Genomic DNA, 121896 nt, shown 5'->3' on the forward strand with positions numbered 1-121896 from the left:
AAATTATTTCTGAAGGGCAGTGTGGCAATAAATATAAAGATAGTAGTTGTGCAACCCTTGTTCTAAGAATTCCACTTCTAGGAATTTAATCTAAGGTCATAGAGATAAATGAAATATTGCGAACAATGGTATGTCAGGTTACTAATTTCTGCCCGCATCTGCCCCATCCAATCTCCTCTTATCATTTTACTAATAGAATCTCCATTTCTGCTGAGTTTTAGAATGATACGTGACTACTCCACTGAAGAGAACATTTCCAGCTTACCTTGAAGCTGGATGCGGCCTTGTAACAACATAATGTCAGTGGAAGTTAGTGCTCAACTTTTGTGTTACTTGATGAAAATTGCCAGTTCTTCTCTTTTCCCAAGTGAAAACATGGTGCTTGTGGGCCAGAACTGGCCGTGTAGACAAGGACAGCATTTTAGAGGACGGCAAAATAACAAGCCGGAAGGAAGCTGTTGCCTGGAATGATCGAGAAGCAGAGCTGCAGACCCACCCTAGGACATGTTATATGAAAGAGAAATACTAAACTTGATATTGTTTGAGCCATGAAAATTGTCATATCGGCTTGGCCTATAACTTAACTAATACATGTTTTTGTTTTTTTTATTGTGAGGAGATCAGCCCTGTGCTAACATCTGCCAATCCTCCTCTTTTTTTGCTGAGGAAGACTGGCCCTGGGCTAACATCCGTGCCCATCTTCCTCCACTTTATATGGGATGCCACCACAGCATGGCCTGCCAAGCAGTGCGTCGGTGCACACCCGGGATCTGAACCAGCGAACCCCGGGCCGTCACAGCGGAGCATGCGCAATTAACCGCTTGCGCCACCGGGCCGGCTCCCTAACTAACACAAGTTTAAATGTCAATACAGTTTTCTTTTAAATAAATTTTGTTACAATGAAATCATAGGCAGTCATTAAAAGTGATATTATAAATCTATAGATGTCTACACGTATTGTTGGGTTTCTTGGTCTGCTTGAGTTGCTGTAACAAAATACCACAGACTGGATGGCTTAAACAATAGAAATTTATTTCTTGTAGTTCAAGACGCTGGGAAGGGGGGCCCACCTGGTTGTGTAGTGGTTAAGTTGGCGTGCTCCAATTCGGCGGCGGCCCAGGGTTCACAGATCCAGATCCCAGGCAAGGACCTATGTACTGCTTATCAAGCCATGCTGTGGCAGGCGTTCCACCTATAAAGTAAAGGGAGATGGGCACAGATGTTAGCCCAGGACCAATTTTCCTCAGCAAAAAGAGGAGGATTGACAATAGATGTTAGCTCAGGGCTAATCTTCCTCCCCCCCAAAAAACAAACAAACAAACAAAAAAAAACAAATGACACTGGGAAGTCCAAGATCAAGTTTCTGGTCAATTCACTTTCTGGTGAGATTTCTCTTCCTTGCTGGCAGATGGCCACCTTGCTGGGTCTTTACATGGCCTTTCCTTGGTGCATATGCTTCGAGACAGACAGAGAGTGAGAGGGAGCCAGCAAGAGCAGATGCACTCTGGTATCTCTTCCTATTCTTATAAGGACAACAATCCTATCAGATTAGGGCTGCACCCATATGACCTCATTTAACCTTAATTAAATCCTAAAGACCCTATCTCTAAATGCAGTCACATCTGGGCTTAGGGCTTCAACATGTGAATTTGAAGGGAGACACAATTCAGTCTGTAGCATTGAGTTTAAAAAATTATTAAAATCATGTATATTGTGATTTCAATTATGTCAAATTATGTAGATGTGGGTGTGTATGTATAGAGTATGTTTACATAGACTCTGAAAAGATGCCCCCTCGTAGGAATGAACTCTGTAGATGGGATTTAGGGAGGCAATGGCAGGTATCTTTGGGCTCCATTAAGAAGAAATTATAGAACATAAAAGTAGGCATAACTAAAAGTAGTGGTTGACATATATCACCACCATAAAAGCAAAGAAAAGCTATATAACAAATGAAGATTTGTTTCATGTAAGTAAAGTTAAATGTCAAAAAAAAATAACCCAAAAGAATGACATTTTTCAAAAGTACAAATGTATACAATGAATTCTACCATCAGGTGAAATATTTCTTGAAAAATAGAAATTGTGTTACTGAACCAGGTTCGTTTGATGAGTTTGCAGCAGAGAAAGGGTTTATTCACAAGGCAGCCAAGGGAGGAGATGGGGGAACAAATCTCAAATTGCCCTTCCCAAAAAATGAGGATTAGTGATATCTATGGGATAAAGGGTCCGGGTGGTTTGAAGTGTGGGAATAGACAATTGGAGGTAAGAAGTGAGGAAACTGATTGATGATCTGCACAAGTGTAGTCAAGTTTCATGGCTCTTCATAGGATACATGTTTACAAAATGGTGGTGTCAGCATGATCTGAGGGGGGAATTTTTGGCTCCCCAGCATCAGGAGTTCACCTATTGGACACCTTCACAGGCTCAGTTGGTGGGCTGGTGATCTCGACCGGCCTGACCTGGACAGAGGTCGACTCTTTGGTCCTGAAAAACAACTCTGGCATCTGTTACTGTGGTGATCCAAGTGTCAGGGATGTCATCTATGAGGAACCTAGTGGGAGTTGGTTAACATATTGCCTAAGCAGCACAGCTAACAACGGGCAGGCGAACAACTAAAGTCTAAAATTAATAATTGCCAAAAAACCTTGAGTTATTAGCTGCCTAATCATTAATGGCTAACTGTCCACCAGTTTCAATTGCTTCTCCTATTGCTGTGCTTTATGTTGAGCTGTGCTAGGATAGATTTTTTTAGAAATTATTTCTCAGGAATAAAACATGTCATCATTTTCAGAGTCCTTTCAAACTCCCGCTTTGGTCCACTCACTCATCTCCCACTTGTTTGCCCCTTCCTTACAGAGTGTCACAGATCTCTCCATTTTTTTTTTAGCTTCTGGTTTCTCCACTTTGCTTTTTCTTCTCTTGTTATGTTATCTGCAACTGTTGCTTTTTTCTTTTATTCTGTTTGTTTTCCTTCTTTTGTTCCCTTATTATCTGCCTTGTTCTCACTTTCTTTTGTTTTTCTTCTTATTGAGTTGCTCTTGATCTATTGAGTTTTTCACTGTTTTTTTTTTTTTTCTTTTTCTCCTCTGTAATCCCTAACCTCAAAATAAAACTCAGTAAAACTTCCTCCACAGAGCAGGCAGAATATTAAAATACGGGGCTTCTCTCTGCCTCTAGATAGTCCCAGAACAGTCTGCACAGGTATTGCTCCCGGTCCTTATGGTGACTCGCTCCATCTGTCCATAAAGGTAGTAAGTTGACCAGAGCCTCATGAGTCAATATTCAGTTTACAGCCCACTTCATTACTTCTGTTCTTCAAATAAGGGACTAAATATGCCCCTTCTCCTGTCACTCGCCAGCCCTTGTGTGACTTCTTTTCCTCTGCATGTAATGTTCTGAAAACATTATTTACCTGGAAGAAACAATGATTGGGGAGGGGAGGTGGTGAGGGAAAAGGAAAACCACCTGCAATTACCTGTCCTGGATCATCCTCTTCAGCAGATGGCTCAAAAGAGCAAAATATTTGAGGAAAGCAGCTATAATCGCAGCAAATACTTGGGATGGAGCACAGCGTGAGGACTAAAGCAGGAAGAAGCAAGCTCTAGATTTTTGGCTTCCATGAAATTTGTGAGATATTAAAAAAATGCAGAAGAGAAAAATTGTTTCTTCGCCTCCAGGAATTGCAATCTAGTAGGAGTAATAACATGCCCTTTGTGTGGGGTGTCCTTAAGACCACCCTCAGTTTCAGTGATTTGCTAGAAGGACTCACAAGATTCAGAAAAAGTTCTATACCCCCATTTACAGCAAAAGGATCCAGATTAGCATCAGCGAAGGGGAAAGGCGCAGAGGCAAAGCCCAGGAGAAATCAGCAGCAAGCTCCCAGTTGTTCTCTCCCAGTAGAGTCCCACAAACAGCACTAATTCTCCCAGCAACAACATGTAACAACACGTGTAAAATGTTGTCAACTGGGGAGATTCACCCAAGCCTTGGTATCCAGGATTTTAATTGAAGGTCAGTCACATAGGCATGCGGCACCTGTGTGACTGACCTTAGCTACTCAGTCTCCAGCCCCTCAGAGGTCAAACTGACACAACATGGCCCAAGGCCTCAGGTATACAAAAAACCAGTGTTAGCCAAAATTCCCATTATTAGCATAAACTGTCTGGTTAAACTGATGGAGTGTGGCCCAAAACCTCAAGCACACAAAAACACTCTTATCAGGTAAGATAAAGTTCAAGGTTATCTTCCTGGAGTTAGTCAAGGGCCTGTTCTTTCTTTGGAATGTCCAGGGTTTGAGTAACCCAAGCTCATTGAGTTAACCCTTTACTGCACCCCCAAGCTACCAACTTTTTTGTTTTTTTTTTGAGGAAGATGAGCCCTGAGCTAACATCTGTTGTCAATCCTCCTCTTTTTTTGCAGAGGAAGACTGGCCCTGGGCTAACATCCGTGCCCATCTTCCTCTACTTTATATGTGGGATATCTGCCACAGCATGGCTTCACAAGTAGTGCGTAGGTCCGCGCCCGGGATCCGGACCTGCGAACCCCAGGCTGCCAAAGTGGAGCGCGCAAACTTAACCACTCTGCCATTGGGGGGGGCCCCTACAAACATTTTTAAAAAAATGACTGAACTTTTTATCTTCCTGATGGCAGAAAATTTAATCTAATCATATTCTCAGTTACTTTAGGTTTTATTTCCATTTTGGTTTTGGTCATCATTGCAGGTTTTAAATCAGTCAATATAATATTCATTCTCCCTTCCATCTAGGGCCAATTTGAAGATCCAAGGGGTTAATAGGGCCATGGCACGTGGACTCAGAGACCTGAGTCCTTGGGCATCTTTGGTTCACGGTGGCATACACAGAATGTGCCTTGTCTCCATTGGTTCTTGACTGTTGGCATCTCTGTGGAAGCCACCGATATAATCCAAGATGGTCTTTGATCCCTACACACTACATCCTCCTTGTCCTAACCATGAGGCCTCAAGTCATCCAAGCCTCTCAGCTACTACTGAAGGTACAGAATCTTTTCCTTGTTCCTCTAAAGCTATAGGAGATTGGGTGAAGGGATTATCTCAAACCCTCCTTGCCTAGCTTTGTATCACGATCTCTAAGAGTTCTATTCAAAAATGATTTTGTTAAACTTCCCTGGAAGTTCTAGAATTTCTATTTGTTACTACCTTTCAAGGGGTGGGCATGAGAAATCCTCATTAGCATCTAATGCTCTTGCTCCCCTTGCAGACTCCCTTGTCTTCCAGACAAAGATTCTTAGCTCCAATTCTTATGTCCCCTCTCAGAGTGTTACCACCCAACGTGGGGCCTTCTGCTCGCCGAAAGACATGCCAATAGTCAAGAAGCAAGGTGGTAAGAGAAAAAGGACTTTTTTATTACTTTTTTATTTTAGGACTTTTTTATTTTATTTTTATTAGCAAACTTGCTAGCAAGAGGGAAGATGGCAGACTCACGTCCAAAAGAACCATCCTAAGGGGGCATGAAATCTTACAGCAGTTATATAGGCCATTGGGTTATTGCGGAGGGCGTTAGGAATGTTGACCTTCTGGTGTTACAGACTGGGAGTGCCACATCAGATCTTTCACTTTTCACTGATGATGGCTATCAGCATAGATTCTCTGTTTGAGGGTCATCGCATCCTAAGGAACTCAAAAAAGCAGTTATCATCTTATCACAGCTGGGAGGTACGTGCACAAGCAGGGGTCGTAAAATCTACAGAGCAGTTAGATCTTGTGGGGGAAGAGGGAGAATCCCCCTCTGCCCTTTCCCTTAAGGTTCTTATGGCTGGCCAAATCATTAACAAGACAGGTTAGCAGGAGAAAATAATACCAAGTTTAATAACATGTATACATGGGAGAAACCAGGGACACTGCGTTTCTCAACACAATAGCAGAAATTCTCGTCTTAAATACCATGTTCAGCCAATGACAAAGAAGGATGTTGGGGGTGGGGGGAGTCAGTTACAGGAGATTACCACTAAAGCACAGTAAACAAGAGTAAGGTTATTATGCAGATTTAAGGCCTCACTTTCCACATTGATAAGTTTCTAGAAATGAGGTCATCCCCCCTCTTCCCAACACAGAGAGGGAGATACCTTTACAAATGGAGATTTCCCTTATAAATGTAAATGTTTGTCTGGTGACTCCTCACAGGGCCATCCAGAGAATGTGGCCAGAGAGACAGAACATCTGATAAGATGGGCTTGTTGCTGCCTTTCCTATTGTAACATCTATTTTACATTATATTACAGCCATCAGATGGAAGATCTGTTCCAGGAAGGAATTACTATGGCAAATTCTTTAGGCAGTTAGTGGGGGAGGTCAAATGTCTGTCAGAGAAAACAATCAAGGTAAAGAGATATATTTCAGGGTGGCCAAATCTTGATCTCCCACAGTCTCCTGGAGGGTGCATATCCAGCTGGGTTAGTTTGTCAGAGGTCATTCAAAGTTATAGTAGAGTTTTTCTTTTCTACAATATGGCTTCCCTTATGTCAACCTTTCTTGAGCCAGTATCAAGAGGAGGTGGTAGACGTGGTGGTGGTGCAGTTTAGAAAATGGTAAACTATCCAATTAGGCTGAAGTTTTGATTGGGTATGGGAAAGCAGTGATGATCAGGTGCAGTGGGGAGCCATAGAAATTGTAGAACAAGAGAGGGGGTTAAATTCAGAGCTGTAATTAAGGAAACATAATCTATCAGTAGTGTGGATCTCTGTGAAATATTTTTGCAACACACTTGGGAGGACAACAATATCTAGATAAGAAAATCACATGATTAAAATACCCTAAAACAGGGGCCGGCCCAGTGGCCCAGGCAGTTAGGTACGCGCGCTCCGCTGCAGCGGCCCGGGGTTTGCTGGTTCCGATCCCGGGCGTGCACCAACGCACTGCTTATCAAAGCCATGCTGTGGCAGCGTCCCATATACAGTGGAGGAAGATGGGCGTGGATGTTGGCCCAGGGCCAGTCTTCCTCAGCAAAAAGAGGAGGATTGGCAGATGTTGGCTCAGGGCAGATCTTCCTCACACACACACAAAAATAAATAAAATAAAATACCCTAAAACAATAAATTCATTTTCTGGACTTAAAAAAATCCCCAGAAGCCATATATATTTGGACAAAGTAAAACATACGATTGTTTTAATTACACGAGACTAGGAAGTCTAAGAATACGGAAGATAATTTTCTCTAAAACTATTTATCCATGATAATTTGAGAAACTAAACTAGTGGGTTGTATCAAATTACATGGAACTCTCTCAAAACGAGCCTCCTCAATTTACCTCTCACTCCTTCTTTCTCCACCACCATCATTCGAAGGAATAAAAGGCGCTTTTCTTTAGTCTGCTTGAATCCTGTATACCTCCTTTGTAATGAATTACTAGCATCTTAAAATCATTAACTTAGAATTTGCTTTTCTAGTATATGAAGATTTTCAAAGTGCAGCTACAAAAAGATAGGGTACAGAATATGTACCGGGGAAGGGATGATGAGCTTTGTCTGGGGTGGTTTAAGGGGACAATAGGTAAGTCTGAATTTTGAGAGAAGGGCATTCCAAAACAAAGGGAACAACATGTGCAAAGGAGGAAGGCGTTAAAATTGCTGGAGGGTAGAGTATGCAAGTAGTGGGAGCTTCAGCTTGAGAGGTGAATAGGAATGAAATCACAGATGGAAGGTAGGTGGGTTAAGAAATTTGGGATAGGCCTCTGTTTCTCTAAGGGTGGTCCTGAACCACCCAGATCACAATCATGAGGTGCTGCTAAAATTGAATACGGGGATGGGCCCAAGAACCAGTTTTTGAGTAATCTTGCCAGGTGATTCTTATGCAAACTAAGGCTTAAGAAACTGCTACTATACAAAAGAAATAGCCTTTGAATGTCATTAAGAAAGAGAACTTCACTCTGGAGGCCTATGGAGACTGGATTTTAGGCCGGTGGAGACTGGTTGGGAAAGAGGCTGGTAGCAGAGGAATACCTTGGGAAAAGTAAAATCTTGAGGGAGGGCCAGGATGTCTCCAGTTTGCCCTCCCCCATTGCCATTTCTTCTTCCAGGATCATTTCAATTCTAACAAAGCCTTTTCTGAGACCATCCCACTCTCCTCAAAGGTCCAGCGCCACTTCATTTGTACTTAAAAATGGCACTTGCATACAATTTTTTTTACAGTCATGTGTGTACAAAAGCTTTGTTTTCCCCATCCCGTTTCTATACTTCAAGCTCCTTAAAATCTTGGCCATTTTTTGAGTGAAAATGTGTGTAACTTCTGATACAAGTGTGTGTGGGGGGCGGGGGATGAAAAAGAATACTGAAGTTATGAATTATTTGGACATCAGTGTTGACATTTATTTTTATTTCTTGTAATGATGCCATATTTATGCAATAAAGACATTTGCAGGGGCTGGCCCGGTGGCACAAGCGGTTAAGTGCGTGCGCTCCACTGTGGCAGCCCAGGGTTCGCCGGTTCGGATCCCTGGCACGCACCGATGCACCGCTTGTCAAGCCATGCTGTGGCAGCGTCCCATATAAAGTAGAGGAAGATGGGTATGGATGTTAGCCCAGGGCCAGTCTTCCTCAGCAAAAAAAGAGGAGGATTGGCAGATGTTAGCTCAGGGCTGATCTTCCTCACAAAAAAAAAACCAAAAACAAACCAAAAAAAGACATTTGCAATCTTTATATATTAATTCCTTGGAAAATGAACCATTTTTATTCACTTAAAAAGCAAATCCTTTAAAAATTCCCCACTTGCAAAAGAACCTCGCCCCTTACTCATGCTCCATCATTCATCACAGAGATGAGGACATTCAGGTGGCACAATCCATCCTGCCTTCATAATCCTTTTTACACAACATTTTCCCATTTTTAAAATTCTTTCCTTGTTTGCTCTTCACTATCTCCACTTCGTCCTCCTCTGACCCTCCTACCATATTTACTGCTCCTACAGGACCCCTGTCTCTAGTAGTAAAACCACAGTTTTCGAAGCAGTTACTTAATTAACGGCGTTCAGCAGACCCGGTGGAGCTCCGCCCCATAGGAGGAGCTCACACAGGCGGACCGAATTAAGTGCTCGGTCGTGAACAAACGAACCCTTAATCTTGACCAAGGAGCTAAACACACACAAAGGCCCAATCAGAGGACGCGGTTCTAGGAGCCCGGGGGGGCGGGGCTGGGCGAGCGCCCTCCCACCTCCCAGCCTCCCACCCTCCCGCCGCGGCCGTCGGAGCCTCGCGGGCTTCAGCAGGCCCCGCCCCCTGGCGAGGCGCGGCGGCTATTGGGCGGCTTGCTCCTCGCCTTCGCCTCAGTTGCTGGGAGAGGGAGGGCGGGTGGAGGGCGCGAGGTGAGTTGGGGGCCCCGAGAGAAAGGCGGGGAGCTGAGGGCAGGCTGGGCGGGTTCGACGAGCGCCGCGGCGGTTGGCGAGGCGGACGGGGCGCAGCCTTCCCGGTGCGAGGAACGGTCCTCGCTGACAGATTCCCTTCTTCCGGCCGCGCCACACTGGAGGCGGATCCGCGGGGCCTGAGGAGGCTTCCTCGGCCCGGCCCTCCCTCCCTCCCTCCCTCTCCCGCGGGTCACCCGAGCGGCCTGTGAGGAGGCGGAGGAGGAGGTCGTCGGGGGCTGCGCGGGCGGAGACCGCGCTCCCCCTACCCCGGCGGCGGCGGGGGCAGGACAATGGAGGTGGCTGTGGAGAAGGCGGCGACGCCGGCCGCGGCGGCTTCGGCGGCGGTGGCCGCCGGGGGGCCCTCGGCGGCGCCGAGTGGGGAGAACGAGGCCGAGAGTCGGCAGGGCCCCGACTCGGAGCGCGGAGGCGAGGCGGCCCGGCTCAACCTGTTGGACACTTGCGCCGTGTGCCACCAGAACATCCAGAGCCGGACGCCCAAGCTGCTGCCCTGCCTGCACTCCTTCTGCCAGCGCTGCCTGCCCGCGCCCCAGCGCTACCTCATGCTGTCCGCGCCCCTGCTGGGCTCGGCCGAGACCCCGCCGCCCGTGCCCGCCCCCGGCTCGCCGGTCAGCGGCTCCTCGCCGTTCGCCACCCAAGGTGAGAGGCGGGCGGGGAGGCGGGCGCCCCGGTGCGGCGCGACCCGCTGGCATGTCGCCGCCGCCCGGGTGCCCGGCGGGGGAGGGGCGGGGAGGAGGGTCTGTGTTGGCGGCGGTGACATGGAGGGCCCGCGCGCTCGGCGGCGTGCCGCGCGCCCCGCGAGCAACTTCCACGGGCGCCGTGGACTCGGCGGCGCTGCTGCTGCTCCTGCTCCTCGGCATTCTCCTCCGGGGCTGCGTGGCCCCGCCAGCCGCACTTTTGAAAACCTCTGTCGGAGTCCGCTGTCGGCTGTATCTCGGGTTCTCCGCCGACTGCATCTAGTTAACTGCTAACCTCTGCCTCCCCAAAGCTTTGTCCAGGTCCATACGATCCTAATCATCTCCTGTAGACTCCCGTTATTTGAGCTGGAGGGGGCACGGGCGGGATGAAGATGAAGTGATGGTGACTTTCTTTGATGATTGATTACAGATCGGATGCCGTCTGTTTTCTGTCTTACACGTTTTGGGTTCTTGACCTTAATGAGTCCCCACTTCTCTTCTCTTCCCTCTGCTGGGGACAAAGGAACTAAGAGACAGTGTTTTGTTGTCTTTCTCTTTGAAGGTTTTGAGACTGTAAAGGGTAAAGAGAAATAGAACAAAGTGATTTGGGTGTAGGATTTTCTTGTATTTTGTAGACAACAGCTGGAAATGTTGAACTTACTGTTTTCTTTGTGGTGTTTGTTACTGTGTAATGAGACTTTTGACGGGTAGTTCCTATTGCTAACGTTAACAGGTTTGAAACATTTCAAGTTAGTTGAAGTAAGCACGGTAATTATTTGTTTCTAGTAGAATACTTGGGGTTTTTCTATTTTAATATTGCGAATATTTGAGCACCTCCTTTTAGACAATACAAAGTAACTGGAAGAGGGAAATAATTCATTTTTAATATATACTTCCTTTTTAGAAGGACTAGTTGATTTAATTTGAGATAAAATTCTAATTAAATGAGCTAGGTCAAGGGGTATATGAAATTGATGTTTTAAATAGATTGTGGTGTTGGACTCAATTAATTGTATGTTAGGAACAACATCTAGTTGAGGGAAACAATTTTCCATGGGTCTCTTTCTGTTTCTGCAGGTCTTGCCAGTGGAGGTAGTGACTGCCCTTTGTTTCTGTTTTTAAAGGATGTTTGTATAAGCAACAGCCTTGGAAGATAGAGATAGTGTCTTCCACCAGAGCAAAGAGCAGGCATGCATATGGTCCAGTATAAAAAAGAGAAATGTCTCCTGGAGTAAAAGGCAGGCATGCTTATTGCCTATCAAAAGATGAGGGTTCTCCAAGCTTAGGTTTCATCTCCTGTAACACAACCCATTGCCTGTGCGGGTGTCAACTGGCCCTCTTTACTTTGCCAGTGGGAACTGGGGCTCTGGTAACGAGTGCAAAACTGTTGATGCTTTGGCTTATGTTTTTACGGTGAGTAAGCAACAAGCTGCCCTTTGTCTCTGACCCCTGAGTCTCATGTCTTCTACCAGCATCCGTGGTAAGCTACTTTGTTAGCATGCAAGTAGGGTAAAAATCGCAGATTCTTCACACTAGTTTGTTCTGATGTGGCCCACCTGTTGGAAAGTTAGTACAGGTGAAACTTTATTTCTAGGGCCAGCCCGGTGGCTTAGCGGTTAAGTGCACGAGCTCCACTACCGGCGGCTTGGGTTCAGATCCCGGGTGCGCACCGTCACACTGCTTGTCCGGCCATGCTGAGGCCACGTCCCACATACAGCTACTAGAAGGATGTGCAGCTATGACATACAGCTATCTACTGGGGCTTTGGGGAGAAAAGGGGAAAAAAAGGAGGAGGATTGGCATGGATGTTAGCTCAGGGTTGATCTTCCTCACACACAAAAAAATCTTAGTTCTTAATTTCTAGACATTTTAAAGTTTCTTTTATTCGTATTTAAAATGGTTAAATAGGCCAATAGCCAATTAGGATCTGAATTTTGCGTAATTCTAGAATTAAGATTTATTGTGTGCCTGGTGATGACGTTTAGACCTGAATAAATGAGAACATGGGCAATAAGAGCTCTGATCTTCAATTCTGAGACAAGTTTGTTATTCCAGATGTCTCAAAATGTTCTATGTAATTCCAGTCTCCAAATGTCTTTGCTCTTTGTATTGTAAGCAAGAGTTCAAGGAAAGCATTTAAATTAGAAGATAATGTTTTGTTGTTTTTTGTTGTTGTTTTTTTTTTTTTCTGAGGAAGATTCGTCCTGAGCTAACATCTGTTGCCAATATTTCTCTTTTTGCTTGAAGAAAATTGTTGCTGAGCTAACATCTGTGCAAATCTTCCTCTGTTTTGTATGTGGGTTGCCGCCACAGCATGGCCTCTGACAAGTGGTGTAGGTCCGAACCCAGGCTGCCATAGTGGAGTGCACTGAACTTAAAAACATGGGGCTGGCCCCATGTTTTTGTTTTCATACTAAGAAAGAAGAAGGCTTTAACAAATGATACTTTCACATACTCCTCTAAAAAAAGAGAGTTATCTTCAATAAATTAAAAATACTGTCCTGAGTCTTGTTTACTTGGATGTTTTCTGCTTTCCTCTCTACTTGCAAACTTATTTTAGTACTAGCTGAACCAAAGTTTAGACAGTAAATTTCAGAACTAAAATAGGGTTCATTTGATCATCTCTGTTCTTCATTCTCCTAATGATCTTGTAGCTACAGACATCATGGGTCAAACTACAGTACCTACAGGAGCTAAGCAGGTAACTGAGATGGAGAACTGTGAGCCTAGGTAAAATAATAGGGAATGGTGGAGAGTAAAAGGGAGAGGGAGCAAACTCTGCTTAGCTCCAGCAGATTGTCATGTGCGAGTGCAGGGCCAGTGTTGAAGCATCTTTTTTTTTTTTTGTAAAATGTCTCTAGTATTAGATATTGGCAAGTAATTAAAAAAAAATACACACACACAGATAGGCCCATTCTGTAGGCCAAACAAAACAAGTTTTGTTGAGACCACATATCATGTTGCAGTTATACTCTTCCCTTTTAGGTTTAGATAAGGGTTTTCAAATTTTAGCTCTACTAGGATCACCTGGTATACTTATTAAAAATTTAGATTTCTAGGCCCCTTGCCCCAGTGAGCCCAATTTGGCACAGTTTTAGAATTCTCGAGTATAATATTAAGCTCTAGTGTTTCTTAAGCTCAAGCAGTATTATATTCCAAAGTACAGTTGATCATAAGAGGATTCTTTAGGAAGTTAAGACCAAAATTCAAGGTATAAAGTAGTAGTTCTCAATACTATCAGACCTAGTTTTCCTTTCTATTAAATACTTTTTGGTGTTCCCTTTGTTATCCTAAATGATATTTGTAGAAAATAAATCCCTCCTAACACATACTTTTTGCAGAAATCAACATAATGCTTTAACTGTCTTAAAAAAAAAATGAAGTTAATTTATATTATAACAACAAAAAAGTATTATAATTTATAAATGCTCAGACACAATTACACTAGCTACCAAGCCCCCATTAAGAAGATTCATCTAAACTGTCCTTCTGAGGCTATCAGTTGGAAGGAATGAAGGGTGAGTGACCAAAGCTAAGGTTGGATGGCTGCCTCAGTCCTGACTGTCATTTTCTGAGTATGCAGTTATATCCAAGAAAGAGGGAAGATCTTAGAAAACAGATTTTCTTTAGGTACATTTTAGGTACATGAGGTCAGGAGACAAACTGATAGTGGAGAAATGTTACCATATTGTGCAATATTTTGTGGTGTTTATGTGCTGTTCAGCCAGAGTAGCAAACTCGAAGAGCTATTTTTAAAGAATACTGAGAGCATACTTTTGAAGGGGTCAAGTTATTTGTCCAGGAAGAGTAAATAGAATTCACAGTTTTCTTAGACTTCTTTACTAACTGGCAATCTATAAAATATGTAACTGTCAATTCTGAGAGGTGATTTCTTTTGTTCCTTGGCGAAAATTACAAACGTCTTATGAGTACAAGATATAATGACCAAGAATTAATAGTATTTAAGATTAATCCATATTGTTTGTATCACTTTTTTTTTTTGCTTTAGAGTCACCCTGAGCGAACATTTGTTGCCAATCTTCCTGTTTTTTTTTGCTTGAGGAAGATTAGCCCTGAGCTAACATCTGTGCCAGTCTTCCTCTATTTTGTATGTGGGATGCTGCCACAGCATGGCTGATAAGTGCTGTAGGTCCGCACCCAGGATCTGATCCTGTGAACCCGGGCCCCGGAAGCAGAACGCACAGAACTTAACCACTACACCACAGGGCTCGCCCCTGTCTATCATTTTTACACACAACAGTTCTTTATACAATATTCACCTCTTGCTGGAAATTACTGTTGTTTTCAGTTTGGGGCTATTATGAATAAAACTGTTATAAATATTTGCAGACGAGTCTTTATGTGGGTATATTTACATTTCCTTGGGTAAATACTTAGAATTTCTTGTTTGCATCATAAATGAATGTTTACACTGGTTGTACTGTTTTGCATTCCCACCAGCAATGTATGAGAGTTTTACCGTTGGTTTACATCCTCACCATTTTGGGTGTTGTTAGTCTTTAATTTTAGCCATTCTAGTCTGCATGAAGGGGTATCTCATGGTTTTAATTTTCATTTCCCTGATGCATAATGATGAGCATCTTTTTCTGTGGGTATTGGCCATTCTTATATCTTTTTTGCTAAAATTTCAGTTTAAGTCTTTTGCAGATTTTTTATTTTTTTATTATTTTTTTTGTGAGGAGATCAGCCCTGTGCTAACATCTGCCAATCCTCCTCTTTTTTTTTTTTTTTTTTTTTTGCTGAAGAAGAGTGGCCCTGGGCTAACATCCGTGCCCATCTTCCTCCGCTTTATATGGGACGCCACCACAGCATGGACTGCCAAGCAGTGTGTTGGTGCGCGCCCGGGATCCGAACCGGCAAACCCCGGGCCACTGCAGCAGAGCGCGCGCGCACTTAACTGCTTGCGCCACCAGGCCGGGCCCTGCAGATTTTTTAAATTAGCTAGTTTGTCTTACTGAAAAGTAAAAATTCTTTATATATATTCTATGTCCTGGTCTTTTGTTGGATACATATATTGCAAGTATTCTCTCTCGTAGCTTGCCTGTTCATTTTCTTAATGGAAGAGCTGAAGTTTTAAATTTTGATTGTCGATTTATCAATTTTTTTCTTTTATGGTTAGTGATTTTTGTGTTCTGTCGACCAATTCTGTGCCTACCTCATGTTTACTAAGATTTTCTCCTGTCCTTTTAGTATTTTCATAGTTCTAGCTTTTATATTTAGATCTGTAATCTCATTTTGGGTAATTTTTGTGTGAGAGAAGGGTTGAAGTTTGTGTTTTATATTACTTTGGCATTTTTGTAAAAAGTCTGTTGAACATATATATATATAGTTCTATTTCTGTACTCTCTATTCTGTTCTATTGATCTGTCCATTCAGTACTAGTAATTTTTTTATTACTGTAGCTTTTTAAGCAAATTTTGAAATTGGACAGTTGTGTTCTTTTTCAAAATTGTTTTGGCTCTTTGAAGTAAATTCTTTGTAAATTTACTTTGTAAATTTACATTTCTTTGTAAATTTTAGAATCAGCTTGTCAATTTATACGTAAAAGCTTGCTATGATTTTGATTGGAATTACCTTGAATCTAGATACCAATTTGAGGAGAATGATCTTAACAATATTGACTCTTCCTAACTGTGAACGTGTTTTATCTCCCATTTGTTTATTTTTTTATTTTATTTTATTTTTTTATAATTTTATTTATTTATTCTTCCCCCAAAGCCCCAGTAGATAGTTGTATGTCATAGCTGCACATCCTTCTAGTTGCTGTATGTGGAACGCGGCCTCAGCATGGCAGGACAAGCGGTGCGTCGGCGCGCGCCCGGGATCTGAACCTGGGCCCCTGGGCCGCCAGTAGCAGAGCGCGGACACTTAACTGCTAAGCCACGGGGCCGGCCCCTCCCATTTGTTTAGATCTTTAATTTCTCTCAGCACTCTTACTGTAGTGGTCTTGCATAATTTTGGTGAAATTTATTCTAAAATATTTTATGATAATGTTTAATGATATTGTAAGTGGTGTTTTTAAAAATTTTCTTTCCAGTTGTTTGTTGCTAGTATATTGAAATACAGTTGACTTTTTATATATTGATTGTATTCCATTATCCTGCTAAATTCAGTTATTAAATCTAGTGGTCTTGGGGGCCGGCCTGGTGGCGTAGTGGTTAAGTGTACACACTCCGCCACTGCGGCGGCCCTGGGTTCACAGGTTCAGATCCCGGGCACGCACCAGCACACCGCTTGTCAAGCCGTGTGATGGCTGCATCCCATAGAAAGTAGAGAAAGATGGGCATGGATGTTAGCCCAGGGCCAATCTTCCTCGGCAAAAAAGAGGAGGATTGGCATTGGATGTTAGCTCAGGGCTGATTTTCCTCACCAAAAAACAAAAAAACTAGTAGTTTTTTTGTAGATTCCTCAGGATTTTCTATGTAGACTATCATGTTGCCTACAGGTAGATAGTTTACCTTCTTCTTTCCATTCTTTATAATTTATGTCATTTTCTTCCCTTTCTGCCCTAGCTAGGATCTCCAGTACAATATTGAATACAAGTTTAATTTCTATATTAAATGAGAGATGATGTGCTTGCTTTATTCCTGATCTTAGGAGGAAAACGTTCAGTTGTTCACCATTAATGTGTTAGCTTTGTTAGTTTTTTGTAAATGCCCATTATCAAAATTAAGTTCCCTTCTATTCCTAGTGTGCTAAGGGTTTTTATCATGAATGGATGATGAATTTGGTCAAATGCATTTTCTGTATCAAAATAATCATGTGGTTTTTCTCTTTTTTTTTCTGTTCATGTGGTGAATTACATTGATTTTCAGATGTCAAACCAATCTTGCACTCTATGGATATACCCTGCCTGGTCATGATGTATTATCCTTTTTGTATACTTCTAGATTTGATTTGCTAATATTTTAAGGAGTTTTTTTTTTTATATTCATAAGGAGTATTGATGATAGTTTTCTTGTATCTTTATCTGATTTTGGTATCAAGAAAATACTGGCCTCAAAATGTGGTATAAGGTATTCCCTCCATCTCTGTTTTCTGAGAGTTTTTGTAAAATTAGTATTAATTTTTCCTTAAATATTTGACAGAATTCACCAATGAATCCATCTGGGCTTGGAGTTTTCTTTATGGGAAGATTTTTGATCAGGAATTCAATGTCTTATACATATAGTGCTATTCAGACTTTCTGTTTCTTGAATCCATTTGGTAAATTGTTTGAAGAAAATTGTCTGTTGCATCTAATTGGTACATTTATTGGCATAAATTTATTCACAGTATTCCCTATCCTTTTAATGTTTCAGGAGCTGAGTTAGGTTCTCTTTTTTGTTTCTATTTGTAATTCATGTTTACTCTTTCTTGGTTACTATTACTAAGGGCTTATCAACTAACTTTTGGCTTTAATTTTGTTTGTCTCTGCTTAAAGGTATAATTTTCTCTCTAAGCATGTGTTAGCCACCTCAAACAAATTTTATTTTGTGTTTTTATTAACATTCCATTAAAACTTTTTAAAATTTCTCTTATGATTTCTTCTATGGCTGGTGGGTTGCTTAGAAGTTGTTAATTTATAGGTATATGGGGGATTTTCTAGATAGCTTATTCCAAAAAAATACTTGGTAAGATTTAAATCTTTTGAAGTTTGTTGAGACGTTTTATGTTCCAGCATATTGTCCTTCTTGGTGGATGTTCCATGTGTATTTGAAAATAATTTAAGTTCTACAGTTCTTGGGTGTAGTGTTTTGTAAATGTCAGTTAGGTCAAGTTGGTTGATAGAGTTGTAAAAATCTATACTCTTATTTATTTTTGTCTACTTGTTCTGTCTGTTATGGAGGGAGGAGGAATGTTAAAATTAATATCTTCAATCATGATTGTTGATTTATCTCTTTATTCCTTTAATCCAGTTAGTTTTTCCTACAGGTATTTTGAAGCTTTGTCTTACTGATGAATTGCCTGCCCCTTTTAACACTATGAAATATCTGTTTATCTCTCCAAGTACCTTTTCATGAAGTCTACATTGTCTTGTATTAATATAGCTATACCACTTTTCTTATCTTTGTGTTTGAATGGTGTATTTTTTCATCCTTTTACTTTTATCCTTTATTTAAAGTGTTTCTCTTGTAGAAAGTGTATAGTTGTCTTGCTTTTCTATCCAAGCTGTAAATTTTTGCTTTTATTGTTTAATTCAATTACATTTAAGTAATTATTAGTATGGTCGAGTTTAAGACTACCATCTTTTTATCTGTTTTCTCTTTGTTCATGCTGGGCCTCTAGTATCTTTGCAGCTGCTCTCCTGTAAGCTTCCCGAAGTCTCGCTCTGCACAAGCATAATAGCCTTCAGCCAAAGACTTGGAGAAACACTACCTAGACTGCTGGCGTCCTTCCTCTGTGCAGCTCCCTTCTATCCAGTGCTTCTGTTTCACAGCCCCAAATTTTCCTCTTGCTCCTTAGCTATGTTCTGCTTAGGCTCTAGCTCCCTGTGCCGCTGTCAGGAAGTAGTCTCTAGACAGAGAACTGAGACATTTTAGGGGCTTACCTCCTGATTCCCTTTTTTTGAGGGATCACGGTCTTGCATTGCCTATTGTTCAGTGCCTGAAAACAGTTGCCTCGTAGTTCCTCCTAGTTACATGTAGCTGTTCACAGCAGGCAAGCTTGTCTCAGTACTAGTTACTCTGTCCTGGTGGAAAGTTGATGTCAGAAGACCATTTTTAAATTGCGTCGAGCCTTTTTTATGTATTCAAATGTGGACACTTTGCAGACTTTAGTTCTCAGATCTTTAGATTTCTCTCTTTTTAATTTTTCTTAGACACCTCATCAAGTTAAACTGTCACCTAGATCCACAAGTCTCTCATTTCTTCCTGTGACCTTGACCTCTTTCTCAAATTTTACTCCTGCATTTTCAAGTACACACTAGACCAGTAGTCTCCAAAATGGGTGTGTGCCACATTATGAGGTAAAATATAATCCATCGAGGTAAGGGAAAATGTTAGAACTTCTTTGCATAAAAATTAAACTCTAAAGTACTTGATACGCAGATTGTCATGTCACGTGAATAAGCATATCAAATGACTGATGTTTCACAGGTAGTATACAAAGTATCCTGAGGAAGGAGTCAGAGCTGCTGCAAGTCCAATAGGTACCTTTGTGTGAGTTAGAAATGAGCAGCCTCTTGGATAGGTAGCACCAAGGGATACATGTCTTAGGAAGTGGAATGCGTGTTAGTCCCTATTTGCCCTCTTAAGTTACAGTCCTTTGTGCTGTACAACCTCTCAAACTGTACACAAACTGCCCTGGAGGTAATGAGATTTCTCTACGGCAGACCATATTGTGTTTTTTCCCCCCCACAAATTATAACACAATTTACATGTGCTTGGATAAGTAGGCTTATGGATTTTAACGTCTGTTTTTAACTAAAATGACTGTCAAAAGATTAAAGGTCGTGGGCCATTACCAGGACCATGGCATAAAGCCCTCTAGTCTCGATTCCTAGGGAAGTCCCATATGGAGGCCACTCACAAAAGCCCCTCATTGTCAGCAGTATGGAAAGTCCCTAAGTTGTAGAATGTAGGACACATGTGCAATAGCCATTAAAAGTGATCCCCAATTCCAATTAACAGTGTAGAGATAGTTCTGTTTAAGTCTGTAATCAAAGTTGGATGCTGATGGCTTGGCTCTTCCCCAGTTTAGGAAAATACAAAAGGCTGAGTTCAGAGAAATCGGGGCTGCTCATATTTGATGACTTCTCTAGTGTTGTGTAGAGGGATAGATACTTGTCATTCCTGGCACTTGACTGTGCAGTCAATGGTGGGTTAGCTGGCAAGGAGATCCGTGTTCTATAGACAGCTGTAACCATTGCTGCCCCATTTTGTGTTTCATTTTATCAGATGTATGGAGTTGATGGAGTTGTGATTTTCCACCAGCTTTGAATTATTTGAATTTTTAGTCTCATTTTCAGCGATGATAAAGATACTAATTTGCAAGCATAACAGCTTTAGAGTGGCAGAACTGATACTTTAAAGGCTCTTTATCAGTCTTATTGTGAGGTTAACGGCAGTGATTAACCAGATCTAACAAAAAGTGATCCTGAAACGTTCAGTATTAACAAGAAGACTCTTTGAAATTGGTTGACATTCTCTACATTAATGATGAACTGTGCCTTAAGTTTATGTTACATCTTGGACCGTTAGCTGATAATAATATGAAGCTATCGTGATTAGCAAGACATTTAAAAATATTTATTTCACCTTGATTTCATTCTTTAAAAATGTCTTATGTTTATGTGATTATGTACAAGATACACTAGTACTGTAGTATATGTATGTAATAAATATATATGTAGGGTGGACATCCACATATTTGTGTTCAAAACAATACACGAACATAGAACTATATCGTCTGAATTGCCTCAATGTTTTCGCATGTTTGTCTAGTCTTTCAAAATGTTCTTCAAATTCTCTTCTTTGAAGTTGTAAAACTAGCCTACTCTTCAAAGAACTTTGTTCTGATTTCTTCTAATAAAAAGATTCCACAGGTACTCATGTCATGGTACAATACATTTTTAAAAAAATGTCTTATATAGTAATTAATAATCATAACTACCAGAAGATCTCTATTTTACTTTGATTATGGATGAATAGTCTCCCTGGGATCTGTTGACTGTCTATATTCAGCATGAAGCATAACCAGGAAGAGAGCCTATAGCACATGAGATTCCTAGTGTCTGACTTGTTGTACTGGTGCATGTTGATTTATGTTTCTTCTTGTCCTCATCAATCTTCTAGATTTGACTTGCTTGTCATGTGCCTCAGCTTGCTTTTATCGATTTCTCGGCTTAGCTTTCCCACCCACTTTTGGTATTCACTTCTTCTCCTGCTTCTCTGACCCTTCATTTTTGGTCTCCTTGTTGTCTTCCCTCTGCTCCCTTCCCTTCTACTCTGGAGAGTAGAGTGAGGAGGTCACCTAGGACAAGCCTTCAGGAATTCTGATACGTAATGGCTACTAGACAAGGATGAACCTACAAAGGAGACTGAGAAGAAGAGGTAGGAGAAAACTAGGAAAATGTAATGTCATGGAAGCCAAGGAAACAAAGTATTAACAAAGGCAGCAGTGTTTCATAGTGTCATGCTCCTGCAAAGTCAAGTAAGAAAGGCCAAAAACATTTTTAGGACTAGATGCATGGCAGTCGTGCAAAAGCATATTTTGGTGGAGAGGTAGAAGGGGAAACCGTATTGGGGGGGGTTGAATAATGGGTGGGAGGTAAAGAGATATAGATGGAAAGTTTTGACGACTATGTAGAAAGTTTACTTCTGAAGGAGAGGAAAGGGATAGGGCAATACCTGGGGAGAAAAAAATTTGGAGTTGAGGATTTCTTGTTTATTTCCTTTTTTTGTAAATGGGAATGTCTTAAGCATGTTTAAATCAAAGTGGAAAGGATCCACTCAGGTGAGCTACTGAATATACAAAAGACGAGACTTGTGAGTGTGTGAGGCTTCTGAGAAAGCAGGACAGGATTAATCCAAGGTATAGGTGGAGAGATTGGTCACTTGGTGTAGGAGGAGAGATATTTTCTTTATTATGAACAGGAGAGAAGGCAATAATAGGTGTAAGTGCAGAAGGTTTGTCTGTGTATCCTCAAAGTGGAAGGCATTTCCCAGTAAAATGTAGTATGGTTGCAGATCATGTTGAGGCCTGTATGCTGCTAGAGATCATTTATAGTGATACCTGTCTGCCTTCTTATAATGCTACGCAGCACCCTTCTGAAGAAGCAGAGTATTTTAGGGCAGTGCTACTCAAAGTGTGGTCCACAGACTATTAATATGGGCCTGAAATGAGACAAAGGGTTTGTCACAGGAAAGTCTGAGGGAGCTGGGACAGCCTGGTTCCTAAGGTTCTTGGAAATATTGAGTGAAAGAACAGAGCCCCATGCTGCGAAGAAACTGTTGTTAATAAACACAGATTGACCAGGGTAGGAATGTAGGGGTAAAGAAGAGAAAAGGCTCAGATACATGTGGGAGGGGGCACTGGAGGAGGCAGATCTCAGAAAGTATTAGAGAAGTGATTACACTTAAGGTACCATGTTACCGAACCAAAGTGAGTTTGCTTCTTGGTGAGTTAAAATCAGAGCCTTCACCAGAAGTAGTTGTCACACAACGTAAAATTTATTTGCCACAAATAAGGAGACTGCAGAGCCACAGAGAAGAATTTTCCAAAGCCGTGGATCCCTGAGCAAGGGGAAGTGGGTGCCCTTTTTTTTTTTTTTGAGGCTGATTGGCCCTGCGCTAACATCTGTTGCCAATCTTCCTCTTTTTCTTTTTTCTTCCCAAAGACCCAGCACATAGTTGTATATCATAGTTGTAGAGTTGTAGCTCTTGTATGTGGGCTGCCACCTCAGCATGGCTTGCTTGATGAACAGTGAGTAGGTCCAAACCAGTGAACCCCAGGCCGCCAAAGTGGAACCCGTGAACTTAACTGCTGCACCACTGGGCCGGCCCCAGCGGGTGCCTTTTATTTGAGGTAAGGAATGAATATTCAAAAAGGAAGTTTTGTCTTTACATGTAGGGGCAAGTGTAAGCTCGTGCAGGTGCATTAGGTGTCCCTGCTTCCTCTGTGCCTAAAAGTGTAGTATTGTTCCCCACTGGGTGGGGATTTTACTATGTTAATGAAGTAGAGGTTACTCCAGGGTGCTGCTTGTTTATTCTGTGGGAGCATCAGTCTTGCAGTGCAATCAGGACCCGTTGGAGGCGTTTGGTGTTTATATCTTCTTCCTGGAACATAGCTGAAACAAACAACGTCAAGGATGTTAGAGAAAGGAACACCTGCAATTCAAGACGAGAAATAGGTCAGAGTCCATTGCCGGTGACCATAGGTTTGAATACTTTGTGGTAACAACGTTAGAGGAAACCCTAGAACTCTGAATCTAGGAAAGCCATCTTAGCCTATGTACAACTCCTACGTAGAAAACTTCTTTTGTAAGTACAGGAAAACCGATTCTACTCTAATATGAATTATAGAAAGTACTGAGTACTGTGGTTTTATACCATTCAAAGATGTTATTAGAAAAAGAGAATAACAGCCCACTGTTATTCTAAAGAAATGAAGATAGCAGTATATCTTGGTCTTAAGGCGGAGATATAATGAAACCTATTTATACAAAATGACCTGGGAAGATAAAACAGTATGGTATGAAAAAACAGCATAAACTAGAGCTAGAAAAGTTTAGAAATGAGATGGTCAGGCTATAGGATGTCATGAAAAAGAAACACTGATGGAACTAAGGAATGTATTAGAACTATTTCAGAAATGAAGATGAACCAGAAAGTTCTTGCATGAATAGACACTTTAAGAAGTACCATGAAAGAGATACAGGTTGGAAAAAGACAAATGAAAACAAATCAAACAAGTAAAGATAGAGATAAAAGAAATTCATGGAGAAAGGGACAAGATGATCCTGTGTATACATACATATAAATATATGGACATTTATAATATTACCCGAAGGTACTCAAAGGAACAGAAAAATAAAAAATAAAAAAATGCAATCCGAGAAAATGTTAAAAGAAAGATAAACATCTCTATTAAAAGGGCTCACCATGTGCCTAGGAAAATTGAAACGAAACAGTGGCCACTGAAACATGTTCTAGGGCTTTAAAGAAAAAGAAAATAATACTTTGGGCATCTATGTAAAAAGACTACATCACTTAAAATGGAAAGAATGTCAGATTATCATGAGACTCTCCAACATCAACGTTTGAGCCCAGACAACCGTGGAGTAAAGATTTTAAGATTTTCACAGACAGAAAACATGAGTTGGACTTGTATCCAGCCAAGTGATCCTCAAGCATAAAAACCATACGTAAGAACTTAACGAGTATTCTTCCTGAGCCCTTCCTGAGCCCTAGCATTCCTAAAATGCTAGATTTTGCTATATTTTCTTTATTTCTCACTTTAGTATACTTATTGTTGTTTTTTCTGACCCTTAATGTGAGTAAGTTGTAGACATCGTGACCCTTCAGCCCTAAACATGTCAATATGTCTCTGAAGAATAGAGATTATCTTTTTAAAGTTTTTTTTAAGCTTTATTGAGATAAGATTAACATACAATAAGCTGCTCACTTTTAGAATGTACAAGTTGATGAGTTTTGACATATGCAAAAATAATCTGTAACTGCAGTATAATTACCAAATTCAGGAAATTTCACATTGATATAACACTATTATCTAATATATAATCTATATTCAAATTTTCCCAATTGTCCCAATAATGTTCTTCACAGCAGTTTTATTTTGGAGGAGGGGGTGAGGGTGGGGATCCAGCACTTCTCATAGAATAGATTTGTGGACAAGTTCCAGAGGGTGAATTTCCAACAAATCCCACTGGTGTAACACCAAAGTGTGAGCCATGGCTGTGCCTTCTCCAACAAGGTCTGATATCAGCCCTGGAGGGAAAATTCTTGGGGACTCTGTCTCAGCCTTAGAGGTAGTGGCTATTATATATCATATATCATATCTTATCTATGTATCTTATCTATATAAAAAAGAATATATATTTTTTTGCTTTTTTTTTATTGTGAAATTTTTGTTGTACATTATTGTTTGTCAGTCACCAGATGAGTGCATCCATTCACCCCTTTGTGCCTACCCCCCAATCCCCTTGCCCCTGGTAACCACCAAACAGTTCTATCTGTCCGTGTGTTGTATTATATCTATATTCTTTAGAGTTCTTTCTACGTCTTACTGGCCAGTCCTTGTTAACCCAATTCCTTGATGTAGTTAATTATTTATGTTAAACTTACTTTTTTCACACTTAATGTGAGGTTTCTCTCTCCTTATTGTATTCAGACTGGTGCATCATTTTTGGCAAAAGGAATGTGTCCTTTTCAGTGCTTTACTTTAGGAATCCATGATCTTATTCTGTCCCGTTATTGTTAGTGTTGGCTTTGATCACCTGTTTAAGGTGGTGAACTGCCAGATTTCTCCACTCTAAAGATATCTTTTTCCCTCTTTATAATTAATAAGTAACCTCTTGGGAGATACTTTGGGGTCTGTGTGAATATTCTGTTCCCAAAAACCTTAGATTGGCATCCACTGATGATTCTTGCCTTCATCAGTTATTACTATGATGTTGCAAAATGGTGATTTTCCTGTCATTCTATGGATGACATTTTTCTTTTCCATTTATTTACCATTATGGGCTTATAAATGTTTTATTTAATATGTTATAATCCATTCCTTTCATTATTTATTTTGATAATCACATTGTACCAATTTGAGCAGTAGAAACCCTTCAAGTTGACGTTTTGTCCTTTGACATGCCCCTAATGATTGAACACTTACTTCTGGCAAAACAAAGAGTTTCTAGGTTCATCTTGTACTTTTTCTGCACCAGCCTTGGTTGTTTCTCTAAGGAGCCCCAATTCCTTATTTTGATGAAGCCCAATCGATCTGTTATGAATTTTTATTTTGTTCTGTATTAAGAAATCTTTACCTAACACAGATGTTTTCTCCTGAAGTTTTGTAGTTTTACGTTTTACATTTGAGTCTATGATCCATTTTGAGTTAATTTTTGTATGTGGTATTTTATATATGGATAGTTAATTTTTCTACCACTACTGTTGAAAAGATGATTCTTTCTCAACTGCATTGCATTTTTCAAATGTCAATTGTCTGTGTATGTCTGGGTTTATTTATGGGCTCTCTGTTCTGTTCCATTGATCTATTTGTCTGTCTTTACACCAGTACCATGCTGTTGAGTCTGTATATTAATGCTAAAATAGCTTATGCCAGGAAAACAACTGGGAGGATGTTCTGCAGGGAATTATGTCTAACTGTAGAACTGAATTTAATGATGGGGATAAGGGTTGACAAAATAGTATGTACTTGTTATATGTTCTGACAATGTATATATGATACAATTATTCAAGAACTTAAGGAATATGGTTCACTTGAATTTTTCCTGAGGAAGCTCTTAGAGAATAAATTGTAGACAACTAAGAAATGGTTTAATAGGCTCATTGATTGCCTTATAGAAATTCACCAGGGCATCAAAGGGTATTATTACTTTAAATAGATGCTAGGGATGTGGTACAGGGGTGCTGTGAGGGGAAGAAAGGAGCTAATTTCTATATTGCTTATACTAGGAAATCAATAGACAGTATCTATAATAGAGAACTAAGGTTATATAAAGGTATAGTATAAAGATAACCATTAGGACAAAAACCCAAACCTTTCTAGATACCAAAAGAAATATGGAAGGAGAAAAAAGAGAACAAGAGAAACATATAAATGAAATAATTGATATAGTCTGTCTATGACAGAATTGAGACCTATCAGTCATATCAGTAAATGGGCTTAATTAACTGGCCTATTAAGAGAAAAAAATATTTTCAGGCTAACTAACATAGCTAAATCCAACACTGTGCTCCATGCAAAAGATAGAACCACAAAACTGGAAGACTCGGAAAGATTAAGAATAAGAAGTTAGGCAAAGATCTGCCAGACAAATCAAATAAAAACAGAGGTCACTATTTTGATGTTGCACAAGGTAGGACTCAAGCCAGACATCATTAAACAGATAGGACATGTTACAAGGCTACAAACTGCAAGTCTCAGTGAAGATGTATGGCCGGATACGTGGATATTGATGACAACTTTGATTTTTATAAAAAAGTTTCAGGGGCTGGCCCTGTGGCGTAGTGGTTAAGTCTGGCGCACTCCACTTCCGTGGCCCAGGTTCTCAGGTTCAGATCCCCAGCGTGGGATGTTGTGGTGGTGACCCACATATAAAGTAGAGGAAGACTGGCACAAATGTTAGCTCAGGGCTAACCTTCCTCAAGCAAAAAAAAAAAGATGGGGGTTGGGGGAGGGAAGATTGGCAACGGATGTTAGCTCAGCTCAGAGCGAATCTTCCTCACCAAAAAAAAAAGAAAAAGTTTCAGGCAAGTCAAGAATTAGAAACATATTAATAATAGAAGACTTAAAATCTCTCTCAGTTGGAGATAGATCAAGTGGACAAAAATTTTATAAGGCTATTGAAGACCTAAATAACAACTAAAAGGTGGATCTCATGGTTATATATTGCATATGAGAGAAGACACCTTTGCAAATGCACATGGAATATTGATGAATGATTATTTGTTGACATATAAAGAAAACTCCCAAAATTTCCCTTTAAAATGATACAGCATTTTTTAACTAAAAATCAGTAAAAAAAAAAAAAAAAAAATTCAAGAAGATCCTTCCACCTGGAAACTGAAAAACATGCTGCCAAACAAATCTTGGCTCACAGTGAAATACAAACAAAATTGCTAGGTTTCTCTACATGACACATCAGAATCAATAGGTTATAGCAGGGGTCAGTAAACTTTTTTATAGAGGGATAGATAGTAAATATTTTAGAGTTTATGGACCATATGGTCTTTGTTGCAACTTTTAAACTCTTCTGTTGGTAGCTGAAAGCAGTCATAGACAGTGAGTGTGGCTGTGCTCCAATAAAACCTTATTTACAAAAACAAGTGGCAGGCTGGATATGGTTCGTGGACTGTAGTTTGTGAGTAGCGTTATAGTTTGACTATAGTGTTGTAGCCAAAGCAATTATCATAAGAAAATTCTTAGCACCAAATGCTTATATCATGGGCCGACCCTGTGACTTAGCGATTAAGTGTGCGCCCTCCGCTACTGGCGGCCCGGGTTCAGATCCCGGGCGTGCACCGACGCACCGCTTCTCCGGCCATACTGAGGCCGTGTCCCACATACAGCAACTAGAAGGATGTGCAACTATGACATACAACTATCTACTGGGGCTTTGGGGGAAAAAAAGGAGCCGGTCTTCCTCAGCAAAAAGAGGAGGATTAGCATGGATGTTAGCTCAGGGCTGATCTTCCTCAAAAAAAAAAAAAAGCTTATATCAGTGAAAATGAAAAAAAAAGTAGGAAAACAACTAAATAAACCAAAAGAATGCAGAAGGAAAGATTTAGTAATGATAAAGGTAATAATGACTTAGAGATAACAGAAAAATAGTAAAACTAATAGATCAAAATTTTGGTTCTTTGAAGTTGTTTTTGTTTGACAGACAACCCATTAGCTAACCAAGTTTTTAAAAAGGAGAAGAAACCTTAAATACAGTGGGAGAGTAACCATCAAAACAGGAAATTTTAATTTATTCACAAAGATAACTACATGAAAATGTATCCAAATAAATTTGAAAATTGATCATGAAAAGGATCATTTTATAGGAAAAGAATTTATCACAATTGACCCCAGTAGAGAGAGGCAATTTTAGCAGACCAATTTCCATAGAAGAAATAGAGAAAGAAAGAAATGGCTCTCCTAGGCAAGAGTTCCAAGTAAGCCCACTTGGATTCATAGTGGAGGTCCAATAAATCCAGATGATCTCAGTGCTACTTCAGTTGTTCCAAGATAGAGAAAAAGAAGGAAAACTTCTATACTTCTAAATTCTTTTTATGAATCATTTATAATATCAATACTAAAGCCTAGCAAATATTTCACAGATATATAAAACTATAGATCAGTGTCGCTGATGAATATCAATATTAAAAGTTAAGTAAAATATTAAGCAGAATCAAACAATATATTAAAAAAATTATGCCAAAGATTTATTCTAGGAATGCAAGGGTCAATATTTGGATTTTAGAGTTAAGGAGAAAAATTTTATGATTGTCTCCACAGTAAAAACAAACAAACAAACAAAAAATAGTCATTTGGCAAAATTCAACTCTCCTTCATGTTAAGAATAATCAATAAAATAGGAATTGATAGACAGTTTTTATAGAAAAACATTAAATATACTTCATCTCAAAAACCAGCATTTTAATGAGGGAAACTCTAGAGGTTTTACCCGTAAAATCAGGAAAAAAACAAGGATGACCACTATCTCTACTCTATTTTCAGGTATGTATGGAACTACTACAAATAATGTGAAAATTTAAGTTGTAGGATATAAAATTATAGAGAAATCAGTACCCTTTACACATATAAACAGTAACTAGTTAGAAGATATAATGGAAGATTCCATTGTAATTGTTACTGAGAATTAAAATAAAAAATCTAAGAATCTTACACATACGTAGTTGATGTGATGAAAATAGTTGGACATTTCTAAAAGACTTAGAGGCAGACTTGAGCCAAATGAGAAGGCATTCCTTGTTTTTAATAGGAAGGATGGGATATTAGAACGTATAACAGCTATGTAATTAAAATAGCGCAGTACTGGTGAATGAATAGATGGACCCAAGGAGCATGAGAGAAAATCCAAACATAGAACTAATGTATATGAAAATTCAGTATATAATAAAAATGGCATCTCAAATCACAGGTGGAAAAGAAATAACTTTTAATAACTACTGAAAAAATAACATTTGATCCAATTCTCTTAGTTGCCATATACTGGGGTAAATTCCAAATTGATCAGAGATCTACAATGTAGAAAATGAAGTACTGAAAGAAAACAGCAATGGATTTATTTATAACCTGGGAATAGGGGGAAAGTTTCCCAGCCATTCTCTCAAATCTAGAAACAATAAGGGAAAAAATTGAAAAATTTGAATACATGAAATGGAAAACAGTGACAAATACAGTAAGCACCATAAACAAGTAAAAAAGGCAAATGACAAACCAAGAAAAATATTTGCAACTTATATCCAAAGAGCTTATCCTTGTATTTAAAGTGTTTCTAAAAATTAAGACGACCTACAACTTGGTAGAAAAAAGATAAACTACATGTAGAAGGTCCACAAAAAAGTGCAAATGGTCCTTACACATGACAATATGCTGATAACAGGAGATATACAAATAAAACTATACTGAAATACCATTTTTTCACCTACCAGAATGGCAAAAAAAATTTGGCATTATACTTTTTGGGTGAAACTGTGGAGAAAGGAAGAACTCAGCAATATTGCTGGTGGGAATACAGAATAGTAAAACTTACATGGAATGGAATTTGGCAGCATCTAGCAAAATTGCAAATGCGTTTCCTCATTGACTTAGCAGTCTTCATGTTTAGGAATATATCCCAAAGACAGAATTGCAAAAGTATGAAAAGTATGTGCAGGGTTGTTGCAGCGTTGTTTGCAACAATGAAAGATTCGAGTGACCGGCAATAGATAACTGGCGTAGTAAACTATGGTATATCACTGTGCAGATGTAAAAAAGAAATGAGGAAGATCTCTATAGACTGCTAGGGAGTGAATTCCAGGAAGTATTGTTGAGTAGAAAATGGCAAGGTGTAACAGAATGTGTATTATACGCTAACTTTTGTGGAAAATGGGGTGTAATCATGTGTCTGTATGTGTTTTTTATCTCTGTCCACTAAAAGGTCCTAAAAGCAACAATATCTCAGTAACAATAAGAAATAAGCGAGCTAGAGAAAAAATATATGATTATATTTCAAAAAGAAACAAAAAACTAAAAATGACTATCAGTGCAGGCAAGAGAGAATAGGAGAGGGATTAGGGATGAAAACTAGATTCATGTATATGTAATCTATTGCAGTATTGATTTTTGGAATGATACAAATGCATTATATAATGAATAAAACCTAAAGTATTAGCCCCTACCGCACCCCCCCACAAAATCCCCAAACAAATGAACATTATATATAATCAATCAGGTAGTTGGACTAACATAGTAAAGTGTTTTTTCAACTGATTTTTTTCTCTCTCTTTTTTTTTTGTGAGGAAGATCAGCCCTGAGCTAACATCTGTGCTAATCCTCTTTTTTTTTTTTTTTTTTTTTTGCTGAAGAAGACCGGCTCTGAGCTAACATCTATTGCCAATCCTCCTGCTTTTTTTTTTTCCCCCAAAGCCCCAGTAGATAGTTGTATGTCATAGTTGCACATCCTTCTAGTTGCTGTATGTGGGACACGGCCTCAGCATGGCTGGAGAAGCGGTGCATCGGTTCGCGCTCAGGATCTGAACTGGGGCGACCAGTAGCGGAACGAGCACACTTAACCGGTAAGCCACGGGGCCGGCCCTCAACTGATTTAAATCACAATATAAATTGTGTATCTCTAATACACTATATCCTAAACACAAAAAGAAATCTTATATTTCATTTTGTGGCCTATTTTTAGTGGTTATATTGGTATAGTTACTTTGAAACTATTTAGATTTCCTGTGGCATGAAGCAAATAGATAATTGTGGTAATGTCATTAGGCAAAGGAATTCCCAGGATAATGATGAAGGAAAATCCCGGGATGGCAGCTTGCAGCAAGCTTGAGAAAGATTAGAGCTGGAGGAAGGACTTCACATTTCAGGGCAGGATACATCTGAGGAAACAAAAGTATATATTAGAACATATTGAAAGGAATTTGCTGTTCTGTTGGAAAGTTTGGGACTGATTTAGTGATGAATACCTAAAAACTAAGCAAATAAAAAAATGCAGGAACTGTTAATTACTAAGAACAAAATTGTTTGAGAAAGGAAATATAATTGTAATATGCTCTGTGGCTCACTTGTGAATATTATTAAATGTTCATAATGGTTTCACTTAGTGGAAAACTAATAGAAATAAATGTTAGGATGAAGAGGGAAATGTCTGGATGGAGGCTTATCCACCATCTTCCACTGTATGGCTGGACAGGGGACTCTTGTTTTCTATACTAACTCTTGTAATACTATAATTTAAAAGGAACTTGGTATGTGTTTTAGTAAAATTAAAAAAGAAAACTAGAAGAAGTATGTTGATTAATAGGTCAGGGTAAGTTAAATTATTTTTAAAGTAGAAAAAGTCTCTTAAAATCGTACCCGTGGCAATATTTAGTTAGTAAAGCTCAGCTTATTTAAATAATATTTAATTTGATTGTGGAAAAGTTCATTATTTATATGCTTTCTCTTTTCCTATATATTTAATACGGGTTTAAAAATACTAAGCTACAAGTTAAAGCTTCATCCTTGACTTTTTTAAAGCTACTCTCCCAGGCAAATTCTGTCAACTCTCCTTTCTATATCTGTTAGATATCTGTTTCCTTCTTTTTTTTCCACCTTTAAAACTTAGGACCTTTAGACTGTTTCACAAATGTGAGGGAAACACATGTATGGTTAACAGTTTAAGTGGACACTCAAGTAACCACCACCTAGGTCAAGAAATGAACATTGCAGGTAGTACCCCAGAAGTTCTTGTGTGTCCCTTTTTCATCACCCCTTCCTTCTCCCATAGACACAACCATTTACCCAACGTTCTGTGTTAATCACTTTTTTCATTTACTTTATGGTAAGTAATATAATTTAGCTTTGCCTGTTTTGGGATTTTGTGTAAAAGGAGTGATACTGATACGTTTCACTTCTTTTCATTTCTTGCTATTTTAACACTGAAGGGGTCATCCAGGTTGCTGCATATAGCTATAATTCATTCGTTTTTATTTATTTTTAAACTAAAATGATTACTTGAACTTCAGTTGTTTTAACTTTTTACTTTTTTTTTTTTGCTGAGAAAGATTCACCCTGAGTTAACATCTGTTGCCAATCTTCCTCTTTTTTTTTTTTCCCTCTCCAAAGCCCCAGTACATAGTTGTACATTCTAGTTGTTCTTCTGGTTCTCCTTTTTTTTTTTTCATTAACCTGATGTTATTTATTTGTAGTTTGTTTTTTTTTTTATTGCGCTGCTTCTGTGTGAGCCACCACCACAGTATGGCTACTGACAGATGAGTGGTGTGGTTCCGCCCCCCGGGAACTGAACCCCGGGCCGCTGAAGCGGAGCACACTGAACTTTAACCACTAGGCCATCAGGGCTGGCTCTCATTCATTTTTAATGCTGTATAATAGTACATTGTACAAATATACCACAATTTTCCCATTGTTGCTGGCATTTGAAATGTTGCTCATTTTTGACTTTTTAAAGCAATATAGCCATTAACATTCTTGTTAGTGTATCTTGCCGTGTTCATGTATATGAATCCTGAATTTTTTAACTGAAAAGTAGAATTCTTGGGGCTGGCCCAGTGGCATAGTGGTTAAGTTCGCATGCTCCCCTTTGGCGGCCCAGGGTTTGCAGGTTCGAATCCCAGGCGTGGACTGATGCACCACTTGTCAATAGAGGAAGATGGGCACAGATGTTAGCTCAGCCAGTCTTCCTCACCAAAAAAAAAAAACAGAATTCTTGGTCGTAGGGTATATGAATCTTCAGCTTAACTTTTACCAATTCTTATACCCATCAGCAGTTAATGTGTGTTATTGTTGGCTAAGATGTGGATGCTCACTAACGTTTGGTGTTATCAGTCTTTTTAGTTTTTGGCAATCCAATGGGGGTTTCCTGTTAACTTCTTTGGTTCTGATGATATGCTTTTCCCAAGTGCCAGTTAGGTTGAGCATCTTTTCTATAAATGTTGACCATTTGGATTTCAGCTATTGTGAAGTGCTTGTTCAAGTCTTTCTCATCTTTCTATTGGGTTGTTTAATTTTCATAGGAGTTTAATATTCTAGATATCTTCTTCCATTCTGTTTGTCTTTTTTAAATAAGGTCTTTGACCCAAACTTAATTTTATGAATCTTCCTTTGTGGTTAGTGCTTTTGTTTTAAGAATCTTTCTATGCTCCGAAGTAATGAAACTGTTTTCTTTTAAAAGCTCTATAGTTTTGCCCTTCACAGTTAGGTTTTCGTTTCAATTGCAGTTGATTTATATGTATGGCAAGAGGTTGTAATCTAGTTTCATGTTTTTACCAGCTGTCCCAGCACCATTACTGAAAATACAGTTCTTTTCCCAATGCAGTGCCATTCCTATCAGTTATTAGGTATTTATATATGCATGAATCTGTTTCTCAGGACTTGATATCTGTTTCTCAGCCAATTCTGATCTGTTGGTCTATTTGTCACTTCCTGAACCAGTGCCACACACTCTTTCTTTCTTTTTTTCTTAAATGTGTATTTGTTATCCAATCTCTCTCTCTCTTTTTTTGTGTGTGTGTGAGGAAGATCAGTCCTGAGCTAACATCCGTGCTAATCCTCCTATTTTTGCTGAGGAAGACCGGCTCTGAGCTAACATCTATTGCCAATCCTCCTCCTTTTTTTCTTCCCCAAAGCCCCAGTAGATAGTTGTATGTCATAGTTGCACATCCTTCTAGTTGCTGTACGTGGGACGCGGCCTCAGCATGGCCGGAGAAGCAGTGCCTCGGTGCGTGCCCGGGATCCGAACCTTGGCCGCCAGTAGTGGAGTGTGCGCACTTAACCGCTAAGGCACCGGGCCGGCCCCACCAGTGCCACACACTCTTAATCACTATGGCTTTACAATAGATTTTCATAGATGGTAAAACAGGTCCTTATGTAAACCCCCACTGCCACTTATTGTTCTTCAGAAACCTCTTTAGACTACTTTTAGCTCTTTGAATTATCATACAAATTTTAGAATACACTTTCAAGTTCCACAAAAAAAACCTGATAGGATATTAATTGCGGGAAATTGTTAGATCAATTTGGGGAGAATTTATGTGTGTAATGTTGAGTTTTCTAATCCACAGCCATGCTAATTCTCTTATTATGTTTTCTTTAGTGACTCATTAAACATTTATAATTATTCCCAAAGGAATTTTGCACATATTGCCTTAGGATTTTTCCTAGGTACTTGATAGTCTTTGGTGCTGTTGTAAGTGGTGTCCTATTTTAACTTCATTTTCACCTTTTTGTTCCTGCTAAATTTAAATGTGTTTTAAGTATTTATTTCTTTCCAGTAACTTTGTTGAATCTTACAATTCTAGTAATTTCTCTATAACTTTGTTTGGCTTTTCTATGTATATGGTCATATTATCTACATGTAATCATATCATCTGTGAATAACAACACTTTTTATTCCATCATTTCTTTTTTTTTTTTTAATAATTTTATTTATTTATTTTTCCCCCAAAACCCCAGTAGATAGTTGTATGTCACAGTTGCACATCCGTCTAGTTGCTGTATGTGGGACGCGGCCTCAGCATGGCCAGAGAAGCAGTGTGTCGGTGCGCGCCCGGGATCCGAACCCGGGCCACCAGCAGCGGAGCGCACGCACTTAACCGCTAAGCCACGGGGCCGGCCCTATTCCATCATTTCTAATCCTTAAACTTTTACTTTTTCTTGCTTTACTGTGCTGCCTAAAATCTCCAGTACATTGTTGAATAAAAGTGGTACCAGTGGGCATCTTTGTCTTTTCCTAATCTCAGAGAGAAAGCTTTCCACATTATACCATTAAATGTGAAGTTTGCTGTAGGCTTTTTATAGATATCTTTTATAAGATTGTAGATGTTGTTTTAATAGCCTACTATTCACCTCATCATTGAGGGAGATATTCTCACCCTAGGGTTATAAGAATGGCCCAACACACAACACCCAACACTGGACGAGATTGACAGCAGTTTATTAGTCACATATACTCACAGCCTTGGGGAGCAGGACACTGCATGCCATGCAAGGCCTCATGGGGGTTGCACTTGGGGCAGAGTGAACAACCAGGTGCAGTGGGAGTTAAGGCTTTGTACTGTGCTATTATGAAAGTGGGGTGCCCCCTAGTTCCCACAGGAGATTGTGATTGGCTTGTTTGAATAATTCTGTAAACTGGCAGGGCACAGAAACCCACTATTCAAGGATAAGCAGAAACTGCCTGATCCCTTTGATAAAGGAGGGATGTTTTGTTAGAAGACCTTATCTGTGGGAGTAGAGTGAGGAGGGGAACTTGTGGTTAGGCTATTGGAAGCCCTCCCAATTTTGCCACAATCCAGGCAGCACATAATATTAATCTGTAATTTTAGGCCTTAGGTCACCCCATTTATTCCTAATAGCCACGAAAGGTTTTTGTTTTTTTTAATCATGAATAGATTTTTTTAAAAAATCAAACACCTGGGCCGGCCCAGAGGCATAGCGGTTAAGGGTGCGCGCTCCGCTGTGGCGGCTTGGGGTTTGGATCCCAGGCACGCACCGACGCACTGCTTGTCAAGCCATGCTGTGGCGGCGTCCCATATAAAATGGAGAAAGATGGGCACAGATGTTAGCCCAGGGCCAGTCTTCCTCAGCAAAAAGAGGAGGATTGGCAACAGATGTTAGCTCAGGGCTAATCTTTCTCACCAAAAGAAAAAAAAAAAAACAAAAAAAAACACGTCTTTTCTACATCTAGTGAAAGGATAATAACTTTTCCCTTTAATCTGTTGTGTGGTGAATTCTAAGAACTGATTTTTTAAATAATAAAATAATCTTGCATTCCTAGGCAGACGTCTACTTAGTGATCATATATTATCCTTTTTACACATTGCAGAATTTGATTTGCTAATATTTTATGATTTTTCTTCTGTTTATGAGTTATGTGGCCTGTGATTTTCCTTTTTTATATACTCTTATGTGTTTTCCTGTAGAGTTATGCAAGCTTCATAAAATGAACTGCAGAGTGCTACATTTTTCACTTCTCTGAAAGAATTTATGTAAGATTGGAATTAAAGTATTTCTTTCTCAAATATATGGAAGCATCTGCCTATGGACTTTTCTTTGTAGGGAGATTTTGACTCCTGATTCAGTTTTCTTAAAGGTTTATCCATGAGACTCTTCTGGTTTTCTGTTACACTTGAGAGACTATGGTAGATAGTTTCATTGTTTTCTAGGAATTTGTACATTTATAAATTTTCAATTTTATTGATACAAGTAATTAATAATAGTCTCTTACTAATTCTTCATATCTGTATCATCTCAAGTTACCATATCCTCTTTCATTCTTGGTACTGGTTTTATTCCATTTTATTGATTTTCTCTAATTTCTTTAGGTTTATTTTACCATGCCTTACCAACTTTTTGAATACTTTTTTTTTTATTGGGGTAAAATATACATAATGTAAAACTTACCATTTTAACCATTTTTAAGTGTACAATTCTGTGGCATTAAGTACATTCACAATGTTGTGTAACCATCACCACTATTTCCAGAACTTTTTCCTCATCCTAAACAAACTCTATACTCATTAAGCAATAACTCATTTCCCCATCACCAGTGCCTGGTGACCTCTATTCCACTTCCTGTCCTTATGAATTTGCCTATTCTAGATAATTCATATAAGTGGAATTATATAATATTTGTCCTTTTTTGCCTGGCTTATTTTATTTAGTATAATATTTTCAAGGTTTATGCATGTTGTAGCATGTATCAGAATTTCATTCCATTTAATGACTGAATAATATTGCATTTTATGGATATAGCACATTTTATTTATCCATTATCTGTTGATGGACACTTGGGTTGTTTCCACCTTTTGGCTTTTGTGAATAATGCTGCTATGAACACTGGCATGCAGGTATCTGTTTGAATCTTTGTTTTCAATTCTTTTGGGTATATACCTAGGAATGGAATTGCCAGATCATGTGGTTATTCTATGTTTAACTCTTTGAGGAACTACCAAACTGTTTCCACATCAGCTATATCATTTTATATCCCACCAGCAATGCACAGGGGTCTAATTTCTCTACATCTTCAGCAACACTTGTTGTTTTCTGTTTTTTGGATCATACCCATCCTTGTGGGTGTGAAGTGGTATCTTACTGTGGTTTTGATTTATGTTTTCCTAATGACTAATGATGAGGGAGGATCATTGTATATGCTTATTGCCTGTTAGTGTATCTTCTTTGGAGAAATGTCTGTTCAGTACCTTTGCCCATTTTTAAATTTTTGTTGTTGAGTTGTAGGGGTTCTTTATATATTATAGATATTGAATCCTTATCAGATACATAATTTGCAAATATTTTCTCCATTTCTGTGGATTGTCTTTTCACCTTCCTGATAGTGCCCTTTGATTTGATGTACAGTAGTTGTAAATTTTCATGAAGTCAAAGTGACATCATGCGAAGTGGCAGAGTAGGACTCTGCCTGCATTGAAACGACCAATAAAGTGGAAAAGATGACCAGAATCAACTATTTCAGACTCTGGACCTTGATCAAACTCTTAAAAGAACTAGGGGAGTGCTTGATGAAGAGAGAGACTGCTGCTCTTTGGTCAGAGGGCTACAGAAATTTGGGGTTGCATGTTTTGGTAGGTCTGGACAATGAAGTTTGCTGAGATTTAAAGAGACAGTACCTCCCTCCCCTTTTGGAGCCAGACATTTAAGAAAATCTTTGTCAGGTTACTGGCTGGGCACCACATAGCATGGAACAGAAAATTCAGTGACCACACTCAACAAGGAATACATACACACTTTGCAGAATAGTTTGGAAAAGTCACAAATGGACTGCTCCAGCTATCAGCAAGCAAAAATCAGCAATCCTTGAGGAGTGGGAAAATTAGAGTTCTAGAGTTACCATAATAACAAAATCGCTTTGAGTTTATTTTGTTTGGAGTTTGTTGAGCTTCTTAGATGTGTGGATCCATGTCTTTCATCAAATTGAGGAAGTTTTCAGCCATTATTTCTTCAGATGTTGTTTCTGCCCCTTTCTTTCCCTCTTCTCCTTCTGGGATTCCCATGATGTGTGTGTTGGTATGTTTGATAGTATCTCACCAGTCCCTCAAGTTCCGTTCACTTTTCTTTGTTCTCTTTTCATTCTACTACTCAAACTGGATAATTTTAATTGGGTTATCTTCATGTTTGTTGATTCTTTCTTCTGCCTGTTCAAATCTGCCATTTCTGTCAAATTCTTTTTTCCTAAGAATGAGGCATATTTCCTGGTTTTGTTGTATGCTTTGTAATTTTTTGTTGAAAACTGGAGATTTTGCATATTATATTGTGGTAATTCTGGAACTCAGGTTTTCCCCCTCCTCAAGGATTGGTTTTCTTGCTTGTTGAAGTCTTCAGTTGTCTCTTTGTTTTTTTTTTCTAGGGAAAGATTCGCCCTGAGCTAACATCTGTTGCTGATCTTCCTCTTCTTTTTTCTTCTCTCCAAAGCCCCAGTACATAGTTGTATATTCTAGTTCTAAGTCCTTCTTGTTCTTCTATGTGAGCCACTGCCACAGCATGGCTACTGACAGATGAGTGATGTGGTTCTGTGCCCAGGAACCAAACCCAGGCTGCCAAAGTGGAGTGCACCAAACTTTAACCACTAGGCCATCAGGGCTGGCTCTCAGTTGTCTATTTGTATAGTGACTTGTCCAAACTGTTTTTGCAAAGCATTCCTTGGTGTGTGTGTGTGTGTGTGTTACGGATCTGTTATCTTAACACTCAGCCTGTGAATCTCAGAGGTTTCTTTAAATGTATGGGTTAAAAAAAAAAGTGTATATGCCTCTTTAAATGTTCTGATAGATCCCACCAGAGAAGCTGCTGCAGCCTGGCGGAGCTGATTAAAGCCAAAGCAACTCAGCTGGCCCTCAGAGAACCCCTGCACTGACCAAATCACACAACCCCCAAGTTTTAGGATACAAAGTCCTTACTGTCCACCCTGGCACTAGCCAGCCACTTGAGGAATGTGGGCTGCCATCCCCACGTTGCAGCAGGATTAGGGAATGGGGCATGGTAGCTGGTTCATGCAAGCAGCTTCTTCTACAAAGTTCAGCAGCCTCTTTCTTCATTAAGCACTTCCCTGCTTGCTGTAAATGTCTGAGTGAGTTCCAGAATTCTGAAATAGTTGATTCTGTTATTTTTTTTTTCCAGGTTAATGGTTGTTTTGGTGGAGGGACCAACCACTGAAGCTGCCATGTTTTCTGACATCCTTTGCTGCCATTTTGGCTGCTATTTTAAAATAAATTACAGATTTGGCATTTCATCCTCAAATACTTTAAATTGCATCTCTAAGAAATAAGTGTGATCACCTCGATAATCCCAATATCATTATTATGACTAAAATAGCTATTATTTCCTAATATTCTAATACAAGTCCATCTTCACATTTACTTACCCATTTGTCCCCAAAATGTTCTTTATAGCTGTTTTGTTCAAACCAGAATCCAGTCAAGGATTAGCTATCACATTTGGTTATTATATTTCTTAAGTTTTTCTTAATCTAGAATAGTTCCCTCTCCTATCTTTATTTCTGTTATTTGGACTTGGTGGAGAGAACCAATCAGTTGGATTGTAAAATAGTTTGCATTCTGGATTTGTGTGATTTTTCCTCGTATGCTCTGTAAGTCATTCTTTTCAACTAGAAGTTGAGTTGATTAAATTCAGGTTAAACCTTGTTAGGTAAGAATACTCCATAAAAGATGCTATATTCTTCATGTTGCGTTACATCAGGAAGCAAATAATGTCAAATTTGCTAGTAGAATAGTATTGAGGTTGACTGGCCAGATCATATGTTATAAAGTAGTTTTTCCCTTTGAGAATTAGTAAGTCAGCTGTGAGGTGATACTTGGGAACCATGTGACTTCAGTTGCCCATGAACTTTTCCCTAATGGTTTTAGCATTATTGGTGCTAAATCAATTAATCTGTTTCTTCATAGGGGCTGCAAAATGGTGATTTTCCTAATTTCATTGGCTACATTCTTCTGTACGATAAGAGTTTTTCCTCACTAACTGGGCTGCCTAGTTCCTAATATAATTGGAAGAAAAACATGTAATTCTTTTTTTCTTTTTAACTAATTTTCAGAGATGCAGATTTAGGATCATTGTTACTGCCGTTGGTGGCAAAGGATTTGTTTGTTGATTATCATATGAACTCATAAATTTTTTTATATCGAATGCATTTTAGTGAGTCATTATTGCTTTTGCCCTTCAGATTGTCTCAATTTGATGCAACCCGCTTTCTCTTTAACTCTTCCTTGCCTTTTAGCACAACAAGATAATCCCAGTCTGACCATGCATCACAAGTCGGCCACAGACTTGGAATCAATGATTTTGTCTCTTTAATGGGAGAATGGTATTTAGAAACCAAAAAACCAGGATGGTCCTGGGATGTGATCACTTCTAGGACTTTTGATACTGGACAGAAGTAGGAAATATATTTTTAAAAATTCATTTGCACATATTGATATTTCCAAGTCAGTTTTATACTTCAGTGTTTTTGCTTGACTTCTTTGATTTTACATTTGTATTTCTTTCTATTCCTCTGATAATCTTTGCCCTAATAACATTAACACAATTATGTGTTTCCTTTATCTACAGAAAATTTATTACCTTCATAATAATACTACCAGTATTATTCTTAACAAGAAATTCTACTGAATGTAGTTTAAAATTGCCTTGCAGTTTTTATTTTAAAAAAAAAAGATAAAAACTGATGGTATACTAAATACAGTTGCAAAGAGCCCTCATGAAAAAGATGTTAAACCTTAATAAGGAGTGTGCAAATTAAAATTATACTGAGATAACTATTTCTCATCAATAAGGCAAAAATCCAAAAGTTTGTTAACATCCTCCTATTTATGAGGCTTGGAGGAACTAACTATTGTCATTCATTTCTAATGAGGGTCCATTTGACAATTTCTAACAAAATTACAGATCCTTTTATCTTTTAACCCACTAACCCACGTCTGGGAATCTATTTTAAGGGTACACCTGCCAAAAGTGATGTGTAGACAAACGTTGTATCATCGTTTGTAATAGCAAAAGATTGGAAATAAGCCGTCAGAGAGAATTGGCTATATAACCTGGGTACATCCATACAATGTGGGGGAGAAAGAATTAAGATATATATTTACTGATAAGGAATAAATTGCCAGGATATACTGTTAAGTGAACAAAAGCAAGCTGTACTACTGTGTATATAGTACTTTGTAACTTTTGTGTATGAAAAAATATAAATATTTTTGCGAAAGGAACTTCTGGGGAGAGAAAAAGAAAAAAATAAGTTATTGGAAGAATAAACCAGAAACATGGTTTAATAAAAATGGTTACCTTTAGGGAAGTGGAGTAGAAGGAATAAAATGTGTAGAGGGATAGGAATAGAAGTGAAATCCGGTATACTTTTTAATATAGTTCTTGACTTTTGAACCATGTAAATCTTTCACATATTCAAAAATAAGTTTATACTAAAATAAAAAAGTAAACTGTAAAACTAGAAGTAAACCAACTAGTGAACATAAAAATATTCCAAATTGGCAACAGCCTATTGGATTTTATTATTTAGTGTGGCAATTTATCTTTCAACTAGTACGTTTTATTTGATCTTTAAAGATATTTCTGCTGGGTTTAGAGTTCTGGCTAGGCAATTATTTTCTTTTATCACTTGGAAAACATCTTTCTACTGTCTTCTGATTTCCATTGTTGCTGATGAGAAGCAGGCTATCAATGTTTTGTCTCCTTTTTTCTTTGCTTTTAAGATTTTTCTGTTTTCTGCAGTTGTAGGGTGATATATCTAGATGTAGTTTCTTTTTATTCTACTTGGGATTCATTCATTCTGGAAAATTTTTAGATTATATCACTTCTATGGAATTCTTATTATATTTTCTCTCAGTCCATCCTTTTGACACTGATTAAATACTTGTTATATATTCTATATGTATATGTCTATTTCTGGACTGAGTTCTGTTTCATTTGTTTGTATTTCTGTCCCTATATGAATACCACCTTGTCTTGGTTGCTGTAGCTCTGTAGTAAGTCTTGAAATCAGATGGCATAAGTCCTCCAAGTTTGTTATTTTTACAAATTGTTTTTGCTATTCTTGGTCCTTTGCATTTTCTTATAAATTTTAGGATGAGTTTGTCAGTTTCTACAAAAAGCCCGCTAGGATTTTAATTGGGATTGCATTGAATTTTTAGCTCAGTTTGGGGAGAAGAAACTTCCTAACCTTATTGAGTGTTCTAATCCAATAACATGTTTAATGTCTCCTTTATTTAGGTGGTCTTTAATTTTTGTTTTGTAGTTTTCACTATATAGGTCTTACGCATATTTTGTTAAAAGTATCCCTAAGTATTATATGTGGCTTTTTTTTGTGTGGGTGTGGATGCCTTACGATTTTTTACATACATAGTTATTATACACCTATGAATATAAGCAGTTTTACTTCTTCCTTTCCAACTTGTTTGCCTCTTATTTCTTTATCTTGCCTTTTTGTACTAACTAAAACAGCTTGGAATTGGAGTTGTGCGAGTGGACATCCTTGCCTTCTTCTCAGTCACACCAGAAAGCATTCAGTATTTGATCACTGAATATGTTAGGTGTAGGCTTTTCACACATAGCCTTTAGCAGGTGGAGGAAGTTGCCGTTTATTCCTAGGTTGCTGGAAGTTTTTTTTTTTTTTTTTTTTTTTTTTTTTTTTTACCTTGGATGGGTGTTGAATTTTTCAAAGATGATCATAGGGTTTTTCTCCTTTATTTTTTTAATACAGGAGTCCCCCATTATCTGTGGGGGATACATTCCAAGACCTCCAGTGGATGCCTGAAACGCAGATTGTACTGAACCCTATATAGACTATGTTTTTTCCTGTGTGTACATACCTATGGTAAAGTTTTTTTGTTTTTTTTTTTTGTGAAGAGGATCAGCCCTGCGCTAACATCTGCCAATCCTCCTCTTTTTGCTGAGGAAGACTGGCCCTGGGCTAACATCCATGCCCATCTTCCTCCACTTTATATGGGACACCGCCACAGCATGGCTTGCCAAGTGGTGCGTCGGTGCGCACCCGGGATCCAAACCGGCAAACCCTGGGCCGCTGCAGCGAGCGCACTTAACCACTCGCACCACCGGGCCGGCCCTATGATAAAGTTTAATTTATAAATTAGGCACAGTAAGAGATTAATGATAATAACTGATAATAAAGTTGGTTTGGGGGCCGTTATTAAGTAAAATAAGAGTTACTTGAACACAAGCACTGACATACCAGACTATCGATTTGATAATGGAGACAGCTACTAAGTGACTAATGGGCCGGTAGCCTAAACAGTGTGGAATATGCTAGACAAAGGGATGATTCACATCCCTTGTGGAACGGAGTGGGACAGTGCAAGATTTCATCATGCTACTCAGAAGGTGTGCAATTTAAAACTAGGAATTATTTATTTCTGGAATTTTCCATTTAATGTTTTTGGACCAAGGTTGACTGCAGGTAACTGAAACCACGGAAAGCAAAACCACGGGTAAGGGGAGGACTACTGTGCAGTGAATTACTTTGATTGATTTGAATGCTGAACCAACCTTGCATTTCTTTTCTTTTTTTTTTTTTTAATTTTATTTATTTTTTTCCCCCAAAGCCCCAGTAGATAGTTGTATGTCATAGCTGCACATCTTTCTAGTTGCTGTATGTGGGACGCGGCCTCAGCATGGCCGGAGAAGTGGTGCATCGGTGCGCACCCGGGATCCGAACCCCGGGCCGCCAATAGCAGAGCATGCGCACTTAACCGCTAAGCCACTGGGCCAGCCCCAACCTTGCGTTTCTTTTTTTTTTTTTTTTTTTTTTTTTTTTTTTTTTTTTTTTTTAATTTTTCCCCCAAAGCCCCAGCAGATCGTTTGCATGTCATGGTTGCACATTCTTCCAGCCGCTGTACGTGGGACACGGCCTCAGCATGGCCAGAGAAGCGGCTCCTCAGTGCACGCCCGGGATCCGAACCTGGGCCGCCAGCAGCAGAGCGTGCGCACTTAACCGCCAAGCCACGGGGCCGGCCCCCAACCTTGCATTTCTGTAATAAACTCAATCATAATATATTATCCTTTTTATGTATTTCTGCATTTGGTTTCTGATAATTTGTTAATGATTTTTTAAATCTTTGTCCATGAGAGATATTGGTCTATATTTTTCTTTCCTTGACTATATTTGATTTTAGTATCAAGATAATACTGGCCTTATAAAATGAGACAGGAAATATTCCCTCCTTCTCTATTTTCTAAAGGAGCTGTTTAGAATTGGTGTTATCTTCCTTAAATGTTTGATGGGATTCACAGTGGAGCCCTCTAGGTTTAGACTTATCTTTGTGGGAAGGTTTTAAGTACAAATTCAATTTCTTTAATTGATATAGAGCTATTTAGGTTTTCTGTTTCTTCTTGAGAAGATTTTGATAATTGTGTCTTTCAAAGAATCAACACATTTAATTAAGTTGATCGTAATATTCCCATATTTACTTTTTTAAGTTCCAAAGAATCTATAGAAATGGCCTCTATTTTTATTTCTTTTTTTATAGTGAATTTTTTAAAAATTTTTATTTATTTATTTATTTTCCCCCCCAAAGCCCCAGTAGATAGTTGTATATCATAGATGCACATCCTTCTAGTTGCTGTACGTGGGACACGGGCATGACCAGAGAAGTGGTGCGTCGGTGCGTGCCCGGGATCCGAACCCGGCCGCCAGCAGTGGAGCACACGCACTTAACCGCTAAGCCACGGGGCCGGCCCTCTATTTTTATTTCTGATTTTGGTCATTTTTTTTTCTCTTGATCAGTCTAGCTAGAGGTTTATTAATTTTACCCCTCAGCACCACCCCCCCCAACTAGAACTGGCTTTGGTTTCGTTGATTTCTTTTTTCTTTATTCCCATTTTCTTCTTCTTTTTTTTGTTTTAATTGCTTTCTGCTCCTTATTTCCTTCTACTTTCTTTTTTTTTTTTTTTTTGTGAGGAAGATCAGCCCTGAGCTAACATCTGATGCCAATCCTCTTTTTTTCTGAGGAAGGCTGGCCCTGAGCTAACATCCGTGCCCATCTTCCTCTACTTTATGTGGGACGCTGCCACAGCATGGCTTGACAAGCAGTGCGTCAGTGCGTACCCGGGATCCGAACCCGGGTCGCCAGCAGAGCGCATGCACCTAACCGCTTGCGCCACCAGGCCGGCCCCCTCCTTCTACTTTCTTTGGGGTTAATTTGCTCTTTTTTTTCTAGCTTTTTGAGGTGGAAGCTTAGATCATTAATTTTTAGATGTTAACACGTGGGTTGTTTGGAAGTAAGTCTTTCAATTTCCAGATATCTTGGGATTTTCCAGTTCTGTTACTGATTTCTAAGCTTATCTCATTGTGGTGGTGGAACATATTTTGTATGTTTTTAGTTCTTTTAATTTATTAATACTTGTTTTATTGCCCAGCATATATCTTGGTAAATATTCTTTTCACACTTAAAAAATATGCATTCTGCTAACATTGGGTGTTCTTTAAATGTCAATTGGAAAACAAGTTATTTTTTTGTGAGGAAGATCAGCCCTGAGCTAACATCTGTTGCCAGTCCTCCTCTTTTTGCTGAAGAAGATTGGCCCTGGACTAACATCCTTGCCCATCTTCCTCTGCTTTATATGGGACGCTGCCACAGCATGGCTTGACAAGCAGTGCGTCGGTGCACTCCAGGGATCCGAACCTGCGAATCCTGGGCCGCCGAGGCGGAGCACACAGACTTAACTGCTTGCGCCACCGGGCCGGCCCCTGTTCAGGTCTTTTATATCCTTTCTGCTTTTCTGTCTACTGCTCTACTGATTACTGAAAAGAGAGTAGAAATCTCCAACTATTATATGCATTTGTCTGTTTCTGTTTTCAGCTCTGTTAATTTTTGCATTATTGAAGCTCTGTTAATTAGGTGTATGTGTTTTTAGGATTATGTGTCTTAGTGAGAAATTGACCTTTTTATCTTTATACACTGTCCCCACTTTATATCTGGTAATAGTTCTTGTTCTGTGGTCTACTCAGTGTGATATTATAAAGTCCTCCAGGTTTCGTATACTTGTTTGAATGTGTATCTATTTCCATCCTTTTATTTTTTAACCTATGTGTGTATTTAAATTGAATTTCTTGTAGATAGCATTTAATTGGGTCTTTTGTTATACAGTCATGTGTCAGTTCATGACGGGGATACATTCTGAGAAATGTGTCGTTAGGCAATTTTGTTATTGTGTGATCATCATAGAGTGTACTTACACAAACCTAGATGGTATAGCCTACTACACACCTAGGCTATATGGTACCAATCTATTGAGATTACTGTTGTATATGCGGTCTGTCATTGACCAAAATGTCGTTTTGTAGCACATAACTATGTATAGATGTATGTATAAGTAGCAAGCCATCAATGGTATTGACAGGAACATGGACAGAGCATTATCTTGCACTATATTGACCCTCTCCTTTTTCTTCCATAGATGTTGAAATTTACTTGCCCAACTGGTGATGATCCATCTCGTGGTTCTGTCGTTCAACTCACTCGTGCCTATGATCCACAGTGTGGGAATAAGAAATAAGATGCTTTAAATCCACATACATCTCTTTTGTGGAGATGGGTGGTCAAAGAGTTGCCAGTCATTCCTCGTACCTAACGTCCAAGCATAAGCCCTGCATTTTGCTTAGGTTTAGAAACTAAAACTTTACAAAAAGGTGATAGCAAATCATATTCACATCTCAAAACCTGAAAGATGTAAACATTTAATTTGCAGGAAAAAAATAAAACCAGAACCTAGTAAGTTCATTTTAAGTCCAGTTCCTTTTAGAAGTTTATAATTTATGATCTATCGTTAATCTTCTACATCAGTCATGTTTTATGACCTTATAATTATCTAAACATGTTTCATGATTTCATTTAGCAAACACAGAAACTTACATTTAGGAGGGTAGTGAACGTATAACTTCAACAGTCCTTTTCCTTTAAAATGCAGAAAAATATAATACTGAAGTGTTAGTTGTTTCCACTTGATTAATAAATAGGTGATTTCCTTGTTTAGCTTGTTCCCAGCATATATTCTGTACCCTTACTGTTTGATATCAGCAAAGAGAAGCAATTTATAGCATTTGTACTGGTCCATTTGCTTTACTATTTCTCTTTGATTAAAGTTGACTCCCTCTTTGCCTTTCAGATTTCAAATTTTCTTTTTTAAAAAATGGGAGTTGAATTATGTTTCTATGTATTCCCACTCTTCCCAGGATAGTGTGTCAAAAGAATCACTTTCATATAGGCATTCCAGTATTTACTGTATAATATGCAGTCCCTGGTTTTTCTTATACTGGTAAGGTACATCTTGAGCTTGGGAATGAAGTTTGGATAGAGAGGCAAATTTGAGATTCACTAACATTTAGTCCCATGGTTCCTTGTTAGGTAGAGGTACGTCTATGACTCAGAATTCATTTGTAGCCTTAGTAGATCATACTTGAGGGAATCAGGTACATGACGTCATGCTGGTCCTTTCAGAAGAAATCAACTGTTAACTGTGCAGAGTTTAATACACAGGTTTACCAGGTACAGGCCTGACATTGTGAGGCCCTTTTTATGTATTTATTCATATAATCTTTATAAAAATCCTGCCTCAAATTAATTCTAATGAGCATTAAATATTTAACATAGTAACTGGAACACAGCAAGTTCTCAATATGGTAACCCTTATCATCGTGATTATCATGTGCTGTTCTTTTACAGAAGAGGAAATAGAGGCTCAAAAAGATTGCTTGAGGGTTATAGAGCAGTCAATAAAAAGGAATAATCCAGGCCTATATGGCTTTAAAGTCCATGCTGTATTTTTTTTATTTAAATACTTTCCATGTACACAAGACCTGTCATTAGGCAGGATTCAAATCCCAGATTTGCCACTTGTAGTTGTATGACCATGGGCAAGTCATGGCCTTCAGTTCCTGATGTGTAAAGTGGGGATAATAGTTAATGCACTAGAGCTGAGTTGCTGTGAGAGTTACTGGTCCTCAGGCTCTCTTCTCACCCTAAAAGAGAGCTCTGACAAAAGCCAGCAGGTCTTTGACTGGGCCTGAGTCTCATTTGCACCCATCCATCTCCCCATACTCTTCTTAGGCCTTGAAAGCAGTTTGGTTCAAGAAAGATAGGTGGGTTGAAGTTAGTATTGGAGGGGAGCTGCTGCTGCTTTTCTCCTTCCAAGACATAGCTACTATGCAGAATTTTGTGTTAATCATTCCCTTGCTTTTCTTTATAGTTTATCAGCTAGGTGTGCTTTCCTATATAATATTTTATTTGGATTTGACTGTTTTTGAACTTTAGTGGAGTATAATATGTATTTTTCTGGGACCTGCTTTCTTCACTCAACATATTTTTGGGGATTCAGGCATGTTGATGCCTGTAGTTTAAGTGCATTGATTTCATTGCTGTATAGTATTATTTGAATATACTACAATATTTTGTTTCTATTGTTGGGCATTTGGGTTGTTTCCAGTTGTGGGCTTTTATGAAAAATGTTGCTATGAACATTCTTGAACGTGTCTCCTGATGCTGAAGTGTAAGAATTTCTCCGTGGTGGAATTGTGGCTCACAGGGTATGTGCATTGCTGAAGCGGAACTTAACAACTGTGCCACGGGGCTGGCCCTCAACCCATGGTTTTCTAAGACATTTTTGTAAAGTGTAGTAGTACAGAGCCTGCACTCTGCCATCAGCCGGCCATGGGTTCACATCATAGCTCCACTAATGTGTGACCTTGGTCAAGTTAACTAGATTCTCTGATCTCCATTTCCTCATCTGTATGAGGATAGAGCAGTACACACGTGGAGAGCACTAAATAAAAGTTAGTTTGTTTTAGGTTTTTTTGTGTTTGTGTGAGGAAGATGGTCCCTGAGCTAACATCTGTGCCAGTCTTCCTCTATTTTGTATATGGGACACTGCCACAGTATGACTTGGTGGGTGGTGTGTAGGTCCACACCAGGGATCTGAACTATGAATCCTGGGCCGCCAGGACTGAGTCTGAGGACTCACAGCAACTCACCTCTAAGTTCATGTGGAGTGCACGAACTTAACCACTACGCCACTGGGCCAGCCCCTGTTTTAGGTTTTTTTTACTTTTTATTTTGAAATAATAGATTTATGGGAAGTTACAGAGAGATCCTATGTACCCAGTTTTTCCCAGTGATTACATCTTATATAAATATAGTATAATATCAAAACCAGGAAATAAACATTGGTACAATAGTGCGTATAGTTCTATGCCATTTTATCACGTGTAGATTCTTATAACCACCATCACAATCAAGATACAGAACTATTCCATCACCACCAAAGCTCTGCCTCATGTTACTCCTTTGTTGTCGTACTTAACTTCTCCTCGCCCCACACCCCATTGTCCCTAATTTCAGGCAAAGCACTAATCTGTTTTCCATGTCTGTAATCTTGTAATTTTGAGAATGCTGTGTAAAAGGAATCATTCATAAATGACCTTTGGAAATTGGCTTTTTTTTTTCACTCAGAATGGTACACTTAAGATCCATCCAATTTGTTGCATATATCAATAGTTGGTCCCTTTTTATTGCTATCTAGTATTCCATGGTCTGGATGTACTGCAGTTTATTTAACCATTAACTTACTTGAGGTTTGGGTTGTTTCAAGTTTGGGGGTATTTTGAGTATCAGCACTGAATTAAGATGTTTATGTTCAGATTTTTGTGTGGACCTAAGTTTATTTCTCTGGAATGCCCAGGAATGAGACTTGATTCATATAATAAATATTATGTTTAGTATTTCAAGAAACTGCCAAACTGTTTTCCAGAGTGGCTGTACCATTTTACATTCCCACTGAGAATGTATGAGAAATCCAATTTCTCCACATTTTCGCCAGCATTCGGTATTGTCACTACTTTTTATTTTAGCTGTTTTAATAGCTGTGTACTGGTATCTCATCATGATCTTAATTTGCCTTTACCTGATGGGTGGTGATGTGGAACATCTTATCATGTGCTTATTTGCCATGTATATGTACTCACTGGTGAAATGTCTCTTCATGTCTTTTGCCCACTTTCTAATTGGACTGTTTTTCACTGTTGAGTTTTGAGAGTTCTTTTTATATTGTGGATATGAGTCCTTTGTCAAATCTGTGGTTTGCAAATATTTTCTCCCAGTGCGTAGCTTGTTTTTCATCCTCCTCTTGTTTTTCATCCTCTTTTGCAGAGCAAAAGTTTTTAATTTTGATGAAATCAAATTTGTCCATATTTTTTTGGGACTGTGTTTCTGATGTGTCTGAGAACTCTTCAACAAGTCTTAGATCTTTAAGATTTTTCTCCTAAAGGTTTTATAGTTTTATATTTAAATCTGATCCACTTTGAGTTAATATCTATATAAAATACGAAGTCTAGTTGAGCTTCACTTTTTTGCTTGTGAATACCCAGCACAATGTGTTGAAAAGACTTTCCTTATTCCACTGAATTGTTTTCACACTTTTGTCAAAAATCACTTGGGCTTACTTGTGTGGATCTATTTCTGGATGCTCTATTCTGTTCCTTTCATCTATGTGTCTCTCCTTCTGCCAATACCACCCTATCTCAATTACTATATCTATATGAGTCTTAAAATTGGATAGTGATTCTTCTCACTTTTTCATTTTCAAAATTGCTTTAGCTATTCTGGTTCCTTTCTGGTTCCACATAAATCTTGGAATAATCTTTTCCATATCTACAAAAAATCTTACTTAGGATTTTGATAGGAATGCATTAGCCTATAGATCAATTTGGGGAGAATTGACGTCTTTTTCATGAGTCTTCCAATCCATGCATAGAGTCTATTTTTCATCAGCGTTTTGTAGTTGTCAGAATAAAGATGCTTTTGCACCTCTGTCAAAAATCAGTTGGCCCTACTTGTGTGAGTCTATTTCAGGTCTCTATTATGTTTCGTTCATCTATGTGTCCATCCCTCAGTCAATAACAGACATTCCTGATTAAAGACAGTAGCTATATAGTAAGTCTTGAAATTGGATAAAGCAATTCTTGCACTTTATTCTTCTTTTCAATATTGATTTAGCTATTATAGTACATTTGCCTTTCTTTATAAATTTTAAAATAATCTTGTCTGTATCTACAAAAAAAGATCTTGCTGGGATTGTATTAGGAATTGTGTTAAGCCTGTAGATCACATTAAAGAGAATTGACATCTTTACTGATTATCCCTGTGCATGAACACTCATTGTCTCACTTATTTGGATCTTCTTTGATTTCTCCATTTTGTGGTTTTCAGCATACAAGTTCTATACATGTTTTGTTAGGTTTACACCTAAGTATTTCATTTTGTTTAGAGCCAATTTTCATATAATTATGGGGCTATTCAAATTATTTCATATTGGGTAAGTTGTGGTAGTTTGTGCCTTTTGAGGAATTCGTCCATTTCACTTATATTGTCATTTTATGTGAGGAGTGTTCTTAGTATTCCCTCTTATCCTTTTGATGTCTGCATGGTCTGTAGTGATATCCCCTTTTTTATTCATTATGTCTGGTAAGTTGTCTCTTCTTCTTTGTCTTTGTCAACTGTGCTGGAGGCTTGTTAATTTTATTGACCTTTTCAAATAACCAGCTTTTTGTTTTACTGACTTTTCAGTTTTCAATTCCATTGATTTCTGCTCCTATTATTTTCTCCCTCCTGTGAGGTGGAAGTTGAAGTCTGCGTTCCCTCTGCTGCCTCCCTTGATATCCAGCAGCGGAGAGCCTTCTCCTTGCTGGTGGGTGGTGTGGAAGTTCAAGATCCCACTAGGCCTCTGTTGATATCTCCCTGCCTGGTAGGGGCATGAGTGCCTATTTACTGCTTCCCATGTGTTCTTCATTGATGCGTCCAAGAAGTGGCGACCTAGGGACAGGGGAGGTTACTGGTAGGCAACGATAAAAGTCCTTACTGTTACTAGGCCTCCTCTGATGCCAGTCTAGCATACGGGAGGCAGAGGAGTACCTCATTACTGTCCTGGAGTTGCAAGCTCAGGCTCCTCACATGGTCTCCACTACTAGGGACTCACTACCAGTGGGGATCAAAGCCCCGGCTTTCCCTCAGGCACACCCAGGTGCCCTGGTTTCTGCTTGGCTAGGGTGGAAGTCTAGGCTTCCCACTGGGCCTTTGCTGATAGGAAAGGGAGCACAGTTTCTTCTGTGGTGTTTGGCTAGAGGAGAGTGGTTATTTGTCTAAAAGTTTTCTGTCTTGCTAGGCTGCCCCTTTCCTGGTCTTTTGGATAGAGAGAACAGCTTTTTCTGTTTACACCTTTTGGTATTTCTGAGATGGTGCTTCATGAATACCCGCTTTGGAATATATGAGGCTAAAAGAAAACACCAGTGAACTCACCACTTGTCATTCCTTGGGTCCTGAGGTCTCTAGCCAGTCTGCCGCCTTCTCTCTACCTTTTAGTCTTCTCATGATTGTTTTATATAGAATGTTTAGAGTTTTTAATCATACTTATCTAGAGGAACAAGGAAAAATATATTTACTCAGTCTTTCTCTTCCATAAAATGCAGTGTCACATCTTTACAGATTTTAATTATTCTTTGTCAGTACTATATGTTATATCTTCTCCCAGTTTGGAGCTTGTCTTCACTCTCTTCATGATAATCTTTGACTAGCTGTAGGTCTTAACTGTATTTTATTGATTGATTGATTGATTGATTGGAGGAAGATTGGCCCTGTGCTAACTAACATCTGTTGCCAATCTTCCTCTATTTTCTTTTTTCTCGCCAAAGCCCCAGTGCATAGTTGTGTATCATAGTTGTAGAGTTGCAGCTCTTCTGTCTGGGACGCTACCTCAGCATGGCTTGATGAACGGTGAGTAGGTCTGCGCCCAGGATCCGAACCGGCAAACCCCGGGCCACTGAAGCGGAACGTGCAAACTTAACCACTACGCCACTGGGCCAGCCCCATGTAGTTCTTAACTTTAATGAAGTTGAATTCATTAATCTTTTCCTTATGCTCTTGCTTTTTGTTTCTTGCTTTAAGAAATTTATTCTGAAATAAGGTTACACAGATATTCTCCTATATTTCTTTGTGAAAGTTTTAAGGTTCTGAATCTATCCAAAAGAATTATTTTTGGAATTGAGTAAAGTAGGGATCTAATTTCATCTCCCTCCTGCTATAGAGAACCATAGCACCATAAAAAATTCATTCCTTTTCCCACTAATTTCTAGTGCCACATCTGTCATATATAAAATGTACATATATGTGAGTCTGTTTATGGTATGTTCTGTTCCATTTTTGTTTATCCTTACATAAATATTACACCGTCTTAATTACTATAGCTTTATAGTAAGTCTTGTTATTTGGAAGCATGTCCCCTCAGCTGGTCGAAACTATTGAAATAGATTGAGATTGTTAATTAAAACGCCATTGAATCTATAGATATGTTTGGGGAGAACTGACATCTTTACCATCGCGAACATGGTTTTTTCATTGCTTAGATATTTTTAAGTGTTTCTAAGTATAGCTTAACATTTTAATACACAATGGCTTTAAACATTTTTAAAAATTTATTCCTAAGTCCTTAATATATTTTACTGCTGTTGTGAAATGGGTTTTTTTAATTAAAATTTTTGTTTATTGCCTATATATACAAATTGACCTTCGGATTACTTTGTGTTCATGGTTATGCATTGAATTTTACAAAAAATGTATCTGGGAACCTTATTACAGTCTCCTTGGTACAAATTATGGCATCAAGTTTATATTAGATTTTTTTAATTTGATTAAAAATTTAGATTTTAATTCATTCATAATTATTATTTATTTTTTACCATGCACTATGAAAGATGATTCTTTCTTTTTCCCCCAAAGGAACACTATTTGCACTTGTTAAAGGGAAACAGAGTAGCGTTTCTTAATCTCCCATGGAGATTTTAAACAAAACAAGTATATCTGTGCTCCACTTTCAAAAATCCTGATTCCATAGGTCCAGAGAGAACCAGAGCTTTCTGTTCTTTTAGAAATCTCCCCTGTGGTTCTGCACATCCCTATTTGAAAACCACTGCAAGAGTGGTTGCTAAACAATAAAAAGGGTAGCCCATGAGGATGTTTATTTGGAGGGGCATCTCATTTAAAATTACGAAGATGATCCATCATTTAATGTACTAGGTGTGGCAGATCTGTGCATCTATATACACACATAGATAATCCACAAATGTACATAAACTGAATTGCTTTGTGTTTAGTAACAACAGGTATGAATTTGAAGAGAGTGGATATTGTAAAAGAACCCAGTCACAGTTTGCATGAGGTGTGTCGGTTTAGTGCTCAGTATATTTGTATTAAAACTTAGAATATGAGCTCATGGTAATAGGGAACAGATTGGTGGATGCCTGAGGTGTGGGCTGGGGGGTGGTGGGCAAAATGGGTGAAGAGGGTCAGAAGGTACAGATTTCCAGTTATAAAATGAATAAGTCATGAGGATATAATGTACAGCATGGTGACTATAGTTAATAGTAATGTATTGTGTATTTGAAAGTAGCTAGGAGAGTGAATCATGAAAATTCTCACTGTAAGAAAAAAAACATTTGTAACTTTAAGGTGACGAATGCTAACTGAACTTATTGTGGAGATCATTTTGCAATGTGTACAAATATCAATCATTACGTTGTATACCTGAAACTAATATAATGTTATGTTAATTATACCACAATAAAAACAAAAAAACTTAGAATGCAATTTTGTCTTTTCCAGTTGGAGTCATTCGATGTCCGGTTTGTAGCCAAGAATGTGCAGAGAGACACATCATAGACAATTTTTTTGTGAAGGACACTACTGAGGTTCCCAGCAGTACAGTAGAAAAATCTAATCAGGTAAGTGTATTAAGTCTTGAATCTTTTGCCTCCTCTTAATGAGGCAACGTAAAATTCTGGAGGACTCTACAATAAAATGTGTCAAACAATAAAGTGTTATCTATGAAATTATGTAGTATTTTAAAAGGTATATAAAGAATAATGAATAATCCATCTTAAGGAATAAAGCAGTGCCAATACAGAAGCTCTGATTGCACCCGCACCTTCTTTATGCCCTCAGAAAAAACCGTTATTCATATTTGACATTATTTCATTTCATTTCTTTGTAGTTTTACTATGTATTAGCAATTAGATTTTTTATTTCAAGCCCCCCTCTTTTCATTTTTTTCTACTTTAATAAACTCTATAGTGATACACATGAAAAAATTCCATGTCTTTGATCAGTACAGTTTCTATATTTTAAGAAAATCTTTTCTTTTTTTTTTTTTTATAATTTTATTTATTTATTTATTTTTCCCCAAAGCCCCAGTAGATAGTTGTATGTTATAGTTGCACATCCTTCTAGTTGCTGTATGTGGGACGCGGCCTCAGCATGGCTGGAGAAGCGGTGCGTCGGTGCACACCCGGGACCTGAACCCGGGCCACCAGCAGCGGAGCGCGCGCGCTTAACCACTAAGCCATGGGGCCGGCCTGAAAATCTTCTTTTCTACATGGTATTTCTTTGAAAGCATCATTTGGTAGTATTGTCCAAGGTGTTTTTCTTTTTTCCCCTACTTCCATAACCCACTTGTAGAACATTTCTATTGGCCCCTTAAATCTAAATGTCAGGTCCCTAGTGGATGAACTGTATTACTCTAGTAATACACTAATATAGTGTATTAGTCTACTTTTTGATCGTGATTCACTGATGATTTCCTAGGTAGTTCCTTTAATTTGGAACAGAAGATCTGTGAAGGAACTGAATCTGATTATGGAATAATGATTACTAATCTAAAATGTAAAATCTGAAAAGTAGTGTTTAGGACTCTTTTCAGTAATCACACAGCTAAGTTTCTGTACTTTTCATTTTCAGCTTTTTGTTTCTTAGGGGAACTATAGGAGTTTAGGGTTCACCTTAAATGAACTTAGCCACTACTAACTAAAATACCTCTTTGTTTCAAAAGTGTCCACAATTCTTCCTAATATGAACTTTCATCAAAGACCAAAATAGGGCTTGGTGCAGGGAATAAACTTTCTAACTGTTGTGAAACTGGCTTTAAAGAATGGAAATGGAATTATTTATATGAGCTACAGTGTGAAGTACTGACCCCTCTGAAAGTTCGCTTCTGAATACTAATGATTTTGTTTCTGTCTTCTAGAGTATCATGTCACTTTTCTTCATATATGATTATATTTATACTAGATATACTTTGTTAGTCATATCACTCAGCAATTATACTCTGTCAGGTGAACTCTAGTAGTACATGTGAATGCTCAATCCAGAAAATTCAAAAGCAAAGTAGCATAAATAATCAACAGAGTGGAGTAATGATATGACATGAAATGATGATAAGAGATGAGAATTGAAGGGATTCTAATCTAAAGGACAAATTTAAGAGGCTGCTTTATGCCTCTATATAATCAGTTTTCAGTAAGTTTATGTTTATTTACTCTGCTTCTGTCACTGAAGCATAATAGGAAGAAGTTTTAATCTATTAAACTAGAGATAGATATCTTCAATGTAGATAAGTGGGGATGGAGAGGGTGTTAGATCTGGTTGGAGAATAGGGTGCTTATAGCGATAGTTTGGGAATGAAGACTGAAGAGATGATAATGCAGGATAATTGGAGCTGGGAAGCAATGGGCAAGAGGTAGTGAAAGCTGAACACTAGCATAGTGGTAATAAGGAAAGGAAGGGTGTAGGTGACAATCCAGGATGGTGGTGCCTTTCACAGATAGAAAGGGCAGGGAAGTAATAGAGGTAGAGAATTGGTTTTGAATGTGATTGAGTTTGCCAATAAGACTAAGATAGAGTTGTCATCTGTGGTCAAACATGAGATCTGAGGAGTTCATAGCTGGAGATAAAGTTTTAAAAACTTTTTGTTATGGATAATTTCAAGCATTACCAAAAAAGGGACAGTTGAGCATAACAAACTCCTATGTACCCATTGCCTAAGTCAATAGTCATCAACTCTTGTTTTGTGTATAACCTGACACTTCCTGCACCACTAGATTATGTTGAAGTTAATTCTAGGCATTATATCATCTAATCCATGAATATTTCAATATTTATTTCTATGATAAATTTTTTTATAAACATAACTACCATGTTAATTTCATATGTAAAAAATTTACAGTAATTCCTTAATATCATCAAACATCCAGACAGTGATCAAATGTTTCTAATTGTAGTTTATTTTTTTTAACAGTGGTTTGTTTCTATAAGGATCCAATAAGCTCTACATAGTGCATTTGGTTGATTTTTATTTATTTATTTTATTTTATTTTTTTGTGAGGAAGATCAGCCCTGAGCTAACATCCATGCCGATCCTCCTCTTTTTTTGCTGAGAAAGGCCGGCCCTGAGCTAACATCTATTGCCAATCCTCATTTTTTTTTGTTTTCCCTTTTTCTCCCCAAAGCCCCAGTAGATAGTTGTATGTCATAGTTGCACATCCTTCTAGTTGCTGTATTTGGGACGCCACCTCAGCATGGCCGGAGAAGTGCGTCGGTGCACACCCAGGATCCGAACCTGGGCCACCAGTAGCGGATCGTGCACACTTAACCGCTAAGCCATGGGGCCAGCCCTGGTTGATTTGTTTTAAATACATCTTTTAATTAATCTCAAATTACCCCTTTACCTTGCTGGCTTTCTTTTTCCTCCCTTTTAACATATTGTTGGATGAACTGCATTGTTTGTTAGTCCAGTAGAGTTAGCCTTATTCTGAATTTTGCTGACCGTTTCCATGAAGTCATTTAACATGCTTCTCTGTCTCCTGTATTGTGTATAAACTGGTAATAAAAATGTAGAGGCTGGTTTAGATTCAGGTCCCATTGGGTGAGGGGACGTAAGAATACTTTGATCCATATGTCCCTGTGTATTTCAATCATGAGGCATATGATGTTTGGTTGTCTTTCTTTTTTCTGATGTTAATGGCCATTAATGATCACTGCCAAGATCCTGTTACTGAACCAGGTTTGTTTGCCCACTGCACGATTATGGGAATCACTGAGATGGCAGAGTTTGCAAAGAGAAAGGATTTAATCACAAGGCAGCCAGGCGAGGAGGCAGGAGAATCAATCTCAGATCCACCTCATGGAAAATTGGGCCTCAGGATATTTATCGGGTAGGGGCAAGGTGGTCTGAAGTGTGGGAATAGATGATTGGAGGTAAGGAGAAGTGAGGAAATTGATTAATGATCTGCACAAGTGTAGTCAAGCTTCATGCCTCTTCATAGGACACATGTTCACAAAATGGCAGTGTTACCATGATCTGAGGGTGGAGATCCTTCTAGATCCTTGACGTCAAAAAGGTTACTTGTTGAGCATTTGCGCAGGCCCAGCTGATGGATTGATGGTCTCAACCGGCCTGAACCGGGCAAGGGATCTCAGTTCCTGAAAAACTACTCTTAATTACTCTGTTGATAAGATGGGGTCAACTGAACTGGTCCTGGAGGGCCTGTGATTACAGTCCCATATTTCATTATGGCTTTGAAAAATGGTGACATTCTCCTTCTATCATTCCCCTTTATTTCTTAACTGGAATAGAAAGAGAAATCTTCCTTCATCTACTCTTTGGTTATACAGGAAAGGTAGGTTAAATGCTTGATTCTTCCTTTCGGTTGCTAATTTTTAGAGTAGTGACTTAGTTTCTTAGCATTCTTCAGAGGTGACTAGTGAGTGGTGGTGTGTGTTAATCATTATGAACTCATGGATTTTTATCTTAAAATGTATTGTAGTTGTTATTCTTATTGGTGCTCAAATTGTGTCATCTTGGCAATGGGAGCCTCACGTTGATTCCTGACTCCTGATACAATCCCAGTAGTCCTTGCTGTCTTCCTTGCTTTCTGTTTGGACAAGATATTGTTCATTTTCTGTTCTAGACCTGGAACCAGCCATTTCTCCTGGGAGCTTTGGTTCCTTTTAGTCAGAAATGGTATTTGGAGAACACAGAATGGGTGCTAGGGGTGCTCATCATCATTTGGTTGGTCATTTTTCTAGGCCTTTCAGGAGAGTGATTTAACAAATACTTTTTATTTAAAAAAGAGAGAAAGAGAAAATACATCATAAGTATATGTTGATAAAATATAAGCCCAATTTAAAATTGTGAGGTTTTACTTGTTTGATTTTATATTTATCTCACTTCTCCAATATTGGAAATCTTGGTTTTTAATTACATTGACATAACTGTTTATATATCTACACACACACAGTCATCGCTTAATAACAGGGATACATTCTGAGAAATGCATTGTTAGACAATATTGTTGTTGTACAAACATCATACAGTATACTCACACAAACCTAGATGTTACAGCCTACTACACATCTAGGCTATATGGTACTAGTATTATGGGACCACCAGTGTATATGCAGTCCATTGTTGACCGAAATGTCATTACGTGGTGCATGACTCTGCACACATATATATGTATATGTGTGTGTGTGTATTACAGGGTATATTGCATCAGTTTTGGTACAATCAGGAACCATTTTAATTCTTAAAATTAAGAATTATTAACTAGATATAAACTTGTTTACTGAAAGGATAAATAAAAAATTCTTAACGTTTCACAGAGATAGCAACTATAAGGAATCAGCTGAGGGAACAAAGGCAAAAGGTTGGAATTATTAAAAGTTAGAGGATGGGCCTTGTGGAACGCAGTTCAGACATCTAAAGAGGAGGTGTTACTTGTCTTGTGCTAGTGTCTTAGCCTTTGGTCGTGAGATCTCAGACCTCAGAGGAGCAGGAGTATGCCTGTGGTGTTGGTGTCTCTAAAGTGGTATCTCTAAAGCTGGTTCTACAAGTACTGGAAAAACTGCAAACTTGAGCTAACTGTTGCTTTGGGAAGGAACTGTTGCTGCTCGAGTGAAGCAGCATTGATTGGCGGGATGTTCACAGAAAATGCAAGCAAATAGGAAGCCAACCAAGATAATCAAGTCCCTTCTTCCTCTGACATTGTAGTCTCCCTCCGGCACCACCTCTTCTTAGACTCTAATGTGGAACCAGCTCAGAGAGCATAAATATGGCTTGCAGAGTAGGAGTGTGGAAGAGTTGGTGCTGAAAGTAGAAATTATAGAATTATTTCTGTCAAAACAGAAAGCAAGGAAGACAGCAATTATTACACGTATGCACTGGAAATATTCAACCAAATCATGTTTTAAAGTTATGTGAGGGGCCGGCCCCATGGCTTGGCGGTTAAGTGCGCACGCTCCGCTGCTGGCGGCCCGGGTTCGGATCCCGGGCGCGCACCAACGCACCGCTTCTCCGGCCATGCTGAGGCCGCTTCCCACATGCAGCAATTAGAAGGATGTGCAGCTGTGACATACAACTGTCTACTGGGGCTTTGGGGGGAAAAAATAAATAAATAAAATCTTTAAAAAAAAAAAAGTTATGTGAAATAATTCTTCTCTGTATGGTTAAGCCACCCACTTGATACGTAGGTTCATTTGTTTCATTTTGCTTTTGATGTTTAGGGATTTAGTTTTTTTTAATTTAAATTTGTATAAGTACATAAAATATTCATATAGTTTCAAAGTAAAATCTGTAAAACCGGGTGTATTCAGAGAACTCACACTTCAATTCCTGTCTCATCTACCCATCTACCTTTTTTCTTCTCTGTCTTATAGGTAACCATTTAATTTCTTTTATGGTTTATCCTTCTATTTTTAATATTATTTTATATGTAATTTTAAGTAATTTTATCTTATTTTTAAAATATAAGCAAATAAGTCATCCCACCCCATCCCCATCTTTCTTAGATAAGCTGTGGAATGATATGCTTTTCCACTTTGCTTTTTTTATTTTACTTTATATACTAGAGATCCCTCTCTGGCAGAATATATAGAGATCCTTCATTCCTTTTTGTAGCATACTGTGGAGATTAAATATTAAGTGACATTCTTACAGAGGTGATAGTTGAAACTAAGGGAGTAGACAAGACCAATCCTCAGCTCTAACAAAAATCTACAGAATTAGAGGAAAGAGTGGTGTGGGATTCAGAGGGGCAATTGGGGACGTAAGAGGATCTGGACGTATCAAGGAATCCAAATGATTTCTAGGAAGTAGGAGTCAGTGGCACCGAATGACGTTAGAAAGGTCAAAGATGATAAGAGCTGAGACAAGGCAGGTTTTGGTTTATGGAAATGTTATCCAGATATTTGGAATTTGGCTAATGTAAACCACTGACTGAGGGGGAAGATTTTTTTTCCCAACCACAAATGATAATCCTGAGGACTGCTTATATGTTGTGTAACTTTAGTATCAGTCCTCAGAGAATAGTGCCACCATCTACACAGGTAAACAAGCTGGAGACATAGGAGCCATCTCCTTTACCTCCCATATCCAGTGCGTCTTCCAAACCAGTCAGCATTACTTCCTGAATCTCCCTCATTCATCTCCACTTCTACCCACTCTCATCTAAACTACTGAAAAAGCCTCTTACTTGTCTCTATGTAGAAACACTTGCCCTTTTCTAATCTGCTCTCTACGTTTCAGCGACAGCGATTTTAAAAATGTAAATTTGGCCATGTCACTCACTCACTTAAGAGATTTAGGAGACTTCTTCAGACAAAGACCAAAATTGTCATGTGATCCTGTTTGATCTGGCTCCTGCCTGCCTTGCCACCAGCTTCTCTTCCTAGTCTTCTTGATCTCTCCACTTCAGTCATACTGGCTTTCTGTCAGTTCTTTGAACTTGCCATGCTCTTCTTGCCAGAGGCTTTTGTACATGCTGTTCTCCCTACCTTGAAGGCTTTTCATCAGTAATTGATGACTCAACTTTCATATCTTGGTGCTAATATGATCTCCTTAGAAGCTTTGCCTGGAAAATCTCTCCTCTCACTTTCCCCAACCTTCCAACCCCACTAAAATGAGATCAGTTTCCCTCATCATGTGCTCTTATAGCTTCTCACACTTTTCCTCTATGACACTTCTCAGATTGCAGTTATGTATTAGTGTGATTATTCCAATAATGTTCGTCTGCCTCACATTTAATCTTCACAACTACTCAGTAAAATCTGTGTTATTATTCTCATTTTAAAGATGAGCATTCTAAGTAACCTGTCCCAGACCACTGAGCTAGTAAGTGGGGGAATTAGAATTTGAAGCCACATTTCATCTATGAATCTAGGTATCCTAAGGGCAGAGACTGTGTTTACTTTTCATAATCATTGTATCCTCAACACTTAGCATAGTGCCTGGAATATTTCCTATATTGAACTAAGGACAGTGTCCTTATTTTTCCATTTCATATGTTTATAATTTAAACATAATGTTAGTTTAAATTTATGAACACTATTAAGAAGGTAACTGATAGAGTCGAGTATGGTTTGTATATCATTTATGGATGACTAGTGGTGTGACCACCTTTTCGTTTTTCTCAAAAATTGATGCATCATGTTTCTTTTATTAGGTGTGTACAAGCTGTGAGGACAATGCAGAAGCTAATGGGTTTTGTGTAGAGTGTGTTGAATGGCTCTGCAAGACATGCATCAGAGCTCATCAAAGGGTGAAGTTCACAAAAGACCACACCGTGAGACAAAAAGAAGAAGTATCTCCAGGTAATAAATTAGTTCTTTTTATCTCTTTTTTTCCCTCTATGCCTCCCCACCATCTTTTCTTCCTTCCTATACTGATTTGTTTTGAAACACTTTTAAGCATTAAATATACTCTTGTTTTTTAATACAAGGAGGTCTATATTGTAGTTGAAATTTGAATACTTACAAATGTTGGTAAGTATGAATAGATATAGAATCCTTCTGCCTTATATTCATACTCGACCCTCTTTCTCCTATAAATGCCCTAATTTGGTGTGAATGTACAGCAAATGAAAACAAAGCTGCTTTTTGAACTTTTCTCTCTTATCTCTTCGTTTACTTCTAAGATGACAAGGAGTGGGCTTAAAAAAAGTTTTACAACTCTTTTCCCTCTGATATTGTTGTAGTAAACCTGTTTCACGATATTTGATAGATAGGTAACCAAAGAAGCTTTGCTTTTTATGTAAGTGTGGTTTCTGGGTTTTTATGTTGTTGCTTATAATATAAAGTTTACTAATACTTTTTTTATTGTAGTAAAATATATGTAACTTATGTAACTTAAAATTTTAATGCTATTTTAACCTTTTTTTTTTTTTTGTGAGGAAGATCAGCCCTGAGCTAACATCCATGCCAGTCCTTCCTCTTTTTGCTGAGGAAGACTGGCCCTGGGCTAACATCCGTGCCCATCTTCCTCCACTTTATATGGGACGCAGCCACAGCATGGCTTGACAAGCAGTGCGTTGGTGTGCCCCCAGGATCCGAACCTGGGCCACCAGCAGCGGAGTGTGTGCACTTAACTGCTCCGCCACCAGGCCGGCCCCACCATTTTAACCATTTTTAAGTGTACAATTCAATTGCATTCATAGTGTTATGCAACTATCACCACTGTCTATTACCAAAACTTATCACCTCCAAAAGAAACTGTACGCATTAAGTAATAACTGCCCATTCTCTTCTCCCCTCAGCCGCTGCTAACCTCTAATCTGCTGTCTCTGAATTTACTTATTCTAGATATTTCGTACAAGTGGAATCATACAGTATTTCTCCTTGGGTATCTGGCTTATTTTACTTATCACAATGTTTTCAGGATTCATCTGTGTTGTAGCATTTATCAGGACTTCATTCATTTTTATGGCTCATTAATATATTTTTGTTTAAAAATTATTTTATTGTTTCTTACTCATTGAGTCAACCAGTGTTTGTATGTCTATTCTATATTCTAAAACTTTGCTAGGTACTAGAAATAAAAAGCTGAATAAGACAAACACTTCCTACCCTTGTGATGACAACTAACAAATTAGCAATCATAGTTTGTCCTCATAAGTTCTGTGGGAGCACATGAAAAGGGTACCAAACTCAGATTTGGAGATTTAAGTTCGAGGCCAAATCTGTGAGTTCAAAGATACATAGAAGTTCATCACATGAAGGAGAAGAGTGGGGAAAACTGAAGCACATGTGCAAATTTCCAGAAGGAGAAAGTTGGGTATAGCCGGAGAGTAAGATACAAGAGGAGTAGTAGTAAGAGATGAGCCTAGCAGTATGGAGACAGGAAAAGGAAGATATAATTTCTGAAGACAATGATGAAGAAAAGGCACAAAAGAAGGCCAGGTATAGATTCAGGTAAGTTTAATAGATTAGTATTAGAAAGACTTCTGTTTTTCTGTGAAGTCAGCCTTCTATTAAAAAAGAGAGCAAGAGCAGTTCTTCCTCAGCAAAAAAAAAAGAAAAGAGGAGGATTAGCATGGATGTTAGCTCAGGGCTGATCTTCCTCACAAAAAAAAAAAAAGAGAGCAGAGGAAATAGGATTAAAAGATAAGGAATGTGGAGGATATTTGAAATAACTCCAGTTGAAAGAGAGCTCCAGCTTCGGGAACAGGATTGCTTGGTAGCTTGGAGGTTACAGTTGGTGTGTAGGCCTTTAAAACTTGCTCCATCAGGCCTCAGTAGTCTGGTGTGGGTATAAAGAAGAATTGAACTTATCTAGGGTTGGGGTTTAGTTGGACAGTTGTTTCAGAAGTTCAACAGGGTGAGAGATGCAGATAATGGCATGTATTGAAATGAAGGATTTGGGGATTTTAACTATATCGAGGAAGTGAAGTTGGTAGTGTCAGTTGACAGGGTGAAAGAAATGGTTAGGAACTAGAGATATCGATGAGCTACAGTGAGAATAGTTAACTAAGAATTGGAAGGTTAGAAAATAGAAATTGTTAGAGTGGGATGTTTGAATTTATGATGATAGAAATGAAACAATTATGGACAATCAATAATCTAGGGTGGGACCATGATGTATATTAAATGGAATAAGTAGCTAAAATGAAGTACAAGTCTCTAGAGATGAAAAAGTCTGAGAGGCTTGTCTTTATGTGGTAATTTATGTGGACTTCTAAATCATCCAGGATGATGATGAGACTTAGGACTAGGAGGATGACTATGAGTCAGGATCTAAATTCTTCTGTATATAAAGGAAATCTATAAATGGGTGACATGATGTCCTCATTGTCTAAATCAGAAGCTCTATAAATAATCATTCCTGGACGGCAGGATGTCCCAAGCCAACTGAAGATGTATGGTCACCCACCCTATCTACTGTGTGGTGCCCAGATGACATGAACATCAAGGAGAAGGGTGCAGGGAGCTATGAGGATATTCAAATTACTAATATTGAACCATCTTTCCATTGCTGGAATTAATTCCATTTGGTGTTGATGTATTATGCTTTTAATATTTTTTTTAGTATACTGCTAATTTTCTCTGGTTATCTTTTTTCATTCTGAACTTTATGTATTTTTATCTTCTTTTTGATCTGACTAGATAGTAGGTTGTCTTTTTGTTTTAATCCACAGAAACAGCTCTTAACTTTATTTATCTAATTATCCTTTATACATTTTTAGTCATTAATTTTATTTTTAATTCCTCTCAGCTTACCTTAGTTTTATTTTTTTTCTTATTTTATTTTTTGTGAGGAGATCAGCCCTGTGCTAACATCTGCCAATCCTCCTCTTTTTTGCTGAGGAAGACTGGCCCTGGGCTAACATCCATGCCCATCTTCCTCCACTTTATGTGGGATGCCGCCACAGCATGGCTTGCCAAGCAGTGCGTCAGTGCGCACCGGGATCCGAACCGGTGAACCCCGGGCTGCCGCAGCGGAGCACGCGCACTTAACCTCTTGCGCCACCCGGCCGCCCACCTTAGTTTTATTTTATTTAAAGTTCTATTACTAACTTCTTTGAGATAAATACTTGATATTTATTTTCATTTTCTTTAGAATTGTAAGTGTTTAAAGCTTGATTTATGATTTGCCACTTTGATTTCTGCTGTTTTTTAGATTGCATGCATGGTTACCAAGCAGTTGGGGATTTATGAATTTTGGTGTTTGTTATTTTCTACTTTGGTAGATTTTAAATAATGATATGGAAAGAGGCCCATGATGTATATTAAATGCAAAAAGCAAGTTGCTGAAGAGTGGGATTATTATGAACCCAAGAATTCATTAAAAGAAAAAGGAAAATTTTCCCAGTGCTTGGATTTTGTTTGTTTGTTTCTGGTTTCAGCTTATAGTTTTATTATATCGTGATCAGAAAATGTGAGTCTGTTAGCTCATTCTACTTGCTGGCACACATTTAAGGTTTTAGTAAATATTAATATATGAAAATAAATTTCAGATAAGTAAAAAGTTTAACAAAGAGAAACCATAAAAGTTTGCCATATGAGAAAAAAAAAAGTAAACATTTCTATAATTAGAAAGGAGAAAACCTTTCTGGAAGCAGCTCAAAAGCTAAAGCCACAAGAAGAAAAACGAATAAATTTTTCTATAGAAACTTGTAAGGATCTGCTTGGAAAAAAATACCATTCAACCAAGTGAGACTGGGGAAAATATCTCTAAAATCTTTGGCCAAACGTGTTTACAAATTGAGAAGAAAGACAGTTGGACAGAAAAATAGTAGATATTATGAATAGATAATTCTTAAAAGACATACAGGAGCCGGTCCAGTGGTGCAAGTGGTTAAGTGCGCATGCTCCACTCCGGTGGCCCGCAGTTCGCCGGTTCGGATCCCGGGTGCGCACCGACACACTGCTTGTCAAGTCATGCTGTGGCGGCGTCCCATATAAAGTGGAGGAAGATGGGCATGGATGTTAGCCCAGGACCAGTCTTCCTCAGCAAAAAAGAGGAGAATTGGCAGGTGTTAGCTCAGGGCCGATCTTCCTCACAAAAAAAAAGAGATACAAATGGTTGATGAATGTGAAAAGTTGTTCAATCTCAGTTGTTAAAGAAATGCATCCAAAGATAGAAAAATCTTTTTTTTTTTTTGCTTATTGAATTGGCAAATATTAGAAATATTGAGAAAACTCGGGTAGTAGGTTAATAGCCACTCTACACTGGTAGGAGTACAAATTGGTACAATTTTTTGGAGGGCCATTTAGTTATATATGTATAAATTACCCTTTGATGCAACAATTCTACTACTAGGAATTTATCTTATGGTAATATTCAATGATTTATAAATTTCATATGTTTATTTCAGCATTAGCATACAATATTGAAAAATGAGAAGCATTCAAATGTCCACTGGCAGTTGGTATATCCATTTGGTGGAATACTATACAGTTAATAAATAAGTGAATGTATTTGCTAACACACAAAGGTATCTAAGATAGAGTAAGTGAAAAAAATCTTACAAGACAATATATGTAGTACTATTTTTTTAACTTTATAAAACAAAATACCTATTAGTATATATAGTTATATAAACAGAAAAACAACCAGAGGAACATATACCAGGTTATTAGAGGTTATCTCTTTAGGTGGGATTAGTTCTGAAATGTTTAGATTTTGCCTTTAATTATTAGTGAGATAACCAGTGTTTACTGTTTAATCAATCATTGTATTTATTTGTATTCTGATTTTTCCGTTTAACGTTGTAACGTAGGCATTGCCCAGTTTTATCCCCACTCTGGATAAGTGTTGAGAAGTTAGATGGATAACTACGGTATAATAGTGGAAACTTTATGATTTTTTTCTGTGTTAATGGGTATGTAACCTCTGTTATGATTTTTGTAAAAGTGGGGAAATAATTTTTTTTACCACCCCTTTTATAGATTTTTATTAGATTTTCTGAATTAGATTTTTAAAAAATCTCCCCACATTTAAATAGAAAACATCCAGTTGGTTCACACTTACTTATCTGGGTTATTTTTTTAAGACTTTTTAAATCCATAAAGCATCTTTTTAAGTATACAGTTGCTTTTTCTCCTGAATTAATTTTAATTTCTACATTGGAAAGTGAAAAGCTCATTTATCGTTTCCTTCTGAATATTTTAATATCTGTAAAACCTAGTGATTGTAATGGCATCAATGAAACAAGCTGTTTTTATATCAATGGATTTGAATTTAAATGGATAATCTAATAATTATTTACTATTCAATTATGTTAATTTTCTTCTTTTTGCCTCCCATTGTTTCTACAGAGGCAGTTGGAGTGACTAGTCAGCGACCAGTGTTTTGTCCTTTTCATAAGAAGGAGCAGCTGAAGCTTTACTGTGAAACATGTGACAAACTGACCTGTCGGGACTGCCAGTTATTAGAACATAAAGAGCATAGGTATCAGCATCTTTCATTATATACATAATTTATAATACAGCTTTATGAAGGCTAGAAGACTGCTGGCACCCCAGCCCAGTGGCAGTCTGCAAATAATGTTTTGTTTGGCCGGCAGTTTGTTGGCCTATTGCAGGATTTATCAACTTTGGCAATATTGACATTTTGGGCCAGATAATTCTTGGTTGGGAGGGGCTATCTGGTTCATCGTATGGTGTTTAGCTGCATCTTTGACTTCTGTTCACTAGATTCCAGTAGCATCCTCCCAGTTGTGACAACCAAAAATGTCTCCAGACTTTGCCAAATGCCCTAGGGACAAAGTCACCCTGAGTTGAGAACCACTGGCCTATACAGTGTTGTAATATATGTGGAATTAGTTGCTAGTGTGGTTAAATGAGGAGATTTTACGTTAAAAAAAAAATCTAGATCTTTGGTCTTTCTGAGAAAATGGAAACTGTTGTAGCCCTGGGCCCCACATGCCTTCATGTCAGTGTTTGGCTGGAATTGACTTTAGTGCTCTTTAGAATAAGGCATGCCTTTTCCAATTCATCATACTTCCTACCGAAGCTTCCTTTTAAATCTGACTTCCATAGACATTTGAGTTAGCAACCACTAATTTATCCTGCAAAATTCCGATCAATTGATACAAATATAATTGCTTAAAATGGTCTAGGCTCCATATAATGGCAGACTGGGGAATTTGGACCAACCGTACCAGTGAGGATAACTAGAAAAGCTGAACAAAATACAGAAATTTTAGAGCTTAGTAGTAAAGAATTGGACCAGGATTGGACTGGAGTGGGGACAGACAATGGTAGGGTTTTTTTTTCCCCTTTGAGGCATTTGCCTAGACATTGAGGAGTACCTTTAATAGCCTCACAGAGCTGGGAAGATATGAATTGGAGTTCAACGGTCACAGGGGTTGAAGGCTTCTCCTTGCCATGAGTTGGGATCCTGAAAGACTACACTATTATAGTAAAGATGAACTAGCTAGTAATTAGTTCCTCACAGGGACTAAAGCTCAGCATCAACTCTTCTCAGTACCCGAAGTTGGATTAAATTGAAATCATATTTCTGGTGCCCGAAGGTACCTGATAGAATCAAATGTAAATCCTCCCTAGAGAAAGAAAACACCATCTTAGGCCTCAGATTTATTCAATAATGAGTTTTGCAAAATGGTCCAGTACACAATTAAAAGTAACCTAGTATGCTAGGAGATAAAACAATGTGAACAAAACCTAGCAGATACAATAAACACTATAAAAAGACCCTCAGGGCTGCATCTTATTATATTGAAGGTAAGAGACAAAGTGGAAAATTTGGGTGGAGAACTGAAAACTATAAAAAAGAATGAAATGGAAAGTCTAGAACTGAAAATTACAATAATTGAAATTAATAGAGGGTTTCACAGAAGATTTGACATAGCAGGAAATTTTTAAATATCTAGAATAAAGCATGATAAACAGAAAGATGGAAAGCAGAAGAGGGATAGAGAAGATGTAACACAGGGTAAACTGGTGTCCAAGGAGAGAAGAGAGAGAGAATGTGAAGGAAGTGACACTTAAGGACAGAATATAATGGCTTAGAACTTTATAATACTGAAGAAAGACATCTAGCCCATATTTACTAAGAAGCCACATAAACCCCCAGCAGGATAATTAAAAAAGAAAGTAATATTTGTAAAGGGCAAAAAGAAAATACTTACAAAACTAATATTCTATACCTAGTGAACATATTCTTCAAAAATGAAGGTTAATGAAAGACATTTTTAGACAAATTAAACTGGAAAAATATATTCTCAGTAAACCCTCCCTAAAGTACACTTTAGGCAGAAGAAAATGATGGATGATGCATGATGGAAAAAGAGCAAATAAAATGATAAGTATGAGTAAATCTGAATAAAGGTTGACTTATGAAACAAAAATGTCTTGGTGTGTCTTATGTGTGTGTATGGTATATCATACAGCATACGTGTTAAGATATGAAGTTTGTAGTCTAGGGCTCATGCATAGTTTAGGAAGAGGGTAAAAAAAATGCAAATTAATATCAGATAAGTCAAGATCTGCATTTTGAATGCAAGAGTCACTAAAAGAAAAGGAAAAGTGTCTATGATTATCAAGATTACAGCAGGGAGAAAATGGAATAATTAATAATCAGTCTAAACACAGGCCAAAAAAGAAAAAGGAACAAAGAACAGATGGGATTTAATAAGGACTGATAAGTTGGTAGATCTATAAATACATTTGTAATTATAATAACTGTAAATGGACAAAATGTTCCAAATTAAGAGATTTCAGGCTGGATATAAGAAAGAAAATAGAAAATTTGTTATTTGCTTTTTATAAGACAAACATCTAAAACCTAAGGTATATAAAGAGAAGGATTGGAAAAGATGTGCCATACAAACACTAACCAAAGGCAAGCTGGTATAGCAGACAGAGATATAGAGAGGGAAACTTTATAGTGATAAAATGCTCTCTTCATCTAAAAGATGTAACAGTTCTAAACTTATATGCTCCTTAGCCTTAAAATATATAAAGAAAAATGACAGAACGTAGAACAAATAGACAAATCCACAGTTCGAGTGGGAAATTTTAACATACTTCTCTCAATAATTGACAAAACAAGCAGACTAAAAATGAGGATATTTCAGTAAGATTCAAATAACACAATTGGCAAATGACCTCATGGACATTAAGGAACACTGCACCCAGTGATACACATTCTTTTCAAACATAAAAAGAAAAAATTTAGTTGTCTATATGCCAGGGTAGTCTTCAATTTCAGAGGACTGAAATCATATCAAGTCTTGTGTAAACTCAATGCAGTTAATATAGAAAACAATAGTAGATGAGAACAGTCTTCATATATGTGAAAATGAAGAAATGCAATTCATATGAAAACTAAATGCAGTGATGCACGATTCCGGACTGTATCCTAGACTAGAGGGGGAAAAATGATACAGCGACAAATGGCATAATTGGAATATGGTCTGTAGATTAGATGAAAGTATTATCTCAGTGTCAATTTTCATGTATTTAATAATTATACTATTGTTGTGTAATAGAATATCCTTGTTTTTGGGAAATGCCTAGTAATTATTAAGGCGTTAAAGGGTTATGATGAGGCAATATTTGAAAACCTAAGCTGTATAAAGGTATATGTGAGATCTGTATAGTATTGCAAATTTAACTTTGAAATTATTTCAAAATAAGCAGTTAAAAATAAGTTTAAATAAAGCATCAAAGGAGATGTCCCAATAGATATTAGAAAATATTTTTATCTGAATGATAGTGAAAATACTATCCTTGAATTAAACTGCTAAAGCTATGATTAGAGGAAAATATGTATCAAGTGCATATATTAGATAGTAAATATAAAAGGTAAATGCACGAAACATTTGTCTCAACTTAGAAAAAAACAGCAAATTGAACCCAAAGTAAGTGGGGAAAAGGACACAATAAAGACAAGTGCAGAAATTAATGAAACAGTCAAAGCCAAGAATTGGATCTTTCAAAAGACTAGTAAATGAACAGATCCCTTTATGAATGATTAAGGAGAGAGCAGGCCCAAATAACCCATGCCAGGAGTGAAAAGGGGGCATCACCACATTTTCTAAAGGCATTTAAGAATATAAAAAGGATATCTGTCAATAGATTTGAAAATTTCTCCATGAGGTGGGATAATTCTTAGAAAATACAACTTACCAAACTAGCACAAGATAAAATAGAAAGTCAGAACAGTCCTTTAATGTAAATCCAAAATTTATAACTTTCCCACAAAGAAAACTATAGACCCAAATGACTTCACTGATGAATCTACCAAATAGGTAAGGTAAAAATAACACCTTTTTTATACAGTCTTGTCCAAAGAATAGTTAAAAGAATGAATTCTCTTATAAAGAATAAAAATAGAAAATTACAGACTAGTCTCACGCATGAAATAAACATAAAAATTCTAAAAAATAAGTTAGGAAACCAAATCCAGCAGTTTAGTGATTTGGGGACAATGTAATCATAACCAAGTTGTTCTTATTTTAGGAATACAGAGTTTGTTTAACATGTGAACATCACTCATGTAATTCATCATATTAAAAGAATAATGGTAAAATTATATGACCATCTCAATAGAGGCATAAGAAACATTCAATAAAAAAAAATACACCCATGATGTAGAATTTTTGCAAACTAGGAATAAAAGGAAATTTCCTAACTCTAATAAAGATTATCTGTGAAAAGAACTAGAAAATATCATAATGGAATGTTGAAAGTTTTTACATTGAGTTTAGGAACCAGGATAAAGATGACCATTTTGACCATTTAACGTTACATTTTACTAAGGTCCCAAACAGTGTAGTAAGCAAAAAAGTTTACTAAGATAAAAGATGTGAGTTACTTAAGAATTTAAGATGTCATTATTTATAAATAGGATTTTTTTTCTTACCCTGGCATTTCTATTTATAGTACTTATTGATTTAATTATGCATATACTTTTAAATCACATTATGTAAAATACTGTATTTTGTCCTTTTTATGAAAAACTGTTAATAAAACTCTATAGGTATCTTCTCCATCATTGTCTATTTCTCTAGAGCTACTCTTGAATCATCTTACATAGTTTGTCAAAGGTTATCATCTTCACTTCCAAGTTAAATTACTATAAGTGCTGTATTTTATGATATTATTGCTTGAAGCCTTATCGCATGTAAGGCATAATATCAGGAGTTTTGTTCCCCCTCTGTCCATTTATCTTAAAGGCATATATTTGTGACCTCTATAGCATGATTATCTATTGTTTAAAAGTGGCCTTCAAAATATTTATTTACAGCATCAAACTTTCATAATTATGAAATTGCAAAATAGTTAAATCTGCTTAAATATCTATGATTACTTTTTGTCAGGTCTGCCAAGTGAGCCCTATAAGCCTCTGAAACTATGAGTGATGGATGTGTGTCTTTCCCACATTTTCAAAATAATGTAAACAATGTCCATGAGTAATATCTGTAAAGACTCCTTCTTTCCTAAGGGGTAATTTTGAGAGGAGGGGAAAACCTGCCTTCAAGGGATATATTTGATATTTTAAAAGATTATTATTTATGTCCTTTATACTCTTATTATCTTAAATAGTTTTCTGTTAATTATTTCTTTGCTTTGGGGCTTTTCCTCATTTTAGACAGATATGTTTGTGTAAATAATTATTTACTTATTTCTTCAGATACCAATTTATAGAAGAAGCTTTTCAGAATCAGAAAGTGATCATAGATACACTGATCACCAAACTGATGGAAAAAACAAAATACATAAAATTCACAGGGAATCAGATCCAAAACAGGTAAATTTACATTTATGGTATTATAATTAATCATCTTTATATAATGTGTTAAGTGTATTCATTTTTAGAACAGACATTTTATTTAACTCGTGGTGAAGTAGATCTAAGTAAGCTGTCAGATGGCTCTAGTAACACAAAGTTGACAAGACTTTTCCAGAAACTTTGGGTTTCTGGAAACTTTGGGTTGGAAATCATTCTTTTCAGCCATGAAATTTCAAAACTATTATGGTAGTAACCTACGTTTAGTAATGGCTCATTTATCTGGCAAGTATTGACAATTTATAATTATTTGATGTTTTCAAATTTTAACAGAATGCCAGGATTTCAAAACAAAATCAACCGTTTTTGCCAGTATTATAAAATATTTTAACACTTGATTATATGCATAATTGCTATTTTAAGGATTCCTAAACTTTGAGATGGCTCCTCTGGGCTGTCATCTTTTAACTGCAGTGAAGTGGAGATCTTAGGATACCAGGAGACAGAGATCATTAAACTGTTTCAGACACCTCTTGTTCTTTGTCAGATACAGTATGTAAACAGTTTCTACATATTATCTGTTATACTTTTCATCCTCCAAAGGCGAAATCATTAACTGTCCAAAGACTCATATCTCCCAGTTCAGTGATTGGGGGAGCAAACCACTAACCTCCGTGGGGAAGAGGGAGTTTGTCGAGCCCCTTTTTATCCCATTTGGGGCACACACTGACATGTTACCACCTACAACACCTATGAAATCCCATGCCCTCTTTCTTTTGTTGTGTTGCATAGAAGAGTAATGTCACTGCCTAGATAGATCAAGGAATGCTTATTAGAAAAAGCCTAAATAAGAGAGGCTTTGCAGGGGATTTGAATGTTTTTCACAGGGAAAATAGTGTCAGCCTTTTGTGGTTCATCTTCCTTAAAATCAATCTGTTATTATCATTTTGGAACATGGCTAGGGTGGGGCATTTGGGATTTTTTTCCCCAAGGAATTCCCTGGTTTACCTGATTTCCTTAAGAGAGATTCTTAAACATAATTTAATCTTTTCTTGATGTCGCAGTATTATTATTATATTTATTTAGTATTATATGTTGTGGTAATAACTTCTGTGTCTTTTAGGTTTTATCATTCTTCCATATCAACTATTCTTTTATTTTACCTTTCTCTTTCACATAACTATAGTTAACCAAATACTATTTCCTTTACTCTATTCTAATCACAATACCATATTTTGCCAAATAGAGTAATTGATGGGTTTAAAATTTTTGTGTCTGAGTAATTGAAAATTTGTGATGAATATTTATGCAGTGATGCAAAATAATTATAGGCATTTCTACCATCTAGTGGCAAATGGTAGCAATTGTAAAATAATAATATTATGTAAAAGATCCACCCTTGATAAACTTTACCCTTTGACTTTTTTCTTATGCTTTCACTAGGTATATGGTATGAGCTATGAGCTGAAGTTCACTTTTTTTTTTTTACATATGGATGTTCATTTGTTTCAACACTATTTGTTGAAGAAAAGACCATTCTGTTATTGAATTGCCTTGGCACCTTTGTAGAAAATCAGTTGACCATATATATGTGAGGTTATTTCAGGACTCTCTATTCTGTTCCATTGTGTTTTTCTTTTTTGCCAATACCCTACTTTCTTCATGACTATAGCTTTTTCTAGAACGTCTTAAAGTCAGATAGTGTGAATTCTCCAAATTTGTTTTTTTACCTTTTTGTTAGGTTTATGCTGTTTTTACAAAATAATAGATTGTTGTGCAGTAGGGTTTTGGTTTTTGACTTGTGGTAAGAATTAAAGAATCTTTAGATTTGATGCTAATTGCTCATATTTTTATAGCCTACCTGATTATAGAAGGATTAACGAAGTTGACTGGACTGACTGACTTTTCTATTAATTCGTTTTTATGTATGTGCAACCATGGCACTGCTTGTCCCTTTTTCATCCTGTTCTATCACCATAAGGATTTAAATTAGTTTTTTTTGAAGTTGTTTGCTTCTCAGACCTATTTGGTTTACTTGATCCTATAGCCAATATTGATGTCAAATAATTATCTTGAAGAATTTCCAGCTGGGAATAAAATCTCTGTCCTTTTGGTCTTAAGTATTGGAGGGTAACTATGAGAGAAGCAGAAAGAAGAAACGAAGCTTTTTATTTATCGCATAATGTTTGGTGGGTTTCCCATTATTCTTTTCTGCTTCTATAAGATGCTCTGACGTGATGCTATATATTTTCTTTATATCCATCTCGATCTCCATGAAAACAGCATTCCTATTTTCTCTTATCAAAGGAAAAAACATATATAGTTGCTGATGAAACATAAAGTTGCTATTTGGCTGCTTATTTCAAGAGAAATGTGTTATTAAAAGTAGCAAATTACTATTGTTGTCTTCTTGCTTCTATTCAGGTATAATGAATACTGTAGCCATTCAGATGACTAAGATAAGAGTGACACATTTACACTTTTCTACTTCTTAGTTGCAGTGAATACAGTGTAAAACTCGTTCAGTCATAGTTTTCTTTATCTTGTTTATAAACCATTTTTTTGTCCATTCTTTTAGACCAAGTATTGATTTTCTTGGGTGTCATCATAATCTTTATAAACCATGTTTTCTTAACATGTGTTCATTCTCTTGCAATTTTATACATTTTGATTTTAAGATTGAATTAAGTGACTCTGTCTTTCAGAACAATTATATTTCTGCTGTCTCATCTTCAAGCAAGTCGATTTAAACTGAAGGACCCTTAGAAATAGCTGAGCTTTTAAGGGCTGAAAATATTTTGGTCTAATTTTGACATTATTTAAAATCGATTTTAAGTATTGTAAAACAAATCTTCTGCCTTAGATTTTAGATTTTTCCCCCCTTTCATTTAATTTTCAGGATAATTGAAGTAAATCAAAATCAAAAGCAGGTGGAGCAGGATATTAAAGTTGCTATATTTACATTGATGGTAGAAATAAATAAAAAAGGAAAAGCTCTACTGCATCAGCTTGAGGTAAGTTACTGTTAATGGGACAGTATGTTGTAGTGATTTAACATAGTATTTATTCATGTATTTGTGAATTTGAAATCACTTTTTTCATATAGTTGTTTCCATTTATGGTTCAATAATATTTCTTCTTCTTTCCCAAGTTTTCCTTTGCCAGGTTCTATATTGTAGCTGACAATTTATGGGTTTATAATACACTAGGAATGTCTTAATCCTTGTTGTTCACTTCATAGCACAAAGCATAATGCCTTGCTTGAAGGAGGAGCTCTGTAAATGGGGAAGAGAGGAATCATTTTCGAGATTCACTGAAGTAACAACTTTGCATTACCAAAGGAGGGCAACTGAACAAACTTTTTTAGAAAGATACACTAAGTTAGCTATATTTAGTTCTCAAATATGTATGTTTAATCTTATGAGAAATTAGGTAAAAGGACGTGCCTCCTGCCTTCAACATTTTGTAGTCTTAATTGTGAAAGCAGTAGTTAGGGAGAGATGCTCAAGACACTTAAGATAGTTGTTTCTCACTGCAGGTATGAAAAATGTTACACTCTTCATCAGCTTTTTTACACTCATGAAGGTCAAGATCAAAAGTCAGCGTTTGACTTTAAATAATATGAGGCTACAACTTTTACATGGTATATTAATATAATATTAATTGCATGACATTTTAGTGTTCTTTTAGTATATTGGTGCAGAAAGAATTCACAGTAAAGAAGCAATTTAGAATGAGAAAATAAAAAATTTTGATGTTCAAAGATTTAAAAAAAAAAAAAGACTCCTAGAAATAATTTAATTGAACTTCTTTATTTTATAGTTGACAAAATTAGAAAATCTTTGTCAGAAAGTTCTATTCTTCCTGCGAAAGCATGGTCATTCTCATGATTTATTAGTCACACAGGAAACAGACTAAAATAATTCTCTGTTCTTTTGTAAACAAATACTTATTTAGTAAAGAAATATTCTGGCCAGGAGGAATCAGACCCCATTTACAATAACTATATTTTCAAGCATTTAAACAATGTAAAAAACTTTCAAAGCTCTGCTTAAAATCAAATGTCTCTTAGATTTACTTTCTCAGAGATTAGTAGTGCATGCATTGCTGTGGCTGTTTCCAAACTTCACGTACATCAGAATCACTTGCAGTTTTTTTGAAGATAAGATAATTGTGGTGATCATTTCACAATATATATGTATATCAAATCATCATGTTGTTCACCTCAAATTTATACAATTTTATTTGTCAATTATACCTCAATAAAGCTGGAGAAAAAGAAAAAGAAAAAAAAAATGAAGATAAGAAAGAAAAGATGACCAGATCTCGAAACCTCTAAAAATGAACGTGGTCATCAATGTTATTTTTTTAATCAACTTTATTGATTTATTTTTACAGCACATTTTAAATATGCCTGTAATCCTCATACCCATTCTCCTAGTTCACAAAATCCTCCCTTAAGGCAAATAAATGTAGCCAATTTTATCTAACATTCAAGAGAAATTGGCCCAGATAGTTGATACAGTAGAAGACCAAGAAAGTAGGACTTCTGATTCTCAATTTGCAACTTCCCCAAAAGTCAACGTAATTTCTATTCTTTCTAGAATGTCCCCAAAGAAAAACTTAGTTTTTACAGAGGTCAGAAATAACCTTATTAAGTTATCTATGAACTTATCTTAGACATGATAAAGCTGTTGACAGTCACTGAAGTTTTTTCCTTAATTCAGGTTAGCACATGTGGTATTTTCCAAATTTCAAACTCACTAGGGCCAGGATCTAGGTTCATTTTTTAATGTAAGTCTGTATTGGAGTGTAGCAATTTTACTTTTAAACTTTTCGTCGGAGCCAGTGGAAAGCCCTACTCTCTTCCCCTTTCCTTGCCAGGTAGAAGAGATTTTTGGATAGAGACCTGTCAAATAACCCAGGTTTAGTCCTCTCCGCTTTTGATTAACCTGTGCTGTTGCTTGTGTACTTTCCTTAGAGAGGTTCTGTATTCTACTTTTATGTAACTTTTCTGGGAGTGCATTGGCAGGCACCATTAGTCACTGTATCAATTGGCTCCCATGGTAATTCTCAATAGACAAAAATAATATGCCTTTTTTACCACATTCAAAGTATAAGTGTTGTCTACCACATGGCATTGACTGAGCACAAACTGATTGCGATCAGGACTAGAATGCCTAAAAGGGGAAATCATGTGATTGAGTAAATCATGTGATCTAGTAACTTTACTAGATTGCTGAATGGTACATCTATTTTGTTTGTGACTATTGAATTTAACAGGCATTTACTATATTATAGTTAATCCAAATTTCTTGCCCCTTTTTGGATATTGGAAGATGCATGAACAGAGACCTAAATCCCAGAATATGTAAAACCAGATGAAGGGCCTGGGGGATGTGGGCAGCAGAGGCCGTGGTAGCGGCAGCAGCAGCTGCAGTGTTTGGAGCACAGTTCTTTGCTGCAGTGCGAGTGATGCTTTGCACTAAGGGAGAAAAACTCAGTATTTTCAGTTTCTATCACTTGGGTTCTTAGTGGTGATAGTTATTCTAATTTGGTAATCTGAAAATGACCATTAAAATATATGTTATATGCAGAACTAATTTTGAAATTATTTTCTTCTTTTCAGAGCCTTGCAAAGGACCATCGCATGAAACTTATGCAACAACAACAGGAAGTGGCTGGACTTTCTAAACAGTTAGAACATGTCATGCATTTTTCTAAATGGGCAGTTTCCAGTGGCAGCAGTACAGCGTTACTTTATAGCAAGCGACTGGTAAGATAGACTATGGCATTTAACATAGCATCAAAATACAGAGAGAAACAATGGAGTTATTGAAATACTTAAAATTAATACTAATAATAATGATAATAGTAAACATTTCCTGATCACCTGTAGTGTGCTAGGCACTAATTCTAAGCATTTTCCATGTAATATTTCACTGAAACTTTTACATCACTTTTATGAAATAGATATCCATCCCCATTGTATGGGTAATGAAACCAAGGCACAGAGTTAAGTAACATGCCTAAGGTCACACAGTAAGAGGGATAGCCAGAATTTTAACTTGGACACCTGAGCCCAGAGACTGTTCCTCTTGCCAGCACTATGTTGTTTACTCTGTCAGCAGTATATGGTGCTGGATAGTTTAACCCCATTTGCTACAGGAAACTGGCTGTGTGATTTGATGAACTATTTTGGCAGTAGTCTAGAACCTTGCTGCTGAAAATATGGTCACTGCATACTAATCATCTGAGGATTCTGGTCCAGTAGATCTGGAGTAGAGCCAGATTCTTTATTTCTAAAAAGCTCCCAGGTGCTCTGATGCTGCTGGTCTGTAGATCATACCTTGAGTAGCAAGGTTCTAGAATACATTTAGCCACTGAAAGTGAAACCATATAAACATTCTTAAAAATTCCTGCCTTACTTTCGTTTTATTAAAGATTCCACAAGGATTTATGCTTTGAAATCAAATTATAACATCCAAATCAGTTTTCTATTCACCTACTCCGTTTTTTGGAATCAAGTGGCAGAAATTTCCTGTGACTATTTTGAAATAAGGACGTGTACTTCTGGATAAACTTTCTAAAAATAGGTTCAAATATTGAGTGACTTATTAGAAAATTGATTTGTAACTGTTTCTAACGCTATTTCCTAACACAAATTGTATTCAACTCTTAGGGGTTTTTTTGTTTTTTTCCTCATAATTATCAATGTTGTAGTCTCTCACTTTGAGTCCTTTTCTCTTTCTCGTTTTTTTTTTATTCCTTCGCTGGTCTTATGAAAAACAGCTTCTATATAGTACATACTTTCTCTGTTACTTATACTTTCCTGAAAGTCAAACAGAGAAGGGATAAAAGGAGAAAGTGAGAGAATTGTTTTTTTTCAGCCGGACCCATAATGAATGTATTTATTTGTATGTGGATAAGAAAGCCTATTATTCACACAGTCAATCTCCTTAGTTTAAAAATTCATTTCTCTAATTTTATTCTCTTATTTTGTTTGTGATTATGATATGGAGAAAACAATAAAAGCAGAAGATGGGATTACTTAATCTGCTCAATGACCTCTTGAAATAGGAGGGAGATTGTTCTCTATATTATATATAGGAGAAGATCTTAAGGAACCAATATTACCAGATTCCTGATTGACTAAATCGTATTTTTCTAATTTTTAAAAGCCTATGGAACCCAAATGGGCCTTGATGCATCACTGGTAGCAGATGTAGTTAATAAAATAATTTGCCTGTAATGCATGCAAAGCTGAGGCTTGTGATTATTTTTAAATATGTAGAAGGGTTTCCAATCGCAAAAAATTTGAAAATCGCTATATTATACAACTCTGTTCTTCAGAGTTCTTATGCTTTATAAATATAGCCATGTTTACACAGGTTATCCTTTAAATGATGGCTTTTATATGCTTAAAAAGTTAAAAAGAAATGCCGTGTGAGCCTGAAATTTCAAGCTTGAAATTCTTAGTTCATCTTTTTACTATAGGAATTAAGTCAATAAAAAACCAAACCCATTGGAATAGCAAAATCCCTTCAGAAGTCTAGTTTTAAATATATTGTGAAACATTTTCACAGTATTTCTTTATGATTCTTCTGTCATCTGTTAAACATTGAGTTTATCCCCATATTATTTGGAAGAAAGGCAGGAAATATTGACAGAAGAGAGACCAGGAGAGTAAAACATAGTTGTTCTTTTTACTAGCAGTAGCTATTTCCTTAATAGTAGTGATTAGGAAACTATTAAAGTATAAGCGGTAAAAAAGGAATTCTGCAATCTCTTTCACTCCCTTTTCCCCATCCTCCCATCTAATTAATCTTCAAAGATCTTTATGTTTCGTGAATGTCTCATTGCCATTTCCTTACTTCTAATCCCTGGGGCTCAGTATATTATCATGCTTTCTTGCCTGGGTACTGGTATCCTTACTTAAAATAAGCCTTTTCTTTCTCCTCGATAACTAATGCTCATCTTTTTAGAGACTACCAGGTTTAGTTTAGGATTGTCTTCCTTTCCTCTTGGCAGCCTTCCATGACGAAGTCTGGGTTGGATTCTCCTTCTCTGTGTTTGCAAAGCCCTTGTGCGTATGTTCATCATACTATCACTGATTTTTATCTACTGTTACTACATTTGCACATTTTCCTATGAATCTCATTAGACTTTATACTTCTTAAGGATAGGAATTTTGTGTTTCACAGTTCTCGATGTAGATTGATAGTGAAAAAATAAGGTACCAGATGACATCTCCTGTCAGAAGCTATAAGTAAAGTATAGACAAAACTTCATGTTAATTTTTATGGGATTGGAAACTCAGAAATACTAAATGTCTTTTTTAAGTTTATTTTAACTTCAGTAGAAGGGAGACATTATTCAGTATTGCCATCTCAAAAGCTGTCTTGACATCTTTCTTATTTTTAAAAATGTTTCTGTCTTTTTGAACAGTAGCTTTCAGTTTTCAGTTTGTTTTCAAAGTGTGAAAGTTTTCAGTGTGAAACCTGAGTTCATTTAAGTTCAGATACATCTGAAGGGATTAACAAGTATATTTAATGAACCATTATTTAACTTCTACATTAGCCAGGCTTTATGACTTCTTAGAATTATCTAAAACATGCATTAGGAGTTTTGACAAGTATAATGGTTTACATTTTAGATGGGTAATAAAATAATTTGACAACGAGAAAGCTCTTGTATCTTTAAATTGAATGGCAATAAAATACAGCAGAAAAAATTGTTACCTAAGATAAAGGAGCAGAGTTTGGCCAAGTTTGATATTACTTTTAGACCTTACCACAACTTAATTAGCTATCTGAGTTGTAAATAAATTCTGTATTTTCTGGCTTGTCATTAGCAAAAGGGGTTTACAGTATAGTACCTCAAGGGGAAAAAAAAAGTATTTACATCTATGTGATTTACCTCATAGTTCCCTTTAATCAAAGCTGATTTCCTTTTAAGGAAATATTCTCGTTTCTGATTTAATCATTTTTCTTGGCAAGAAAGTTTATATTATTCAATTTCCACACTAAAAAATCATAAGATATTCAAAATGCTAAGTCAGTGTAGTGTGCCTACAGGAGGACAAAAAATTTTTTTTAATAAAAAGAATCAAGCATCTTCTATTCCTGGCATGGAGACATCAGCATGGTGACTGTGAGGACACAGGTTAGTGAAGTGGGTTGGGGGACCATGCTGAGGCCAAGGCCAGCAGCCAGAGATATGAAATGGTGAGTGAACACAGAGATGGTAAGCAGAGACAGCCAGTGTTATTTGGATTTTGGTCACATTTAAGCAAATAAGTAAAGATATTGAGGGTAATGGCAGCCAAGTTTTTTGCTACTGGGGAAGATACTTAGAAAGATAGAAAGAAGAAAGGCCAGACAGAGCCCTAAGGTGTGTTGGATTGGAATTGGAGGTATAAGTATGAACTAAGAAGTTTTATATATATACACAGAGAGATCCGGAAATAGTTACAGATGTATATATATGTATCTGTATGTGTATATATGTTTGTGTGCTACACCCCAATAGCAGTGAGTCCACTGTCCTTTCAGATCTTGGTTTCTAAATACCAAGCAAAGTGAGGGAAAGTATAAGATGTACCCAGAACATCTCGTGCCAGAGAAATGATAGGGACGTGTCAAAAGGACCAGGATTCCACCTAAAAGGGCTTCCCCTGGGCAGGTCAACGAATTTAGTCTCAAACTAAATATAGTAATGAATTATAACACATTGAATTAAGTAGGAATACATGAGTTCATGATGATATAATTAAGTAAATGATAAAGAAGGGATAAGTTTTGTCAGATTGTAAACTAATGAGTGTAGATAGAATAGGGGACGTAAAGAAACACATTTGGTCACTATTGTAGAGGTGATTCAGAGAGAGTTATGGGTGGATGCTAATGTGATGGGAACAGGATTTTAGTATAATCCTAGAATACCTCTTTGCAAAATACTAATCGGTTACAAAGGGGGAAGTGGTGAATTTAAGATGGAGATACTGGGCAACTGAATTGCCAGGTGATGAAGATTAGTATCAGCACTGGTGGGACAAGTTGACATCCTGAGCTTCCTGATATGATGCACTGAGAAGTGCACATTTCTGACAAGAATGCTTTACTAAGTCTGATCAGGAGGAAATACACTCAAGCTCAAGTTGAAGGTCATCCTACAGAATGTGAGGCCTGAAATCTTTAAAGCCATCGAGGACATGAATGACAAGGAAAGACTAAGAAACTGAAGACACATGGCAACTAAATGCAACCTGTGTTCCTTGATAGCATCTCTTCCAGGATGCTGAAAAGAAACACTGTTGGGACAGTTGGCATTTGAATGAGGTCTTTGGATTGGATGGTAGTGTTGTGACAAACTTGCTTTCTGAATTTGGAATTTACTGCTTATCTTGTTAGAGGATCTTTTCAGATATACTCACTGGAGTGTTAGGGAACTGAGAACTTCGTGTCAGCAGCTAGCTGTCAAAAGGTTCAGCAAAAGATTAGTAATAATGTATGTGCGCAGGAGCAGTTGGGCGAGCACTAGGACAAATGTGCTAATATATTAACAGTTCGGAAATCTGGGTGAAGGATTCTTTTCACTTTTATACAATTTTAAAATTATTTCAAAGTAAATGATTAAATTTTAGAAAATGATAAAATATGAAGATATTTACAAAGGAAAGTTCTTGGGATAATTCTTTTGGTTAGCATATTATGAGCATGTTTTAGAGTGAGAATTATTAGAGGATACAGAAAATTAAGAAAGGGAGAAAAACTTAGGGAAAAGAACATTGTATTGAATGCTATTTGCTAAACACGGCCATATATTCTACATAGCCCCAAAATAAGTTCATGGTTTTTATTTCAGAATTTATTGTAGCTGTTTGAGATAATTTAGCAGTTGAAGCAAATTTATTTATTCAACAATTATTTATTGCATACCTGCTGTATATCAGGCAGCATTCTAAGTACTGAAGTAACAGAAAACAAAATCTCTGCCCTCAAGGAGTAGCATTTTAGTAGAGAGACATAGACAATACCAAAATAAGTAAAATATATAGACTATTAAATGGTATTAAGTGCTCTAGAGATAAGTAAATTAAGGGAGGAATCTGGGAGTATTTGTGTGGGGGTTGTAATGTTAGGTAGGAAAGTCTCTTTAAAGAGGGTGATATTTGAGCAAACACCTGAAGAAAATGAGGAAGCAAGCCGTACAAATATTTGCAGAGAATATTCTGGCAGAGCACGCAGCAAGGACTGAGGTGGGAGTTTTTGTGATTTGGTCAGCAGGGAGGCCTGAGGGGCTGGAACAGAGTAAAGGAGAAGAAAGTAGTATGAGTAAGGTCAGGGAAGTAATGGAAAGCCAGATAGCACAAGCCTTGTAGTTCATTATGAGGACATGGGTTTTTAATCTGAGTGAGATGGGAAACCATTGGAGAGGCTTGAGGAGAGGAATAACAGAATATGATTTATATTTTAAGACAATCACTCTGGCTGCTGAAAATAGGTAGTTGAGGGCAAAGGAGAAATAAGGGACACCAGTTAGAACCTTAGTGCAATGAGGTGGCTTTAACAGGGTGGTAGCGGTAGAGTTGATAGAGTTGATGGGAGAATTGGTAAGATTATTCAGATCTTTTAAGGATAGAGCCAACAGGATTTGCTGACAGGTTGAATGTAGGGCATGAGGAAAAGAAAGGAACCAATGACCAACTAAGCAGTAGGAAAAATAGTGTTGCCAATAAATGAGATGGGGAAGATTATAGGATGAGTAGACTTGAGAAAGATCAGGAGTTCCCTTTTAGACATATTAAATTTGAGGTGCCTATTAGACAACAGGTGGAGATGTTGAGTAAGCAGTTGGAAATGCAAGTTCAAAAGACAGGTCTAGGCTTGAAATATAAATTAAGGTGTCATTTAAACTATGAGACTGGATGAGATCACTAAAAGTATGTGGGTGTAGGAGAAAAGAGAGCAGTTGCAAGACTGAGCCCTGGGGCATTCCAACATATATAGGTGTGGGAGAGAAGAAAGAATCAACAGTGGAGACTGAGATGGTGCCTTGGAACCCAGACCTATTCTCAGTGGCCCCAAAAAGTAGCAGCTGGTAAAATAAAAGGAAAACCATGAGATTATAGTGTGCTGCAAGCCAAATGAAGAAAATATTCTCTTGAAGGCCAAATGACCACCTGTGTGAAAAGCTACTGAAAGCCTGAATGGGGTGGTTTCAGAAAAGAATAGGAGAAGAATGGGGGACAAGAAATATAGATGAGTCTTTTGAAGAGTTCTGCTGTAGAAGAGAGCAGAAAAATGGGGCAGTTGATGGCAGGAGAAAAGAAGCTAAGAGTTTTTGTTTTTAGTTGGGAAAAGTTAAAGCATGTTTATATGTTGATGAGAGTGATCCAGTCAAGTGGAAAGCTTGGTGATACCGGAGAGGGAAGAAAATTGCTGAGCCATGTCTTTGAGTAAGGTTTGAGCCGGCAAGGTTTGAAGTGAAGTCAGTCCATTTATCAGTCCAGTTATATTCAGGCAAAAGTTGGATTTAACCAACGACGTTTCTTTTGTTTTGTCTGGGCAAAAGGTTGAGGAGAGGGAAGGGAGTGTGTGTAATTGGGTATGTGAGAGAAAGAGGTCTTGAGAGTGTATGCAAGGACATGATTATGATGATTGACCCTGGGATTTCAGCTGGATAAGGAGGAACTGAGGGATAGAGGGGAAGGGTAGTGGTAACGTGAAATCAAAGGACAGAGGAGAATTGTTAAGAGCAAAGGCTTATAGGAACTTGAGGGTTTATAGGATTATTGGTGTCTGGGTATTAGAGGAAGTAAGCTGGGAGGAAGAATCATCTGGTTGGATGTTAAAATCATCACAAATTGTGACAGTAGTAATGTTGAAAATGGTGATAGTGAGCCAGGAGCTAAACTTTTCAAGAATTGAGGGAGAATTATCAAGTATTCACTGAGGACTGCAGTGTGGAGAGGGTAGGTGGTTTGCGGTGATGACGTGAGATTCAAAGCATAGGAGCAACGAGAACCGTCCCACTAGCAGGCCTAATTATGGGCTGTACTTATATTTCCTGAGAGAGATTAATTTGTATTTTCTGTAACTGATTAGCCCCTTAATCTAAATTCTCAATCCTTCTTTAAAAGAGTAAGTAAAATAGGGAGCTGGCCCGGTGGTGCAAGCAGTTAAGTGCGCGCGCTCCGCTGCAGCGGCCCGTGGTTTGCTGGTTCGGATCTCGGCCCGCACCAACGCACTGCTTGTCAAGCCATGCTGTGGCGGCATCCCATATAAAGTAGAGGAAGATAGGCACAGATGTTAGCTCAGGGCCAATCTTCCTCAGCAAAAAGAGGAGGATTGGCATGGATGTTAGCTCAGGGCTGATCTTCCTCACAAAAAAAAAAATTAAAAAAATGAAAGAGTAAGTAAAATAAATAAAAGAGCAAAATGTGTTAAAATGTTTTATTTATAAATATTTAGTTGGTGTTTCTGTAAAGTTTTATTAGTTCAAAAAACTGACATTAACCCTATCACTTTAAGGTACTTAGTTCTGTATTCAACAGGATAGCTAACTGAGTTATACCTCAAAACTTTTAACTTGTTTCGGAAAGAAAAACGTGTTGTGTGTCCACTTTTTGTAACTTATATATGGTTATTTATTTTGTGTTGGTATACATACTAGAGACCGTTTTTGTCTTTTACTGGGAAGTTAAATTATTTGCTTGATAAAGATACTGATGTTTAGTTGTCTCTCTCCTTTCTTCTAGATTACGTACCGGTTACGGCACCTCCTTCGAGCAAGGTGTGATGCTTCCCCGGTGACCAACAATACCATCCAATTTCACTGTGATCCCAGTTTCTGGGCTCAAAATATTATCAATTTAGGTAGGCCATTATGTACATTTCTTAAAGTGCCATTTGTTCCTGGAACTCTTAATAATTATGACATGTTATTGAAAATGTATTCCCTTCTGCCCCCAAAGTGTTATCATTATCTTGTCTTCAAGACATGGATTTTTTGCTAGTATTTCATTAATGTGTATGTATGTATGACATATGCATGAATATAAACATATATGTAAATATATGGATGATATGAAACATCCTTTATATTGAGTCACAGGATGTCTAGACTTTGGGATTTAGGAGTTCTTTTTTCCATAGAATCTTGCTTTTCCATAGAATCTTGGTATAGTACTGTTAACTGTAGATTTGTCAGAATGGGTTGGTAAAACTCTTGACTGCCACTGATATACAATTTTTGATATGTAGAATGTATTCTGTTAAAATAGTATTTGTCATACTGTTATTGGCTTGCTTTCTCTTTAGACCCGATCATCAGCCATCTAATGGTTCATTCGCTATATCTTGCTAGGGAAGACTTCTCATTTTTTTTCTTGTGCCTTTTACGTAATAATTATATATATTTTCTAACTTTTTAATTGAAGTGTAACAGGCATACAGAAAAGTGCCCAAATTTTAAGTATTAAAGCCCACTGATTTATCACAAAGGGAAACTGTCATGTTGGTAACATTAGAAGCTCAAATATCCTTGCAGGCAGTTCAGCAGAAAGTTATTACTTTAGCTTTCTTGTTATATTATTTGCTAGTGGGAAAAGTTTTTACTTTTTGCCTCCTTTTCTTAATTTCTCACAGAGAAACTATAGAAACAGAAATTTAAGAATTCCTTTAAGAATTCCCTATACATTGTTCATCAACCACCAATACTCCCTTTGATGACAATTTTTGAGCTCGTTGACTTTGTTTCAAAATCATCAAAGATGGTTGCTCTCTCATTCCCTAGGCTAAATTCTGGGTAGAAAAGGATGAAATAGCTGGAAAGTGAGCCAGTGTTCTCAGAACACACCAGGAAAGGAAGAAATAGGCATACACAAATCTCATCCATACAAGGGAAGAATAAAAAGGATCATAAGGTGACTCCTTGCAGAAAAGGTGATAAGGTAACCTGTATAGCTCAGTTTAGAAGTACATGCAGCCATATATTTATTGATACATAGCAGGCAACTGGAATCACACACTCTCACTTACATTACTAAAAAGAAGCATTTTAATACAGAGCATATGTATAAGTAACTCTCTTGCCCTACCCCACCCTACCACAACACATTCAACTATACAGAGAACCTATCACAAGTTATATGTGCACATAAGTAGTCATATATGTAGAGATATATATACCTATAAGCATATCACTTATAGACCACATGATGTAGACATAGGTTAAATTAAGAATATGTGTGTAGGGCTGGCCCCGTGGCTTAGCGGTTAAGTGCGCGTGCTCCGGTACTGGCAGCCTGGGTTCAGATCCCGGGCACGCACCGACGCACTGCTTCTCTGGCCATGCTGAGGCCACGTCCCACGTACAGCAACTAGAAGGATGTGCAACTATGGCATACAACTATCTACTGGGGCTTTGGGGGGTAAAAAAAAAAAAAAGGAGGAGGATTGGTGATACATGTTAGCTCAGAGCCGGTCTTCCTCAGCAAAAAGAGGAGGATTAGCATGGATGTTAGCTCAGGGCTGATCTTCCTCACAAAAAATAAATAAATAAATAAATAAGAATATGTGTGTAACTGTTCACACGTAAATGGATATAGGTTTAAATAAATCTACATCAGCAAAAACAAAATAAACCAGCCTCTCCTGTTTGTGAAATTCTGATATAATTAAACAAAATCCTTTAGTGTGGGACTTAGAGCTGTCATTACAGCTCTGTAAATTGTCATTTACAATGAGATTTATGTTTTAAATCTTCCAAGAAGGTGATGAGTTTCTCAAACTTGTTTATCGATGGCTTCTGAGAAATGTCTTATAGAAGAAACATCTTATTGAAAGAGAAAAATATTGATCTAAATGAATATTCGGTTAATGTCTTGGTGACTTTGGGTAAGTTGTTCAGTCTCTCTGAACCTTAGCTCCCTTATCTGTAAAAAGTACTTTAACAAGAATATACATACACCTACTGTCACGGTGCCTAACACACAGTAAGTATTTAATGAATAATAACCATATTTTTTTAGTATGCATATGCTTAGTAAATCAGAAGCATTTAATTGAGTCTCTACTGTTGAGGAAATCAAGCTGTGCCTTAGGCTTGGATCAGACCTATTAGAGATACCTTTAAACTCTAAAAGTGTAGTTGTAAGCCAGTCAAAGTATTCTCTGTCAGAGAACAGACAGAGTATGCACTGTGAAGGTGTAAGGAATTTGAGAGATTACAAATTGTTAATACTAAAGAATCAGAAACACTTCGCGGGCTTGTTTTTAGAAGCAGTCAAGTTTGCTTGTTTTATTTTGATATACAACAACAGTTCTCAAAGTATAGGTCCCTATAGGGGACCACAAAGGCCTCCCTTTCCCAACTACATGTCTTTGTGTTGCTGGATTTTCTTCATATATTTCAACCTAAACTATATTATGACAGATAACGCAGAAACAGATATAAGAGTTCAGCTATTAAGCCAGACATTTAAAGAGATTTTCAAAAATGTAAAACAGTGCCACTCTTCACTAAATTTTTTTTAAAAAGTTATTTTTCATAAAAATGTGTTATTATGGGTTTATTGTTATTTTTAAGTGAATTAATTGAGTAAAATTTTTTTAAATTCTCATTTTTAGTTTCTAATATGGTAAATTTTGATAGATAGATCCTATACAAACAAAGCTCTTTGGGGCCTTCTATTTTTAAGAGTGTAAAGGGCTCCTAAGACCAAAAAGTTCCTTAGCAATTCTGAAGTTCACCAAAAACAGCTTTACAAAATGTGTTATTTCACTATCAGAAAAACTTTAGAACTTAACCTTTTCTCTTTAATTAGGTTCTTTAGTAATCGAAGATAAAGAGAGTCAGCCACAAATGCCTAAGCAGAATCCTGTCGTGGAACAGAATTCACAGCCCCCAGGTGGTTTATCTTCAAACCAGTTATCCAAGTTTCCAACACAGATCAGCCTAGCTCAATTACGACTCCAGCATATGCAGCAACAGGTAATGGCTCAGAGGCAACAGGTGCAACGGAGGCCAGCACCTGTGGGTTTACCAAACCCTAGAATGCAGGGGCCCATCCAGCAGCCTTCCATCTCTCATCAGGTAAATTTGGAAGCAGGCCTGTCCTAACTTAGATAATTATAGTACACTTGTATTCAGCAGCTCTTACAATAATTATGACATCCGTCATCCATGATTTAAATATATGAGTTGATAAAAATTTATCACATTAAGGATCCCTGACTTAAATCCTAGTTTTAGCCCTTCTCAAAAAGTAATTAATGGTTTATTTAGCTGGTACATCTGTTTTCATCTGCTCTTTGTTGTCTTCAAAGTATAACAGAGGATAAATGATTGCATTTCTAAATAACCCATGCCTATGATTGATGGGAAAAATTGTGTACCTGAACTCATAATTCCTATATTAGTGCTTCAGAATGACTAATAGTTTTAGGTATCTGAACTCTCTGGGGATGCAGTGTTTAGAAAACCACATTGCGTCTTAGAAACTAGGGCAAAACGAGATAGAAAAGGTCAGGGATATGGTTTATTAGAAATCTACCTTTTTCGGGGCCGGCCCCGTGGCGTAGTGGTTAAGTGCATGCGCTCCACTGCTGGCGGCCGGGGTTCGGATTCCGGGCGCGCACCGATGCTCCGCTTGTCGGGCCATGCTGTGGCGGCGTCCCATATAAGGAGGAGGAAGATGGGCACGGATGTTAGCCCAGGGCCGGTCTTTCTCAGCAAAAACAAAGAGGAGGATTGGCATGGATGTTAGCTCAGGGCCGATCTTCCTCACCAAAAAAAAAGAAATCTACCTTTCTCAAACTTTATTCCTGAGCAAATATTCCATGAAGCACTCTTATTTTTGCTAGATATGAAATATTCTGTTTACTTTCAACCCAATTTTTGAAGGTGAAAGCTTTATATACTTTGTTAAATAGTTTAACCATCCTACTCAGATTAGATGTGGGCATACTTAGATTTAATAAAGGTTTGGTAAGGAGTAGTCTAATTAATTTGTACAAATTGTTATTTTCAGTTACATTGATTATTTATACTCTTACTATTTCTGAGAAGGATTTGAAGTGATTTATAGTAAATGACACAAATAACGTGGAATGGGGTTTAATAGTCAAATTGTGTGCAGAACTAGGCTAAGAATTCTCGTTATACTTGAGAACAAGACTTAGCTCAGAATTTTTTGTCAACCAAAGCAAAAAAAGAAACAAGAATAGTATCTATGTTATTTGATAAAAAGGAAACATGCCAGTTAATTAAGGGAGAAACTTTTTACTGGTATTTTATTAGCACTAAGAGGAATATGTAATGTGGTTCTTTATGAAAAAGCAATTAAATGGCATAATAGCAGTTTTTGGTACCAGTTTTATAAAAAATGGAAATGGTCTTCATAGGATTCCTACTTCAACCTGGAATAAAAGTTATGGGCATATGTAGATCCTGATTTTAATTCCCTCCTGTGAAGGCCTGAGGTGATATATTTGAAGTTTATGGCTTTGTAGTAATTTGATTAAGAAGGCATGTCAAATCCAGGAGAATATTAGTATGCCCAATTGATTATTCTTCTTGAACTTTGTTTTAACCCAGATTCTTACAGGAAGTAAATAACAAGCAATTTAAGAGGTCTTTGATAAATCCATCATTTGTGTTAATTATCTTTTCACTAAGAAGTAAGGAACTGAGGCAGTTAATAGATACTATGTGACTTGGTCACATTCTCGTAAATAGTTACTTATATAAGCAATGACAACAGAAGTGACTTCAGAGCCGTTTAGCCTGCTTATCTCAGAAATTTGCTCTTGATCTTATTTTTCCTCTCTAGAATTTACTGCTATGTAATCTATATAATGTACAATCTCTATTATACAGCCTAATTTTCCCACTTAGAAATAAAGTAATTTTTGCATCTTTTGGTCATTACCTCACACGCTTTTCTTTTTCTGTCTATTCTCAATGACTCCTGGACCTTCTTTCACATACTCATCTGTCATTTTTATCTGCTTTCTGCCAAATACCCACTCAAACATTTTTCACTTATCAATTTGCCCTCTTCGATGAACTTTTACACTGCCTTGCCCACCTACGTTCTTAGTTTTCTACAAGTTTATTTGCATATATAAGTGTGGGAAAATGTCTGTCTATAAGAAGTTTGCATGTGTGCCTCTGGCTTTCTGGTTGTGTTCAAATCATGCTCTATATCTGTCTGTAGGATACAGGTAAATTTAAAGGACTGCTTCTAAAAATCACTTACGTGATAGTTCCCTATTTCTTCTTCCACTGAAGAATAACCACGTAATCTGCATGGTAAAGAGTTGAGTGATACAGACTTAGAATACATAGTTATTTGACTGAGTGTTACAAACTTGATAGACATTGGGCATCTCTGTTTATTTAGCAGTATACAGTATACTCTATTATACTCCAACTGGCAGGTCTAAGTTTGTTAGAGAGCACTGTCACATATGTTATACATAATTCACAGCAATGGTTCTCACTCCTGAGCCAGATTTACTGCTGTGGAGATACTCGCCTTCATGTGTATGCATTAATTTTCCTAAACAGTGCATAGATGTTAGAAGGATAGCAGATATCCTTCATGGTTATACACAGTTGGGAACTACTGATCTAGAATAGAATCAAAACTTATAATAATAAAAGTACTTAGAGGATGAGGATAATGATAATTTATGTCAGTTTGCTTAAGCTCTCAATTATTTCTCTATTCTCTCCCTTTTTTCCTTCTGTATCTTGCAAATTAAGTGATTCCATTTAATTAAAATAGCACTGGTTTTGCTATTTGTTTTATGCTCATAACTAGTTCCTAATCTTATTCTTTCAAGTTGCTTCTCAGGGTTCTTAGAAATTAACTTAATCAACTATAACAGTTGAGGAGAGGGAAAAAAAAAATCACATCTTACCACACCGTGAGCTCCTTGATGTCGAGGTCAACATCCATTCCCACACTGATTTCTCACAGAATGCATTACTCTGGCATCAAGTGTCATTTCTTGACTGAATCAATATATAAACCTCGTCTTGGTGGGGGTGTCAGAGTAGGGTAGCAAAAGACTTCTATAACTACCTTTATTCTCTCTCAAGGATCATTTTGGGTGCTTTCCCACTTTTTAAAAAATTATCTCTTAGATAAATTTAGAAGTTTTCCACAATAATTCCGCAACTATTTTCTGTTTGTGTCTCTATGATATAAAACTCTTCAAGTCACAAAACTTTAATAGAAGAATCAAAAAGAATTGCTATGACTTCAGGCTTATGCTTCTGTAAAGTTTTGACATGTTCTCTTGTTTTTCTCTAATATTTTTATATTATTCACCAATAAAATTTCTCTTGGTCTTGAAACAGTATCTAAATTTATTTTTCATTGGGTCTGTAATTGCTGGCCACTCTTGAAAGTTACTGAAAGTGAACCTGGTGCCAACTAATTTGTAAGAGAGAGGGAAGAGAAGCAGTTTACCCAGGAAAGGAGAGTAAATTCCAAAAACGGGAGAAGGAAGAGCAAAAAAAAAAAAAAGGCATGGCTACACTTTGTAGTTGTCTGCCTTCACAGGGTCAAAGTTTAAGGTGTTGCTACTTCAACCTTATAAATTCCACATTTGTTTGTCTTCTTATAAATGTGGCAGTTAATACTTCCCTCTTCAAGAAGTTCTAATTATATACAGTTAAGATAGCCTGAAAATAAGTATTTGCTTTCAGTAAGTTGCCAACCATAGAATTGGATAGCACAAATGAGACTGGCATATAAGGTTACCTTTTTCTAGAACACTGGTCTCAATTTCCAGGGCTAGAATTTATGAGCAAAGTAGGCTTGCCTTCCCAGTCCTTGCCCTATCCTGTAATCAGCCGATGTTGTCCTTGAAGGGTTTCCTTTCAAAATCTGTTTTCTTTTAGGGAAAACTCATCCTCTAAGACTAACTAATTAGTACCTTAATCAACCCCCACTGAACATGAGAACATGTTTTGGTAATGATATGGCAGACTGCTGCCTTTTACTAGCTGCGTGACTTTTTTCAAGTTACCTAAGCTTTCTCGTGTTTAGTGTCCTACTTTATAAAGTGAAGGGTAGATAATAATGAGATATAACGTGTAAAATGCTAATCACAATACCTAGCAAGCAGTTTGATCTCAGTAAGATCTAAAACTCATTAATTTTTAAATGTTATTAATATCAACTGTTTTTATTATTAATGATTTATTGGTTAAGAGTGCCTACCTTGGAGCCAGAGTACTTGAGTTCAAATCTCAGTTCCATTTCTTACTATCTTTGTTGATCTTGGACAAGTTAGCTAAATTCTCTATACTTTAATTTCCTTTTCTGTAAAATAAAGATATTCCCTACCTCATAGGATTATTATGAAGATTAAATGAGTTAACACATGTAAAGCACTTAAAGGAGTACCTGGCATGTAATAACTGCTCAGTAAATGTTAACAATTATTCTACCACCACGGTATTTTAGGAGGTTTGAAGAGGGCAATTCTTTGCAAAAGATAATCATCAAGGACTTAAAAGGATACCAACAACAAGGTGTCCCTACTTCCAACATGGCCTAATCCTGGTATAACCTACTTACAGTTGGAAACCGCTCTCCCAAGGCTCTTTCCTAATAAAACTCCTTTTCTTTAAATTGCTTATATACATGCTGGAAGGCTTTCCCTTTCCCCCATACCCTTGTTGCAAAATTAAAATGATTCATCTGTGGTAGAGTTGCTGTCTTTCTGTAAAAGTTAGAGTTGTCTATAATTTGTCTTTCAGGAGATGATTGTCACTGAATTGGTTTAATTTCTTTTTTCTAGCAACCCCCTCCACGTTTAATAAATTTTCAAAATCACAGCCCCAAACCCAACGGACCAGTTCTTCCTCCTCATCCTCAACAGCTGAGATATCCACCAAACCAGAATATGCCACGACAAGCAATAAAGCCCAACCCCCTACAGATGGCGTTCTTAGCTCAACAAGCCATAAAACAGGTATATATATATTTATTTATTTCTTCTTCTCAGTTGCTTGTTCTTCTCTCTGCTTCCAAATCACATTGAATTTATAAATAAAGCAACAGTTGTGAAGAGCAAAAGCAAGCTTTTTTTTTTTTTTTTTTTTTTTCCCAATAAATGTGGGTTACAAAGTTTATTACGGACAGACATATATAGACAAAACTGAGAGAAAGGATCTTGATGCTTTGTAATTAACGAGAAATCAAGCCACTTATGTAAGAGTGAAGGCCCAGAATAATCAGTGAGTTGGAGGTATTAATTTTTGCAGTACTGATGTGTGTAGCTTTTGGGTGAATACATTAATCATTAGACAGAAGTATTCTTACATACAGGTTACATTCTGCAAAAGAGAACAGTAAATGAATCTTTAAAGTGTTTCAAGGAGACCTCTTAGTAACAAGCTTAGAATGACACAGTTTTAATATGGAGTACGTATACATCTGATGAAGTTTAATATTTAAGGTGGTATATTAAATCTGATAAGGTTTAATATTTATATTATTAATGTCCAGGTAAAAATACTTTCTAGATGTTACATGATTTTTTAAAAAGTTCTTTCAGTGCTTTGTCTTCTCCAAGTACTTGTGTCAACAGTCTTTTCAGCTTAAGACTTATAGATTTCAGTTTAATTTTTTTGCCGAGACGAAAATAAAGAATATGTTGCTATCTACATAATTCTATGACATTCATTTTAATCAAATGATTTTAAAATTTTATTCTGAAAGTACACTTGCTCTGTGTGTGTTTGTCTTTTTTGTGTTTATAATTAGTTTGGCTTTGCTATAATATCACCAAATTTTCTTAAATGATATTTTAAATAAAATTTATACCTTTCTATATTTCATAATTAGAGGTGAGGTGAAAAGGTCCCAAGCTACAGTTTGGCCTTCCATTCTCCTTATTTTTCTAATAATTTTGTGTCCTTGTGCAAGTTTATTCTTTTAAATCTCATTTGCCCCAACCATAAAATGAGTACCTTGCAGAGTTCTGCTGTGTTAGTGGTGGTGTATATAAAAGCCCCTAGCACATTGTGCATACTCAAATGTTTACTTTTCCTCTTCCCCATTTTTTATTTATTTTTTTCTTTTTTGGTGAGGAAGATTAGCCCTGAGCTAACATCTGTTGCCAATCCTCCTCTTTTTGCTGAGGAAGATTGGCCCTAGGCTAACATCCATGCCCATCTTCCTCTACTTGTATGTGAGACGCCTGACAGAGCATGGCTTGATGAGCAGTGTGTAGGTCCGTGCCTAGGATGCAAACCTGCAAACCCCAGGCCGCTGAAGTGGAGCGCGCGAACTTAACCACTACACCACCGGGTCAGCCCCTCCATTTTTTATTTTTAATGGGTAGACACACACTCTAAGAATGTTTTTAAAAATGTTTCCTGGCCAAAAATCTAAATATGAATGAATAAATGAATAAACTAGGAGAAAATATAGGGAGGAATTGGTTTTAATTGGTAGAATAGTTTAACAAGTTATAGTATACTTATACTTGGGAATACTTCTCAGCTATTAAGAAAATGCAGTAATCTATATATGATCTCCTAAGTATATTATGTGGGAAAAAAACATGTTTATCGAATTTTTGTGAGGTATTATCTCATTTGTGTCTGTGTGTTTTTAAATCTCATATACATAGAAAAAACCTGGAAAGATATAGATCAACTATAACTGTGATTATTCTGGGGAGGGAAGGAGGAAGAGGGTCGAGAGAGAGATGGATATGAGGGGTGGATAGATGGGAAAGATAACATTCACATTCATAGATTTCTTTACATAGTTTTTTCAGTGGAGGATATAAATTAGATTTTTCAAAATTAGAATGTTTCAGACACTATCACTCTATCTAGTATAGTTGATATATAAATGATATTGTGTTTAGGAATTTTTCCCCGTGCATAGTCTTGAGATACCTCTTAGTTGCTTTCCTTTTCCCCAGTATTTGTCTCATGAAAATTTTCAAATATAACAAATTGAAAGAGTTGTATAGGGGACAGATTGCTCTATTTGCCTTCTCATTTATTATCCGTATACCCATTTATCCATCCATCTATCAGTCAAGCCTTCTTATTTTTTGATAGGTTTCAAAGTATATTGTAGATAGCAGCATGGTTCATCTCTGTATACTTCAGCATTTCCCGTATTAGCTTAGTTAATATATTTATCTCAGCCTCTAACATAAATGACAAAGTTTGCTCAGATATTTGTTGATGCTTAATTACCTGTTCATATATGAGAAACAAGTGAAAAAAAAACCCAAAACTGAAAGCCCAGGTCTGGAGCTAATGTTTGATGACTGAGGTTTTTACTCTAGTGTAAGGGCCACTAGGGGTATTTATTGGGAGAATTCCTAGTGTCGCCATTTTTAGGTCTTACCTCTTAGGCTGGTCCAGTTCCCAAAGGATCTTTCTGTCTTCTGCCTGAAATGTAGGGCCTCACTACTAGTTGAAACTAGCTGTGAGGAAGAAGGATTGATAGGGGCCAGTGGCAGAGTGGGCGGGAAGCTCAGCATTCTGTGTATGTACAGTTTCTTAATCTTCATTTTCAGTGCAATATTTTTGCCTTCAACTGAGCCTGGTACCTTTCAGTCCAAAGACATTGTTTTACCTGTTTTAGAAAATAAACTTACAGCCTTCTTCTGTGAAGGGAGAGAAAGTCCTTATTATCTTGGGTAACTACAGATAGAGTAGGAAAGGAACATGAGATTTAATGTTTCTTAAATAAACTCTCAACAGATCATCCTGTTTTTAGCCCCAGCTTCACCTCTCATGCTTCTAATTCCCAGGGTCTTAGGGGTTCTGCAATATATGTTGATTTGCTTCTCTGTTTTCCCCACTGCCAGCTTAGGTTTCAGCTTTCTCAAACTAAGTGATTGCTATTTGTCTGTCTGCTTTCCAGCTTCCAAAATGTGATTTCTGGCTTCCCTCTTGTTTTCTTTGTCTTTGAGTCAATGCATTTTTAAAAATTCCCGGTAACTGTTATTTTAGTTTTAGGTGTATCAGGTAGGGACAGATGAAAATGTATGTTTTCAGCCCTTCATCTTTACCTTGAAGTTGCTATGTTTGTGTTTATATTTCTTTTCCAATATGTATAAGCTTTCCAAGATTGGGTACTCTGGTTTTCTGGTGTATACTAACTATTGTCCTCTGGTAAAAATCAGCACTTTTTATTTTTGGACAGGATTTTTTCTTTTTTTTTTTAAACAATTTTATTTATTTATTTTTTCCCCCAAAGCCCCAGTAGATAGTTGTATGTCATAGTTGCACATCATTCCAGTTGCTGCATGTGGGATGCGGCCTCAGCATGGCCAGAGAAGCGGAGCGCGCGCACTTAACCACCAAGCCACGGGGCTGGCCCCTATTTTTGGACAGGATTAATGGAAATTTTATATACCTGTGCCCTCCTGCCTTTCCATTCAAATTACAATTGAATTCAAATAGCAGAATATGTCTTCTACTTTGTTCTTTGTCTGGAACAGCGATTAGGTGGACATTTTATGTTATAGGCCTGCTGATAGACAACCTTTCTTCTTCCCTTCTTGCTGCTATAGTGGCAGATCAGCAGTGGGCAGGCTGCCCCATCAACTGCCAATAGCACATCCTCTACTCCTTCAAGTCCCACCATTACTAGTGCAGCAGGATATGATGGAAAGGCTTTTGGTTCACCTATGATTGATTTGAGCTCACCAGTGGGAGGTTCTTATAATCTTCCTTCTCTTCCAGATGTAAGTATACACAAAATTTATACTAGAAATCTATTTTGAAAATTTTAATTGAACTTGGATCTGGTAGAAGGCATGGGTTTGCTGGATTATAGGTTGTTTGTGTGTTTTCAGAATTTTTATCGTTTAGAAATATTATAACAGCAGGAAAAATAAAAAGATTATAAACACTTGAACATACTGCAGAATGTCTTTCAGGCCACTGGAGTTAAAGGCATTTGTAAATGACTGGTTATGGTGATGGATTATGGAATCTAAGCTGGGAAAGGAGGGAAGTAAGAACATGGGAGGAGGTACTGGAAAGTTGAATTGCTGGAATGTGATATATTAGAATAAGGTTAGAGAGGGAGGCTAGAATTTAAGACATCAGAAGAAATGGAGACAAGTTTAATAATAGAAATGAAAACATTTTCTGCTAGATCATACTGACCAGTGCAAAATTACCTCTGATTTATTTTATATTTAAGTTAAATATATTGACTCTCTAAACTCTAACTTTGTCAGTATGACTTCTTAAGAAATCTTTTTGAAAGGCAGAAAATATAACATTCTATAGACAGATCTCTATAAGTTGATACTTGTTTTACCTTTTCTTATCCTACAAGGTTAGGTAATCATGCAGACAAACATTAAACACTTTTAAGAACTATCCCGTGAGATTGTGAAAGAATTTTTAAATTTTTGTTATTTAGGTTTTTTTTTTCAACTTACTGAGATCAACCAATATTTCCTAATAGTTGCATCATTAACCTTACCAGAGATATTTCATTTTTTAAATAATTGTATGTACTTTAAATGGATGGAGTACATGTATTTTTCATGCATAGGTGATACATAGGAAAACTTTTGTCTTATGCCTGTAATTTTATTTTAGCTTGTAGGATTACTCTGTAACGTAAATAACTTTCCTTACGTTAAGATCTAACAAATCCAGTCATTCCAGTACTTTTTGCACTCTCTGAAAAAGTATTGGCTAAGGTATTGCCAAAGGAATATTAAATATAAATGCCCCTGTGTACTTCTCCCCTCCCTCAACTGAAAGAGAACCCACAGAAAGTAAAATTGTCCTTCTGCTCTTTCCTCTGCAGTCCTCAGATACAGGTGACCATTTGTCCACCAGCCTTTCTCAACTGAGATTCCTCATCTGAACCACAGAATAAAGAAACTGATTTGAGTGACTATTTTCTCATTCCTCCCAAGGGTGGTTCATAACTGGCACCATTCTAGATGCAGAGGGGAGAAGTAAATTCATTATGTACAATTTATGCCCTAGGACTGTAGGACTTAATTCTCTTGTAAAATTCTGGTTTAGAAAAGCTGGAACTATGTTAGAGAATTGAGCTAGATTTTAACCATAAAGACATTCTTGGAAAATAAATGGTGTATTTAAGCATGAAAAATATTTGCATCTAAGGCATTAAAGTCTTAGTAGAAATTTTTCAGTATTTTAGCCTGGCAATCAATTAGGAAAGAAGTGTTATTTGTATACCTGTTACATTTAAGCAAGAATCTATAAGAAATCAGTTTTTTTCTACCAAATGGTAATCACGTACTTACGTGAGATTAGTGTTCTGGAAATGTGTTATGTATGGACTTGCTTTGTCTATCTAGTGCATACCAAGGCATCGGTTCTCAAAGTGTGGGCCGAGATCATGGGGGTTCCTACAACGCTATCAGAGGCTGTACAAGATTCTACCTGTGGAAGGCCGGATTTTCTTCATGTTCTTTAGCCAAAACCACATCACAGCATACCACCTCAACACGTCAACCCCACTACATCACAACAGATTGAGTGCAGAAGCAGATGTCAGAATCCAGTTGGCTGTTATTAAGCCAGGCACTAAAGAGATTTGCAAAAATATGAGATTGTGCTACTCTTCTCACCAAGTTTCTTTTTTCAAATTGGGTACCTTTTGTTATTTTTAAATAAATTAAATATTTAAAAAAATTTTTTTTGTTTTAATTTTTAAGGGTGTGAATGACACACAATTCTCCTTTTTCCTGGCTCATGACTTCTGAAATAGTGTGTCCTCAGTATATTTACTAAGATGGAACATTAAAAAGAAAGATTTTTTTCAAGTTTGTTTATGGGGAAAATATGCATCATAACTTAAAATATCATATTTACATGTTTTATTATTTGATACTAACTGAACTATTGAAGTTTTCTTATGAATTTAAAGTAGCTTTTAATTTGCAAAGTCAGGATGTCATGAAATAATTTCTTTTCTTGTAAGATTGACTGTTCAAGTACTATTATGCTGGACAATAGTGTGAGAAAAGATACTAGTATAGATCATGGCCAGCCAAGACCACCCTCAAACAGAACCGTCCAGTCACCAAATTCATCAGTGCCATCTCCAGGCCTTGCAGGTAAAGTGGGCTTCTTTTGATTTTGTGAGTGTTCTTCCAGTTTTTACTCTACTTGTAATAAACCCTGCCTCCGCTTATCTTGAAATTAAAATGGGTTTGAGTTTTTGGCACTATTTAAAATTAGTATACTTTCAAAGTGGGAAGCAAAGATTAAACCTCTGTACCTTTTCAATTTTAACAAAACTTAGAGGCATTATAGCACTTCCAGGAGGAATTTAGTATTATACTTTCTCTTTTTTGGTAAGTTAAGTTGCCTGTGATGTGGTCTGTTTTTGCATGTAATTTGCCTAGAGTCAAAATTTATCAGTGACAGTCACTCTTTTAGTGGTTTGTTTGGTGACTGTCTTTAAGAATTTTTAACTTACCTACTCATTTCCTCCAAGAGAGAAGCACTCTAACACTACTCCCAGAGACTTGGGCAAAATAGGTGCCTTAGACCAAAATAAAGAAAGGAAAATTTTAAGTCATTCACCAATCATACAAACATAATAAGGCAGTTATGCAATTTAAAAGGAGATGCTTATTTAAAACTTAAACTTAAAATATAACAAACTGGAAGGAAATTGTTGACAAAATATGACAAAGAAGCTGTTTAATTATATAACAAGTTCATACAGATAATTAAGGAAGGTACTTGCCAAAGGACTTAAGTAGATGATTCCCTAAAGAGGAAATACACGTAACAAGTAAAACAGGCAGGGGCGGATGTTCAGTCTCACTAGTAGTCATTAAAAAAATCAAAACAAAATATAATTTGTAACTATTAGCCAAGATTTAAACAGTGAAAATACTCATGGATGAGAATGTGATGAGAGAAGTACCCTGATACATAGCAGGTGGGAGTATAACATGACAAAACATTTCTGGAAACCCATTTTGGCAATATTACTAAAACTTAACGTTTATCCAGTATTGATTCTGGCCAGGCACTGGACAAAGTACCTTATATGCATTGCCTAGTAGAATATTTGTTTCACTGTCTTCCATTAATTGGTCTCTGTGTGGCTTGCTTTCTTTGACTGCTTTTATATTAGCCCTACTACTTTTCACTGTCTTCTGTAGCTTTCACTGGCACTAGTGTCCTCACTGAGATCCTACCCTGGTTACTGTAACATGGGACATTCAACAGTGTTTGGAGACGTTTTTGATTGTCACACCCCTGAGTGGCAAGTGTAGAGAGATGCTATTGGCATCTAATAATTGGTAGAGGCCAGGGATACTACTAAACATCCTGCAGTGCACAGACAGCGCCCCCCGCACCCCACCACCACCAACAAAGAATTATCTGGCCCAAAACCTCAATAGTGCTGAGGTTGAACAGCCCTGCTAGGATAAGGGGAATTAGACTGTGCTGGGAGTTATTTATTGTTTTATATAATTTCATTATGTGTTCCCAGTTTCAGTGTAACACTGAGCGAACACATTCAAAAGGAATTAAATATATAATTATTAATTCATTTTATGAATGTGTATGATTTCTTCTTCCTCAGGACCTGTTACTATGACTAGTGTACACCCGCCAATACGTTCACCCAGTGCCTCCAGCGTTGGGAGCCGAGGAAGGTACACTGACTTAATATTAATCCCTAGTATATAAAAATCTTGAATTAGATTTCTCTTGCCGGTGCTCAGCATGCTTTGGTACTCAATACATTTTGAACAACTTACTTAAATTTTTAACCTTTAAATTAAAAATTTAATAATTATTATGTTAATTTAGTAAATTCATTAGTGGGTTAAGTAAAGTATAATTTTATCTTTAAAGGTACAAAAATATTTGTGTGTATGTTGAAAATAAAATATGTTTGACTTTAGCATAATAGCAAGGAAAAAATAGAAAGTGAAGTAGGTATAACACATTGCACTATGTAAGAACACATACAAATGCAAACTTAGGGAAAAGAAACAATAATTTTATACTAACTTCAGTGTTCTCTGACTTTTCCAATGACCAAACATTATTCTGCTTTAAAATAAATAAATTTACAGTTGTTGAAATTCTATTTTAACTTACTGCTTTGCTCCCCCACTCGTTATGCTTGCAAATTCCTCCTAGGTAGCAACCCAATTCTTACTTTCCTAATCATATGGAAGAAGCTTTCTCTGAAGATGAAAAGTTTGCTTTAAATAGCAGAACACCAATAAATTATGTCCCCTAGTTAATGGTCTTCACACTTTCTGACAATAAATCATTCATGTGAGCCTAGAGTTCTCTTTGTCACTGATTAGAGAAGGAAATGGGAAAGCCTAAAAAAAGATGCTAGTTCTAAGATGCTAAATCTGGCTGCTGAATTTTAGAGCCTCAGAATATTGAGGTCAGTTTTCTTTTAAATCAGGTTTTATTTAAGTTTATTTAAATATCTTTGCAGATGTGTAATGTAGCTATTTAGATCAGTTAATGTGTAAAACAGTTTTGTACATAAATTGTTTTGCATACAGCAGTTGCATTTCACTTAGGTATCATTTATTGCTGATGTAACATAGTTATCATTGCTGTGAAGATATAGCATTATTCCCAAAAGCTATTGTTATACTTTGTTTGAGATACTTAAAGTAATGTTCTATGAGATTTTTCTTTTCTTATACTTACAGCTCTGGCTCTTCCAGCAAACCAGCAGGAGCTGATTCTACACACAAAGTCCCAGTAGTCATGTTGGAGCCAATCCGAATAAAACAAGAAAACAGTGGACCACCTGAGAATTATGATTTTCCTGTTGTTATAGTGAAGCAAGAATCAGATGAAGAATCTAGGCCTCAAAATGTAATTATATCAATGATTGCAATACTATTCCTATTTCAGGGATAGGGTGAGAGAAACTTTTAAATAGCTCCTAGGAGGTAAAAAATGTTATATTTAAAAGCAGGGAAATAGTAACTTAAAGATTGAAAAATATGAGGAAATATCTCTGTAAATTAAAACAAAAGGATGGAAAACAGGGACAAGAGTCGGAAAAATCAGAAGCTCAAACGAGAGAGTTGGGCATTTGAAAGAGAGAACATGGAAGGTAATTGCCAAAGAAATAATATAAGAAAACTTCTTGTAACTGAAGGGCATGAGCATGTGGATTGAAAGGGCCCACCAAATACCAAAATGTTAAATGAAAAAAAAGACTCAAGTTATATCATCATCAATTTCAGAATACCAAGATTCTAAACAGATTCTGAAAGCTTCCAGAGGATAAAACACTTTATACAAACATAATGGCACCAAGTCCTCAACACAGACACTTGAAGCTGGAAGACAGTAGAGAAATATCAAAATTGTGAGGAAAATATTTTGTAGCCAGAATTCTATAGCCAGGCAAATTATCAATTGTGTGAAGATTAAATAAACATTTATAGACGTGCATGCAAGGTCTCAAAATATTTAATTCTCATGCACTCATTCTTAGGAAGATATTTGAGAATATGCTTCATCAAAAATGGAGTAAACCAAGAAAGACAAAGACATAAGATCCCAGAAACGCGATCTAACACAGAAAAGAGGCAAAAAAAAAAAAGAGTAGTTCCCAGTATAACAGCTCCTCCAAGTACACCCTGTAGCAGGAGGAGAAAAGACTCCATAGGGGTGTATGTAAGGGGAGAAAAATGTTTTGACAGTTTTGAAAAGCATTTTATAACCCTGCTGGAGATTGTGAGAATGACTTAGAGATAGGTACCTAGAAAAATAAGTAAATGAAATAAATAAGGTAATTATTGACTTGAGGTAAAAACAAAAAGACAAAAAAGGAAGCGTAGTCATAGTACATTCTATGGTTATGCAATGAACAATATTTATATAGTCATAATGATGTAAACACCTGAATACAAATTTAACTAAGAACTAAATATAATCAGGATATAACTTAAATATGCATTTAATTAAAAATTGATTCTTCAGGATACTTAACTAGTACAGCAATGATACTGACCAGTTGGGATAGATGCTGGCCACAGTTATATGCTGGTGCCTACCAACTGGAAAAATCAATGCTTAATAAAACTATATTAAGAGGATGGATGAATGTGGGGGGGGTGTGTGTGTAAGTAAGCGTAAGGAGGAGGTGCAGAGTCAGAAGGAAAAATCTCTCTCATCTTCCTAGGGTATATATATGTGTATATACACACATATATATATATATTTAAAACTGAAAATACGTTTAAAATGGAAAATTTGAGAAAATGAAGTGTAAGCATATTACTTAGAAATATAGAAGTGAATAACAGAAGGAAAAGCTAAATAATTGCCTCCAGGGAATGAGCTTATGTACCCATGCTTTTAACTAAATCTATATTTATTACTTAGAAATTTTTAAAAAATGTTTAAAGGAGATCAGGTTTTGTTACTGATCTGAAATTTTCACCATCCTAGGCTCCAACATAAAATTTAGATTCATCTTAAAGTTACTAATGGCTCTTGAAGGGGTGAAATTACTTCTAAGAATTAAAGCAGTATACCTTTCTATGAATTACAAAAAATCTACACTAGGCACATTTTGTGTCTAGGTATAATTTGAATTAACAGCTCCAATAAAATGTAATTACAGTTCATGTGGTTGACTTCTACACTACCCACCTATTTTCCCATTTCTGTAGCCATCAGCAAATTCAAAGATTTTTCCTATATTATTCACACCCCTTTACTGCTTATCTTCTATTTTGATGAAATTTTTTTAGTAGAGGTCCATGTCTTCTTTACCATTAGGGACTCTAATATAGTTAGCAGTAAACATATTCTGTTCTCATGCACAGTTGCAAACTCTTTTGAAGTAATCAGGTGCCCAGGAGAGAGCACTCTATAGTCCAAAATTGCAGTAGTGCTAATAATGAATGCCAATTTTAAGAAGTAGATGTACTGTTACCTCTTTCTGTTGCAGACCAACTATCCAAGAAGCATACTCACCTCCCTACTCTTAAATAGCAGTCAGAGCTCTGCTTCTGAGGAGTCTGTGCTAAGATCAGATGCCCCTGATAGCACAGGAGATCAACCTGGACTTCACCAGGAAAATTCCTCAAATGGAAAGTCTGAGTGGCTGGATGCCTCCCAGAAGTCACCCCTTCACGTTGGGGAGACAAGGAAAGAGGATGACCCCAATGAGGACTGGTGTGCAGTTTGTCAGAATGGAGGGGAACTCCTGTGCTGCGACAAGTGTCCTAAAGTATTCCATCTTTCTTGTCATGTGCCCGCATTGGCAAATTTTCCAAGGTAAGATAGTACTTGCTTCCCTTTCACACGTTCTTTCACTATAAATAACAGGAATAAACTTTTGACAATCATTGTGACATAAAACCTTTGTAAAAAGTTAAAAGTACACTTGGCACAAATGCATACTCTAAAACCTTCAACATAGAGTTTCCCGTACCCTGCCTCCCATTCCCTGGGCTTTTCTCAAAAACCTAGTCTGTTATGAGGTGAAAAAAAATAACCAGCCTTTAAATTATTACAAGGAGTTACCATAAAGAACAATGGTCTTTATGCACAGCTGCCACAGTTTATTGCATCTTATTTGCCAGGCATTGAGCTGTATCATTTGCAGATATCTCAAGTAAATTCTCAAATAGCCCATGAGATGATGATGATGATGATCTGCCATTGGGTTGATCTCTTAGTTCTTCAAACATTGCACTTTTTAATTTCAAACCTAAAGTTGCAAGACTAGTACCCAAGAGCGTTTCTTTTTCTTGAATCATTTAGGTGAAAATGAGCCAGTTATGCCTCATCTCAGCTGTAGATTAATGTGTGTGTTTATTTGTTTTAAGTGTTTATTTCATATATGTATTTCATGCCTCCTTAACTAGACTAATATTTACCACTCCGGCCCTTGCATTGTATTTCTGCTTTTATGCTATCACAGCATGGTGCTGTTTACATGGTAGATATGCAGTAAATCCTCAGTGATTAAAATTCGTACCAGTAAATAATTCTGTATCATAGATGACGTGGAGGAGGTGGGAAAGGGGCATGGCAAAGAGAGAAATGATGCATTAGGAACTCAGAAATACTTTATTCCCCAACAGTGGAGAGTGGATTTGCACTTTCTGCCGAGACTTATCTAAACCAGAAGTTGATTATGATTGTGATGCTCCCAGTCACAACTCAGAAAAAAGGAAAACTGAAGGTCTTGTTAAATTAACACCAATAGATAAAAGGGTAAGTTTTTGAGCATTTCCAACCTAGAAAGTTAAACAATTTTTTTGGTTAGATGCATTATTGTAATGCAGGTGTGCCTTTTATCAAAGATGTGTATATTCAGTCAATTGGTGTGTGTGTGTGTGTGTGTGCGCGCGCGAGAGGAAGATTGGCCCTGAGGCAACATCCGTTGCCAATCCTCTTCTTTTTGCTGAGGAAGATTAGCCCTGAGCTAACATCTGTGCCCATCTTCCTCTACTTTGTATATGGGATGCCGCCACAGCATGGCTTGATGAGTGGTGCATAGGTCTGCGCCTGGGATCCAAACCACGAAGCCCGAGCCACCAAAGCAGAGCACGTGAACTTAACCACTACACCACTGGGCCAGCCCCTCAATCAAATTTTATAGTGACTTCTTTTTCCTTAGTGTTTTTTTCCCCCACAAAAGTACAAGAATCTTAAATATATTTAAAGGCAGGCTATAACTTTTTTCTCTTCCTTTTACTTTTACTTATTTATTTATTTTTTTATTGAGGTAATATTGGTTTATAACATTATATAAATCTCAGATGTACATCATTGTATTTCAATTTCTGTGTAGATTACATCACGCTCACCACCCAAAGACTAATTACTGTCCATCACCACACACACATGCAAATCACCCCTTTTGCCCTCCTCCCTTCCTCCCTCCCCTCTGGTAACCACCAATCCAATCTCTTGTGAGTTTGTTTGTTGTTGTTTTTGTCTTCCAATTTATGAGTGAAGTCATACAGTATTTGACTTTCTCCCTCTGACTTATGTCGCTTAGCATGATATCCTCAAGGTCGGTCTATATTGTTGCAAAATGGCAAGATTCCATCTTTTTTATGGCTGAGTAGTATTCCAATGTGTATATATACCAAATCTTCTTTATCCATTCATCCCTTGATGGGCACCTAGGTTGTATCCAAGTCTTGGCTATTGTGAATAATGTCACAGTGAACATAAGGGGTGCCTATATCTTTATGCATTCGTGTTTTCACGTTCTTTGGATAAATACCCAGCAGTGGAATAGCTGGATCCTATGGTAGTTCTATTCTTAACTTTTTGAGGAATCTGCATACTGTTTTCCATAGTGGCTGTACCAGTTGGCACTCCCACCGGCAGTGTATGAGAGTTCCCTTTTCTCCACATCCAACACTTGTTATTTCTTGTCTTTCTAATTGTAGCCCTTCTGATGGGTGTAAGGTGGTATCTCATTGTAGTTTTGATTTGCATTTCCAGGATAATTAATGATATTGAACATCTTTTCATGTGCCTGTTGGCCATCTGTAGATCTTCTTCGGAAAAATGTTCAGATCTTCTGCCTGTTTTTTAATTTGGTTGTTAGTTTTTTTTGTTGTTGATATAACTTTTTTTTAATTAAAAAGAATCACAGTACTATATATACATTTTCTAGAGGCTTAACATACTGTGTTGAACGAAGTAGAATGTGTATCCTTTATGTGGTATGGACTTTTAAATTTAGTCTAACTCTAGTAATTTTGTTTTACTTCTACTACAGATAAGTTTTCTTCCTCTGAATTTGTTGATAGTTGGCACCAACGAGATGAGTTTTTCTCTTCACTCTTCCTGGAAATAATTCCATTCTTTCACCAAGTGGTACTAGGCTTATACCTCAAAGCCAGCTAAAATATTTAACTGTAATTTAACATTTAAAGGTACTAAGTCAACACTTCTTTAATACTAACGATGTTCCTTTGCTAAATTATTTAAGTAGAACAATCAGTATGAAAGTTTTCACGCAGGAGGGGGCCCAAACACACGCTACCAGTACTACACAGTGTTTACTGGGTAAACCCATAAGTAGAGACATAGTAGAGTACATGATAGGACCATCTGCATTCAGAGAGGGCGCCTTAGGACTGGACACACCATGGAAAGGGCTCCACCTCTGGATCTCTTAACATACATATGTTCTTCCTTTATTGACTACTAATAATTCAATACACAAATTGGCGAGATAAGTGGAAATTTATTTTTAAAGAGCTTCAGATGGGTTTCTAATGACATTGCTTTTGTTCCTCTGATTATAAGACCTGCTCTCATATATCACGTACAGTTCAGTAAATGATTAAGAAGGAGATCAAAACTCTAAGTATCAACATTTTTCTTTTATTCATCTGGTTTTAATTTTTATTCTGGTACTTTGAGACCCATGACATTGTTATTAAAAATAAGCTGTGACTTTGTTATTTTATTAAAAATTGTAATTTGATTTTATTATTTTTTTGCTTAGAAGTGTGAACGCCTACTTTTATTTCTTTACTGCCATGAAATGAGCCTGGCATTTCAAGACCCAGTTCCTCTAACTGTAAGTATTAATGTCATTTTGTGCATTTTTACACAGTGGGATGATTTTTCTGAAACTCGATTTATGAGAATCTAGTTTCTGTACCATTTTTCATTAGTTAGTTTCTTATATCCAATCCAAATCTTTAAGCTTATTAATACATAATGAATGCTTTGATCTTAAATACATTTTAATGTTAACAAATTGGCCCAAAACTTCTTTTCATTTCTTGTACATTTTTACTTCTCATCTCGTGTAGTTTACCTTCTATTTATCAATTGTTTCTCTCTCAGGAAGTTTAGGAATATATCCTAAGCTGTTGGGAAAGAACTTACCATTTGAGATAAAGATCCCCAAAATTCTCTGTACATACTTTGATTTATAGGTCCAGACATCAAGTAATAAGTAGACTTAAACAATAAACGAAGATGTGTGTATATGTGTTAACCATTGACTTTAAAAAGGTTCATGTTGAAAGTTCGATGTGAGTTTAATGCATAATTTTAGAGTGCTGGAAAGGGCTACTATTCAAAATATGTTCTTCTATTCTCTGGTGTCCAAAATACCTTTCAAACTTCAATGGATTTGTTCTACAGTTTGATAAATTTTAAAAATTTAATGCAAGGTCAGAAAAGAAAACTAGCTTAGGAAATATATTCAGCTGATAAACAATCAAGTTCTTTCTTGAGAACAAGTTTTGAGAAGTTAAGGTAGGAAAAGGAAATAAATGTCTTCAGGGGGAAGGGGCTTTTGTATCCAAAAGAGGCAGGGCAAAAAGTCAAAGAAAAGAGGCTTATAATGCCAGTAAAAACTTGATCCACTTAAAAATTTAACCTAGAACTTGGCGCTTTTTATGATCTTGACTTACAGACTACATTTGGTATTAATAACAACAGCAACAGCAAAATAGCCCCCTTTTTCTTAATATATATCATCTCATTTAGTCTTTACAAAATCCTGTCAGGTTGGTAGGATTATCCCTATCTGAAATATGAAAAAACTAAGTTTCAGTGAGGTTAAGTAACTTACCAGGAACACAGTCTTGAGTAGTAGAACCTAGGGTTCAAACCCAGATTTAAGGCCCACTGGCTATAACACATGCAGTGAAAACATGTCAAATCCTGCTAAAAGTAATACTTTTTCTAATAAATGCTTTTTGTTTAATAAGAAAGGAGAGGGGCCAGCCCTGTGGCATAGTGGTTAAGTTCAGTGCACTCTGCTTTGGCGGCCCAGGGTTTACAGGTTTGGATCCTGGGCGCAGATCTACACCACTTGTCAGCCATGCTGTGGTGGCAACCCACATACAAAGTCTAGGAAGATCGGCACAGATGTTAGCTCAGGGCTAATCGTCCTCAAGCAAAAACAGAAAAAAAGAGGAGGGCAACAGATGTTAGCTCAGGGTGAATCTTCCTCACGAAAATAAATAAATAAATAAATAATGAAGGAGAAGAGAGAAGGTTTAAGAGGGAAAATATAAATTTTTTCATTAAAAATAATTGGTGGAAATTCTTGAAAAATGTGACACAACACACTTACCAATGTTTGGAAGTCTATAGGCACTTGTAAATGTTGCTGAGTAGTTTTCCTTATCAGTGACAAACTAGTACAGAGAAAAGCAGTGAGAACAATCTGACTTTTATACTACTTGTAGAATGTACTTAGGACCAGGTATAATTTAGTTATTTGTATTATTTGTATTATAATACATTTTGTATTATTTGTGTTTATTTTGAAAGGTGCCTGATTATTACAAAATAATTAAAAATCCAATGGACTTGTCGACCATCAAGAAAAGACTACAAGAAGATTATTGCATGTACACAAAGCCTGAAGATTTTGTAGCTGATTTTAGATTGATCTTTCAAAACTGTGCTGAATTCAATGAGGTGAGAGGGGGGAAAAAACAACAAAAAAACCAATACAACAGGTAAAAATACCTGTTACATGATTCTGTGATTATGGTGTCTCTTTGATCGCTTTGGTAATCCAGTTCTACCACTACCGCCCCCTTATAGAATAATCCCGATAAGTCAAAACATTTTATTTCTTTTTTTATCTGCCCTTCTCTAGACTTTGTCTAGCTCCAGGCTATTATTTACTTTATATCAATGACTGTGCATAAACATTTTTTCAAAACAATCCACTGATATTCATAATCTTGAGTTAAAAAAGAACAAAAATGAGGGCCAGCCCCGTGGCTTAGCAGTTAAGTGCGTGTGCTCCGCTACTGGCGGCCCAGGTTCGGATCCTGGGCGCACACCGACGCACCACTTCTCCAGCCTTGTTGAGGCCGCGTCCCACATACAGCAACTAGAAGGATGTGCAGCTATGACATACACCTATCTACTGGGGCTTTGGGGGAAAAAAAAAGGAGGAGGATTGGCAATAGATGTTAGCTCAGAGCCGGTCTTCCTCAGCAAAAAGAGGAGGATTAGCATGGATGTTCGCTCAGGGCTGATCTTCCTCACAAAAAAAAAAAAAGAAAAAGAACAAAAATGTTGAGAAATTTACTACTTCTATTGAGTATCTAAAATGTTGGTGTTTTTTTTAATTCATATTTTTATTTTTATCCAACAGCCTGATTCAGAAGTAGCCAATGCTGGTATAAAACTTGAAAGCTATTTTGAAGAACTTCTAAAGAACCTTTATCCAGAAAAAAGGTTTCCTAAACTAGAATTCAGGAATGAATCAGAAGATAATAAATTTAGTGATGACTCAGATGATGACTTTGTACAGCCCCGGAAGAAACGCCTGAAAAGCATAGAGGAACGCCAGTTGCTTAAATAAGCAGCACCCATTGGCCTGTGCTGGTTTTTAGATTTTTGTTTGTTTTCAATAAACATTTTGTCAGTAATTTAACATCATTACAAGAAGAGTTTGTGACCACTCTGATCCATAAGTTTCTGATGTTTACTAAAGACTTTGATTTCATTAATAACCCATCTCTTTTAATTGTCTTATTAAGAAAGAAAAAGAGAAAGGAAAGAAAGAAGAGAGGGAAGGAGGGAGGAGAAAGGAAGAAAGAAAGAAGCATCAACAACAAAATAAAAAGACATTCTTCCCAGTTCTTGGATTTCAAAGCTGCAATCTGGAGTGATAACTACTATAGAAAGGAAATAGACTTTGTATGAACTCTAACTTGAAAATTTAATGTGGTTTGGATGTGTGCATTAATCCTTTTTTAGAAAATACCACTACCCACTAATTATGGCCCAACCATGAGTTAGGTATACTGTCTTTAAGAGCAGTACTCCATGAACATGAATGGTAATACGATTTCTATCCTAGGGTGCCAACTGGTAGCAACAAAAAAGTAGATTAGATGCTATTAAAAAGGCACCTGATGGTATATCTTGTAAGATGGCAACTGTATTAAAGAAAAAGCAGGAAAACAAAGGTTTGATTTTTGTTTTTGTCGTCGTCTTGTCTGTAGAGGTGTTTGGTATAGCAGGTTTTCAAGGCTACTTTTCATACATTTTCTAAATGTTACTTCTTCCACTGAAGAAGTAAGTGTACACATGTTTCATTTTGCTGTGTGTGTCTATGTGTAGTTTGTTGTTTGGTTTTTAACTGTGTAGGTGATCCTTTTATAACAAGACTCATTGTTTGCAGTATGGCTTTTACTGAAACTACCCAAAATATGAAATACAGCAGTGTGCGCCATATTTGATGTGAGAATTCTTCAACGTATACCCTATTGGGCATTAAATATTAAAGTTCCCCTGAAAGGGACTAGTTTTCATAATTTGCAATGAAAATGTGGAATTTAGGAGCAGACAGCTAGAGGGAATTACAGTGAAAATTTATTTTTTTGTGTGTGAGGAAGATCAGCCCTCAGCTAACATCCATGCCAATCCTCTTTTTGCTGAGGGAGACTGGCCCTGGGCTAACATCTGTGCCTATCTTCCTCCACTTTATATGGGACGCCGCCACAGTATGGCCTGACAAGCGGTGCATTGGTGCGCACCCAGGATCTGAACCCAGGCCACCGACAGCTGAGCATGCACACTTACCTGCTACGCCACGGGGCTGGCCCTGTGAAAATTTAATTTTTTATGAAGCGTCTATTTCCTGTTGTAAATTTAAGAGTTGGAAGCTCAAATTGAATCTTTGATCTGACTTAATTCTGAATTTCATTACCATTCTCCTGATAGAGATGCAGAAGACCTGTCTTCTGAGGGCAAGCATATTCTTAATGGGCCAGACCTAGCTAGTTTAGCTGACATTCATTTATTCCTTTTACTTGTTCAGTGTCAAAGAAGGAAGCTAGATTAAGATAGAAGAAAATTGCTGTGCCATTTGCTAATCTAACATTGACAGAATATTTACACATGAATTTTATTAGTTTGCCAAAGTAAATTTTTATTTATAAAACATTAATTGGCTGATGAAATTTTTCTCCTTAGGTTAGTAGAATAAAAATATAGCTTACTTGAAAGAATATTATTCTTTGCATGGTATCATCTCCTTTGAATTAAACCTAGAGGACTTGCTTTCTTATCAACATGGCATTACTTCTTAAAATGGACAATTTGAATATATTCTGTGGTGATTCATTGGGTTTTCAGATATTGCTAAAGATAAAATATGAGAAAACTTAATAGCAATGGCTTTTCACTTTTTATGTAGACTTAGGTCTTGTCCATAATATATCAATTATGTATTAATGGTTAAAAAGTCTTAATCACTTTTCCAAATATGTGTTTCAGGGTAATTGTTGTTGTTTTGAATATGCATTTGACATTTATTCTCCCAAGACTGAACAAATTTTGATAACAATGCATATATCATTTCATTGTCTTTTTTTGCTCCAGCAGTTTTAGCACAGCAGCTATGGAGCTTTTGCTAATAAGTTTATTTATTGTCAGTATCTTAGAATGCTGTTCTTCTGACAGTTTATTCTTCCATATGTGTCTCCTGAGTTAAAACAGGGCAACACAGATAGATTTTAAGGAGGATCACAAAGGGAAGTAGCACCTAGGAGAGAGAAAATATTATTTCCCTATATGCATCTGAGCCAGAATTTCTACTAATGTACCCAAAACTTTCACTGTTATGTTCAGTGCCATATTAATCTTTTAAAACAGTATGCTTCACCTTTACCATTTTTTGCTGAATGAAAGGCAGCTGAGAACCAGCTTTCCTGTAATCATACATAATATAAATTATATTAAAAGTGTTTCTCTCTCCAAATAGCCGTTTCCTAATGATCTTTAAGGTTAAAGTCCCGTAATCTTATTAACAAGTGCCTGTGTGCCCAGGTGGATCTCAGCTAAGTAGTCCTTAAATTCTAATAGAAGTAAGCTATAGACTTATCTGAAATACCCCATGCTCATGTGGAGAGCATCTTCCCAAAAGTTCAGTGCTGTTCAAGAAACCTTGACCTAAACTTAAAATACTCAAGTATTTACCTCTGATCAAAAACTCTAGATTTCCCTCTGGAACCAAGACCCCAGTGTCATAGCCGCAAGACCCCCAAGACTGAATGTGATCACATGATTACATATTTGGCCAGGGTTTATGAATGAGGAGACCACGTGGGAGCCAGGATTTACTCAATTACAACTCGTTGAAAGCTTTCCCAGGTGCCAAGCATCTAATCTTTCCCCGCAATAAGGAAAAGCAAGTACACAGTCAAGGACTTATATGGCAGTGGCAGACGTATAGATGGACTGAGATAATATGCCATATTCAGAATATATTTGTTCATCAGCATCTGGCAGTGCAATCATTTTGTCCTTTGAATTAACAAGTCCTGCTTATCTTTTCTGAATGGAGGGGTAGGAAATTGGAAGGTGCTAAAAGGAAAATGTTCTCTTTGCTTGGTAGTTTAACTTTCTTTTCTAAGCTAAAGAATAAGCTCCACGTTTTACTACCACACAGTAGTAGAGATGTATTATATCTTAGGGATGTTTTCAAAAAGATTTCACTCCGCAGTCAGAAGGGTGAGTATACAGCAATTGCTCTATTTATGAATTTGCATTTGAAGTTCCTATGCTGTTACAGTGCTTAAACTTTTAAATTGGCTTCCATGGAGAGACTAGGTAGACAATGAAAGGAGGAACTCCTTTTGCTGAGGCCTCTTCCACAAATTAATGTGAATTCCGAAAGTAAGTTGCTGCATGTGAGCAAAAAGATTTTAGGTTTAAATAGAAAATGTACTTATTTTTTGTTTATCTGTATGTGTTATGAATGAGAGAAATTGAGTGATCTGATTGGCCATTAAAATTATGGACATGACCGTGAGTTCAACCATCTAATTTCTTATTGAAGTAGTGGCCCTCCTTTTAAATAACCATGTACATATTTTTTTAGAGTATTTTATAACCTCATGTAAATTAATGGTTGATGTCTTTTTACATATATTGCTCCTTCGTCTTGGGTGTGAGTTTACTAGGTTATAATTCACATGGTGGTGGCTCATGTTCCTGAGTGAGAATAACGCTAGTCAATCAGATCACAGATTTCTTTCCTCTTGGAGGTTTTGCTTATTGTAAAGGACATCTGAGGCAGTAGTCTTTGTTTTATTTTGTTTTTTAAATTTCGGGGCCCCACCTGGTGCTTTGATTTTAATAAAAATCAGCTTCAATGGATTTTTACTTGAATATTTTACAACAAGGAATTTTTAATAGAAAAATTACTGTACGTTATTCAGTAGAACTTTAACTAGTTTGAGTCTCCATAACTACTTTTATGTGTTCCTCTATAAAATTGATACACATAGCAACAAGCTACTAGTACATAAACAGGAAAATTTTTTAAAAATTCTGACACGTCTTTAACCAACCTCAAAAGATAAGCAAAAAATAACTTGGCAAACAGGAAGGAAGAAGGTAATAAATATCTTCAGTTGCTGAGTCTCTCACTGCCCTGAAAGGAGGAGAACCAAGAAAATGCCATGAAGAATTCTCCTTGTCTGAAACCTGTTGGAAGACGAGGGGGAAGACAAAGAGTGGGGAATTTTACAAGTCACTTGGAAAGTTTACCTATGTTAACTTCACCTATAAAGTTGGGACCGTTTTGAGTCTTAGAAATTAAAATTATTTTAAAAACTCGCTATTGGATATTTAATACACCTTACCTTGATGGGCGTGGGAACAGGCTTCTAATTCTTAAATTTGAGTTTTTAAATAGAATAAGTCCTAATTTAAATCCTAAAAAAAAAAAAAAAAAAAAAAACCCTTCCTTAGAAGTTACAAGTTAAACATTTAGCAAAATTCTATCTTTCCCATGTTTTCAAAGGTGATGTGGAAGAAGGGCTATTTTAATGTCCTCTGCCATGTATCAGGATACTTGTGAGTGTGAATTCTTTCCTCAGGTTCTCTAATACCCTTAACCCCAAGACAAGTGAGCCAGAAAATTCAGTCAAGAATCTTTCCATTGCAAATGAGTGAAGCCCAGTTGTCATTGTTTTGGGGGAGGAGATAGACTATATGGATCAACCAGGGTTAAGCACTTCTCACCTTTGGAATGGGAATCTACTGACCTGAGAAGTGGCATTTCCACCAAAGAAAATTAGGGGCTTCTTAGCAGGAAAGAGGAGGAATGGCGATAAGACAGGAACAACAAACTTAGTGGCCACCAGGTGCCACAATTTGACAATGATGCTGGTTCTCTAATCTGATTGTTTTAAGGATTTACTAAAGACCATGTATGTTAAGAAAGCCCAAAATACAAAAAGTCCAAAATAAAGGTTTTGGCATTCTTATTAACAGGATTTATTTGCTGTTCTAGACCGTGCTTTTAAGAGACTTACAGAAGTCAAATTCCCTTGTGTGTGTAAAACTATTAGATTCAGACAAATTCAAACTTGATCCTATTGCATGAAGCAAAATATGCTTGTAGAGTGATTCCGGTTGTATTACCGTTTTTAATACCCCAACTAGTATTGTCTTGTAGTTTTTTGGTGGGTTGTGAAATGAATCCAAAAAAGTTCTTACAGGTAAGTGACTTGAAATCTGTTGACTTCCATTTCTACTAATGACTGATACTAGTAAGTAAGGTAAGCAATACACATGAGTTTTTAAAGAATTTCTCAAATTTAGTATTTAATCGAAATTATGTTAATAAAGTTTGTTGTAGACTAGTATCTTCCAGGAAGCCTGAGTACTAGACAGTGCTGGACAACATGGTAAAGTTCCTTAAGCCTGGATACCTCCACAGGTATTAAAAGTTCCTGAAGTCCTTGGGAAGGTGCTTGAGCATCAACGTTGTCAGGGGTTGACTGTGGCTTTCAGTCACTGCTATCCTTTGGTTTTGATTATAAATTGCTCCTAACGTCAGCTTCAGGATTTTCAATTATGGTTTGTGGTAGGTTGTTCGGTTAACCTTACATGTGTAGCCAAGACATCTTTGCATCAAAAATATTTTGGCCTAATATTTTCTAATAATGACTAAGATGGGTCTGCAGACTTTTAAAAATGATTAAAGAAGACAATTTAGGTGATCCAAACAAGATTTATTTGACACCCCGTGAGGCAGGCAGTCTCCATTCCCAAGGATCCAGAGAACTGCAAAATGGAGCAGAAGGCAGGAAGCTTTTATAGAATAAGGAATAAGGAAGCCCAGAGTTGGCTTGGGGATTGGCTTACTGGATATACTGTGTTTCTGGTCAAGCATAGCATTTACAGGGGTGCAAGAGTTATTTAAGTTTCAGTTTGCTAACGTAGCACCTTGGGCAGGAGTGGCTCCATCTTGGGCCTGGTAATTTATTTCAGTAGTCCCCCCTTTTGATCATCCTCTTGACCATTCAAGAGGTTTGATTAAAAATATCAGTCTTAGTTTGTTTCTCAGGTACCATTGCCTCTTCAGGTCTCAGAGTAGTATTCAAAATAGAAGATGTCAGGCTCATATTCTTGGAGCTGGTTATGTTCTTATGTTCTCTTTTGTCATTCCAGTCAGACAATTTGTCAGCTAGTCAATGGCTGCCCACATACATTTAAAACTTTTGAAGGAACACGGTGTATTAGGAAGGCAATAATAATTTGCATCAAAATAATGCCCACGGTTTGGAGAGTGCTCCTTAGCCAGGGTTCCCAAACCAACTAGAATCAAATAAGTCAAGAAATGATCCCGAAGAGGGAGCTGCTTCTTTAAGCCAGTTGGCCTGTTTATGTATTTCATGTAATTGTGTCTCCACTTCCCCAGAAGTGTTTATCCAGTGAGCTTGTTCCACAGAAACTGAGGCATTAGAAATCAGAGAGAAGTTTGTGACAGGCAGAAAAAACTACAGGATCACCACCATCACAGCAAATCCAACAGTTGGTTCGAGGTTGTATTGCCCTCCTTGTAATGGCCTGAGATATGTAAACAATAGCATTCTCTTGCCAGGCCAGGGCAAAGCAAAAGGTAGACAAAAGAATAAAAGACTTTCATGATATAAGAATTAGGAAAAGGATGGTCAGAGAGGGAGGGAGGGAGGAATGGGAGGAATCATTCTTGATCTGGCCTCTTGGGAGGAAGCAGTATACGTCAATATCAGCTACCAATCAACTTGATTTTGAGGTCTGCAGTGTTTACATAGGACCAGATGTCAGGGGGAGCCTTCTTCAGTTGTGAAATATGCACCCAAGGTTTGACACCTTGAAATTTGGCAGTGGTGTCAGTGGTCAAGAGTACTTAGTAGGGGAGGCTGGCGCTGTGGCTTGGCGGTTAAGTGCACGCGCTCCACTGCTGGCGGCCCGAGTTCGGATCCTGGGCACGCACTGAGGCACCACTTCTCTCGCCATGCTGAGGCCCGTCCCACATACAGCAACTAGAAGGATGTGCAGCTATGACATACCACTGTCTACTGGGGCTTTGAGGGAAAAAATTAAAAAAAAAAAAAAGTACTTAGTAGGGTCTTTTCCAAGAATCTCACTTTTGCAAAAGGACCAGAGTAAAATAATAACTGTCTGTAAATGACAAAAGACTTAAAAATGCCCATGGTTGAAGATCTGATGAGAGTTCATTATAATGGAATTGAAAAGGAAATATGGTAATTTCTGTGATATAACATTTTAAGATAATAACTGCAATTATGACATAACATTATACCAGGCATTTGTCAGATTTTCAGAAGTTAAATACAATTTCTGGAACACTTATTTGACAATGCTTAGTATATAATTTAACATATCAAATAAGCCTAATTGGTTTAATTTCTCTTTTTATAAAGAGAGGGAACAAATCTTTTGAGATGTTCCAGGGGCCCTCTGGAAAATCCCAAAGTTAGTTTGAGGTCAAAAAGACTTCATTTAACATTTTATTTTGGGGAATTTTCTCCAAAATATCCATTTAGCCAGTGACTTTCAAGGCAAATACAAGAATTTATGTAGTTTTTTAAAAACACTTAGTTCTTTTAATATTGAAAAGACTGAATTTTCTTAAGTAACAAATGACTCAATAATTTACTGTGCTTTATATTGTCTTTATTTTGGTAAGACATAAAATCTTTGCTTTCTAGGCAGATTACTTAAAAGGTAAAGAAAAATCTTTATTTACAATTTCTTATTAAGAGCAGACCAATAATCTAAAAAAAAAACTTTGGCCTTTTAACAGAGAAAACCAAATTCTAATTTTGCACCAATGTACTTTGGATATTAAAACTAATTTTTTAAAAACTTAATCTAATTTTAGCTAGCTTGACCACATAAAATTCCTTTCCCAAGATTCCTTTTCCACAAACTTTCTATGGCTTTTTTATACCCATTCAGATTTTCGCCCAATGTTTTGTTTTTCCTTTCTCCTTCTGGAACAATCAGTTGTTTTACTTTAGGACAAAATTACTCTCTTTTTCCCTTAACAAAAACACATCTTCATACCTTTTCTTACCAAAAATACATCCTACTTTTGTTGCATAGAGATGTTTCCTGTATTATATATATATTAATTAGAATTCTTAACCCTAGAATCCTTAATTCCTTAATTCCTAAGTAAGGAATTGTGGATATTTGTTACACTAGCATTCTGTGGATTGGCAAATTTATAAATACATTTCATAATTTCTAGAAGTGTATTCTTCCTTATAGTAAAGTTTTCAGTGTGGCATAAGACATGTTTACTAATAGCCCCAAATATCTTTGATTCCTCTGTAAAAGAAAGCCAAACATGGATAAACATATGTTCAGTAGTTAATGTTTTAGTATTTTATCTTACTTGGAAGTGATCTAGCTATTCAATAAATATCCATCATTTAACTTATCTCTGATACCGGCTCAAGACAAGGTTGACATGAGGGAAGCCACTGTAGAAAAGAAGCCCTAGGGCCGGCCCTGTGGCTTAGCGGTTAAGTGTTCGAGCTCTGCTGCTGGTGGCCCGCATTCAGATCCCGGGCGTGCACCGAAGCACCGCTTCTCCGACCATGCTGAGGCCTCGTCCCACATACGGCAACTAGAAGGATGTGCAGCTATGACATACAACTATCTACTGGGGCTTTGTGGGGGAAAAATAAATAAATAAAATT

The 121896-nt window shown here is 37.0% G+C and overlaps 1 protein-coding gene across 3 annotated transcripts; it reads left to right on the forward strand.

Annotated features, from left to right (window-relative positions):
- The first annotated feature begins 9343 nt into the window (after positions 1-9343).
- On the forward strand, positions 9344-118145 carry TRIM24 (tripartite motif containing 24). 3 transcript variants are annotated; one of them, XM_058530974.1, is made up of 19 exons: positions 9344-10031; positions 55189-55307; positions 62859-63006; positions 68449-68581; positions 73793-73909; positions 76788-76902; positions 79518-79664; positions 87651-87768; positions 90720-90988; positions 95716-95889; positions 99466-99639; positions 101874-102009; positions 103500-103572; positions 104602-104770; positions 106866-107194; positions 108007-108139; positions 110400-110474; positions 112190-112339; positions 113031-118145. In XM_058530974.1, the coding sequence occupies exons 1-19, from the start codon at positions 9665-9667 to the stop codon at positions 113238-113240; spliced, it is 3156 nt and encodes a 1051-aa protein (XP_058386957.1). In that variant the 5' UTR covers positions 9344-9664; the 3' UTR covers positions 113241-118145. The 3 variants fall into 3 exon arrangements, with proteins under 3 accessions (XP_058386957.1, XP_058386965.1, XP_058386973.1); XM_058530982.1 differs by having other exon boundaries at positions 9345-10031; positions 90720-90886; XM_058530990.1 differs by lacking the exon at positions 99466-99639 and having other exon boundaries at positions 9345-10031.
- The last annotated feature ends 3751 nt before the right edge of the window (positions 118146-121896 follow it).

Source organism: Diceros bicornis, chromosome 3 (genome assembly GCF_020826845.1).
Source record: "Diceros bicornis minor isolate mBicDic1 chromosome 3, mDicBic1.mat.cur, whole genome shotgun sequence".
Taxonomy (NCBI): Eukaryota; Metazoa; Chordata; class Mammalia; order Perissodactyla; family Rhinocerotidae; genus Diceros; species Diceros bicornis.

What these genes read in the sequence shown, in the direction of transcription:
- TRIM24 (XM_058530974.1), top strand. Translation starts at nt 9,665, where the DNA reads ATGGAGGTGGCTGTGGAGAAGGCGGCGACGCCGGCCGCGGCGGCTTCG. An exon ending in CAGTAGAAAAATCTAATCAG is followed by an intron (nt 55,308 to 62,858) that starts GTAAGTGTATTA and finishes TTCTTTTATTAG; the next exon opens with GTGTGTACAAGCTGTGAGGA. An exon ending in TAACACCAATAGATAAAAGG is followed by an intron (nt 108,140 to 110,399) that starts GTAAGTTTTTGA and finishes TTTTTTGCTTAG; the next exon opens with AAGTGTGAACGCCTACTTTT.